Source organism: Malania oleifera, chromosome 8, assembly GCF_029873635.1.
Source record: "Malania oleifera isolate guangnan ecotype guangnan chromosome 8, ASM2987363v1, whole genome shotgun sequence".
Lineage (NCBI taxonomy): Eukaryota > Viridiplantae > Streptophyta > Magnoliopsida > Santalales > Ximeniaceae > Malania > Malania oleifera.
The window spans coordinates 33,492,895-33,637,073 of NC_080424.1; positions in this window are offsets into that span (position 1 = coordinate 33,492,895).

Genomic DNA, 144,179 nt, shown 5'->3' on the forward strand with positions numbered 1-144,179 from the left:
AAAAATTATTCCAATCCTGAACAAATTTCAAAAACCTCCCAGAATATTATTTTTGATACTAAAAAAAAAAACCTATAGATTTCAAAACCCCCGGGAGCGTATTTTGTATCCTATCTTCGATTTTCCATCCCGATGATTGCAAACAAGAACATTGACTCTTCGGAGTACTAAATTGCCCTGGTTATGAGGGAATACCTATATAGTATTTTCATTCTTTTGATTTTTGAAAGGAAGTAATCTTTAAAGACTTATTACATTTATTTCAGGATAATTCTTTATTAATCTGGTACCGTTCGTAAGAATGGGCGTGTAGGGGGTGCTAATACCTTCCCCTCACGTAACCATACTCCCGAGCTGGACTCTAATAACGCAGGCTGATTCTACCCCTAATGGGGTAACAATCAAGTGTTCTAACCGCACTTCCAAAGGTTAGTGGCGACTCCACCACACATCGTTTTTCACAAAAATCACATTTTTTTAAAATTACACATTTCCATCCATTCTTCCCAGTTCGCAAGCCGGACCCATTTTTAAAGTAGAGATTGGTTCTCTGGGCCGGGTCCGGGACGTCGCGACAGCTTGGCGGCTCCGCTGGGGAAGTTTAAGAGTTGAGCCAGTGATTAATTAAGAATTATCCCGATCTCAAATCTAAATAAGCCTTTTTGATTACTCCCTTTCATTTTTGTACAAATTTGGTTGCATATACATGAATAATTGTGAATTCCTTGCTTGCTTTGATTTGTGAATAAACATGTGTTTGGTTCTGTTTGTTTTTAATAAGCATGTGATTAGCAGTACCTTGGATAAGCATGGTGTTTTGTTTCCCTTGCTATTTTATTAAGCATGTGTTCTGCATAATGGATGGATGTGGGGTAGGGGTATAGGTTGAAATGGTTAAACTCACACACTCTCACAGCTCTACACTCGGGCTTTCCTAGCTAGGATTAGAAAGGAGTGTAATAGTGCCAGTTCCCATGTGGCATGGCCTATGGGGACCCGCGAACCACTTCGCTCAGTGCGAGCTTTTTCCGGACCTCTGTGAGGGAGGATGAAGTTTCAATCTGGGGACCTTTTTCAATAAGGGTTAGAGCTTAACCACACATGATTGTCCATAATCCCTTGCCTAGGGTAGAGCCTCGGAAGACCTTATGTACATAATTACCCCGGGGTTAGGACATAGGCTCCATCCTTCTCCTTGTGACCTTATATGATTATAACTTGAGATTTAAAACATGTTGCATCTTGCATTTCATACTAGGCATTCCCGTCTGCTTGGCCAAGGTTCTGTTTAAAATCTGACTCATGGAGAGCACAGTAGTCCATCATGAAACTGAACCAGTGGTGCAATTGTACTCCGAAAGTCAACAAAAGAAGAGGGGTGATAGCATAAGTAAGGAATCGGTGCTTGAGATACCTGACAGGGTTGACATCAACGCTTGATCCAATTCCTTAAAGGAGCTGAGAGACATTTGGAAGGGGTGGATGCCTCAAGGGCGATTGACTTTTTCTCAGACGTATGGGCACATCGGTTTTCCGTTGCATGTTTCCATAAACTTCCACATGATTGAAGCATTGGTGGAATTCTGGAATCAATCGTATTGCTGCTTTACTCTGGATGGGGTAGACCTTACTCCCACCATAAAGGAATACACTTCACTATTGCATCTGGCCAAACTACCGATGCCCTACAGAACGTACGCGCCCGCTCGAACCTCTGTTGTCAAGGATTTGTTCAGGGGCACCGAGGTTAAGGTCCAGAATCTGGGAGACTCGAAGGTCACTTGGGAACACCTGAAAGAGTTGTTGAAGAAGGAGGGAAAGGAAGAAGCCCAGCTGCATCTGCTGGCATTAGCCATCTACGGCCTACTTATCTTCCCGAAGGAATTGGGAATCATCGATCACGCCACCATTGCCTTCGTAGCACAAGTAAAGGAAGGGTTGAATCTAATCTACGGTATTCTAGCCGAAACGTTCTGATCTCTTAACAGATGCCGGATCAGGAGACATGCTCGTTTGACCTGCTGTGTGCCATTGCTTTATGTATGGATGATGAGCCATTTGCCATGCATCCAGGGATTCTTTCGCGCTTCTTTCTCAACAATCAAAATACCTTTAACAGAGTTCGAAGTAGCTCGTTGGGAGGAACACACCGCCAGGACCGAATGGAAAGATAGACTACAGAATTTAGTCAGAAAGGGGATTGTATGGTAGGCACCATGGATCGACTAGCCCAAAGTGATATACAGATGTGGAAACCTTCCTTGGGTCCCATTGCTAGGTCCCTGGGGTGGAATATCCTTCGCACCGCTTATGTTCCGAAGGCAAGTAGGCGCAATACAGTTCGTACCCATGACCCATGGACTGGCAAACGCTCGGTTCACATATGAGGATGATGATAGCCAAAGGAAGATTTAGGAATTTTTTGTATCATGGAGGCATGTGTACATAGTCGAAGCTACCGGTCAGAACTTGGGACTCCAGGAGAGTTATAAGCTATGGAAACGTGATAGGGTGAACCCTCGATTCCTATGCGAGGGAAAAACTCCGACAGACTAGAAATAGCCGAGAGAAACCATGTGTTCATCTGAAAGAATGACCTCCAGAGAACAGTTTCCAAAACGAGGTCCGGTAGATCCTCAACCCGAGCCAAGCAAGCGATCGAAGATTCAGAGCTCACCGTCAAAGAAAGCGTCGGTGGTTTTGAAAAAAGAGAAGCAGAGACTTCAAAAGGTGCTTGATCAAAAGGTTCAACAACTGAGAGAATCAAAAGCAGAATTTAAAGAAAAATCTCAATACATACAGGACCTAGAAATGTGGTATGACAAACAAAGATACCACTTCAGCAAAGTGCTTGAAAAACTGGAGTCTTGTGTAAATAAGGCCAATTGCTGGGAAGCCCATTACAAAGCACTGAAACAGAAGGTGGACAGTGCGGCGCTCACAAAGTCGAAACCCACCCCAGAAGATTCAAGCTGCCTTGTCAGGAGCAGACTAGAAATCAGAATTTGACAAACTAGTTGGAAATTTTCTATATTTCTCACTAAAAATTGTATGAAGTTGTAATGAAATGATGATGACTTTTTTCAAAACCTTGGTCGAAGCATATAGGCTGCATAATTGTGTTTACTCATTCATGTACTAAATACATATTTGCATAAACATTCATGACATATCATACATTTTAACTAAAAGATGTGGGTTTCATGTTCAGAGGGAAAAGAGGCGTGATTGAGAATTGGCAAGATTGAGGCACCTACACACCCTTACAACACTCGCCGAAAAGCAAAATCTATGGCAGAACAATTGGAAAGCCGCGTCTTGGGCATCGAGCAGGGACAGGAGGAACTAAGCAACCAAATGAAAAAAAATACTGGACTTGCTACTGAGCAAGGGAAAGACAGTTCAAGAGCAGGACCATGAAGTAGATACGGATCCTATCAACCCTCCAGGCTTCACACCAATCTATGGGCAGTCATCTGGACCGCCACCGGTTATTTTAGAGGGACCGCCTCCGAGTGCAGCCACCTTCGTCCCATCAACACCAATTCCGGAAAATGAGATCCCCCCGACAATGGCGGCAATTATAGGAACAAGCAAGACCACAATTGAATACCGTTGTGATAAGCTTGAAGAGTGATTGAGAGCCATCGAAGGGACCCGCACATCAAATTCTCTCAACCCTGCGGATCTATGCTTAGTGCCCAAGGTGGTTCTCCCACCAAAGTTTAAGGTGTCGGAATTCAAGAAGTTTGACGGAACTCAATGCCTTCATACTCCGATGACGAAAGTTGATGATACATTGTTTTCGGAGCAGTTTGATGGGGACAGCGGCCAGGTGGTATATCCACCAAGACAAAACATGCGTTCGAACGTGGGGAGACCTAGCTACCGCCTTTGTAGCTTAGTATCGACATGTGATGGAAATGGCCCCAGACTGGATGGCCCTGCTTAAAATGGAGAAGAAGCATACTGATACGTTCCGAGAATACGCCTACAGATGGCGAGACCTAGCAGTCCAAGTCGACCCCCAGGTGGGTGACCGAGAAGCAATTTCCCTTTTTGTCAACACTTTGAAGGAACCCTACTGAGGGCATTTGAGGGGGGCAACTCCCCACGACGTTATGGACATAGTAATCGTGGGGGGCAGGATCAGGCTGATGTTAAAGCAGGTCATGTTAAAGAAAGTAGCATTGAAAATGGCCCAAGTAAGAAGTGGGTCAAAGGTAAAAAGGAAGAAGATACCCAAATGATACAGGGGTCTATCAGGAGCCTAAGGCAGAGAAGCTGAAGTCAACAACCTAGGGGAAATTTCTACATGGAACCAGAAGTAAACCAAACACTACATATGGGCCCGAGGCCCCAGTTTGCAACCCCCCGGCTAAGACCAGCACCAACAAACAATCAAGTTCGAGAAAGGGATGCACCGAGGAATGCTAGAAGGATTGACCCAATCCCAATGCCCTATGCTGACTTGTTTCCTCAACTGTGTGAGAGAGGAATGGTGATGACCATACCAGCCATTCTCGTCACCGATCCCCCACCACGATGGTTTGATCCCAATGCCCACTGTGCATACCATGCAAACTCTCCGGGCCACTCCATTGACCAGTGCTAGGCTTTCAAATATAAAGTTCAGTCATTGAAGGATGCAGGGTGGCTGGCCTTTGATGACAAGCCGACGGGCATTCAGGGAAACCCTTTACCCAATCATGAGGGACATCAGATTGGTATGGTCGGGGTAGAACTCAGAAAGCCACAAGAAGCCAACCTACATCGTTTGGCTTGGGATGCTGAAATCCCCTCGAACACTTCTACAGAGTGGATCCGTCATCTCCAACCAAGAGTACAGCTTCAGAACTGGAGTTCTTTTGATTTACCAGATATCATCATGTAATGATCTTTTTTTTAGGATTTATTTAGTTCTATTTTTCTTTTGTATTCCCTCGACAACTGAAAAATCGGGGAAGCTCGTTAATGAAAATGAATCATGCATTCCTTGTCATTTATGTGCATTTTGGAAATCAACTATCAAAATTTGTTTGTTAATTTCATGCAGGAATAAAGAAAATAACAACACTAGAATCCCTCACCAAGTAATTGACATTAACTTTGAAAATCTAATCTATGAAATCGAAGTTGAAGATCAAGAACTAAACTTGTCCCCTGAAATGGAAAGAATGTTAAAATCCGATGAAAAACCAACCTTGACTAGTAGCGATCCCACCATTATGATTAAACTGGGAACTGAGGAAGAACCCAAGCAGATGAAAATCGGGGCACTGCTAAAGGAAGAGGAAAAAAACCAGTTAAACTTGATCAATGAGAAAAGGATGACTGCCATGGCCCATGGACAATTGTACCAAAAAAGGATGATAAGAGCGTTCAACAGAAGAGTGCGGCCCAGATAGTTTTAGGAGGGGGACCTAGTATTGAAAAAGATTTTACCGATTCATATGGACCCTCGTGGCAAGTTGACACCAAACTATGAAGGGCCTTACGTGGTAAAGAAGGCATTCTTAGGAGGCGCCCTGCTATTAGAAAATATGGACGGAACCGACCTATTGCACCCCGTTAACTCTGATGCTATAAAGAAATATTATGCCTGATGGTTGTATACATCTCCAAAAGAAATTAATGAAAGGATCACGGTGTTATTACATGTGTTCCCTCTTTGCTCATTGTTTCGATTAAATGACGGATGTCCATTTTTGGACCACCAGTTCCCTTAAAGAACCCAATGTTTTTAATCACTTGATGAACCTTTTTGAGCTTTAAAATCGAAACCATCTTCTTTGAAAAAGTCATTTCCCAAAATTTAAACTGGGTTGGGATTTTCAAAGGTCAGACAAATCATGCGAGGCAACAATGTAGTGCCAAAATGACGGCAAGCCATTTTTCTGCTACCCAAAAGTTAGAGAAAGAAATACCCCTTGATACCCCCTATTGTGCCTAAAAATGTTTAATCTTTCATTTAAAACCCGCCAAAGGATCACACCCCACACTGGGGCAGTTTTGGAAAGACCGATCTCGAACGAAGCCTAAATAAATAAATGAAAGCACGATTCCACATAAAAAAAAAAAAGAAGGGAAAATGATGCAAAAGAACAAGGGGAAAATCAAACCACAGGAAAGGCAGGAGATATGCGTCGTCTGTGATCTTTGGCCAATTCACCCTTTGGTAAAATTCATAAGTTCAAGCCTTATGCACCCTTTCTTCTTTAACCTATAGCCACAACCTACATTACAACCCAAATGAAAAGACCTGACTAGATTGGCATATGTTGTTGCCTCAAATGATTTGTCAGACTCAATATTGAGTCTGAACTACGTAATGACCTGATCCTGAAAAGGTACGTAGGCATCTTGTTCAAAAGGACGAGTTCGGTCAAACTCTTGCAAAAATGTCTCACCCCAAACTGGGGCAGGATTTGTTGCCATGGGATGGGTTTTTGAGCCTTGGTTTCCTTATTCTTCTGAAGACCTAAATCCTCAAGCCTACGTTTCATCCCGAGTCTTAAAATATCATCCAAAGATCGAAACGTGAAGCAAAACACCAAAATAAGCCTTGAGCAAACAATGGACCTAAAGGCACTATTCAACCTTATAGTACCAAAAGGGCCAGTCTCCTTCTAGTTGAAACTGGGGCAATTGTCGCAAGAACAAGAGGTTTTAGTTTTCACAAATTAATGCCGATACCTTTTAGAACAGGGGATGGTGTTGTAAAACTTATCTTTTTCCTGAATAAGTTTTGAATGTAACAGAACAACTATTTCGAACAGATTGACGTCTTGATTCAACACATTAATGACATAAATGCATGATTATTCTCATTATTAGGAATCCCCCATTTATTGAGGTAAAAAATCAGGAACCCAATACACTAGGAGGGTGTTCAGGCACCAATGGGGAGCCTGAAGCATGTCAAACATCGGTAATGAAGGAATGCTGGGTCGGATTCGGAGTACTCCTTCAAGTTTTGGGAATCACTAGAAGTGTTAGTAATCAACTACCGGGACAGATCTTGAACAATCCTTGAGCTTTGAAGATCATGGAAAGTACCGACAGTCAGACACCGGGGCAGAAATTGAGCATCTTTCGAATTTTGAAGAAAGTACTGACAGCCATACACTATAAGAAATGTTGAGTATCTTCTGGAAAGTACCGACAGTCAGACACTGGGGCAAATTTTGAGTGCCTGTAGAAATTTGAAAATGGTCAAAGTCGTGACAAAAAAAAGCACTGGAACAGATTTCGAGACCCTTTTGGAATCCGAAACGCAGTAAAGACTAATAGTCTATGAATGAAATTGAGGCAGTTGTTGAGTTCCATTAAGGCGAAGTCGGGTACCGTCGTGCTAAACTAGAACTTAAAAGTGTGGCCAAGATCCGGGATCAAGAAGAAAGGCCATGCATCCTCATACATTTCATGCATGCTCTTCATGTATCCTCATGCATTTAGTAAAAGGCATTCCCATTATAGGTAGCAGCATACAGACATATCATGTAACGGGCATCATGTATATATAACAACATGCCCCTGCATTCAAGCATCGCAATTTAGTAACACGCATACATATAGCAGTAGAGCACCATTCATTCGTACTTGCCTGGTTGAATAAATTTTTGATTAATCCTGTCGCATCCATAGCCAACCATTGTAGGGGTTTGGTCATTGTACCCCCATGGCCCAAATTTTTACATCCATAACAAGCCATTCAGAGGATATTATAACCCAGTTCAGTGTACCAGCAATACTATTATCCTCAGTATAAAAAAAAAAGGGAAAGAGAAAATACCCAAATTTTATTAATTGCCCTCACTTATGGCGGAGGAATACCGTGGTTACAGTCACAGTCCTGGGAGATTACAAACAAAACTCTCCCAAAAAAAAAAAGGAAAGAAAGAAAGAAAAGAAAAGAAAAAAAAAAGTTTGACCTTTTCCAGGTCACGTTCAGACGGATTTTCATTTCAGGCTGAAGAACGAGAAATCTGACCTTTTTCATGCGCCATGGTTTTGAGCCATTTTTGCTCTCTCTAGATGTCCTCCCGGCTTTTCTCTAACTCAGTTATCCTAGGCCTAAGGTCATCGGAGTAAACTGCTACCATTTTTCTCAAATCATCGATCTCCCGTTTTAACATAATATTTTCTTGCCTTAAGTTTCTCGATTTCCGCTGTTCCTCTTGGTATTTCGTCCGTAAGGCATAGGTTTCATTCCCAATGAGGGTCACGGTCTCGTTCTGTCTCTGTAAGCGACATACAAGGTGAGATGTTGAAGACATTGCCTGGGCACTGTGATAGAGTGCCTGATTAAGTATGCCTACATCGGACATCGTGGCCAGTACTGCCTCATTCCTCAGCATTTCTTTTTGGAATTGAGGAAAGAGTTGGAAGGTGCTGAGAATAGTAGAACAGGATGGCACCTCGGGTGCCACATTCAAATCAGGAACCTGCTTAGAAGATGAGGCCCCTGCCATGAGAAATAGTTCAGAGTTTTGAAAGATTGGAGATAGTCAAGGTGCGGTTTCTTGTAATAGAGGATGACCAAAGATAGGTTACAGTCATACTTGGAGTTTGCCTATGGTGTTTAAGTGTGAGAGGAAGTCTGCTTAAATAGAATAAAAAAGGATTGTCATGCTGAGTGTGTGTCTGACAGGAGGACGAGAGAGGCGACGTGCATCGAGAAGCCCCCAAGGATTGTGAGCAAAGTAAGCTGTGGGAGTTGTGAAGTCCCCTCAGTGGAGGATTACGTGCACAAGGCGGTTGAAAAAAATCCCGAGATAGATTTTGAGAGACGTGGAGCAGTCATAATATCTAAGCCTGAGGAAAAAGAAAAAGAAAAAGAAAAAAGGGGGGGCGCATTTATTCCTGGGGCTTGTTTTTAAAAGAAACTGAGGCCAATTTGTTTTGCACAAAGCCCAACTATTTAAATAATCCCGGACTTTATTTTTTTAAAGGGAAAGTGAGCCAGTCTATTTTAAAAAAATGACTTGGGCCTTGTTTCTTTCTGAATTGGGCTGGCTAGGTTTTAAAACTCAATCCAAGCCCAACCATTTAAATAGACACGGGCTTTATTTTTTAAAAAAAGGGAAAAGTGGGCCGGCCTGTTTTAAAAATGACTTGGGCCCTGTTTCTTTCTAAATTAGGCCGGCTCATTTTAAAATTCAATCAAAGCCCATTTTTTGAAAGCAAACTCAGGCCCAATTCACTCAAGCCCGTCCCAAAGACCACACGTGACCTAAACACGTGATGGAGCCCATGTGGCTCGCTCGTAATCCCTCGAATTCACTCAACTCACTCGAGCCGAAGATGAGTTGACTCACCCTTGACCTCACCACCCCAACTGAAACCCTAATGTTCGAAACCCTAATCCTAACTTCTAAACCAAAAACCTTAAATGCCTCAAGCCCTAAATTTCTATGCAAATAACAACCAGTAATCAAGCATACACAAAATTGAAGATATATACATATATATATATATATATATATATATATATATAAAGGGAAGAAAGAAAGAGCTTATCTCTTTTGGGAGTTCGAAAGAACTCCCCTTGCATCTGTGCGAATCTTCCCTACCGAGGCACTCCTAGTGATCATCATTTGTCTGGACTTCACCAGATCTCTCCATATTTGACCGCGAAGACACGATAAGAGGCCGATCGGAGCTAGATCACCTCTAAAGATGTTTAGAATCTTAATTTTTCCAAGATCTAAGGTCTCTGAAGAATGGTACAGAGAGAGAGAGTGTGGAGGTAGGCAAGAGTGGGAAATAAATTACAGAGGGGCTAGGGTTTCAGGTTTGCAGCAAATAAGAGCAGAGCACAGAGATTGAAAGAGAAGAACAGAGAGGGTGAAAGAAAAGAGAAGAGAGAAAGAGAGGGCATTGGAGAGAATGAAACGTAGGGAAATGACCATAACAAAAAAATTAGGTTTAAATATCTAAAGCCCCGGAGCCACAAAATTCAACCACGTGGCAATCCGCCGTCCTTTCGATCAAAGAGTCTGCGTGGTCACCCTGATCACCGCACGATCTGTGTTTTCCAAGGATGGTCAGGATTGTGCCATGCCTTGATTCAGGTCACATTTGACCAGCCACTCGGTCACCAACACGTGGCTCATTCTCCCTCACACAAAAAAAGTCTGTGTGACCACCCTGATCACCACATGATTTGTGTTTTCCAAGGACGGTTAGGATTGTGCCACTCTTTGATCCGGGTCACATTTGACCAGCCACTCAGTCACTCACATGTGGCACCTCTCCTCAACCACACGATCTGTGTTTTCCAAGGATGGTCAGGATTGTGCCATGCCTTGATCCGGGTCACATTTGTCCAGCCACTCGGTCACCAACATGTGGCTCATTCTCCCCTACACACAAAAAGTCTGCGTGGCCAGCCTGATCACCACACGATTTGTGTTTTCCAAGGACGGTTAGGATTGTGCCACTCCTTGATCCGGGTCACATTTGACCAGCCACTCAGTCACTCACATGTCGCACCTCTCCTCAACCACACGATCTGTGTTTTCCAAGGATGGTCAGGATTGTGCCATGCCTTGATCCGGGTCACATTTGTCCAGCCACTCGGTCACCAACATGTGGCTCATTCTCCCCTACACACAAAAAGTCTGCATGGCCACCCTGATCACCACACGATTTGTGTTTTCCAAGGACGGTTAGGATTGTGCCACTCCTTGATCTGGGTCACATTTGACCAGCCACTCAGTCACTCATATGTGGCACCTCTCCTCAACCACACGATCTGTGTTTTCCAAGGACGGTCAGGATTGTGCCATGCCTTTATCCGGGTCACATTTGTCCAGCCACTCGGTCACCAACACGTGGCTCATTCTTCCCCACACACAAAAAGTTTGCGTGGCCACCCTGATCACCACACGATTTGTGTTTTCCAAGGACGGTTAGGATTGTGCCACTCCTTAATTGAGGTCACATTTGACTAGCCACTCAGTCACTCACACGTGGTACCTCTCCTTAACCACACGATCTGTGTTTTCCAAGGATGGCTTGGATTAAGCCACATCATCGATCCACACCTGCATACACCAGCCACTCAGTCACTGACACGTGGCACCTATCCTCAACCGCACGATTTGTGTTTTCCAAGGATTGCTTGGATTGAGCCACGTCATTGATCCACATCCACATACACCAGCCACTCAGTCACTGACACGTGACACCCCTCCTCAACAGCACGATCTGTGTTTTCCAAGGACCGCTTGGATTGAGCCACGTCATCGATCCACATCCACATACACCAGCCACTCAGTCACTGACACGTGACACCCCTCCTCAACAGCACGATCTGTGTTTTCCAAGGACCGCTTGGATTGAGCCACGTCATCGATCCATACCCACATACACCAGCCACCCAATCACTGACACGTGGCACCTCTCCTTAACTGCACGATCTATGTTTTCCCTAGACGGACCAGATCATGCCACGTCTTCGATCCGGGTCACCCTCCATCTTCCCTTTTTTTGATCGGCACATAACCTTACTCAGAAGACGACACGTGATTAGTTGTATGGCTTGGCTAAAATAGGTGTCTTTTATCTTTATAGGCCTGTTGCTATAGATAACATAGGAGAGTTCCTACTATTACCCCAAAGCAACAAGACCTATAAAGAGGGGCAGCTGTAGACACCCCAATTTTAACCAGGCCTTTCCGAGGAGACCTCATGTCAAAACCTTCCCACACGGTTGTGGACCCCACACATCTTTGTAGGTCCCACACTGGTTGTGGACCCCACACATTCTTGTAGGTCCCATAGTGTTCGTGGACCCCGCACATCCTTGTAGGTCCCACACTGCTTGTGGACCTCGCACATCCTTGTAGGTCCCACACTGCTTGTGGACCCCCACACATCCTCGTAGGTCCCACACTGCTTGTAGACCCCACACATCTTTGTAGGTCCCACATTGCTTGTGGGCCCCACATATCTCCATTAGGCCCCACATCTCCTAGTACGCTAGCTCGGATTCCTACATCCGATGCACATCACCCCCTGGTACACTAGCTCGGATTCCTACATCCGATGCACGTTACCCCCTGGTACGCTAGCTCGGATTCCTACATCCGATGCATGTTACCCCATCTGATACGCTAGCTCGGATTCCTACATCCGATGCACGTTACTCCCTGGTACGCTAGCTTGAATTCCTACATCCGGTGCACGTTACCCCCCTTTGGTACGTTAGCTCGGGTTCCTACATCCGGTGCACGTTACCCGCTCTGGTACACTAGCTCGTATTCCTACGTCCGATACACGTTACCTCCTTTGGCATGCTTATGCCTGCTGGCTCGGGTTCCTTAACCTTTAAATGGCTCGTGGACCCCACATTGCTTGTGGGCCCTACATATCTCCATCGGGCCCCACACAGTTTATGGGCCTCACATCTCGTGGTACGCTAGCTCGGACTCCTACATTCGGTGCAAGTTACCCCCTCTGGTACGCTAGCTCAGATCCACATATCTGGTGCCTTGCTAGCTCGAGTTCCTGTAACCCTCAAACGGCTCGTGGACCCCACATGGCGCGTGGGCCCCACACATCTTCGATGGGCTCCGCACAGCTTCTAGAACCCTCATATTATTATTATTATTATTATTATTATTATTATTATTATTATTTATTATTTATTTTAATTTTTCAAATGCAAGCATACTTTGTTCCCCTATCATCACTCACCATGTCATGTTTCTTCCCTTTATCATTCTTCCCATGCTATATTCCCTTTATAATTCTTTATCCCATACTTTGTTCCTCCCATCATTACTCACCACATGTCATGTTTCCTCCCTTTATCATTCTTCCCATGCTATATTCCATTCATAATTCTTCATCTCATACTTTGTTCCCTCCATCATCACTTACCACATGTCATGTTTCCTCCCTTTATCAATCTTCCTATGCTATATTCCCTTCATCATTCTTCATCTCATACTTTGTTCCCTCCATCATCACTCACCACATGTCATGTTTCCTCCCTTTATCATTCTTCCTATGCTATATTCCCTTCATCATTCTTCTTCTCATACTTTGTTCCCCCCATCATCACTCACTACATGTCATGTTATCTCCTTTTATCATTCTTCCCATGCTAATTTCCCTTCATCATTCTTCCCTCCATACTTGGTTCCCCCCATCATGACTCCCCTGTGTCTTCTTTCCCATGCTTGCCCTACGTTAAGTCTATAGATAGCCCTCTCATTCCAAGCACAAGGGAGGGGAGTTCTTAGTGGTGGTAAGGAGAAGATTTCAAATATTGAAGTTTTCTATTATAAGTTTGTGAAGCTAGTTCTTTTTGAGTGAAGATCAAGAGGTCAACTAATCCCGTTTCCTACCAGTGTTGAGTCACCCCATTTGAAGAAGGCACCCCGTAGTGCCTCAAATCAGAGCTCAAGAACAACTCTCGGGAAGACGCTGTAGAGCAGCCCTAGTAAACTCACCAACAAGAAGAGAAGACCGGAGCAGAGGAAAACAAAAGAAGATCAAGCAGTCGACTGATCCCTTTCCTTACCGGTGCCGGGTTACCCCATTTGAAGAAGGTACTTCGTAATGCCTCAAGTCGGAGCTCAAGAACAACCCTCGAGAAGGCGTTGTAGACTAACCCCTACAGATTCACAGACAAGAGAGGAAGACCGAAGGAGAAAAAGACGATAGGTAAAACCAACGAACTTTCTCTTCCTATGTTACATCTCCGCCCCCTTTCCGAATCGGCCTCTACTGGTTTATTTGATTTTTTTTTATTTTCTATTTTTTAATTTTAAATAGCTTCTTTTTAACCCATAAAAAAAAAAAAAAAATCATAAAAGACACAAAAATTCAGAAAAATTTTGAAAGAAAATTCAAAAATTTATAAGGCTTTGGAACTTATTTACATTTGAAAATTTTTGAAGAAAAATCCAAGAAAGTTTCCAACATGTTTGGCAAAGGTAAGATCTTTTTCCTTACATTCAAAATTTTCAAAAATACATTCTAAAGTCATATCTTTAAAACTATGATTTTCATGATTGTTGTCTAAAATTATGTTGTATTCGGAAGAACATTGGAAAACCCCGAAAAAGTAATGGTCTCGACCAAGACCTTAAACTGGTTTTCCCCCAAACTAGTCAACGTTTGACCGGTTCACCCCGGTTTTCTCCATTTTAATTGTATACTATTATTATATCCAGAAAATTCCCAAAAATCGCAAAATTTTCTGAAATTCTAAAAATATTTTCACATTTTGATTTCTGATTTTATTTGTGTTATTTTGAAAGTTCAGGAAAAATTACAAAAATCACAAAAATCATTTTCACACTTAGGAAAAATCACAAAAATATATTTTTAGGCACAAAAAATTATTCCAATCCCGAACAAATTTCAAAAACCTCTCGGAATATTATTTTTGACACTAAAAAAAGAACCTATAGATTTCAAAACCCCCGGGAGTGTATTTTGTATCCTATCTTTGATTTTCCTTCTCGATGATTGCAAACAAGAACATTGACTCTTCGAAGTACTAGATTGCCCCGGTTATGAGGGAATACCTATATAGTATTTTCATTCTTTTGATTTTTGAAAGGGAGTAATATTTAAAGACTTATTACATTTATTTAGGGATAATTATTTATTAATCTGGTACCGTTTGTAAGAACGGGCGTGTAGGGGGTGCTAATACCTTCCCCTCGCGTAACCGTACTCCCGAGCTCGACTCTGGTAACGCAGGCTGATTCTACCTCTAATGGGGTAACAATCAAGTGTTCTAACCACACTTCCAAAGGTTAGTGGCGACTCCACCACACATCGTTTTCCACAAAAATCACATTTTTTTTAAAATCACACATTTCCATCCATTCTTCCCAGTTCGCAAGTCGGACCCATTTTTAAAGCAGAGATTCATTCTCTGGGCCGGGTCTGGGACGTCGCGACAATAACATTACAAATATGTAACAAATGAACTATTGGTTCAAATCATCAACTTGCACGACACGAAAAGCACGACCACAGGAGCCACTTGGGAGCATTAACATGTGGCATTTTTCGTTTGACATCATTGTCGAGTCCATACCACATGCCAGATGGCTGACAACAAACTTCCTACAAATAAACAAGCAAAAATAACATAAAAAATGTGTACCTATATGTACCAAACTGTTTGTTGTTTTCCAATAAAAAGAATAACAAATCTTAGAACAAACAAATTAGAAGAAATAATTGGAAATCGTAGTACGACTTTAAGTAGGGTTCAAAAAGAAAAAATGGCTAACAAGTATTTTATTAAGGAGCTGTGGAGAGATTGGGGGAATCACGTCGTCGTTAGAGCAAATGCGAAGTTGTTTGATGCACAAAGAAACATCATCGAGGGACAAAGATGTTGTGTTATGCTTCAAACAATTTCACCTTTGCTCTAATGACGACATGATTCCTCCATCCTCTCGATAGCTACTAAATAAAATATTGGTTAGCTTTTTTTAATTTTGAGTGCTACTTAAAGTTGTACTACGATTTCAAATTAATTCTTTTAATTTTTTTTTGTAATATGTGTTATTTATTTTTTTTTTGAAAACAACAAACAATTTCGTACATATGAATACACACTTCTTATGTTATTTTTATGCATTTATTATTAGGGAGATTGTTGTCATCCATCTGGTATATATGGTATGGACTTGACAATGATTTCAGACAGAAAATGCCATAACTTAATTCTCCCAAGTGGCTCCTATGGTCATGCTCTTTGTGTCGTGAAAGTTGTTGATTGGCAATGATAGTCCCTATGTTGCATATTTTTAATGTTATATCTGTTTGTTTATTTGACTACCAGATCTTTGACATGAGTGTTCAGTGAGAGCTTACAATTACATCAAAAGTGGGATATCTATTGGTAGTGTTTTTAATAATAAATTTTTTTACCTCATTTGCAGCATCATAGATTTAATATTTTTGTAAAAGATAACGTATGACTGTCAATAGTTTACAGCATTGCCTCTATATGTTTTAATGTATAAATTAAAACATACAATAGGTTTAAGTAAATTTAATTTAAATTGGGATTCAAAACATCAAAAGATTAGTTTTTATTTTCTGCTAGTTTAGCGAAGTTGTTGTTATGCATCTCAAGGTTGTGGGTCGGACTTAATAGATAGCTAATATAGCTAGAGTGAAGGTAATGCAAACTTTTATTACGACTGCGAAAGTTGTCAAGGAGCCTTTCTATTGAACTTAGACGATGCCCTTTTGAAATTTTCTATTATTATTGTTGAAAAGTATTATACCTTTTTGTTTATCTTTATTGTGGTTCTTTAGCCTTCAAACGTTAATTTGCTTGTCTCCCCTAATTTTGACAGTGGTGTCAATGAATAATATTTTTATATTATAGTAAAAAAAAATTAAAGAATATAAAATTGTAACCAATTAATTGTTAGTTTTTAAAATTTTTAAATTCAAAAAATTCAAGAAATTTTGGATTGGAAATTGAATATATATATATATATATATATATAAATTTTTAATGACATAATAACCATCATATATATAATGTAGAACGTGCAATAATGCACTATTTTATTCAATGCTAGATTACAATTTCAATAAATGTTGTTAAAATTATTACAAAAAGATATCTCACTTTGGTTTTGATTGTAAACTCTCACTAAATACTCATGTCAATGCTCCGGTAGTGAAATAAACAAACATATATAACATTACAAACATGTAACAAATGGACAATTGGTGCAAATCATCAACTTATACGACATGAAGAGCATGACCACAGGAGCCACTTGGGAGCATTAATATGTGGCATTTTTCGTCTGACATCATTGTCGAGTCCACAACACACACCAGATGGGCGACAACAGATTTCCTATAAATAAATGAGCAAAAATAACATAAAAAACGTATACCTATATGCACCAAACTGTTTTTTGTTTTGCAATAAAAAGAATAACAAATCTTAGAACAAACAAATTAAAAGAAATAATTGGAAATCGTAGTATGACTTTAAGAAGGGTTCAAAAAGAAAAATGGCGAACTAGTATTTTATTGAGGAGATGTGGAGAGATTGGCGGAATCAAATCATTGTTAGAGCAAATGCAAAGTTGTTTGATGCAAAAAGAAACATCAGCAAGCGACAAAGATGTTGCGTTATGCATAAAAGAATTTCGCGTTTGCTTTAAATGACGACGTGATTCCTCCATCTTGTCGATAGCTTCTAAATAAAATACTGGTTAGCCTTTTTTAAATTTGAACCCTACTTAAAGTCGTATGATGATTTAATATTAATTCTTTTAATTTTTTTGTTCTAAGAAGTGTTATTCATTTTTTTTTTGAAAATAACAAACAATTTCGTACATATGATACACACTTCTTATGTTATTTTTGTGAATTTATTTTTAGGAAGACTGTTGTCGTCAATCTGGTATGTATGGTATGGAATCGACAATGATTTCAGACAGAAAATGCCATAACTTAACGCTCCCAAGTGGCTCCTTTGGTCATGCTCTTCGTGTCGTGAAGGTTGATGATTGGCAACGATAGTCCTTATGTTGCATATTTTTAATGCTATATATGTTTGTTTATTTGACGACCGGATCTTTGACACGAGTGTTCAGTGAGAGCTTACAATTACATCAAAAGTGGGATATCTTTTTGTAGTGTTTTTAATAAAAAATCTATTTACCCCATTTGCAGCATTATAGATTTAATATTTTTTTAAAAGGTAACGTATGACTGTCCTTAGTTTACAGCATTTCCTCTATATGTTTTAATCTATAAATTATAACATACAATAGGTTTAAGTAAATTTAATTTAAATTGTGATTCAAAACATCAAAAAATTAGTTTTTTTTTTTCTGCTAGTTTAGCGATGTTGTTCTTATGCACCTCCAGGTTGTGCGTTGGACTCAATAGATAGCTACTATAGCTAGAGTGAAGGTAATGCGAACTTCTATTACGACTGCGAAAGTTGTCAAGCAGCCTTTCTATTGAACTTAGATGATGTACTTTTGAAGTTTTCTATTATTATTGTTGAAAAGTATTATACTTTTTTGTTTATCTTTATTGTGGTTGTTTAGCATTCAAACGTTAATTTGATTGTCTCCTCTAATACTGACAGTGGTGTCAATGAATAATATTTTTATATTATAGTTTTTTTTAAAAATAGAATTAAAAATTTTAAAATTGTAACCAATTAATTGTTAGTTTTTAAAATTTTAAATTTCAAAAAATTCTAAGAACTTTGGATTGGCATTTGGAAATATATATATATATATATATATATTAAAATTATTAATGACATAATAACCATCATATATATAATGTAGAATGTGCAACAATGCACTATTTTATCTAATGCCAGATTACAATTTCAATAAATGTTGTTAAAAATATTAAGAAAAGATATGTCACTTTGGATGTGATAGTAAGCTCTCGCTAAATACTCGTGTCAAAGATCTCGTAGTGAAATTAAAAAATTTATTTAACATTACAAATATGTAACAAATGAACTATATGGCCAACAACAAACTTCCTACAAATAAACAAGCAAAAATGACATAAAAATTGTGTACCTATATGTACCAAACTGTTTGTTGTTTTCCAATAAAAAGAATAATAAATCTTAGAACAAACAAATTAAAAGAAATAATTGGAAATCGTAATACGACTTTAAGTAGGGTTTAAAAAGAAAAAATGTCTATCCAGTATTTTATTGAGGAGCTGTGGAGAGATTGGGGGAATCACGTCATCGTTAGAGCAAATGCGAAGTTGTTTGATGCACAAAGAAACATCGCCGAGCGAAAAAGATGTTGCGTTATGCATCAAACAATTTTGCGTTTACTCTAATGACGACCTCATTCCTTCGTCCTCTCGATTGCTTTTAAATAAAATATTGGTTAGCCTTTTTTAATTTTGAGCCCTACTTAAAGTCATACGATGATTTCAAATTAATTCTTTTAATTTTTTTATTCTAAGATGTGTTATTCATTTTTTTAAAAAAAATAATGAACAATTTCGTACATATGGATACACACTTCTTATGTTATTTTTGTGCGTTTAATTTTAGGAAGACTGTTGTCGTCCATCTGGTATGTGTGGTACGGACTCGACAATGATTTCAGATAGAAAATGCCATAACTTAATGCTCCCAAGTGGCTCCGGTTGTCATGCTCTTCGTGTTGTGAAAGTTGATGATTGGCAATGATAGTCCCTATGTTGCATATTTTTAATGCTATATCTTTTTGTTTATTCGACTACCGGAGCTTTGATACGAGTGTTCAGTGAGAGCTTACAATTACATCAAAAGTTGGATTTCCTTTTGTAGTGTTTTTAATAATCAATTTATTTACCTCATTTTCAGCATTATAGATTTAATACTTTTTTAAAAGAAAATGTATGACTGTCAATGGTTTACAGCATTGCCTCAATATGTTATAAATTATAAATTATAACATACAATAGGTTTAAGTAAATTTAATTTAAATTGTGATTCAAAACATCAAAAAATTAGTTTTTATTTTCTTCTAGTTTAGTGAATTTGTTATGCACCTCTAGGTTGTGGGTCGGACTCAACAGATAGCTACTATAGCTAGAGTGAAGGTAATGCAAACTTTTGTTACGGCTGCGAAAGTTGTGAAGCAACCTTTCTATTGAACTTAGATGATGCACTTTTGAAATTTTCTATTATTAATTTTGAAAAGTATTATACTTTTTTGTTTATCTTTATTGTGTTTGTTTAGCCTTCAAACGTTAATTTGATTGTCTCCCCTAATATTGACAGTGGTGTCAATGAATAATATTTTTATATTATATTTTTTAAAAAAATAGAATTAAAAAATTTAAAATTGTAACCAATTAATTGTTAGTTTTTTAAATTTTATTATTCAAAAAATTCTAAGAACTTTGGATTGGCAATTGGAAATATATATATATATATATAAATTATTAATGACATAATAACCATCATATATATAATGCAGAACGTGGAATAATGCACTATTTTATTCAATGCTAGATTACAATTTCAATAAATGTTGTTAAAAATATTACGAAAAGATATCTCACTATTGATGTGATTGTAAGCTCTCGCTAAATACTTGTGTCAATGCTCCGGTAGTGAACAAAACAAACAGATATAAACATTACAAATATGTAACAAATGGACTATTGGTTCAAATCATCAACTTGCATGACATGAAGAGCACAACCACAGGAGCCTCTTGGGAGTGTTATTATGTGGCATTTTTTGTCTGACATCATTGTCAATTCCATACCACACACCAGATGGGCGACAACAGACTTCCTATAAAGAAAAGGGCAAATATACCATAAAAAATGTGTACCTATATGTATTAAATTATTTTTTGTTTTCAAATAAAAAAAATAAAAATCTTAGAACAAACAAATTAAAAGAAATAATTGGAAATCGTAGTGCAACTTTAAGTATGGTTCAAAAAGAAAAATGGCTAAACAGTATTTTATTGAGGAGTTATGGAGAGATTAGGGGAATCACGTCATCATTAGAGAAAATGCGAAGTTGTTTGATGCATAAAGAACATCACTGAGTGACAAAGATGTTGCATTATGCATAAAGGAATTTCAAGTTTGCTCTAATGACGACGTGATTCCACCATCCTCTCGATAGCTTCTAAATAAAATACTGGTTAGCCTTTTTTAATTTTGTGCCCTACTTAATGCCATACGATGATTTCAAATTAATTCTTTTAATTTTTTTGTTCTAAGATGTGTTATTCTTTTTTTTGAAAATAATAAACAATTTCGTACATATGAGTACACATTTCCTATGTTATTTTTGTGCATTAATTTTAAAACAACTGTTATTGGGCATCTGCTATGTATGGCATGGACTTGAGTCGAGCTCTTCGTGTTGTGGCTCCTTTGTCACTCCCAAGTGGCTCCTTTGGTCGAGCTCTTCGTGTTGTGAAAGTTGATGATTGGCAACGATAATTCCTAAGTTGCAAATTTTTAATGCTATATCTGTTTGTTTATTTGACTACCGGAGCTTTGACACAAGTGTTAAGTGAGAGCTTACAATTACATCAAAAGTGGGATATCTTTTTGGAGTGTTTTTAATAATAAATTTATTTACCCCATTTGCAACATCATAGATTTAATATTTTTTTTAAAAGGTGACGTACGATTGTTAATAGTTTACAAAATTGCCTCTATATGTTTTAATCTATAAATTATAACATACAATAGGTTTTAGTAAATTTAATTTAAATTTTGATTCAAAACATCAAAAAATTAGTTTTTATTTTCTGCTAGTTTAGCGAAGTTGTTGTTATGCATCTCCAGGTTGTCGGTCGAACTAAACAGATAGCTACTATAGCTAGAGTGAAGGTAATGCAAACTTTTGTTACGGCTAAGAAAGTTGTCAAGCAGCCTTTCTATTGAACTTAGATGATGCACTTTTGAAATTTTCTATTATTATTGTTGAAAAGTAAGATACTTTTTTGTTTATCTTTATTGTGGTTGTTTAGCCTTCATACGTTAATTTGATTGTCTCCCCTAATATTGACAGTCGTGTCAATGAATAATATTTTTGTATTATATTTTTGGTAAAAATAAAATTTAAGAATATAAAATGTAACTAATTAATTGTTAGTATTTTAAATTTTAAAATTCAAAAAATTATAATAACTTTGGATTGGCATTTGGAAATATATATATATATATATATTATTAATGACACAATAACCATAATATATATAATGTAGAACGTGCAATAATGCACTATTTTATTCAATGCCAGATTACAATTTCAATAAATGTTGTTAAAATTATTACAAAAAGATATCTCACTTTGGTTGTGATTGTAAGCTCTCGCTAAATACTCGTGTCAATGCTCCAGTAGTTAAACAAACAGATATAACATTACAAACATGTAACAAATGGACTATTGGTTCAAATCATCAACTTGTACGACACGAAGAGCACGACCACAGGAGCCACTTGGGAGCGTTAATATGTGGCATTTTTCGTCTGACATTATTGTCGAGTCCATACCACACACTAGATGGGCGACAACATATTTCCTATAAATAAACGAGCAAAAATAACATAAAAAATGTATACCTATATGTACCAAACTATTTGTTGTTTTGCAATAAAAAGAATAACAAATCTTCGAACAAACAAATTAAAAGAAATAATTGGAAATCGTAGTATGAGTTTAAGAAGGATTCAAAAAGAAAAATGGCTAACCAGTATTTTATTGAGGAGCTGTGGAGAGATTGGGGGAATCAAATTGTCGTTAGAGCAAATGCAAAGTTGTTTGATGCAAAAAGAAACATCACCGAGCGACAAAGATGTTGCGTTATGCATCAAATAATTTCGCGTGTGCTCTAATGGCGACGTGTTTCCTCCAACCCGTCGATAGCTTTTAAATATAATACTGGTTAGCCTTTTTTAAATTTGAGCCCTACTTAAAGTCGTATGATGAATCTAAGGACTTTGGATTTGTAATTGGAAACATATATATATATATATATATATATATATAAATTATTAATGACATAATAACCATCATATATATAATGTAGAACGTGCAACAATGCACTATTTTATTCAATGCCTGGTTACAATTTCAATAAATGTTGTTAAAAATATTAAGAAAAGATATCTCACTTTGGATGTGATAGTAAGCTCTCGCTAAATACTCGTGTCAAAGATCTCGTAGTGAAATAAAAAAACAGATATAACATTACAAATATGTAACAAATGAACTATTGGTTCAAATCATCAACTTGCACGACACAAAAAGCACAACCACAGGAGCCACTTGGGAGCATTAATATGTGGCATTTTTCGTTTGACATCATTGTCGAGTCCATACCACATGCCAGATGGGTGACAACAAACGTCCTACAAATAAACGAGCAAAAATAACCTAAAAAATGTGTAACTATATTACCAAACTTTTTGTTGTTTTCCAATAAAAAGAATAACAAATCTTAGAACAAACAAATTAAAAGAAATAATTGGAAATCGTTGTATGACTTTAAGTAGGGTTCAAAAAGAAAAAATGACAAACTAATATTTTATTGAGGAGCTGTGGAGAGATTGGGGGAATCACGTCGTCCTTAGAGCAAATGCGAAGTTGTTTGATGCCCAAAGAAACATCACCGAGCAACAAAGATGTTGTGTTATGCATCAAACAATTTCACGTTTTCTCTAATAACGACGTGATTCCTCCATCCTCTCGATAGCTTCTAAATAAAATACTGGTGAAATTTTTTTAATTTTGAGCCCTACTTAAAGTTGTACGACGATTTCAAATTAATTCTTTTAATTTTTTTGTTCTAAGATGTGTTATTTATTTTTTTTTTTTGAAAATAACAAGCAATTTTGTACATATGGATACACACTTCTTATGTTATTTTTGTGAATTTATTTTTAAGAAGACTGTTGTCGTCAATCTGGTATGTAATCGACAATGAGTTCAGACAAAAAATTCCATAACTTAACGCTCCCAAGTGGCTCCTTTGGTCATGCTCTTTGTGTCGTGAATGTTGATGATTTGCAACGATAGTCCCTATGTTGCATATTTTTAATGCTATATCTGTTTGTTTATTTGACTACCGAAGCTTTGACACGAGTGTTCAGTGAGAGCTTACAATTACATCAAAAGTGCGATATCTTTTTGTAGTGTTTTTAATAATAAACTTATTTACCCCATTTGTAGCATCAAAGATATAATATTCTTTTAAAAGTTAACGCATGACTGTCATTAGTTTACAGCATTGCCTCTATATGTTTCAATCTATAAATTTTAACATACAATAGGTTTAAGTAAATTTAATTTAAATTGTGATTCAAAACATCAAAAAAATTAGTTTTTTTTTTTTTGCTAGTTTAGCGAAGTTGTTGTTATGCACGTCCAGGTGATGGGTCGGACTCAACAGATAGCTACTATAGGTAGAGTGACGGTAATGCAAACTTCTGTTATGGCTGCGAAAGTTGTCAAGCAGCCTTTCTATTGAACTTTGATGATGCACTTTTGAAATTTTCTATTATTATTGTTGAAAAGTATTATACTTTTTTGTTTATCTTTATCATGGTTGTTTAGCCTTGAAACGTTAATTTGATTGTCTGCCCTAATATTGACAGTGGTGTCAATGACTAATATTTTTATATTATATTTAAAAAAAATAGAATTAAAAAATTTAAAATTGTATCCAATTAAATTTTAGTTTTTAAAATTTTAAAATTCAAAAAATTCTAAGAACTTTCGATTGGAATTTGGAAATATATATATATATATATATTATTAATGACATAATAACTATCATATATATAATGTAGAACGTGTAATAATGCACTATTTTATTCATTGACAGATTACAATTTCAATAAATGTTGTTAAAAATATTAAGAAAAGATATCTCACTTTGGATGTGATAGTAAGCTCTCACTAAATACTCGTGTCAAAGATCTCGTAGTGAAATAAAAAAATAGATATAACATTACAAATATGTAACAAATGAACTATTGGTTCAAATCATCAACTTGCACGACACGAAAAGCACGACCACAGGAGCAACTTGGGAGCGTTAATATGTGCCATTTTTTGTTTGGCATCATTGTCAAGTCCATACCACGCGCCAAATGGTTGATAACAAACTTCCTACAAATAAACGAGAAAAAATAACATAAAAAATGTGTACCTATATGTACCAAACTGTTTGTTGTTTTCCAATAAAAAGAATAACAAATCTTAAAACAAACAAATTAAAAGAAATAATTGGAAATCGTAGTATGACTTTAAGTAGGGTTCAAAAATAAGAAATGGCTAACCATTATTTTATTGAGGAGCTATGGAGAGATTGGGGGAATCACATCATCGTTAGAGCAAATGCGAAGTTGTTTGATGCGCAAAGAAACATCACCGAGCAACAATGATGTTGCGTTATGCATCAAACAATTTCACGTTTGCTCTAATGACGACGTGATTCCTCCATCCTCTCGATAGCTTCTAAATAAAATACTGGTTAGATTTTTTTAATTTTGAGCCCTCCTTAAAGTTGTACGATGATTTCAAATTAATTCTTGTAATTATTTTGTTCTAATATATTTTATTCATTTTTTTTTTGAAAATAACAAACAATTTCGTACATTTGGATACACGCTTCTTATGTTATTTTTGTGCGTTTAATATTAGGGAGGCTGTTGTCGTCCATCTGGTATGTATGGTATGGACTCAACAATGATTTTAGATAGAAAATGTCATAACTTAACGCTCCCAAGTGGCTCCTATGGTCATGCTCTTCGTGTCGTGAAAGTTCATGATTGGCAATGATAGTCCCTATGTTCCATATTTTTAATGTTATATCTGTTTGTTTATTTGACTACCGGATCTTTGACACGTGTGTTTAGTGAGAGCTTACAATTGCATCAAAAGTGGGATATCTTTTTGTAGTGTTTTTAATAATAAATTTATTTACTGCATTTGCAGCATGATAGATTTAATAGTTTTTTAAAAGATAACGTATGACTGTCAATAGTTTACAGCATTGCCTTTATATGTTTTAATGTATAAATTATAACATACAATAGGTTTAAGTAAATTTAATTTAAATTGGGATTCAAAACATCGAAAAATTAGTTTTTATTTTCTGCTAGTTTAGCGAAATTGTTGTTATGCACCTCAAGGTTGTGGGTCGGACTCAATAGATAGCTACTATAGCTAGAGTGAAGGTACTGCAAACTTCTATTATGGTTGCGAAAGTTGTCAAGCAGCCTTTCTATTGAACTTGGACGATGCACTTTTGAAATTTTCTATTATTATTGTTGAAAAGTATTATACTTTTTTGTTTATCTTTATTGTGGTTCTTTAGCCTTCAAATGTTAATTTGATTGTCTCCCCTAATATTGACAATGGTGTCAATGAATAATATTTTTATATTATACTAAAAAAATTAGAATTAAAGAATATAAAATTGTAAGCAATTAATTGTTAGTGTTATAAATTTTAAAATTCAAAAAATTTTAGAAATTTTGGTTTGGAAATTGAATATATATATATATATATGTATATAAATTATTAATGACATAATAACCATCATATATATAATGTAGAACGTGCAATAATGTACTATTTTATCCAATGCCAGATTACAATTTCAATAAATGTTATTAAAAATATTACCTACACGACACGAAGAGCACAACCACAGAGCCACTTGGGAGCATTATTTTGTGGTATTTTTCATTTGACGTGATTGTCAAGTCCATACCACACACCAGATGGGCGACAACAGACTTCTTATAAATAAACGAGCAAAAATAACATAAAAAATGTGTACCTATATGTTCCAAATTGTTTGGTGTTTTTCCAATAAAAAGAATAACAAATCTTAGAACAAACAAATTAAAAGAAATAATTGGAAATCGTAGTACGACTTTAAGTAAGGTTCAAAAAGAAAAATGGCTAACTAGTATTTTATTGGGGAGCTGTGGAGAGATTGGGGGAATCAAATCATCGTTAGAGCAAATGCAAAGTTGTTTGACACAAAAAGAAACATCACCAAGTGACAAAGATGTTGCGTTATGCATCAAACAATTTCGTGTTTGCTCTAATGACGACATGATTCCTCCATCCTGTTAATAGCTTCTAAATAAAATACTAGTTAGCCTTTTTTAAATTTGAACCCTACTTAAAGTCGTATGATGATTTAAAATTAATTCTTTTATTTTTTTTGTTCTAAGATGAGTTATTCATTTTTTTTTTTGAAAATAAAAAACAATTTCGTACATATGGATTCACACTTCTTATGTTATTTTTGTGAATTTATTTTTAGGAAGACTGTTGTCGTCAATCTGCTATGTATGGTATGGAATCAACAATGATTTCAGACAGAAAATGCCATAACTTAACCCTCCCAAGTGGCTCCTTTGGTCATGCTCCTTGTTTCGTGAAAGTTGATGATTGGCAACGATAGTCCCTATGTTGCATATTTTTAATGCTATATCTGTTTATTTACTTGACTACCGGAGCTTTAACATGAGTGTTCAGTGAGAGCTTACAATTACATAAAAAGTGGGATATCTTTTTGTAGTGTTTTTAACAGTAAATTTATTTACCTCATTTGCAGGATCATAGATTTAATATTTTTTTAAAAGATAACGTACGACTGTCAATAGTTTACAGCATTGCCTTTATATGTTTTAATGTATAAATTATAACATACAATAGGTTTAAGTAAATTTAATTTAAATTGTGATTCAAAACATCCAAAAATTAGTTTTTATTTTCTACTAGTTTAGCGAAGTTGTTGTTATGCACCTCCAGGTTGTGGGTCGGACTCAACAGATAGCTACTATAGCTAGAGTGAAGGTAATGCGAACTTCTGTTACGGCTGCAAAAGTCTTTCAACGGCCTTTCTATTGAACTTAGATGATGCACTTTTGAAATTTTCTATCATTATTGTTGAAAAGTAGTATAATTTTTTATTTATCTTTATAGTGGTTGTTTAGCCTTCAAACGTTAATTTGATTGCCTCCCCTAATATAGACAGTGGTCTCAATGAATAATATTTTTATATTATATTTTTTTAAAAGTTAGAATTAAAGAATATAAAATTGTAACCAATTAATTGTTAGTCTTTTAAATTTTTAAATTCAAAAAATTCTAAGAATTTTCGAATGGAATTTTGAAATATATATATATATATATATAAATATTAATGACATAATAACCATCATATATATAATGTAGAACGTGCAATAATGCACTATTTTATTCAATACCATATTACAATTTCAATAAATGTTGTCAAAAATATTAAGAAAAGATATCTCACATTGGATGTGATTGTGAGCTCTCGCTAAATACTCGTGTCAATGCTCCAGTAGTGAATTAAACAAACAGATAAAACATTACAAATATGTAACAAATGGTGTGATGACCCAAAAATATATATATGATTAAAGCACAATAATAATAAAATAATAAAAATGGTCATTAAGTTAATATCAATACAGAAGTATTTTTCTGTAGGATCCTTGATTTAATGTTTGATACCTAAGAAAGACCTTGTCTTAGCGAGTGCTCAGAGACCATTGCGGCTCAGTCGCTCCCTAGAGGTCGGCCTGGTCAAAATGGAATTTCATAAGATAAATAGGATAGACACTATTTGTACATGTAAATAAGTACATAAAATAATATTTTAACTGACATAATTTGTAGAAATATATGATAAAATAATAATAATATAGGTATCCTATGCGGGGCCCACAAGACTGTGTGGGGCCCACATGAGTCCCGAAGCCGTGTGGACGTTTACACAAGTCTCGAAGCTGTGTAGGCTCATTAAATTGTATAAGGATTATTGGAGTTACGTAGGATCCATTTGGGTCTCGAAGTTGTGTGGGGCCCATATGAGTTTTTAAAATTTAAATTTAATTTTTGTTCAAAAATAAATAATAAAATAAATAAATACTAAAAATAGTTTAAAAGTAATAACAATAATAATAATAATGATAATAATGATTAAAATAATAAAATAATTAATTAACTAATTGATTAATTAATTAGGTAAGCAGTTAATTAAAAATTTATTTAATGGGAATGGTGGCAAGCACTCCCACATGGCGTCCATTCCCATCCCATACTCAACCCATACCTTGCCCATCCCTTGCCCATTCTTTAATTTAAAAAAAAATTATAATTTCACCCATCTCCCCACACTTTTATAAATTCTATTTCTTTCCCAAAATTTTCCTATAAATAGGGAGCTCTCAACCTTCATTTTCCACAACAATTTCCTAAGGAAGAGAATGATTAGTGAGTGAAAGAAATTGTGGTGAAGAGAGAATTTTTGAGTAAGTTCTCAATCACCCACTCTTTCCGATCTCATTTCTTAGATATAGTTACAGTGTTCGTAAGGAAGAAGGTACGTAAATTTTGATTATATTAGTTTTTTTTTATTTAAAATTTATACCCAAGTTTATTTTATAAGTAAATTTCAATTATGTTAATTAGTTCTACAAAATTTCCATGAGTTTATTTTTACGCATATTTAATTATACCAGTTTTATCTTTAATATACTTGCATCTATTTTTGGGTTAAGAAATGTTCTAATCCTCTCGGGTAAATTTTCAGCATTTCTTTCTATTCAAAAATAAAATTATATATATTTTTAACACAAAAATTGTGTGGCATAAGTTTATTTCTACGTTGCATTTTTTTATGAAAATATGAGTAAAGATGAGATTTTCATGATATTATTTTAAATTGCATAAATTATAATAAGATGATTTTAAAACCCCTTATGGCAATGAAAGTTCAAAGATACAGATGCTCGGTACCGCAGCTTAAAGTTTATACGGATCAGAGTGCACCCACACTATTTACAGAGTGGTTATTTATGTTAGTAGATTTCTCCTGAGTGCACACCTAGTTCCGGACCAGGACTTAATAAGAAAAATCTCACTTAAAGTTTACGTACGTTGATTTAGTTTGGTTGGTCAGCCAGCTAAGTCCAGTCTTTGGACTGCACAACCCAGTCATGGGGGTAAACATGACTTACGGCAAACAGGCCTAAGGGTGGTTTTTACAATATATGTTTATACATAGTTAATTACGTGTACAAAGTTATTGATGATTTGAAGGAAAAATGTAAGTTTACATGAAAAGGATCATTCTAGTGCTTAAATGACGATCTAAAGAAAAAGTATAAGGAAAAGTATATGTATATTTATCATTAAATATTTGTACCGTTTTAAAGTTAAAAGTTTAATTTAATAGTTATAGCATATGATTATAAAATTTTACTGTTGTAGTTGATGGTAAAAGTTTTATGAAGAAATTTTTAAATTTTTATTTATTCTAGAGACAGTTTTGAAGTTATAATATTAAATATATTTATCATTTTGGCCACACACTAATAATAATCTTATTTACTTACTGAGCGTCGTCTCACTCCAATCATATTTTTATTTCAGATAACTCTGAAGAGCATGTTGGAAATCAGGCTTAGCAAGTATACAGGTGGGGATAGAAAAATAAAGATTGTTTAGAAATATTAGTATGATGCCAGATTTTTATGCTTATGTAATTTTTCTTCTTTTGAAATAGATGATTGTAATATGGATAATTAGTGCTCTGGTTTAATAATAATTGAGTTTATTTGCTTCCTCTATAAATCAATAGTAGAAAGTTAATATCCTAGACCCTTCAGGGTTGGGGTGTTACAAATGGACTATTGTTTCAAATCATCAACTTGCACGACACAAAGAGCACGACCACAGGAGCCACTTGAGAGTGTTAATATGTGGCATTTTTCGTCTCACATCATTGTCGTGTCCATACCACACACCAGATGGGCGACAACAGACTTCCTTTAAATAAATGAGCAAAAATAACATAAAAAAATGTGTACCTATATGTACCAAACGGTTTGTTGTTTTCAAATAAAAAGAAATACAAATCTTGGAACAAACAAATTAAAAGAAATAATTGGAAATCGTAGTATGGCTTTAAGTAGGGTTCAAAAAAAAAATGGCTAACAGTATTTTATTGAGGAGCTATGGAGAGATTGGGGGAATCATGTTGTCATTAGAGCAAATACGAAGTTGCTTGATGCACAAAGAAACACCACCGAGCAACAAAGATGTTGTGTTATGCATCAAACAATTTCGTGTTTGCTCTAATGACAACGTGATTCCTCCATCCTGTCGATAGTTTCTAAAATACTGGTTAGCCTTTTTTAATTTTTGGCCCTTTTTAAAGTTGTACAATGATTTCAAATTAATTCTTTTAATTTTTTTGTTCTAAGATGTGTTATTCATTTTTTTTTTTTGAAAATAACAAACAATTTCATACATATGGATACACACTTCTTATGTTATTTTTTTGAATTTATTTTTAGGAAGACTATTGTCGTCGATCTGGTATGTATGGTATGGAATCGACAATGATTTCAGACAAAATATGCCATAACTTAACGCTCCCAAGTGGCCCCTTTGGTCATACTCTTCGTGTCGAGAAAGTTGATGATTGACAACGATAGTCCCTATGTTGCATATTTTTAATGCTATATCTGTTTGTTTATTTGACTACCAGAGCTTTGACATGAGTGTTCAGTGAGAGCTTACAATTACATCAAAAGTGGGATATCTTTTTTGCAGTGTTTTTAATAATAAATTTATTTACCTCATTTGCAGCATGATAGATTTAATATTTTTTTAAAAGATAACGTATGACTGTCAATAGTTTACAACAATGCCTCTATTTGTTTTAATGTATAAATTATAACATACAATAGGTTTAAGTAAATTTAATTTAAATTTTGATTCCAAACATCAAAAAATTAGTTTTTTCTTTTTTTTGGTGCTAGTTTAGCGAAGTTGTTGTTATGCACGTCCATGTTGTGGGTTGGCCTCAGTAGACAGCTACTATAGCTTGAGTGAAGGTAATGCAAACTTCTATTACAACTGCGAAAGTTGTCAAGCAGCCTTTCAATCAAACTTAGATATTGCACTTTTGAAAATTTCTATTATTATTGTTGAAAAATATTGTACTTTTTTGTTTATCTTTATTGTGGTTGTTTTGACTTCAAACTTTAATTTGATTGTCCCCCCTAATATTGACAGTGGTCTCAATGAATAATATTTTTATACTATATTTTTTTAAAATAGAATTAAAGAATATAAAATTGTAGCCAATTAATTGTTAGTTTTTAAAATTTTTAAATTCAAAAAATTCTAAGAACTTTCGAATGGAATTTCAAAATATATATATATATAAATTATTAATGACCTAATAACCATCATATATATAATGAAGAACGTGCAATAACGCACTATTTTATTCAATACCAAATTACAATTTCAATAAATGTTGTCAAAAATATTACGAAAAGATATCTCACATTGGATGTGATTGTGAGCTCTTGCTAAATACTCGTGTTAGTGCTCCGGTAGTGAATTAAACAAACAGATAAAACATTACAAATATGTAACAAATGAACTATTGTTTCAAATCATCAACTTGCACAACACGAAGAGCACGACCACAGGAGCCACTTAAGAGTGTTAATATGTGGCATTTTTTGTCTGACAACATTGTCGAGTCCATACCACACACCAGATGGGCGACAACAGACTTCCCATAAATAAATGAGCAAAAATAACATAAAAAATGTGTACCTATATGTACCAAACTATTTGTTATTTTGCAATAAAAATAATAACAAATCTTATAACAAACAAATTAAAAGAAATAATTGGAAATCGTAGTATGACTTTAAGTAGGGTTCAAAAAGAAAAATGGCAAACCAGTAATTTATAGAGGAGCTGTGGAGAGATTGGGGGAATCACGTCGTCCTTAGAGCAAATGCGAAGTTGTTTGATGCCCAAGAAAACATCACCGAGCAACAAAGATGTTGCGTTATGCATCAAACAATTTCACGTTTTCTCTAATAACGACGTGATTCCTCCATCCTCTCGATAGCTTCTAAATAAAATACTGGTGAAATTTTTTTAATTTTGAGCCCTACTTAAAGTTGTACAACGATTTCAAATTAATTCTTTTAATTTTTTTTTCTAAGATGTGTTATTCATTTTTTTTTTTTGAAAATAACAAGCAATTTTGTACATATGGATACACACTTCTTATGTTATTTTTGTGAATTTATTTTTAAGAAGACTGTTGTCGTCAATCTGGTATGTATGGTATGGAATCGACAATGAGTTCAGACAAAAAATTCCATAACTTAACGCTCCCAAGTGGCTCCTTTGGTCATGCTCTTTGTGTCGTGAAAGTTGATGATTCGCAACGATAGTCCCTATGTTGCATATTTTTAATGCTATATCTGTTTGTTTATTTGACTACCGATGCTTTGACACGAGTGTTCAGTGAGAGCTTACAATTACATCAAAAGTGCGATATCTTTTTGTAGTGTTTTTAATAATAAACTTATTTACCCCATTTGCAGCATCATAGATTTAATATTTTTTTAAAAGGTGATGTATGATTGTCATTAGTTTACAGCATTGCCTCTATACATTTTAATCTATAAATTATAACATACAATAGGTTTAAGTAAATTTAATTTAAATTGTGATTCAAAACATCCAAAAATTAGTTTTTTTTTTTTCAGCTAGTTTAGCGAAGTTGTTGTTATGCACCTCCAGGTTGTGGGTCGGACTCAACAGATAGCTACTATAGCTAAAGTGAAGGTAATGCGAACTTCTGTTACGACTATGAAAGTTGTCAAGCAGCCTTTCTTTTGAACTTAGATGATGCACTTTTGAAATTTTCTATTATTATTGTTGAAAAGAATTATAATTTTTTGTTTATCTTTATAGTGATTGTTTAGTCTTCAAACGTTAATTTGATTGTCTCCCCTACTATTGAAAGTGGTCTCAATGAATAATATTTTTATATTATATTTTAAAAAATAGAATTAAAGAATATAAAATTGTAACCAATTAATTGTCAGTTTTTAAAATTTTAAAATTCAAAAATTTATAAGAACTTTGGATTGGAATTTGGAAATATATATATATATATATATATAGAAATTATTAATAACATAATAACCATCATATATATAATGTAGAACGTGCAATAATGCACTATTTATTCAATGCCAGATTACAATTTCAATAAATGTTGTTAAAAATATTACGGAAAGATATCTCACATTGGATATGATCGTAAGCTCTCACTAAATACTCGTGTCAATGCTCCGGTAGTGAAATAAAAAAACAGATAAAACATTACAAGTATGTAACAAATGGATTATTGGTTCAAATCATCAACTTGCAGGACACGAAGAGCACAACCATAGGAGCCACTTGGGAGCGTTAATATGTGGCATTTTCCATCTGACATCATTGTTGAGTCCATACCACACACTAGATGGGTGACAACAGACTTGCTATAAATTAACGAACAAAAATAATATAAAAAAATGTGTTCCTATATGTACCAAACTGTTTGTTGTTTTCCAATAAAAGGAGTAACAAATCTTAGAACAAACAAATTAAAAGAAATAGTTGGAAATCGTAGTACGAATTTAAGTAGGGTTGAAAAAAAAAATGGCTAACCAATATTTTATTGAGGAGCTGTGGAGAGATTGGGGGAATCACGTTGTCATTGGAGCAAATGCGAAGTTGTTTGATGCACAAAGAAACATCACTGAGCGACAAAGTTGTTGCGTTATACATCAATCAATTTCGCGTTTGCTCTAATGACGATGTGGTTCCTCCATCCTTTCGATAGATTCAAAATAAAATACTAGTTAGCATTTTTTAATTTTAAGCCCTACTTAAAGTCGTAGGACGATTTCAAATTAATTCTTTTAATTTTTTTTTAATATGTGTTATTCATTTTTTTTAAATAACAAACAATTTCATACATATGGATACACACTTCTTATGTTATTTTTGTGAATTTATTTTTAGGAACCTTGTTCTCGTCGATCTTGTATGTATGGTATGGAATCGACAATGATTTCAGACAGAAAATGCCATAACTTAATGCTCCCAAGTGGTTGCTTTGGTAATGCTCTTCGTGTCGTGAAAGTTGATGATTGGCAACGATAGTCCCTATTGTGCATATTTTTAATGCTATATTTGTTTGTTTATTTGACTACCGGAGCTTTGACACGAGTGTTCAGTGAGAGCTTACAATTACATCAGAAGTGGGATATCTTTTTGCCGTGTTTTTAATAATAAATTTGTTTACCTCATTTGCAGCATGATAGATTTAATATTTTTTTAAAAGATAACGTATGATTGTCAATAGTTTACAGCATTGCCTCTATTTGTTTTAATGTATAAATTATAACATACAATAGGTTTAAGTAAATTTAATTTAAATTGTGATTCAAAACATCAAAAAATTAGTTTTTTTTTTTTCTGGTAGTTTAGCGAAGTTGTTGTTATGCACCTCCATGTTGTGGGTCGGACTCAACAGATAGCTACAATAGCTAAAGTGAAGGTAATGCGAACTTCTGGTACGACTGCGAAAGTTGTCAAGCAGCCTTTCTATTGAACTTAGATGATGCACTTTTGAAATTTTCTATTATTATTGTTGAAAAGTATTATACTTTTTTGTTTATCTTTATTCTGGTTGTTATATATATGATATTATTAATGACATAATAACCATCATATATATAATGTAGAACGTGCAATAATGTACTATTTTATTTAATGCCAGATTACAATTTCAATAAATGTTGTTAAAAATATTACAAAAATATATCTCACTTTGGATGTGATTGTAAGCTCTTGCTAAATACTCATGTCAATGCTCCAGTAGTGAATTAAACAAACAGATAAAACATTACAAATATGTAACAAATGGACTATTCGTTCAAATCATCAACTTGCACGACACGAAGGGCACGACCAGAGGAGCAACTTGGGAGCGTTAATATGTGGCATTTTTCGTCTAACATCATTGTCGAGTCTGTAGACACCCTATTTTTGCCCTAGCCAAATAGAACAAGGGGTCCTTTCTCATTGTATTATTATTACCTTATTTTTATTATTATTATTTTATTATCACTATTATTTCATTATTATTATTACTATGATTTTTATTGTTGTTATTTATATTATTATTACTATTATTTTATTATTATTATTATTTATTTTCCTATATTGTTATAAGTAATTTATTCTTATCACTATTATTTATTTATTATTATTATTATTATTATTATTATTATTTTATCATTATTACTTTTACCACAATTATTATTATTATTATTATTTATTATTTTTATTATCATCATCATTATTATTATTATTATTATTATTATTATTATTTATTATTATTATTAGTATTTTTATCTTTATTATTATTATTATTATTATTATTATTATTTTGCTATTATTACTATTATTGTTATTACCATTATTATTATTATTATTATTATTATTATTATTATTATTATTTTCATTAATATTTATTTTTGTTATTAGTATTATTATTATTTTATTATCATTATTATTATTATTATTATTATTATTATTATTATTATTATTATTATTTTTGTCATTAATATTTATTTTTGTTATTAGAATTATTATTATTTTGTTATCATTATTATTTTTATTATTATTATTATTATTATTATTATTATTATTATTATTATTATTATTATTATTATTATTATTTTCATTGGGGTTTTGGGGGATGGAAGCCTATTTATACGCTGCATTCTCAACAGCCAAAAAGGAAAAAAAAAAAAAAAAAAAACCCCACCTTGGTTCTCTTCTCTCCCGCAGACTCTCCATGTCAGATCCCTCCAGGCTCCCAAACTCTCTCTCTCGTGCTGCCATCCCTCCCAACTCCCACGAACTACCTCACACAAGCAACCTCCATCTTTCTTTCAGATTCCGATGGTGCCCCACGGCCATCTCTTCTTTCTTCTTCTTCTTCTTCTTCTTCTTCTTCTTCTTCCTTTTGTTCTCTCTATCAGCCACCACGCGCAGCACAGCCCAGTTGCTCGGCCACCAGCAGCACTCCCTCACGGCCACTCAGACAGCAATGGCGACACCAATCTCCTGAAATATCATCGCCGAGCACGACCCCTCTGCAACCGTCGGAGATCCTTCAGCCCCGACCTCTCCTATGTCCTCCTCTCTCCAGGCCACGAGCAACCCACTTCTGCAACACCAGGCCAAACTGCTGCCCACGTCGTGCACCCCCACAGCAGCTTCAAAAGCCGCCCTCGGCCTGCCTCTGCCACACAGCATCAACGGCCATCCCCGAGTATTCTTGCTTCCCGCCGTCCTCCATCGCTGCCAACAGCACCAACAACCCCCTATGAGTCTCCCTGCTCTCTGCACACACTCACACCCACAGCAAGCCGCACAAACACACACACTCCCACACACAGCAAGCACACACTTGCACATATTCTGGTATTTTTTTTCTTGTATATACTTACTGTGTTGTACTAAATTATTATGGTAAGTTTTGTTTGTTTTGTTTTAGTATTTAAGGTTTAAATTTGTTTTATATTTGTGTATGAATTAAACGAATAATACTCGTAAGATTTTTAGTGGCTATGTATATTAAATAATTAATAATGTTCTTGTAGGATTTTGAATGTCAGGATATTTGTTTTTATAGTTAATATTCATATTTATATTTTTGTTATATTATTATTGTAAAGTTTTTATTACAGAAATTTGTTTAAAGTTTAGATTTTTACTACATATATAATATTGTTGTAAGATTTCTAATGTTTATTTAATTGATATTCATGCTTGTGTTTTGAATGCACATGTTAATTAATGGTGATTGTTATTATCGTAAAATTGTTATGGTTAAAACTTATTATTTAATATTCAATTTTAAATTTTTGTTGTATCTATTGTAAATATTAAATGATGTATTATCAAGGTAGGGTTTTTGCATATTTAGTAGTAAGGTAATATTACATATTTAGTAAATTAGGATCTTAAGCTTGGTGTTTTATTGATATTATATGTAAATTAATAATTTTAGTTATATGTATATCACATATTAGCATATTGGTAAATATTACAAATTTAGCATTTTTGTATTTTTTTTTTTAATATTACATATTTAGTGATTTATGGTTTAATGGATATTATATATTTAGTAAATTAGTATTTTAATCACATGTTTAGCATCAATTATTTTTTTAGTATATTAATATAGTTAGTATTAATTATTAGTATCTTAGTATTTTTAGTATTAACTATTTTTAGTATATTAATATGTTTAGTATTAATCATTATTAGAATCTTACTATATTTAGTATTAACTATTTTTAGTATATTAATATATTTAGTATCTTAATATATTGAGTAGTAATTATTCTTAGTATATTAATATATCTAGTGCTACCTATTTCTAGTGTTTGAATATATTTAACATTAACTATCTTTAATATATTAATAAACTTAGTATCTTAACATATGTAGTATCAACTATTTTTAGTATATTAATATATCTAGTATTATTATTCATTTTTAAATGTTTAGTATTACGTATATTTAGTATATTAATATTTCATTACTACTATAGTGTTTTTCAGTATATATATAGAGTCATGTATTCTATTATTAATTTTTTTTTTTTTAGTATTTTAGCATTACTTATTAGAGTATTAATATTTATCATTATTTTTATCATGATTATTATTTTTGTTTATATCACATATTATGTTATTTTTACTATTATATATTTGTATTAATTTAATATTTTTTATTTTAATTATTTATTTTCTTAACTTTATGATTTTTTATCCCTATGATTTTAATGCTAGGGTATGAGCCTTCGGGTTTTTACGTACCTTTTAGTTCTGAGGGAATATGTAAATATTTAGATTTTACATATATTTTTGTATTATTTATTTACTTATTTATTTATTTATTCACTTTGCACGTGTATTAATAAATTTACTAGAGGAGTAATTTTAAAGACTTTTTAGATTAACTTAGGGATAATTCTAAATTAATTAGGTACCGTTCGTAAGAACGGGCACGTAGGGGGTGCTCGTACCTTCCCTTCGCGTAACCGAACTCCTGACCCCAGCTCTGGTAACGTAGACCCATTCTACCCCTAACGGGGCAGTAATCATGTGTTCTAACCACACTAAAAGGTTAGTGGCGACTCCGATATTCCTATTTTTCCTTGAAAATTAAACCATTGATTTTTATTTCATCGCACGGGGCACACGCACTCCCAGGACATCGCGACAAAGTTCATACCACACACCATATGGGCAACAACAGACTTCCTATAAATAAACGAGCAAAAATAACATAAAAAGTGTGTACCTATATGTACCAAACTGTTTGTTCTTTTCTAATAAAAAGAATAACAAATGTTAGAACAAATAAATTAAAAGAAATAATTGGAAATCGTAGTATGACTTTAAGTAGGGGTTAAAAAGTAAAATGGCTAACCAGTATTTTATTGAAGAGCTGTGGAGAGATTGGGGGAATCATTTCAACATTTAAGCAAATGCGAAGTTGTTTAATGCACAAAGAAACATTACCGAGCGACAAAGATGTTGCGTTACGCATCAATCAATTTCGCGTGTGCTCAAATGATGACGTGATTCCTCCATCCTCTCAATAGCTTCTAAATTAAATACTGGTTAGCCTTTTTTAATTTTGAGCCCTACTTGAAGTCGTATGATGATTTCAAATTAATTCTTTTAATTTTTTTGTTGTAAGATGTGTTCTTCATTTTTTTTTAAATAACAGACAATTACTTACATATGGACACACACTTCTTAAGTTATTTTTGTGAATTTATTTTAAGAAAGACTGTTGTTGTCGATCTGGTATGTATGGTTTGGAATCGAAAATGATTTCAAACAGAAAATTCCATAACTAAACCTCCCAAGTGGCTCCTTTGGTCATGCTCTTTGTGTCATGAAAGTTGATGATTGGCAACGATAGTCCCTATGTTGCATATTTTTAATGCTATATCTATTTGTTTATTTGACTACCGGAGCTTTGACACGAGTGTTCAGTTTGAGCTTACAATTACATCAAAAGTGGGATATCTTTTTGCAGTGTTTTTAATAATAAATTTATTTACCTTATTTGCAGCATGATAGATTTAATATTTTTTTAAAAGATAACGTATGACTGTCAATAGTTTACAACATTGCCTCTATTTGTTTTAATGTATAAATCATAACATACAATAGGTTTAAGTAAATTTAAATCAAATTTTGATTCAAAACATCAAAAAATTAGTTTTTTTTTTTTTGCCAGTTTAGCGAAGTTGTTGTTATGCACCTCCAGGTTGTGGGTCGGACTCAATAGATAGCTATTATAGCTAGAGTGAAGGTAATGCGAACTTCTGTTACAACTGCGAAAGTTGTCAAGCAGCCTTTCTATTGAACTTAGATGATGCACTTTTGAAAATTTCTATTATTATTGTTGAAAAATACTATACTTTTTTGTTTATCTTTATTGTGGTTGTTTAGCCTTCAAACGTTAATTTGATTGTCTCCCCTAATATTGACAGTGGTGTCAATGAATAATATTTTTATATTATATTTTTTAAAAAAATAGAAATAAAGAATATAAAATTTTAACCAATTAATTGTTAGTTTTTGAAATTTTAAAATTTAAAAAATTGGAAAAACTATTTATTGGAATTTGGAAATATATATATATATATATAAAATTATTAATGACATAATAACCATCATATATATAATGTAGAACGTGCAATAATGCACTATTTTATTCAATGCCAGATTACAATTTCAATAAATGTTGTTAAAAATAATACGAAAAGATATCTCACTTTGGATGTGATTGTAAGCTCTCGCTAAATCCTCGTGTCAATGCTCCAGTAGTGAAATAAACAAATAGATAAAACATTAAAAATATGTAATAAATGGACTATTGGTTCAAATCATCAACTTGCACGACACAAAGAGCACAACGACATGAGCCACTTGGGAGCGTTAATATGTGGCATTTTTCATCTGACATCATTGTCGAGTGCATACCACACACCAGATGGGCGACAACAGACTTCCTATAAATAAACGAGCAAAAATAACATAAAAAATGTGTACCTATTTGTTCAAAAGTGTTTGTTGTTTTGCAATAAAAAGAATAACAAATTTTAGAACAAACAGATTAAAATAAATAATTGGAAATCGTAGTAGGACTTTAAGTAGGGTTCAAAAAGAAACATGGCTAACCAGTATTTTATTGAGGAGCTGTGGAGAGATTGGGGCAATCATGTCGTCGTTAGAGCAAATGCAAAGTTGTTTGATGCACAAAAAAACATCACATAGCGACAAAGATGTTGCATTATGCATCAAAAAATTTCGCATTTGCTCTAATGACAACGTGATTCCTCCATCCTCTTGATAGCTTCTAAATAAAATACGGGTTAGAATTTTTTAATTTTGAGCCCTAGTTAAAGTCATACGATGATTTCAAATTAATTCTTTTAATTTTTTTTGTTCTAAGATGTGTTATTCAATTTTTTTTTTTTAAATAACATACAATTTCGTACATATGGATACACACTTCTTATGTTATTTTTGTGAATTTATTTTTAGGAAGACTGTTGTCGTCGATCTCATTTGTATGGTGTAGATACCCCATTTTTACCTGGGCACAATATAACAAAAGCATTAATATTGTTATTACATTATTATTTTTATTAATACTATTATTATTATTATTATTATTATTATTATTATTATTATTATTATTATTACTTTTAGATATTATTTTATTATCATTATTTTACTGTTTCTATTATTTTATTATTATTTTTATTATTATTATTATTATCTATATTTTTATTTTTATTTTTATTATGATCATTATCATTATTTTAAATATTTTTATTATTATTATGGTATTATTTTTATTATTATTATTTTACTATTATTTTTCTTATTCTTATTTTTATTTATTTATTTATTTATTTATTTATTTATTTTTTATTATTATTATTATTATTATTATTATTATTATTTATCTATTATTCTAATTATTAGGAGGAGGGGGTATAAGGATTAGGTTTTAGAAAAGCCTTTAAAAAGGCATGCTCGCAGGCAAACAGAGGGGGGCGGGGAGCCAAACGAAACAAAGAAAAAAAAAGCCTAATCTTGGCCCCTCTTGCTGCACAGCCTTCCCTCTATTCCCTACCAGCCCGAGTCCTCCGCCCAACTCCTTCTCTTCCTTCATCCCTCATTCCCCTCTATTCCTACACAACCTTCCCCTGCTCCCTCTACAGCTCAAATCAGACACCAGCAGTCGGGACTTCCCTCCTCGTTGTTGCTCTAAGGCTCCTGGTACACACTTGAGTAGCCATCCTTCGGCGACCACAGCTTCTCCTCCAGCCACCGCGCGCACCAGCAGTAGCCACCAGATCTCCGTAGCAGCTCCCAGCACCGTTAGTCCCTGCACAGACTTTAGAAGCCACACCTCCGGCCAGCATTCAGCCCCCCACTACTGCACCTGTCGTTGCTCATGGCCACGACCCCATCACCGGCCATCGTCCCACCCGTGAGCCATCTCCAAGCAATATCTCAGCCCTCCTCTACCCTTGTCGTCGCCAGACAAGCCTGCGGCCACAGCCTCCTACACACAAGTAAGCCCCTGGTAAGCACACACATATGCACGACCTAATCTTTTGTGTTTTTCTTTTCTCTTTATTTTATTTTATTTTGTTTGAAAAATTTGTAAATGGGAATATACATTTATGTTAGATAGGCCATGAGAGATGCAAGTTTCATATTTTGTTTTTTTTTTTAATAATAATAATAATGTTGGCAGTGAAGAAATAGGTTGTAAGTGTTAACTATAAATATTGATTGATTCATCATCACATATTTGGGTTTTGATTGTTATTAGTAGTTTTTTTTTTAATATTTAAAGTGCTATTGTCTTTATTGTGTATATTACTTAATATTATTGTCTTAGGATTTGGAATATGATAATATTAGCTTTAGTGTTTAATATCCATGTTTAAATTTTTATAATGGTGAATATTAATTGATTTGTTATTCTTATTGCAGGGCTTTTCTTCTTTTTTATGCTAATAAAATTTGGGTATATCTGACATCAATTTGTTTTTTTTGCAGGATTTTCTTCTCTTTTGTAATAATTTTTATTCAGGATTTTCTTCCCTTGTGTAATAATTTTTATTCAGGTTTTATATATACACATCTAATGTCATTTTTTTTTTTTATTCTTTCTGTGATAATGTTTATTCAGTTTTTTTATTTTTCTTATTTTTAGGGTATTCACTATGCATGTTAAATGATGTTAGGATACAATATTTTAGGGTACTTATTTAGGCTGTTTGTTATTATGACATATGTTTAATGTTGAATATTTATATGTTTAGGGGTGTATATTAATTTTGGTGACCATACTGAATTGGTATATATTATTTTTTTAGCAATAACTTGTTTCCATAATTTTATAATTTCCTTACCCTTGCATTGGTTTCCATGTTTTAATTCTAAATTTGGTTTATTTCCTTTATTAATTATTTCTATATGGGTGTGATGATATTTATAGGATATTAGGGGTGTGTATCATTAGGACGATTATTATTATTACCTTTTATTACTATTATAGTGTATGTTAGGTATTATTATTATTATCATGTGTGAAATTATTACGTTACCATTATGATATTCAGAATATGTAATTATTGTTAATGGGTGCATATTGTAACTATTAATATTATTTATTATTATCATTATGGCATTACTACTATTAATATTAATATTATTATTATTATTTTATTATCATTATTTACTATTATTATTATTTTATTTTTATTATATTTTTTTTATTAAATATTTTTTATTTTTATCCCTATGATTTTAATGTGAAGGTATGAACTTTCAGGGCTTTACGTACCTTTAGTTCTGAGGAAATATGTATATAATATATATAGTACATATATTTTTGTATTATTTATTTATTTATTTATTTATAGTACATGTATATTTGTAAATCCACTAATAGAGGGGTAATTTGAAAGACTTATTAGATTAACTTAGGGATAATTCTGAATTAATTAGGTATCGTTCATAAGAACGGGCATGTAGGGGGTGCTCGTACCTTCCCCTCACGTAACCGAACTCCCGACCCCAGCTCTGGTAGCGTAGACCCATTCTACCCCTAACGGGGTAGTAATCATATGTTCTAACCACACTAAAAGGTTAGTGGCGACTCCAACATTCCCTGTTTTCCTTGAAAATACTAAACATTATTTTTAATTTCGCCACCCAGGGCACACGCGCTCCAGGGACGTCACGACAGCTTGGCGACTCCACTAGGGACATTTGAGAGTCGAGCCAATAATTAATTAGGAATTATCCCAATTTAAATTTTTTAAGTCTTTAATTACTCCACTTTATTTTGAAAATAAAATACCCTTACATTTAAATAAAGTAATTTGTTAAAATTATAATATGTTTGACTTAGTAAATATATATATGTTTTCGTAGTTGTAGATAGCTTGGAGTCAATAATCATAGATACCTTAATTAATGTTCCCATATATAGAGATACCCTCATTAATGTGAATATTACTTCCCATATAGGTAAATACCCTTTATTAATGACAATATTACTTTTCATATATGTAGATACCCTCATTAATGTGAATATTACTTCCCATATAGATAGATACCCCTCATTAATGTGAATAGTACTTCCCATATAGGTAAATACCCTTTATTAATGTGAATATTACTTCCCATATAGGTAGATACTCTCATTAGTGTGAATATTACTTCCCATATAGATAGATACCCTTTATTAATGTAAATATTACTTCTCATATAAATAGATACCCATCATTAATGTGAATATTACTTCCCATATAGGTAAATACCCTTTATTAATGTGAATATTACTTTCCATATAGGTAAGTACCTTTAACTAATGTGAATATTCAGTTTCTATAGAGGTAGATGTCATTGGTTATTGTGAATATTTAGTTAACATGTATGTAAATATCTTTAATTAATGTATTTAGTCCCCATACATGTGAATATACTTGACTTAATGTGAGAGTTTGTTACTATATTTGTAAATAGTCTAGATTTAATGTAAACATTTAGTTTCCATGTTTGGAAATATCATTGCTTTTTATGAAAAAATTTGTTTCCATGGGTGCTTGTATAAGCATGTGACATGCATGAGGGGTAGCGGGATTAGGTTCAAATTTGAATTCACACACTTTCACGTTCTATACTCAAACTTTACCTTTTAGGGTTAGATAGGAGTGTAATAGCGTCAGTCCCTTCATGGCAAAGCTTGATGGGACCCACGAACCACTCCGCTCAGTGCGGGTTTTATCCGAACCCCTATGGGGGAGGATGTAATTCCAAACTAGGGACCTTTTGTCAATAAGGAATAGAGCCTACCCCCCCCCCCACATACTTGTATATAGCTCTCCTTAACTAGGATAGAGCCATGAAGAACCCTGTATATACGTACCTACCCTGGGTCGGGACAGGAGCCACATCCTTCTCCACATATAATATGTTGTATATATGTTGTGAGATACTTTGTATTATATCATGCATTTGGCATCCATTTTAGACATACATACTACTTAGCCATTATTCAGAAAAAGCCCAATAATGAGACCATCACCCATCCTTTCAAAAAATAAAGCACTTGACCCCGAGGGTGTGGTTCAGGTGGTAGTGTAGGCTACGGGAGTGCCTCTCACGAGTTCAGGTGTTCAAACCCTCTCAGGTTCATTTCCACCCGTGGATTCCTAAAATTTACCTCCCTTTGGAGTTGTGGGGTTGGCTTCAAGGGGCGCAAGATTAGTCACGTGGACCGTAAAATGGACACGTGGATATCTGGTGTGTAATCCAAAAAAAAATAAAAATAAAGCACTTGGCCCAAGCATTTTAAAATATGGGTCAGCCCAACCCTTTTCAAATGACTTGGGCCCAATTCTTTAAAAACAAACTTATGCCCGACCTTTTTCTAAGAAAAAACTTGGCCCATACCTGATTTTCAAAAAGGGTCAAACCCAGATTTTAAAAGTGGGCCTCGACCCTATTACCTAAAAATTTGGGCAAACATTTTTCAAGTAATCCAAACCCAATTCCTTTTCAACTAGGGCCTGATCCCATCATAAAATAGTTTGAAGCCCATATTTTAAAATACTCGAGGTCCAAGTGCACATTAAAGTCCACAAGCCCGCATTGAACAAATCCAAAGGGTTGACTAGCCTGGGTCAACCCCAACCTCAGATCATAATCTGACCCTTCGTAGAATCTAAGGTACATGGACCGTCAACAAGGAAATGAATGGTTGAGGGAAGATTTAAACTAAAATTTTGGCCCATCAATGGCCGTGTTAATCTTAAAATCTTTCATTACTGAAATTTTTCCAGAATTTTGGCAAAGTAGTCATTTAGGTTACATCGCATTCATGCACTTCATTTCATGCATAGCCATGCACGATAGGCTACATGCATGTTCATATCTTCTTCTTTTTTGTATGTGTAAGTGCACTAGTTGTATCCATGTATAAACACCTATTGCATCTCCTGATCCTACATCAAAAATACATTCACTCATGCAGTACAAGATTGTGCATTCATGGTTCTAAAAAAGAAAATTTTGGTTTTCAGCTCCTAACTAAAGAAGTCGTTTGAGTAACATAAAGTAATAATTGAGACCACTACGCATCAGTACAATACCTGGAGAAAGGCAAGAGAAATGAGCGAGCAACTAGAAAACAGGGTCCTGGGCATAAAACAAGGACAGGAAGAATTGAGTGAGAAAATGAGCAAAATTCTATAATTGTTGATGAACAAAGGAAAAGTGGTACAAAATGATCTTGAGATAGATATGGACCCTACTCATCCTCCAGGGTTCACCCCAAATCATGGACAAACATCAACTCCACCACCTGGCATCATGGGAGGTCCAATGCCAAATATACCTCCATTCATCCCTACTGTACCAGAACAGGGGTTTCTAGGGGCAGGAACTTCTCCGTTAGTAGCTTCTAATTTAGGGATAAACAGAACCGAGTCAGAGCGTTGTTGTGACGTATTGGAGGAGCGCTTGAAAGCAATTGAAGGGTATAACACATTTGACTTTGTTGATCCTAATGACCTTTGCCTGGTGCCAAAGGTCACTCTGCCGCCAAAATTCAAGATGCCAGATTTCAAAAAATTCAATGGAACCCACTGTCCTCGGGCCCATTTGCACCTTTATTGCCAGAAAATGGTTGCACACTCCGATGATGAGAGGTTGATGATGCATTTCTTTCAAGATAGCTTGACTGGAGCGGCAATCATATGGTACATTCAGTAGGATCGAGCTCGAATTTGTACTTGGAAAGATATGGCAAATTCCTTCATAGCTTAATACCGCCATGTGATAGAAATGGCACCTGATCGCATGACCTTGCAGAGTATGTAAAAGAAACCCACTGAAACGTTCAGAGAATATGGATATAGATGGAGGGACGTGTCCATTCAAGTAAGCCCTCCAGTGGAAGATAGGGAGGCTATTTCCCTATTCGTGAATACATTGAAAGATCCTTACTTTGGACATCTCCTAGGGGCAACCCCTCATGACTTTATGGATATTGTTTCTACTAGAGAGAGAATTGAAACGGCCATCAAAGTCGGAAGAACCAAAAGTGGTGACACAGAAACTGATCTGAGTAAGGGGAAGAAAGACAAGGAAGCACAGATGATTCATGGGCATCCTTACCAAGAGGGTAAGACCCGGGGGACGAATAAGAACTTTTCTTATAAGCCCACAGTCCATCAAATAGTGCATTCAGGTGCGCAACCCCAAGCAGTTTCCTTCGGGCCTAAGCCTGTTACAAGGCAGTTGAATGTCCAGGACACGGGAGGGGGCCCCCTGATGGAAAGAAAGGGAAAAGAAGTTCAACCTATTCCGATGACTTATGTAGAATTGTTCCCGCAATTGGTGATGTCACGACGTCTCGGAGTGCGTGTGCCCCGGGCGACGAAATAAAAATAATGATTATAATTTTCAGGGAAAACAAGGAATGTCAGAGTTCCCACTAACCTTTTAGTGTGGTTAGAACACATGATTATTACCCTGTTAAGGGTAGAATGGGTCTATGTTACCAGAGTTAGGCTTGGGAGTTTGGTTACGCGAGGGGAAGGTACGAGCACCCCCTACGCGCCCGTTCTTACGAACGGTACCTAATTAATTCGGAATTATCCCTAAGTTAGTCTAATAAGTCTTTCGAATTACCCTTCTATTAGTAGATTTACAAATATACACACAGTAATATAAATAAATAAATAAATGGATAAATAAATAATACAAAAATATATGTACTATATATATTCCCTCAGAATTAAGGGTACGTAAAGCCCGGAAGCTCATACCCTAGCATTAAAATCATAGGGATAAACATACACAAAAATAAATAATACTATAAAATAATAAAAATAAATATCATAATACATGATACGAAATATAAATATACCCAAGGAACAAAAATACTAAAAATATTTAACATTAATAATAATTAAAAGTGATGACAATATTGACAATAATATTACTATAATAATAGTCATATACTAATAATATCATATTAATATTGCAACGCTACACTATAATAGTAGTATATAATATCATAATAATACCATACTAATATACGTAGTAAACATAATAGTAATAACAACGAATAAATAATAATAGTAAATAATAAATATGATAATAATAGTAAGTAATGAATGATAAGGATAATAATAAATAATGATAGGAATAATAACATTATTTATGGTAATAATAATATACATATTTTATTTACCTTAATATTGACACCCAGTTAAAGTTTCAATACACACGTATATCAGCAATTAATTAATGAAACAAATCAAATTAAAGACAAACAAATAATGAACTTATGGAAACCTATTCAAGTTATTACCAATATGTAAACAATGAGTATGGTAACTTCTAGACTTATAGTAATAAATCAAATCGAATTTGATATACAATCCTAAATAGTTAACATGATAATAATACAATATTATATGGTCAACCATTACATTACGTACAGTACAAAATAATGAATTATATCATATACATGATAATAGAAACAATATAATAAAACTTAATACACCTAAATTATATATGCATAACAACCTTATAACCTAATAAACCATAATAATAAAAATAATATGAAATAATATATTACCATATTACCTAAATATATACATGACAAAAATACCAATACACAACAATATTACAACATACCCTAAAGAGCGATGACTTAAATAACACAAATTCAATAATAATATTTAAACATCAAGCAAACATCCAATATGAACAAAAATCCTACACCCAAGAAAAATAAACCAATTAGTATTGAATATGCATAAACAAAAACAATAAAAATTTAAATATGAACAAAAATCCTGCACCCAAGAAAAATAAACCAATTAGTATTTAATATGCATAAACAAAAACAATAAAAATTTAAATATGAACAAAAATCCTGCACCCAAAAAGAATAAAGCAATTAATATTTAATATGCATAAAAAAACAATAAAAATTTAAATATGAACAAAAATCCTGCCCCCAAGAAGAATAAATGAATTAGTATTTACCATTTAAAAAAGGATATTAAAGATAATATTAATATATTGATTATCTAACAAGTATAACAAGTAAAATAAAAAGAATAAATAATAACAATAAAAACTTAACTAAATAATAATAAATAAAGGTTAGTGTGTGCATATACATCATGCATAAAAAATAAAAATAAATAAAAATCAAACTTTCAACTTTATAAAATAAACTGAACCTATATATATATTCATATGTGTGTGTGTATGCAGATACAACAGGGGCTTACCCCCGGAGGTAATGGGAGTGTTCGCAGGAGGGGAGCAATGCCTCGGCTGGCTGCTGCTGTTGGACGAGCTATGGTTGTCGCCGAAGATACTGGAGGCTAGCCGGAGGTCTTGGGCTGTCTAGTGTGTGGTCGGAGAGAGGAGTTACGGCAGAGCCCGCTGGGATGCCTGGAGTTGCTGCAGACGTGGAGACTCTCGGGTGTTCTAGAGTAGGAAATAGGTGGTTGGGTTTGGTTGTGGTTGCAGGGACGCAGGGGACTGCCGAACTGAATCTGGGAATGGTGCGATGGCTGGAGGCATTGCAGGTGGCAGTGAAGATGGCTAGGTTGTTGTCGAGTGAATGGTCTGGAACGGGTGTGAGGTTGGGAACGAGGGTCCTCTCTGGGTGTATGGCTGGAACTGGAAGGCTTGCGGGGAGGCGGCTGCTAAGTGAGGTTGGCCGTGGGGCACAACCGAAATCAGAGAAATAGATCAGCTAAGGTTTTTTTTTTTTGTTGTCCGCCCATTTTTTTTGCTGTGCGCTGTGGTCCTTATATAAAAATTCCAACCCTAAAAATCCTTCTTTTCTTTTCCTTTTTCTTTTTTGTTCTTTTTATACTTCTATGGTAATAATAGATAGAGTAATAATGATAATAATAATAATAATAATAATAATAATAATAATAATAATAATAATAATAATAATAATAATAATTAGTCAATAAATTAACAATACAAATATTAAAAGCAATAATTAATAATAATAATAATAATAATAATAGCAAAATAATAGGAATAATAATAAAGTAATAATAATAATATATGAAAATGATAATAATAATAATAATAATAAAATAAGGTAATGATAATAATAATAATGAAAATAAGAATAGACCCTTGTTCTATCTAGCTAGGGCAAAAATAGGGTGTCTACAGGTGGCAATTCAAATGGTTGCACCAGTACCAGGATTGTTGCTGCAATCCCCTTTCCCAAGGTGGTACGACCCAAATGCTCGATGCGAGTATCATTCTGGGGCAATAGGTCATTTAATTGAGAAATGTTGGCATTTTAAGCATAAAGTACAAACCTTAAAAGATTTGGGTTTGTTGGCGATTGACGTGGAGGAGCCTGCTGTGCAATGTTAAAAGAATATCTTGAAGTTCAGATCAGTCAGAGAAGTATAACAAGTTTTGAACCAGAGATATTCCGCATATAGTCTGAATAAATGGGTTTACTCTTTGACCATGGAAACACAGAAATACAAGTGGCAAGCTTTTGATCGTTCGTCCCCTTTAGGGATGCTTTTGTTTTCTTTTGTTTTCTTCTTTCTTTTGTTGCAATTTATTAACGCTTTTGTCTCAAAAATTTCCTTTTCTATCAATGAAATGAAATTATGCATTTTCGTATATCACTGGCATCGAGAGTTCAATGTCCAAAATTCTATTTACTTGTGTTTCATGCTAAGATAAGGAAAATAAAAATACCAGTATTCATGAACCAATTGCAGATGTTAGTTATGAAAAATTCAAGCCAAGGGATGGAAGTAAAGAAACATGAAACAATGTTCGTCACTCCATGAGTTCAAATGCTGCGAAGAAGTTCTGAAAGCCTCAGCAAAATATATGTTGGTTCCATGAATCTTATGTCAGTTCGCTAATCATGTTTCGATTGAATGATAGATGGCCATCTTTGGCCAACCAGTTATCCCTAAAAAGAACCCAATATTGATTTACCTTTTGTTAACCCATTTGAGCTTGATTGTTAAACCATTTTTTCTTAAAAGTCAGTTCACCAGAAATTTAACTCAGGTTTGGGTGCCTTAGCGTTTGATGAGTCATTTGAGACACTAATCATTACCAAAAGGATGGCAGGCCATTTTTTCTGCTACCCAAAAGAAATGCAAAGAAGAAACCCCTTGCAAAGCCCTTTTTGAGCCTAAAAAATTTAATTCTTAACCCGTCAAATGATCAAACCCCACACTAGGGCAGTTTTAAGAAAAGGATCAGTCCCAAATGGAATTCAAATGAAAATAAAGTTAAGATTCCTTCATAAAAGGAAAAGAAAAAGTTGCAGTAAAAGAGAAAGAAGAAGAAAAGGAAGAAGAAAGGAAAATAAGGGACATGCTACATATGTGATCTTTGACCAAATTACCCTTAATGAAAACAATGATTTTGAGTCTTATTTAACTCTTTTCTTCTTTAACCCATACCCCTAGCCTACATTACGGTCCAAATGAAAGTCCTGACCAGATTGGTATACATTGTTGCATCAAATGATTTGTCAGACGCAATATTGTGTCTGAACTATGTAATGACCTAATCTTGAAAAGGTATGTAGGCAATTTGTTCACACGACAAGTTCGGTCAATACCTTATAGAAACCCCAAACTGGGGTTAACATTATCAGGGGATGGGATTTTTGAGCCTTGGTTTCCCCTTTCTTTTGAAAACTCATATCTCTAAGCCTACGTTTCATCCCGAGTCGTAAAGACCATCTTGAGATCAAAACATGGGTCAGACTTGGCCAAATTAAGGATAACTATTAAGCAAGAGGATCCCAGTGGCTTCATGGCAGAACAAGGTAGAAGAATGGTCCCCCGATAAAACTGGGGCAGTCAGTGAAAGAATAAAGTCAGCTATTCAGTTTGAAAAGTTAGCACCATCATCATAGGGCTCTCGAATACTGGTATGAAGTTTTTCCATTAAAATAATAGGTGAACACACTAAAACATCTATTTTGTGCATATGGCCTTTGATTTAGCAAATTGATGTCTTAAATGCATAATCATTCATCATTCATTCATTTAAAACAAAAAAAAAAACAAAAAAAAAAAGAGAAAAAGGAAAATTCCATTCTTCAAAAGCTCCCAAAGGAGAACGAATGGTTAAAAAGGGCTTAATCACCGACACATTTGCCAAAAGAGGATCTTTGTCAAAGGCAAGTAAAATGGTCAGGAATAGTTATAGGTGCACCTAAGTGAGGCAAACTCTATGTTGAGTTCCAGTGACGCCGATTTGGGCGCCTTCATGCCAAAGCAAAATTTGAAGCCAAGATTAGTAACAAATGATGGTAACTGGGGCAGATTTTGGGTTAAGTTTTGTCTGGACTAATTTTGATGCATTCACATTAGAGTGCATGATGAAAACATAGTCAAGATCAGTGGAAGAAGATCAAAACTGGGGCAGTTGTTGTGTTCCATTGGAGCAAATTCAGGAGCTTTCAAGAAAGAATAAAAGTTGAAAATAGGGCCCTGACCAGTGGCATGTAAACACTGGGGCAGATTTTGAGCACCTTTTGGAATTTGAAGCATGGCCAGAATTAGTGGCAACTGGGAATTTGAAAGCACACCCAAGATAAGAGATTGGGTTGTCAATTACAAGCATGTTATAAGGAGAAAAGATTCATACATTACCATGCATTTTATGCATTCCATGCATTGCATGAGAAAGAAAATACAAAGGGCATCTAATGCAACATGTATATATCTTTGCATTCATGTATCATTAGGCACACAGCATTATATCACTGCATTCTAGCATCTTAGGTAGCAACATGCATGCATACAGCAATCGACCCATCGCAGTCCCATCTTATTGACCCATCGCGGTCCCACCTTATTGACCCATTGCGATCCCATCTTATTGACCCATCACGGTCCCACCTTGTTAACCCATCGTGGTCCCACTCTTATTGACCATCGTGGTCCCACCTAATTGACCCTTCGCGGTCCCACTTTTATTGACCCTTCGCGGTCCCACCTTGTTGACCCTTCGCGGTCCCACCCTATTGACCCTTCATGGTCCTACTCTTATTGACCCTTTGCGGTCCCACCTTATTGACCCTTTGCGGTCCCACCTTATTGACCCTTCGCAGTCTCACTCTTATTGACCCTTCACAGTCCCATCTTATTGACCCATCATGGTCCCACCTTAGTGACCCATCGCGGTCCCACCTTATTGACCCATCATGGTCCCACTCTTATTGACCTATCGCAATCCCACTCTTACTAAACCTTTGCAGTCTGCTCTTATTAGCCCCTTGCGGTCCCGCTCTTATTAGCCCTTTGCGGTCCTACTCATGTTGATCCTTCGTTGGTCATTTTTGTCACACTTTGGTTTCTTTTGCTACATTTAGCCCGGTCCAAAATTGGCATCTTTTATTTTTGCAGATTTGTTGCTACCGATAACGTAGGAGAGCTCCTACTTTTACTTTGAAGCAACGAAACCTACAAAGAGAGGCAGTTGTAGATACCCCATTTTTACCCGGGCCCAATATAACAAAAGCATTAATATTGTTATTACATTATTATTATTACTATTATTATTATTATTATTATTATTATTATTATTATTAATTTTAGATATTATTTTATTATCATTATTTTAGTGTTTCTATTATTATTATTATTATTATTATTATTATTATTATTAATGTTTTTATTTTTATTATGATCATTATCATTATTTTAAATATTTTTTATTATTATGGTATTATTTTTATTATTATTACTTTACTATTATTTTTCTTATTCTTATTTTTATTTATTATTATTATTATTATTTATTTATCTATTATTCTAATTACTAGGAGGAGGGGGTATTAGGATTTGGGTTTTAGAAAAGCCTTTAAAAAGGCATGCTCGCAAGCAAACAGAGGGGGGCGGGGAGCCAAAAGAAACAAATAAAAAAAAAGCCTAATCTTGGCCCCTCTTGCTGTGCAGCCTTCCCTCTGTTCCCTGCCAGCCCAAGTCCTCCGCCCAACTCCTTCTCTTCCTTCATCCCTCGTTCCCCTCTATTCCTACACAACCTTCCCCTGCTCCCTCTATAGCTCAGATCAGACACCAGCAGCCGGGACTTCCCTCCTCGTTGTTGCTCCAGAGCTTCTGCTACACACCTGAGCAGCAATCCTCCGGTGACCACAGCAGCGGCAACCAGATCTCCGTAGCAGCTCCCAGCACCGTTAGCCCCTGTACAGACTTCAGAAGCCACGCCTCCGGCCAGCATTCAGCCCCCCACGACCGCACCCGTCGCTGCTCACGGGCATGACCCCATCACCGACCATTGTCCCACCCGTGAGCCATCTCCAAGCAACATCTCAGCCCTCCTCTGCCCTTGTCGTCGCCAGACAGCCACAGCCTCATACACATAGGTAAGCCCCTGGTAAACACACACATATGCACGGCCTGATCTTTTGTGTTTTTCTTTTCTCTTTATTTTATTTTATTTTGTTTGAAAAATTTGAAATGGGAATATACATTTATGTTAGATAGGTCATGAGAGATGCAAGTTTCATATATATATATATATTTTTAATAATAATAATAATGTTGGCAGTGAAGAAATAGGTAGTAAGTGTTAACTGTAAAAATTGATTGATTCATCATCACATATTTGGGTTTTGATTGTTATTAGTAGTTTTTTTTTAATATTTAAAATTTAGGTTTAAAGTGCTATTGTCTTTATTGTGTATATTACTTAATATTATTGTCTTAGGATTTGGAATATGATAATATTAGCTTTAGTGTTTAATATCCATGTTTAAATTTTTATAATGGTGAATATTAATTGATTTGTTATTCTTATTGCAGGGCTTTTCTTCTTTTTTATGATAATATTTATTTGGGTATATCTGACATCAATTTTTTTTTTTTTTTTTGCAGGATTTTCTTCTCTTTTGTAATAATTTTTATTCAGGATTTTCTTCCCTTGTGTAATAATTTTTATTCAGGTTTTATATATACATATCAAATGTCATTTTTTTTTTATTCTTTCTGTGATAATGTTTATTCAGTTTTTTTATTTTTTTTTTATTTTTAGGGTATTCACTATGCATGTTAAATGATGTTAGGATACAATATTTTAGGGTACTTATTTAGGTTGTTTGTTATTATGACATATGTTTAATGTTGAATATTTATATGTTTAGGGGTGTATATTAATTTTGGTGACCATACTGAATCGGTATATATTATTTTTTTAGCAATAACTTGTTTCCATAATTTTATAATTTCCTTACCCTTGCATTGGTTTCCATGTTTTAATTCTAAATTTGGTTTATTTCCTTTAATAATTATTTCTATGTGGGTGTGATGATATTTATAGGATATTAGGGGTGTGTATCATTAGGAAGATTATTATTATTACCTTTTATTACTATTATAGTGTATGTTAGGTATTATTATTATTATTATCATGTGTGAAATTATTACGTTACCATTATGATATTCAGAATATGTAATTATTGTTAATGTGTGCATATTGTAACTATTAATATTATTTATTATTATCATTATGGAATTACTACTATTAATATTAATATTAATATTATTATTATTATTATTGTTATTATTATTATTATTATTATTATTTGTATTATTATTATTATTATTTTTACTATTGTTATTTATTATTATTATTATTATTATTATTATTATGTTTATTATCATTATCATTATTATTATTATTACTATTATTATTATTATTATTATTATTATTTACTATTATTTTTATTTTTATTTTTATTATATTTTTGTTATTAAATATTTTTTATTTTTATCCCTATGATTTTAATGCGAAGGTATGAGCTTTTGGGCTTTACGTACCTTTAGTTCCGAGAGAATATATATATAATATATATAGTACATATATTTTTTGTATTATTTATTTATTTATTTATTTATTTATACTACATGTATATTTGTAAATCCACTAATAGAGGGGTAATTTGAAAGACTCATTAGATTAACTTAGGGATAATTCTGAATTAATTAGGTACCGTTCATAAGAACGGGCGCGTAGGGGGTGCTCGTACGTTCCCCACGCATAACTGAACTCCCGACCACAGCTCTGGTGGCGTAAACCCATTCTACCCCTAACGGGGTAGTAATAATGTGTTCTAACCATTCTAAAAGGTTAGTGGCGACTCCGACATTCCCTATTTTCCTTGAAAATACTAAACATTATTTTTAATTTCGCCACCGGGGCCACACGCGCTCCCGAGACGTCGCGACATATGGTATGGAATCGACAATGATTTCAGAAAGAAAATGCCATAACTTAACACTCCCAAGTGGCTCCTTTCGTCATGCTCTTCGTGTCGTGAAAGTTTATGATTGGCAACGATAGTCCCTATGTTGCATATTTTTAATGCTATATCTGTTTGTTTATTTGACTACCGGAGCATTAACACGAAGGTTCAGTAAGAGCTTACAATTGCATCAAAAGTGGGATATCTTTTTGTAGTGTTTTTAATAATAAATTTATTTACCTCATTTGCAGCATGATAGATTTAATATTTTTTTTAAATATAACGTATGACTGTCAATAGTTTACAGCATTGCCTCTATATGTTTTAATGTATAAATTATAACATACAATAGGTTTAAGTAAATTTAATTTAAATTTTGATTCAAACATCAAAAAATTAGTTTTTTTTTTCTGCTAGTTTAGCGAAGTTGTTGTTATGCACCTCCAGGTTGTGGGTTGGACTCAAAAGATAGCTACTATAGGTAGAGTGAAGGTAATGCGAACTTCTGTTACAACTGCGAAAGTTGTCAAGCAGCCTTTCTATTGAACTTAGATGATGTACTTTTGAAATTTTGTATTATTATTGTTGAAAAGTATTATACTTTTTTATTTATCTTTATTGTGGTTGTTTAGCCTTCAAACGTTAATTTGATCGTCTCCCCTAATATTGACGGTGGTCTCATTGAATAATATTTTTATATTATATATTTTTTAAAAATAGAATTAAAGAATATAAAATTGTAACCAATTAATTGTTAGTTTTTTAAATTTTAAAATTTAAAAAATTGGAAAAACTATTTATTGGAATTTGGAAATATATATATATATATATATATAAAATTATTAATGACATAATAACCATCATATATATAATGTAGAACGTGCAATAATGCACTATTTTATTCAATGAGAGATTACAATTTCAATACATGTTGTTAAAAATATTACGAAAAGATATCTCACTTTGGATGTGATTGTAAGCTCTCACTAAATACTCGTGTCAATGCTCCGACAGTGAAATAAACAAACGGATATAACATTACAATTATGTAACAAATGGACTATTGGTTCAAATCATCAACTTGCACGATACGAAGAGCATGACCACAGGAGCCACTTGGGAGTGTTAACATGTGGCATTTTTCATCTGACATCATTGTCGATTCCTTACCACACACCAGATGGGCAACAACAGACTTCCTATAAATAAATGAGCAAAAATAACATAAGAAATGTGTACCTATATGTACCAAACTGTTTGTTGTTTTGCAATAAAAAGAATAACAAATCTTAGAACAAACAAATTAAAAGAAATAATTGGAAATCGTAGTATGACTTTAAGTAGGGTTCAAAAAGAAAAATGGCTAACTAGTATTTTATTGAGGAGCTGTGGAGAGATTGGGGGAATCACGTTGTCGTTAAAGCAAATGCAAAGTTGTTTGTTGCACAAAGAAACATCCCCAAGCGACAAAGATGTTCCGTTATGCATCAAACAATTTTGTGTTTGCTCTAATGACGACGTGATTCCTCCATCCTCTCGATAGCTTCTAAATAAAATACTGGTTAGCCTTATTAAATTTTGTGCCCGACTTAAAGTCGTAGGATGATTTCACATTAATTCTGTTAATTTTTTTGTTCTAAGATGTGTTAATCATTTTTTTTCTAAATAACAAACAATTTCATACATATGGATACACACTTCTTATGTTATTTTTTTGAATTTATTTTTAGGAAGAATGTTGTCGTCGATCTGGTATGTATGGTATGAAATCAACAATGATTTCAGACAGAAAATGCCATAGTTTAACGCTCCCAAGTGGCTCCTTTGGTCATGCTCTTCGTGTCGTGAAAGTTGATGATTGGCAATGAAAGTCCTTATGTTGCATATTTTTAATGCTATATATGTTTGTTTATTTGACTATTGGAGCTTTGACACGAGTATTCAGTGAGAGCTCCGACAGCGAAATAAACAAACGGATATAACATTACAATTATGTAACAAATGGACTATTGGTTCAAATCATCAACTTGCACGACACGAAGAGCATGACCACAGGAGCCACTTGGGAGTGTTAACATGTGGCATTTTTCATCTGACATCATTGTCGATTCCTTACCACACACCAGATGGGCAACAACAGACTTCCTATAAATAAATGAGCAAAAATAACATAAGAAATGTGTACCTATATGTACCAAACTGTTTTTTGTTTTGCAATAAAAAGAATAACAAATCTTAGAACAAACAAATTAAAAGAAATAATCGGAAATCGTAGTACAACTTTAAGTAGGGTTCAAAAAGAAAAATGGCTAACCAGTATTTTATTGAGGAGATGTGGAGAGAATGGGGGAATCACGTCGTCGTTAGAGCAAATGCAAAGTTGTTTGTTGCACAAAGAAACATCCCCGAGCGACAAAGATGTTCCGTTATGCATCAAACAATTTCGCGTTTGCTCTAATGACGACGTGATTCCTCCATCCTCTCGATAGCTTCTAAATAAAATACTGGTTAGCCTTATTAAATTTTGTGCCCGACTTAAAGTCGTAGGATGATTTCAAATTAATTCTGTTAATTTTTTTGTTCTAAGATGTGTTAATCATTTTTTTTCTAAATAACAAACAATTTCATACATATGGATACACACTTCTTATGTTATTTTTGTGAATTTATTTTTAGGAAGAATGTTGTCGTCGATCTGGTATGTATGGTATGAAATCGACAATGATTTCAGACAGAAAATGCCATAGTTTAACGCTCCCAAGTGGCTCCTTTGGTCATGCTCTTCGTGTCGTGAAAGTTGATGATTGGCAATGAAAGTCCCTATGTTGCATATTTTTAATGCTATATCTGTTTGTTTATTTGACTATCGGAGCTTTGACACGAGTATTCAGTGAGAGCTTACAATTGCATCAAAAGTGGGATATCTTTTTGTAGTGTTTTTAATAATAAATTTATTTACCTCATTTGCAGCATGACAGATATAATATTTTTTTTAAAGATAATGTATGATTGTCAATAGTTTACATCATTGCCTCTATATGTTTTAATGTATAAATTATAACATACAATAGGTTTAAGTAAATTTAATTTAAATTGTGATTCAAAACATCAAAAAAATTAGTTTATATTTTCTGCTAGTTTAGCCAAGTTGTTGTTATGCACCTCCAGTTTGTGGGTCGGACTCAACAGATAGCTACTATAGCTAGAGTGAAGGTAATGCGAACTTCTGTTACATCTGCGAAAGTTGTCAAGCAGCCTTTCTATTGGACTTTGACGATGCACTTTTGAAATTTTCTATTATTATTGTTGAAAAGTATTATACTTCTTTGTTTATCTTTATCGTGGTTGTTTAGCCTTCAAACATTAATTTGATTGTCTCCCTAATATTGACAGTGGTGTCAATGAATAATATTTTTATATTATATATTTTTTAACAATAGAATTAAAGAATATAAAATTGTAACCAATTAATTGTTAGTTTTTTAAATTTTAAAATTTAAAAAATTTGAAAAACTATTGATTGGAATTTGGAAATATATATATATATATATAAAATTATTAATGACATAATAACCATCATATATATAAAGTAGAACATGCAATGATGCACTATTTTATTCAATGCCAGATTACAATTTCAATACATGTTGTTAAAAATATTATGAAAAGATATCTCACTTTGGATGTGATTGCAAGCTCTCACTAAATACTCGTGTCAATGCTCCGACAGTGAAATAAACAAACGGATATAACATTACAATTATGTAACAAATGGACTATTGGTTCAAATCATCAACTTGCATGACACGAAGAGCATGACCACAAGAGCCACTTGGGAGTGTTAACATGTGGCATTTTTCATCTGACATCATTGTCGATTCCTTACCACACACCAGATGGGCAACAACAGACTTCCTATAAATAACGAGCAAAAATAACATAAGAAATGTGTACCTACATGTACCAAACTGTTTGTTGTTTTGCAATAAAAAGAATAACAAATCTTAGAACAAACAAATTAAAAGAAATAATCAGAAATCGTAGTACGACTTTAAGTAGGGTTCAAAAAGAAAAATGGCTAACCAGTATTTTATTGAGGAGCTGTGGAGAGAATGGGGGAATCACGTCATCGTTAGAGCAAATGCAAAGTTGTTTGTTGCACAAAGAAACATCCCCAAGCGACAAAGATGTTCCGTTATGCATCAAACAATTTCGCGTTTGCTCTAATGACGACGTGATTCCTCCATCCTCTCGATAGCTTCTAAATAAAATACTGGTTAGCCTTATTAAATTTTGTGCCCGACTTAAAGTCGTAGGATGATTTCAAATTAATTCTGTTAATTTTTTTGTTCTAAGATGTGTTAATCATTTTTTTTCTAAATAACAAACAATTTCATACATATGGATACACACTTCTTATGTTATTTTTGTGAATTTATTTTTAGGAAGAATGTTGTCGTCGATCTGGTATGTATGGTATGAAATCGACAATGATTTCAGACAGAAAATGCCATAGTTTAACGCTCCCAAGTGGCTCCTTTGGTCATGCTCTTCGTGTCGTGAAAGTTGATGATTGGCAATGAAAGTCCCTATGTTGCATATTTTTAATGCTATATCTGTTTGTTTATTTGACTATCGGAGCTTTGACACGAGTATTCAGTGAGAGCTTACAATTGCATCAAAAGTGGGATATCTTTTTGTAGTGTTTTTAATAATAAATTTATTTACCTCATTTGCAGCATGACAGATATAATATTTTTTTTAAAGATAATGTATGATTGTCAATAGTTTACATCATTGCCTCTATATGTTTTAATGTATAAATTATAACATACAATAGGTTTAAGTAAATTTAATTTAAATTGTGATTCAAAACATCAAAAAAATTAGTTTATATTTTCTGCTAGTTTAGCCAAGTTGTTGTTATGCACCTCCAGTTTGTGGGTCGGACTCAACAGATAGCTACTATAGCTAAAGTGAAGGTAATGCGAACTTCTGTTACATCTGCGAAAGTTGTCAAGCAGCCTTTCTATTGGACTTTGACGATGCACTTTTGAAATTTTCTATTATTATTGTTGAAAAGTATTATACTTCTTTGTTTATCTTTATCGTGGTTGTTTAGCCTTCAAACATTAATTTGATTGTCTCCCTAATATTGACAGTGGTGTCAATGAATAATATTTTTATATTATATATTTTTTAACAATAGAATTAAAGAATATAAAATTGTAACCAATTAATTGTTAGTTTTTTAAATTTTAAAATTTAAAAAATTTGAAAAACTATTGATTGGAATTTGGAAATATATATATATATATATAAAATTATTAATGACATAATAACCATCATATATATAAAGTAGAACATGCAATGATGCACTATTTTATTCAATGCCAGATTACAATTTCAATACATGTTGTTAAAAATATTATGAAAAGATATCTCACTTTGGATGTGATTGCAAGCTCTCACTAAATACTCGTGTCAATGCTCCGACAGTGAAATAAACAAACGGATATAACATTACAATTATGTAACAAATGGACTATTGGTTCAAATCATCAACTTGCATGACACGAAGAGCATGACCACAAGAGCCACTTGGGAGTGTTAACATGTGGCATTTTTCATCTGACATCATTGTCGATTCCTTACCACACACCAGATGGGCAACAACAGACTTCCTATAAATAAACGAGCAAAAATAACATAAGAAATGTGTACCTACATGTACCAAACTGTTTGTTGTTTTGCAATAAAAAGAATAACAAATCTTAGAACAAACAAATTAAAAGAAATAATCAGAAATCGTAGTACGACTTTAAGTAGGGTTCAAAAAGAAAAATGGCTAACCAGTATTTTATTGAGGAGCTGTGGAGAGAATGGGGGAATCACGTCATCGTTAGAGCAAATGCAAAGTTGTTTGTTGCACAAAGAAACATCCCCAAGCGACAAAGATGTTCCGTTATGCATCAAACAATTTCGCGTTTCCTCTAATGACGACGTGATTCCTCCATCCTCTCGATAGCTTCTAAATAAAATACTGGTTAGCCTTATTAAATTTTGTGCCCGACTTAAAGTCGTAGGATGATTTCAAATTAATTCTGTTAATTTTTTTGTTCTAAGATGTGTTAATCATTTTTTTTCTAAATAACAAACAATTTCATACATATGGATACACACTTCTTATGTTATTTTTGTGAATTTATTTTTAGGAAGAATGTTGTCGTCGATCTGGTATGTATGGTATGAAATCGACAATGATTTCAGACAGAAAATGCCATAGTTTAACGCTCCCAAGTGGCTCCTTTGGTCATGCTCTTCGTGTCGTGAAAGTTGATGATTGGCAATGAAAGTCCCTATGTTGCATATTTTTAATGCTATATCTGTTTGTTTATTTGACTATCGGAGCTTTGACACGAGTATTCAGTGAGAGCTTACAATTGCATCAAAAGTGGGATATCTTTTTGTAGTGTTTTCAATAATAAATTTATTTACCTCATTTGCAGCATGACAGATATAATATTTTTTTTAAAGATATTGTATGACTGTCAATAGTTTACATCATTGCCTCTATATGTTTTAATGTATAAATTATAACATACAATAGGTTTAAGTAAATTTAATTTAAATTGTGATTCAAAACATCAAAAAAATTAGTTTATATTTTCTGCTAGTTTAGCCAAGTTGTTGTTATGCACCTCCAGTTTGTGGGTCGGACTCAACAGATAGCTACTATAGCTAGAGTGAAGGTAATGCAAACTTCTGTTACATCTGCGAAAGTTGTCAAGCAGCCTTTCTATTAGACTTTGATGATGCACTTTTGAAATTTTCTATTATTATTGTTGAAAAGTATTATACTTCTTTATTTATCTTTATCGTGGTTGTTTAGCCTTCAAACGTTAATTTGATTGTCTCCCTAATATTGACAGTGGTGTCAATGAATAATATTTTTATATTATATATTTTTTAACAATAGAATTAAAGAATATAAAATTGTAACCAATTAATTGTTAGTTTTTTAAATTTTAAAATTTAAAAAATTTGAAAAACTATTGATTGGAATTTGGAAATATATATATATATATAAAATTATTAATGACATAATAACCATCATATATATAAAGTAGAACATGCAATGATGCACTATTTTATTCAACGCCAGATTACAATTTCAATACATGTTGTTAAAAATATTACGAAAAGATATCTCACTTTGGATGTGATTGTAAGCTCTCACTAAATACTCGTGTCAATGCTCCGACAGTGAAATAAACAAACGGATATAACATTACAATTATGTAACAAATGGACTATTGGTTCAAATCATCAACTTGCACGACACGAAGAGCATGACCACAGGAGCCACTTGGGAGTGTTAACATGTGGCATTTTTCATCTGACATCATTGTCGATTCCTTACCACACACCAGATGGGCAACAACAGACTTCCTATAAGTAAATGAGCAAAAATAACATAAGAAATGTGTACCTATATGTACCAAACTGTTTGTTGTTTTGCAATAAAAAGAATAACAAATCTTAGAACAAACAAATTAAAAGAAATAATCGGAAATCGTAGTACAACTTTAAGTAGGGTTCAAAAAGAAAAATGGCTAACCAGTATTTTATTGAGGAGATGTGGAGAGAATGGGGGAATCACGTCGTCGTTAGAGCAAATGCAAAGTTGTTTGTTGCACAAAGAAACATCCCCGAGCGACAAAGATGTTCCGTTATGCATCAAACAATTTCGCGTTTGCTCTAATGACGACGTGATTCCTCCATCCTCTCGATAGCTTCTAAATAAAATACTGGTTAGCCTTATTAAATTTTGTGCCCGACTTAAAGTCGTAGGATGATTTCAAATTAATTCTGTTAATTTTTTTGTTCTAAGATGTGTTAATCATTTTTTTTCTAAATAACAAACAATTTCATACATATGGATACACACTTCTTATGTTATTTTTTTGAATTTATTTTTAGGAAGAATGTTGTCGTCGATCTGGTATGTATGGTATGAAATCAACAATGATTTCAGACAGAAAATGCCATAGTTTAACGCTCCCAAGTGGCTCCTTTGGTCATGCTCTTCGTGTCGTGAAAGTTGATGATTGGCAATGAAAGTCCTTATGTTGCATATTTTTAATGCTATATATGTTTGTTTATTTGACTATCGGAGCTTTGACACGAGTATTCAGTGAGAGCTCCGACAGCGAAATAAACAAACGGATATAACATTACAATTATGTAACAAATGGACTATTGGTTCAAATCATCAACTTGCACGACACGAAGAGCATGACCACAGGAGCCACTTAGGAGTGTTAACATGTGGCATTTTTCATCTGACATCATTGTCGATTCCTTACCACACACCAGATGGGCAACAACAGACTTCCTATAAATAAATGAGCAAAAATAACATAAGAAATGTGTACCTATATGTACCAAACTGTTTGTTGTTTTGCAATAAAAAGAATAACAAATCTTAGAACAAACAAATTAAAAGAAATAATCGGAAATCGTAGTACAACTTTAAGTAGGGTTCAAAAAGAAAAATGGCTAACCAGTATTTTATTGAGGAGATGTGGAGAGAATGGGGGAATCACGTCGTCGTTAGAGCAAATGCAAAGTTGTTTGTTGCACAAAGAAACATCCCCGAGCGACAAAGATGTTCCGTTATGCATCAAACAATTTCGCGTTTGCTCTAATGACGACGTGATTCCTCCATCCTCTCGATAGCTTCTAAATAAAATACTGGTTAGCCTTATTAAATTTTGTGCCCGACTTAAAGTCGTAGGATGATTTCAAATTAATTCTATTAATTTTTTTGTTCTAAGATGTGTTAATCATTTTTTTTCTAAATAACAAACAATTTCATACATATGGATACACACATCTATGTTATTTTTTTGAATTTATTTTTAGGAAGAATGTTATCGTCGATCTGGTATGTATGGTATGAAATCAACAATGATTTCAGACAGAAAATGCCATAGTTTAACGCTCCCAAGTGGCTCCTTTGGTCATGCTCTTCGTGTCGTGAAAGTTGATGATTGGCAATGAAAGTCCTTATGTTGCATATTTTTAATGCTATATATGTTTGTTTATTTGACTATCGGAGCTTTGGCACGAGTATTCAGTGAGAGCTCCGACAGCGAAATAAACAAACGGATATAACATTACAATTGTGTAACAAATGGACTATTGGTTCAAATCATCAACTTGCACGACACGAAGAGCATGACCACAAGAGCCACTTAGGAGTGTTAACATGTGGCATTTTTCATCTGACATCATTGTCGATTCCTTACCACACACCAGATGGGCAACAACAGACTTCCTATAAATAAATGAGCAAAAATAACATAAGAAATGTGTACCTATATGTACCAAACTGTTTGTTGTTTTGCAATAAAAAGAATAACAAATCTTAGAACAAACAAATTAAAAGAAATAATCAGAAATCGTAGTACAACTTTAAGTAGGGTTCAAAAAGAAAAATGGCTAACCAGTATTTTATTGAGGAGATGTGGAGAGAATGGGGGAATCACGTCGTCGTTAGAGCAAATGCAAAGTTGTTTGTTGTACAAAGAAACATCCCCGAGCGACAAAGATGTTTCGTTATGCATCAAACAATTTCGCGTTTGCTCTAATGACGACGTGATTCCTCCATCCTCTCGATAGCTTCTAAATAAAATACTGGTTAGCCTTATTAAATTTTGTGCCCGACTTAAAGTCGTAGGATGATTTCAAATTAATTCTGTTAATTTTTTTGTTCTAAGATGTGTTAATCATTTTTTTTCTAAATAACAAACAATTTCATACATATGGATACACACTTCTTATGTTATTTTTTTGAATTTATTTTTAGGAAGAATGTTGTCGTCGATCTGGTATGTATGGTATGAAATCAACAATGATTTCAGACAGAAAATGCCATAGTTTAACGCTCCCAAGTGGCTCCTTTGGTCATGCTCTTTGTGTCGTGAAAGTTGATGATTGGCAATGAAAGTCCTTATGTTGCATATTTTTAATGCTATATATGTTTGTTTATTTGACTATCGGAGCTTTGACACGAGTATTCAGTGAGAGCTCCGACAGCGAAATAAACAAATGGATATAACATTACAATTATGTAACAAATGGACTATTGGTTCAAATCATCAACTTGCACGACACGAAGAACACGACCACAGGAGCCACTTGGGAGGGTTAATATGTGGCATTTTTTGTCTGACATCATTGTCAAGTCCATACCACACACCAGATGGGCAACAACAGACTTCCTATAAATAAACGTGCAAAAATAACATAAAAAATGTGTACCTATATGTACCAAACTATTTTTTGTTTTCTAATAAAAAGAATAACAAATCTTAGAACAAATAAATTAAAAGAAATAATTGGAATTCGTAGTACGACTTTAAGTAGGGTTCAAAAGAAAAATGGCCAATCAATATTTTGTTGAGGAGCTGTGGAGGGATTGGAGGAATCACGTCATCATTTGAGCAAATGCGAAGTTGTTTGATGGTCAAAGAAACATCACAGAGCGACAAAGATGTTGCATTATGCATCAAACAATTTCGCGTTTGCTCTAATGACGACGTGATTCCTCTATCCTCTCGATAGCTTCTAAATAAAATACTGGTTAGAATTTTTAAATTTTGAGTCCTACTTAAAGTTGTACAATGATTTGAAATTAATTCTTTTAATTTTTTTGTTCTAAGATGTGTTATTCATTTTTTTTTTTTTTGAAAATAACAAACAATTTTGCACATATGGATACACACTTCTTATGTTATTTTTGTGAATTTATTTTTAGGAAGACTGTTGTCATCCATTTGCTATGTATGGTATGGACTCGACAATGATTTCAGACAGAAAATGTCATAACTTAACGCTCCCAAGTGGCTCCTGCGGTCATGCTCTTCGTGTCGTGAAAGTTAATGATTGGCAATGATAGTCCCTATGTTGCATATTTTTAATGCTATATCTGTTTTTTTATTTGACTACCGGAGCTTTGACATGAGTGTTCAGTGAGAGCTTACAAATTGCATCAAAAGTGGGATATCTTTTTATAGTGTTTTTAATAATAAATTTATTTACCTCATTTGTAGCATGATAGATTTAATATTTTTTTAAAAGATAACGTATGACTGTTAATAGTTTACAGCATTGCCTCTTGTTGTTTTAATGTATAAATTATAACATACAATAGCTTTAAGTAAATTTAATTTAAATTTTGATTCAAAATTATCAAAAAATTAGTTTTTATTTTCTACTAATTTAGCAAAGTTGTTGTTATGCACCGCCAGATTGTGGGTCGGACTCAATAGATAGCTACTATACCTAGAGTGACGGTAATGCGAACTTCTATTACGAATGCGAAAGTTGTCAAGTAGCCTTTCTATTGAACTTAGATGATGCACTTTTAAAATTTTCCATTATTATTGTTGAAAAGCATTATACTTTTTTGCTTATCTTTATTGTGGTTGTTTAGCCTTCATACGTTAATTTGATTGTCTCCCCTAATATTGATAGTGGTGTCAATGTATAATATTTTTATATTATATTTAAAAAAAAATAGAATTAAAGAATATAAAATTGTAACCAATTAATTGTTAGTTTTTTAATTTTTAAAATTCAAAGAATTCTAATAACTTTGGATTGGCATTTGGAAATATATATATATATATATATATATAAATTATTAATGACATAATAACCATCATATATATAATGTAGAACGTGCAATAATGCACTATTTTATTCAATGCCAGATTACAATTTCAATACATGTTAAAAATATTACGAAAAGATATCTCACTTTGGATGTGATTGTAAGCTCTCGCTAAATACTCGTGTCAATGCTCTGGTAGTGAAATAAAAAAATAGATATAACATCACAAATATGTAACAAATGGGCTATCGGTTCAAATCATCAACTTGCGTGACAAGAAGAGCACGACCATAGGAGCCACTTGGGAGCGTTAATATGTGGCATTTTTAGTCTTACATCATTGTCGAGTCCATACCACACACTAGATGGGCGATAATAGACTTCCTATAAATAAACGAGCAAAAATAACATAAAAAATGTGTACCTATATGTACCAATCTGTTTGTCATTTTCGAATAAAAAGATAACAAATCTTAGAACAAACAAATTAAAAGAAATAATTTGAAATCGTTGTGCGACATTAAGTAAGGTTCAAAAAGAAAAATGGCTAACCAGTATTTTACTGAGGAGCTGTGGAGAGATTAGGGGAATCACGTCGTCATTAGGGCAAATGCAAAGTTGTTTGATGCACAAAGAAACATCACTGAGTGACAAAGATGTTGTCTTATGCATCAAACAATTTCACATTTGCTCTAATGACGACATTATTCCTCCATCCTCTCGACAGCTTCTAAATAAAATACTGGTTAGCCTTTTTTAATTTTGAGCCCTACTTAAAGTCCTACGATGATTTCATATTAATTCTTTTAATTTTTTTGTTCTAAGATGTGTTATTCATTTTTTTTTTTAAATAACAAACAATTTCGTGCATATTAAATACACATTTCTTATGTTATTTTTGTGCGTTTATTTTTAGGAAGACTGTTGTCGCCCATCTGCTATGTATGGTATGGACTCGACAATGATGTCGGACAGAAAATGCCATATCCTAGCGCTCCCAAGTGGCTCCTGTGGTCGAGCTCTTCCTATTTTGAAAGTTGATGATTGACAACTATAGTCCCTATGTTGCATATTTTTAATGCTATATATGTTTGTTTATTTGACTATCGGAGCTTTGACACGAGTGCTCAGTGAGAGCTTACAATTACATCAAAAGTGGGATATCTTTTTATAGTGTTTTTAATAATAAATTTATTTACCTCATTTGAAGCATCATAGATTTAATTTTTTTTTTTTTTTTAAATAATGTATGATTGTCAATAGTTTCTAGCATTGCCTCTATATGTTTTAATGTATAAATTATAACATACAATAGGTTTAAGTAAATTTAATTTAAATTATGATTCAAAACAACAAAAAATTAGTTTTTATTTTCTGCTAGTTTAGCGAAGTTGTTGTTTTGCACCTCCAGTTTGTGGGTCGGACTCAACACATAGCTACTATAGCTAGAGTGAAGGTAATGCGAACTTCTGTTACAGCTGTGAAAGTTGTCAAGCAGCCTTTCTGTTGAACTTAGATGATGCACTTTTGAAATTTTCTATTATTATTGTTGAAAAGTATTATACTTTTTTGTTTATTCATTATTATGGTTGTTTAGCCTTCAAACGTTAATTTGATTGTCTCCCCTAATATTGATAGTGGTATCAATGAATAATATTTTATATTATATATTTTTTTAAAAATATAATTAAAGAATATAAAATTGTAACCAATTAATTGTTAGTTTTTTAAATTTTAAAATTCAAAAAATTCTAAGAACTTTAGATTGGCATTTGGAAATATGTATATATATAGTAATGACATAATAACCATCACATATATAATGTAGAACGTGCGATAACGCACTATTTCATTCAATGCCAGATTACAATTTCAATACATGTTTGTTAAAAATATTACGAAAAGATATCTCACTTTGGATGTGATTGTAAGCTCTTGCTAAATACTCATGTCAATGCTCCGGTAGTGAAATAAACAAACAGATATAACATTACAAATATGTAACAAATGGACTATTGGGTCAAATCATCAACTTGCACGACACGAAGAGCACGACCACAGGTGCTACTTGGGAGTGTTAACATGTGGCATTTTTCGTCTGACATCATTGTCGATTCCTTACCATACACCAGATCGGTGACAACAGACTTACTATAAATAAATGAGCAAAAATAACATAAAAAAATGTGTACCTATATGTACCAAACTGTTTGTTGTTTTCCAACAAAAAGAATAACAAATCTTAGAACAAACAAATTAAAAGAAATAATTAGAAATCGTAGTACGACTTTAGGTAGGGTTCAAAAAGAAAAATGGCTAACTAGTATTTTATTGAGTTGTGGAGAGATTAGGGGAATCATGTCGTCGTTAAAGCAAATGTGAAGTTATTTGATGCATAAAGAAACATCACCGAGCGACAAAGATGTTGCGTTATGCATCAAACAATTTCGTGTTTGTTCTAATGATGACGTGATTCTTGCGTCCTCTTGATAGCTTCTAAATAAAATACTGGTTAGCCTTTTTTAATTTTGAGCCCTACTTAAAGTTGTACGATGATTTCAAATTAAATCTTTTAATTTTTTTGTTCTAAGATGTGTTATTTATTTTTCTTTGAAAATAAAAAACAATTTTGTACATATGGATGCACATTTCTTATGTTATTTTTGTGCGTTTATTTTTAGGAAGACTGTTGTCACCCATCTGGTATGTTGGTATGGACTCGACAATGATATCATCCAGAAAATGCCATAACTTAACGCTCCCAAGTGGCTCTTGTGGTCATGCTCTTCGTGTCGTTAAAGTTGATGATTGGCAACAATAGTCCCTATGTTGCATATTTTTAATGCTATATATGTTTGTTTATTTGACCACCGGAACTTTGACGTGAGTGTTCAGTGAGATCTTACAATTGCATCAAAAGTGGGATATCTTTTTGTGGTGTTTTTAATAATAAATTTATTTAGCTCATTTGCAGCATCATAGATTTAATATTTTTTTAAAAGATAACCTATAACTGTCAATAGTTTCCAGCATTGCCTCTATTTGTTTTAATGTATAAATTATAACATACAATAGGTTTAAGTAAATTTAATTTAAATTGTGATTCAAAACATCAAAAAATTAGTTTTTATTTTCTGCTAATTTAGTGAAGTTGTTGTTATGCACCTCCAGGTTGTGGGTCGGACTTAACAGATAGCTACTATAGCTAGAGTGAAGGTGATGCGAACTTCTATTATGGCTACGAAAGTTGTCAAGCAGCCTTTCTGTTGAACTTAGATGATGCACTTTTGAAAATTTCTATTATTATTGTTGAAAAGTATTATACTTTTTTGTTTATCTTTATTGTGGTTGTTTAGCCTTCAAACGTTAATTTGATTGTCTCCCCTAATATTGACAGTGGTGTCAATGAATAATTTTTTTTATATTATATTTTTGAAAAAAAAATAAAATAAAAGAATATAAAATTGTAACCAATTAATTGTTAGTTTTTTAAATTTTAAAATTCAAAAAATTCTAAGAACTTTGGATTGGCATTTGGAAATATACATATAAAAAAAATTTATTAATGACATAATAACCATCATATATATAATGTAAAACGTGCAATAATGCACTATTTTATTCAATGCCAAATTACAATTTCAATACATGTTGTTAAAAATATTATGAAAAGATATCTCACTTTGGATGTGATTGTAAGCTCTCGCTAAATACTCGTGTCAATGCTCCGGTAGTGAAATAAACAAATGGATATAACATTACAATTATATAACAAATGGACTATTGGTTCAAATCATCAACTTGCACGACACGAAGAGCATGACCACAGGAGCCACTTGGGAGTGTTAACATGTGGCATTTTTCATCTGACATCATTGTCGAATCCTTACCACACACGAGATGGGCGACAACAGACTTCCTATAAATAAATGAGCAAAAATAACATAAGAAATGTGAACCTATTGTACCAAACTGTTTGTTGTTTTGCAATAAAAAGAATAACAAATCTTAGAACAAACAAATTAAAAGAAATAATTGGAAATCATAGTACGACTTTAAGTAGGGTTCAAAAAGAAAAATGGCTAACCAGTATTTTATTGAGGAGCTGTGGAGAGACTGGAGGAATCATGTCGTCCTTCGAGCAAATGCGAAGTTGTTCGATGCATAAAGAAACATCACCGAGCGACAAAGATGTTGTGTTATGCATCAAACAATTTCGCGTTTACTCTAATGACGACATGATTCCTCCATCCTCTTGATAGCTTCTAAATAAAATACTAGTTAGACTTTTTTAATTTTGATCCCTACTTAAAGTCGTATGATGATTTCAAATTAATTCTTTCAAATGGATGTTAAAAGCGCGTTTCTAAATGGTTTCATTAATGAAGAGGTGTATGTAGAACAACCACCCAGTTTTGAAAATCATAAATATCCTAATCATGTGTACCGGTTGTCTAAAGCCTTGTATGGATTGAAGCAAGCTCCTAGAGCTTGGTATCAGAGGCTTAGTGGTTTTCTACTGGAAAATGGGTTTACCCATGGCAAAATTGACACTACACTTTTCATCAAATCCAAAAATGATGATATGCTCCTTATTCAAATTTATGTGGACGATATCATTTTTGGGGCAACTAATGATTAGTTGTGTAATGAGTTTGCCAAATGCATGCAAAGTGAATTTGAAATGAGCGTGATGGGTGAACTTAGTTTCTTCTTAGGGCTACAAATTAAGCAAGCTAATCATGGAACTTTCATATGCCAATCTAAATATATCAGGAACTTGCTAAAGAAATTTAATATGGAAGATTGCAAAATTCTTGGTACACCTATGAACTCTTCCATTAAGCTTGATAAAGATGAGCAAGGAATCCCTGTTGACGTAAAATTGTATCGTGGCATGATTGGGAGTCTCCTATATCTCACTGCTAGTAGGCCTAATATTATGTTTAGTGTATGTATGTGTGCTAGGTTTCAGGCTGCCCCTAAGGAATCTCACTTAAAAGCTGTCAAACGAATTCTTAGGTATCTAGTTGGGACTATAGAATTACGCTTGTGGTACCTTAAGCATACTACCTTTGAGATTGTTAGTTACACTGACGCTGACTTTGCCGGTAGTAAGGTTGATAGAAAAAGCACTAGCGACACTTGTCATTACTTAGGACAATCTCTTGTTTCCTGGTTCTCCAAGAAACAAAACTCAGTTGCCTTATCCACAGCGGAAGCAGAATATATTGCGACTGGAAGTTGTTGTGCCCAAACTCTCTATGTGAAACAACAACTTATGGATTATGGATTGCACTATTATACGATATCGAATAAATGTGACCATACTAGTGCAATCAACATCTCTAAAAATCCTATCTCATATTCACGAACTAAACACATTAAGATTAGACATCATTTTCTTCGTGATCATGTACAAAAAGGAGATGTTGCACTTGAGTTTGTATGCACCAATGAACAATGGGCCGACATATTCACTAAACCACTAGCCGAGGATAGGTTTATACAAATTAGACGTGAGTTAGGCTTATTGCATAGTAAAGAAGCTTCCTAAAATTAAATGTTCTATAACTTGTATAAATTTAGGAGGAGCACTCAAATGAGAACTTTCTAAGTCTTAGAAACTAATATTATTGTTGACTTGCCTTCTTGCTTTAGACTTTGTGAAAGCTGATTATTGATAGTGTACACATGCATTGTATTTATTTCATGATCATATTGAAACTTTATTCACTGGTTGGACCATACTGAACTGTTTGAGTAGTTGTGGATAAACTGTTAGGGAATATAAACTCAAATAGGTTACATCTTATACAAGATTTATTTTGAAAAGTCCAATTTACAAACAGCACTCTGCCAAAATTTTTCTAAATCTTTCCAAAATTTCTCATGTATAAATGTAACATTTACCCATTGCCTAGAATTTTCACTCTTATAGCCCTCTTTTTTGTTGCCAAAAGGGGGAGATGGAGAGGCAAAAATAATTGGGTAAGGTTGTAACACATGATGCATACTGTTAAGGGGAGCTTATTTAAGCTATACCCAATTTTTACAAAATGTTTTTTTCATCATCAAAAAGGGGGAAAATGTTGACCTTATAGGTTTTGCCCGATTTTGATAATGACAAATACTAATATTTGATGTTTGACAAGTGCTTGTGCAGGCTCAAATTAATATCCCAAGGAAGGACACTTGTGGAAACAAGAAGACCGCGAAGATTTGTAACTTGTAATTGTAATTGTAATTCATATCGGTCTGTAATAATTCAGATGGATCTGTAATAGTAACTTAGGCTGTAGATGTATACTCATCACCTGCACATCATGCATACAAAATATAGTGTAAGCTCAACTAGACCATTGTAAGACCCTAGGCTCCAACACTCACACACACATAGCATAAAACATATGAGTGTGAAATAATTGCGCTGAAAACTAAACATATCTAAGCAAGCTAAGAGGGGTCGGGCGACCGAACCTTTGGAGTACAAAACTCCTCAGGCGCCCGAACATAGAAAAAGTCAAAAAGTTGACCATCCCTCAAGCGACTGAACCATAAATGCATGTATCTTCTTCGGGCACCCGAACCCTTTGAAAGGGACTAGTCACCAACTCGGGCAACCAAATATTTCAGTTCAAATTAGCCCGGGGGGGACTGAACACAAGAGCTCAGGGACCTGAACCCAGGATCAGGCACCCGAACCTACGAAGAAATCTTTCTAACTTTCGTTTGGGCCGCTGAACCAAGACACGGGCGACCGAATTAGCTTAGAACACTTTTATTGTTGTGTCTGTTCAGGCGACCAAACCTCAGTTCAACCACCCGAACTTTAGCTGGTTAAAATAAATTAACCGCATAAAACAGGGTTATTTCAAGCTAATTGAATTTTAATCCTTGAGACTTTTTTTATAATGCCCATTATATCCCGAACAGTAATAATTTTTTACCTGGCCATAAATATGAGTCCATTTGCTCAATTAAAAGAATTTTTTGAAGAAAAGTGATTAGCAAAAATTCTCTCTCTTGAAAATCCATTTTGTGTCCTAACACTTTCAAACTTGCATCCTCTTGATAAAATCCGAAGATTGTGAGAGTTTCATTCATTTTTTGTTTGATTGTTGCTCAGAGCTAATCCTCCTTTTGTTGTGAATACTTGATATTTAATTTTTGGGAGCATAGCTTTGGTTTGTCCCACAGATTTGCTTATTATAAATCTTGTGTGGGATTAAACCAAGAAAGCTTAGGATATTTGCATTTCATTGCAAGTGTCCAAGAGCTTCGTTTTTTGGTGTGCAAAAAATTTTTCAAACAAGCAAACAATCCTTTCAAACTAGCTCTGTTCTTATTTCATTGAAGAAAATCATCTTGAAACTAGTTTGATTATCTATCTTGTATACTTGGAATATTTATGTATTGATTGAAATATACTGTTTATATTCCAAGCCATTGCTCGTGTTGATTATTCTTGGGCATTATACTGATTGTATTGCATCAAACACTCTTGAGCTTCATATTGACTATATTGTGTTGAGTGTTGGTAGAGCACATCTTGCATCACTGAGCTTACAATATATCCATGCTATTGATGCTTATTTGATTGAGCTTATTATTTGGGTACAAATATGCTTTGCGTGAAAGCACTATTTCATTGTACCATTTGATTGTAAAATCTGAGTGTTTCCAAGCGTGGCCTGAGGGGGCGATAATCCAGACTGGTAAGGATTGTTGTAAAGGTTGAGGTCAGTCCTGTGCTAATTGACTTGGTTTGTATAGGTGCCGCTCCACCCGTTTAAGTGAGCATTATAGTAATCCTTGTGCTTGTTAGCCAAGGCGGGGACATAGGCAATTAGCTAAACCTCGATAACATTTTTGCATGTCACCCTTTTTTTATTGCTTTCTAGTGCTTGTGTGATTGATTAAATTGCTTTATTTACTTTCTGGTACACATTTACTTTACTTGCACTAGATTGATCATAGGGTTGTGAATATACTCGTGTTAAAAGATTGACCTAGGGATTAAATTTTAAAAATACCAATTCACCCCCCCTCTTGGGATCACGGTAAAGCTAACACTTTTTGTAGTGTTTTTAATAATAAATTTATTTACCTCATTTGCAACATCATAGATTTAATATTTTTTTTAAAAATAACGTATGCCAGTCAATAGTTTCCAGCATTGCCTCTATATGTTTCGATGTATAAATTATAACATACAATAGGTTTAAGTAAATTTAATTTAAATTGTGATTCAAAACATAAAAAAATTAGTTTTAGTTTCTAGCTAGTTTAGCAAAGTTGTTGTTATGCACCTTCAGGTTGTGGGTCGGACTCAACAGATAGCTACTATAGCTAGAGTGAAGGTCATGCAAACTTATGTTATGGCTACGAAAGTTGTCAAGTAGCCTTTCTGTTGAACTTGGCTGATGCACTTTCGAAATTTTCTATTATTATTGTTGAAAAGTATTATACTTTTTTGTTTATCTTTATTGTGGTTGTTTAGCCTTCAAACGTTAATTTGATTGTCTCCCCTAATATTGAAAGTGGTGTCAATGAATAATATTTTTATATTATATTTAAAAAAAAAATAGAATTAAAGAATATAAAATTGTAACAAATTAATTGTTAATTTTTTAAACTTTCAAATTCAAAAAATTCGAAGAACTTCGGATTGGCTTTTGGAAATATTATATGTATATATATATATATATATATATATATATAAATTATTAATGACATAATAACCATCATATATATAATGTAGAACGTGCAATAATGCACTATTTTATTCAATGCCAGATTACAATTTCAATACATGTTGTTAAAAATATTACGAAAAGATATCTCACTTTGGATGTGATTGAAAGCACTCGCTAAATACTCGTGTCAATGCTCCGATAGTGAAATAAACAAATAGATATTTTTTTTTTTAAAGAAGGGCGGTACCTCCATTTATTTATTGATAACCCCTCACTTTTGGCGGAGGAATACCGTGGTTACAAGACAATCAATGAGAGATAACAAAAGACAAATGTTAAAAATCTCCCAAAGAACAACACCAACATCCAGCCAAAACCGGGTTACAAGTCCAAACAAAATAAAACAAATTAGGACCTACAAAACAAAATTCACACAACATAACAAACAAAAGAAAAATAGCAAAAAGCATGAGCAAAAACCAAAAGAATATCAGCTAAACATACCTCATATAAGCCATACCCAAATAAACAAATAGATATAACATTACAAATATGTAACAAATGAACAATTGGTTCAAATCATCAATTTGCACGACACGAAGAGCACGACCACAAGAGCCACTTTGGAGTGTTAATATGTGGCATTTTTCATCTGACATCGTTGTCGAGTCCATACCACACACCAGATGGGCGACAACAGACTTCCTATAAATAAACGAGCAAAAATAACATAAGAAATGTGTACCTATATGTACCAAATTGTTTTTGTTTTCCAATAAAAAGAATAAAAAATCTTAGAACAAACAAATTAAAAGAAATAATTGGAAATCGCAGTACGACTTTAAGTAGGGTTCAAAAAGAAAAATGGCTAACTAGTATTTTATCGAGGAGCTGTGGAGAGATTGGGGGAATCACGTCGTCATTAGAGCAAATGCGAAGTTGTTTGATGCATAAAGAAACATTACCGAGTGACAAAGATGTTGTGTTATGCATCAAACAATTTTGCGTTTGCTCTAATAATGATGTGATTCCTCCATCCTCTCGATAGCTTCAAAATAAAATACTAGTTAGCCTTTTTTAATTTTGAGAGATAACGTACGACTGTCAATAGTTTCCAGCATTGCCTCTATATGTTTTAATGTATAAATTATAACATACAATAGGTTTAAGTAAATTTAATTTAAATTGTGATTCAAGACATCAAAAAATTAGTTTCTATTTTCCGCTAGTCGAGTGAAGTTATTGTTATGCACCTACAAGTTGTGGGTCGGACTCAATAGATAACTACTATAGATAGAGTGAAGGTAATGCAAACTTCTGTTACAACTGCAAAAGTTGTCAAGTAACCTTTTTGTTGAACTTGGCTTATGCACTTTTGAAATTTTCTATTATTATTGTTGAAAAGTATTATACTTTTTGTTTATCTTTATTGTGGTTGCTTAGCCTTGAAACGTTAATTTGATTGTCTCCCCTAATATTGACAGTGGTGTCAATGAGTAATTTTTTTATATTATATTTTAAAATAAATAAAATTGAAGGAGAAAAAATTTTAACCAATTAATTGTTAGTTTTCTAAATTTTAAAATTCTAAAAATTCTAAGAACTTTGGATTGGCTTTTGGAAATACATATATATATATATATATATATACAAATTTATTAATGAAATAATAACCATCATATATATAATGTAGAATGTGCTACAATGCACTATTTTATTCAATGCCAGATTACAAATTCAATATATATTGTTAAAAATATTACGAAAAGATATCTCACTTTGGATGTGATTGTAAGCACTCGCTAAATACTCGTGTCAATGCTCCGGTAGTAAAATAAACAAACAGATACAACATTACAAATATGTAACAAATGGACTATTGGTTCAAATCATCAACTTGCACGACATGAAGAGCACGACCACAGGAGCACCTTGTGAGCGTTAATATGTGGCATTTTTCGTCTTACATCATTGTCGAGTCAATACCACACACCGAATGGGCGACAACAGACTTCCTATAAATAAACGAGCAAAAATAACATAAGAAATGTGTACCTATATGTACCAAACTATTTGTTGTTTTCCAATAAAAAGAATAACAAATCTTAGAACGAACAAATTAAAAGAAATAATTGGAAATTGTAGTATGACTTTAAGTAGGGTTTAAAAAGAAAAATGGCTAACCTGTATTTTATTGAGGAGCTGTTAAGATGTTGGGGGATTCACATCATCGTTAGAGCAAATGCGAAGTTGTTTGATGCATAAAGAAACATCACCAAGCAATAGAGATGTTGCGTTATGCAACAAACAACGTCGTGTTAGTTCTAATGATGATGTGATTCCTCCATCCACTCGATAGGTTCTAAATAAAATAATAGTTATCCTTTTTTTTTTAGCCCAACTTAAAGTCGTACTATGATTTCAAATTAATTCTTTTAATTTTTTTTCTAAGATGTGTTATTCATTTTATTTGAAAATAAAAAACAGTTATGTACATATGGGTACACATTTCTTATGTTATTTTTGTGCATTTAATTTTAGGAAAACTGTTGTCGCCCATCTAGTATGTATGGTATGGACTCGACAATGATGTTAGACAGAAAATGCCATAACTTAACACTCCCAAGTGGCTCCTGTGGTCATGCTTTTCATGTCGTGAAAGTTGATGATTGGCAACGATAGTCCCTATGTTGCATATTTTTAATGCTATATCTATTTGTTTATTTGACTGCAGAAGCTTTGACATGAGTATTCATTGAGAGCTTACAATTACATCAAAAGTTAGATATTTTTTGTAGTGTTTTTAATAATAAATTTATTTGCCTCATTTCTAGCATCATATATTTAATATTTTTTTAAAAGATAACATATAACTGCCAATAGTTTCTAGCATTGCCTCTATACGTTTTAATGTATAAATTATAACATATAATAGGTTTATGTAAATTTAATTTAAATTGTGATTCAAAACATCAAAAAATTAATTTTTATTTTTTGCTAGTTCAGCGAAGGTGTTGTTATGCACCTCTAGGTTGTAGGTCGGACTCAACAGATAGCTATTATAGCTAGAGTGAAGGTAATGCAAACTTCTGTTATGGCTGCGAAAGTTGTCAAGCAGCCTTTCCGTTCGTCATTAGTTCATCTCTAGAGTTTCGTTTGGTGTATTTCGTTTTGTTTTTGGTTATTTTTATGCTTTTATCTCCTTTGTTAGTTATGTTTAATTTTGTTTTTCCTAGTTTGGTTGGTTGGTTTTGACTTGTAACCATGGTATTCCTCCGCCAAAAGTGACGGTTTATTAATAAATAAATGGAGGTGTTGCCCACTTTTAGCAAAAAAAAAAAAGCGGCCTTTCTATTGAACTTGGCTGATGCACTTTTGAAATTTTCTATTATTATTGTTGAAAAGTATTATACTTTTTTGTTTATCTTCATTGTGGTTGCTTAGCCTTGAAACGTTAATTTGATTGTCTCCCCTAATATTGACAGTGGTGTCAATGAATAATATTTTCATATTATAATTTTTAAATTAAAAAAATTAGAATTAAAGAAGATAAAATTGTAACCAATTAGTTTTTAGTTTTTAAAATTTTTTAATTCTAAAAATTCTAAGAACTTTGGATTGGCATTTGGAAATATACATAAAAAAATAATAATTAATCAAATAATAACCATCATATATATAATGTGGAACGTGCAACAATGCACTATTTTATTCAATGCCAGATTACAAATTCAATACATGTTGTTAAAAATATTACGAAAAAATATCTCAATTTCGATGTGATTGTAAGCTCTCGCTAAATACTCGTGTCAATTCTCCGGTAGTGAAATGAAAAAATAGGTATAACATTACAAATGTAACAAATGGACTATTGGTTCAAATCATCAACTTGCACGACACAAAGAGCATGACCATAGGAGCCACGTGGGATTGTTAATATGTGGCATTTTTCGTCTGACATCATTGTCGAGTCCATACCACACACCAGATAGGCGACAACAGTCTTCCTATAAATAAACGAGCCAAAATAACATAAGAAATGTGTGCCTATATGTACCAAACTTTATGTTGTATTCAAATAAAAAGAATAAAAAATCTTAGAACAAATAGATTAAAAGAAATAATTGGAAATCGTAGTATGACTTTAAGTGGGGTTCAAAAAGAAAAGTGGCTAACTAGTATTTTATTGAGGAGCTGTGGAGAGATTGGGAGGATCACGTCGTCGTTAGAACAAATGCAAAGTTGTTTGATGCATAAAGAAACTTCACCTAGCGACAGAGATGTTGCATTATGCATCAAACAATTTCGTGTTTGGTCTAATGGCGACGTGATTCCTCCATCCTATCGACAGCTTCTAAATAAAATACTGGTTAGCCTTTTTTTATTTTTGAGCCCTACTTAAACTCGTTCTATGATTTCAAAATAATTCTTTTAATTTTTTTGTTCTAAGATGTGTTATTCATTTTATTTGAAAATTTTTAAGATTAATGCAAAATTTATTAATCTTTTGTTTGTACATATTCAACTGTACAAGGCCATCCTTTTATAGGAGAAGGAGGCATACTAGGGTACAAGGGTAAGGGAGATATACTAACATAGGTACAAGGGTATTTTAGGGAGATATATTAACATCCCCCCTCAAACTCAAGGTGGTATTGAAGATGACATTTGGATTTTGCAGACTAAAGCACGACGATGACTAGGTGGATGAGATTTCGTGAAGATATCAACCAAATGATCGGCCGAAGGAACGGACAAGAGGCGAAGTGTCCCGTCCTGAAGATGATGATGCACAAAATGACAGTCGATCTCGATATGTTTGGTGCGTTCATGAAAGACATCGTTGTGAGTGATCTGGACAACACTATGATTGTCACAATAAAGTGGAGTGCTCGAGGTCTGAGGAACTCCTATATCTTGGAGAAGCCAACAAAGCCAAAGAAGCTTAGAAGTAGTATAAGCGAGAACCCGATACTCAGCCTCAGTGCTAGAGCGAGTAACAATAGTTTGCTTTTTGCTTCGCTAAGAGATAAGAGAGTCACCAGGTAAAAAAAGAAAACCAGTGGTAGATCGATGATCAGTAGGGTCCCCTGCCCAATCAGCATCTGAATAAACTTGTAAAATCAAGGATGAGTGAGAGGGGAAAAAAGGCCATGAAATAAGGTGCCCTTCACATATCGTAAGATGTGAAGAACAGCTGCATAGTGAATAGACTAAGATCTTTCTAAACTAACTAACAAGGTGCACGCTAGGCAATGTCCAGTCTAGTCTAGTGACAGCGAGGTAAATCGCTCCCACAAGCTATTGGTAACAAGTGGCGATCAGGAAGGAGCCTCCCCATCATTATGACGGAGTTTGCTGTGGGGGCTCCTATGGCTAATTAGTTATCTTACAATCTGTTCTCAGGTCCCGGGAGCGCATGTGCGCCGGGCGGCGAAATCAAAATCAATTAATATTTTCATGGCAAAACAAGGATATCGAGTAGCACTAACCTGTAGTGTGGTTAGAACACTATTACTTACTACCCTGTTAGGGGTAGAATCGGTCTACTTACCAGAGTTGGTCCGGGGGTTCGTTACCTAGGGGATTTCGAGCACCCCCTACGGCAGCCGTTCTACGACGGTACTAAACTTAATTTGAAATTATCCCTAAGTTAATCTAATATTCTTTAAATTAACTCCTTTTTAAATCGAATTGATAATACATGTAAAAAAATAATAAATAACTAAATATATACATATATATATATTTCCCTGCAGAGTCTTAGGGTACGTGATGCCCGAAAAAAAGGGCCCCCCCCCCCCCCCCCCATACCTCCGCAATATAATCATAGGGATTATAAAAATCAAAATATATAATAAAATAAATTAATCATATCATTATAAATAATGACTAATAATAACATAATAATAATAATAATAAATAACATAGTAAAAATAATCATATGTACTAATGATAATAATAATATAATAATATTACTATTATGTAGTAGTAATCCCATAAATGACATAATAAATAATATTAATACGCACTATTAAACAATAAATACATATGTCTAAACATCATGAATGGTAACATAATAATTTCACACATGATAATAAATAACAATACCTATAAATAAAAGTAATATAATATATTCCTATAGTACACCCCTAATACCCTATAATACTCTTTACACCCATATGGAAATAATTGATAAAAGACGATATACAAATTTCAAATTAAACAAGGAAACCTATGCACAGTAAAGAATAACGAAATTATGGAACAAGTATTGTTGAAAATAATAAATACAGATTGTTGCCAAAATTAATACACAACCCTAACTAACAAATATTAATCAAAGTTATACATATGACCAACAACCCTAAGTACATAAGTTTATATGAAGCATTTCAACCCTAAAAGTAACACTCAAGATCAATAATCAAATATAGAAACAATAATCAAACATGATATACAATGTTAAGAATATCTAGTATAAGGCGCAATTTTAAAGATACGCCTATATACAATTAATAACATAAACCTCAAATACTAAGGTTGCCAAGATAAATATATTGTGTACATTTAAATGTTCAAATATGATAGTACTAAATATATAATATGTAAATAGCCTTTAATATTGAACATACCTTAAACTAAGATGCTAAATACACTAAAATACTAAACAACACAATATTACTAGATATCAACATGCCAACCGTAACCAACCTATAAAATATGCAAATCAACTATATACACCTAAACATAATAATGGAAACACCTACATAATAACCCAATAATAGCATATAACAATAATAAAACAATCTACATATAATAATACCACCATATGCAACAATAGAAATTACTACTAATAAAATCAATATGATAATTATATAATAATGACATCCCACCATACGTAATTTTTACTAATAGTAATATACAAACAAGTACCTCAAATAACGCATCATGGTAATTAATAATAATATACAAACTACGTAATCACTAATACAATATAATTAATATCTGACAATGCCTATATTAAATAAACCAACTATATAAATAATATACTAATAATGATATATAAATCATACAATAGCTCATAATAACATACCCTTGTTGTGATGACATATTAGAAATATTATACAAATCATATAAGAATATATTAATGTAATTACGAACAATTTTACCCACAGTATTAATAATGGATTACTAAACAACATAATAATATGATATATAAATAATCATAATATTACTATCATAGATCCGAATAATAATACTATATGGTTAATATTGTTGTTACATAAATATAACACCTCAAGCAGACTAAATTAATAATAATAAAGCATGATAATTGGTGTGTGCATGTGGTGTGTGGCTTGCCTGAAGAAGCTTCCCGCCAGGGGGGGGTGGGTGCTCGGGTCTATAGTCGGAGGTTTGGGTTCCGCTTGGTGTTGATGGAGACGGAGGTCCTGGTGCATGCCGATGATGGGGCTGTGGTCGCCGGAGTTGAGCTATGCCTGGTGTGGCTTGCTGGCTGCTGCTGCAGAGGAGTATTGCGAGTTTGGGGAGTTTCATACGCCGGGGTTTCTCGGTGGCCGGCTGGTTTCTGTGGACTATCGGCATGACGGATGGTTGGGCTTGCAGGGCTTCTGCCTGGTTGTGGAAGCCTGGCTTGCTGGAGCTCGTTGCGGTGGTTTGCTGTGTGTTGGCTTGACAGAGGAGGAGATGGCCTGTATGGCTGGAGCCTGCTCTGTTACCCTCCTGCTGACGAGTCTGTGGGGGAACGGGTGGTGAGAATCAAGGAGGAAATGAGGATGTGAGGAGATTGGAGTGAGGGCGAATACGGTGGAGAAATATGAGCGTGAGGATGGATGGCGAGAGAAGAAGAGGAAGCAGAAGAGATAAACAGCAATAACCGCTTTTTTTCACTGGCTGCTGGCCTGTTTTTAGAGGAGAAAAAAAAGGCCTTTTTATAAAAAAATTTCGAAACCCTACATCTCTTCTCCATTCCTTTTGGGTTTATGGTATTTTCCTTTGAAATAATATCTACTACTATTTGGTAATAAGGAAATAATAATAATAATAATAATAATACCTATAATAATCAAGTGAGATATGGAATAATGTTAATAATAAAAAATTATTTAAAAAACAAAATAATAATATAAAAATCATAGTGATAATAAGCCCTTATATACTATAGGAAAATAACAATAATAAATATAGTAATAAATCATAATTACTTCTATCCTATGGAAATAAATAATCATAACATCATCATATAATTAATAAATTACTTATATCAATATGGAGAAATGATTAATATATCATAAAGTGAACAATAAAATAAATAAAAATAAAATAATAATAGTGTAATACAACCATAGAAATCATAACACTAATATAATAATAATAATAATAACATATAATACTAATATAATAATAATATAATAACTTACTATATCAATATAGGAAAATGATTAATAATGATTTTAATAGTGAAAATAAAAATAATAAAAATATTGGGCCTGGGTAAAAATGGGGTGTCTACACAATCGATGAGGCCAGCATATGTGAGAAGATCAGAGACATATTTGTCTTGGGTCAAGGAGTACCAATTTAGAGGGGAGACACTTCTATGCCCCAGGACGTAGCGAGAGAAACCGAGGTCTTTCATCTCAAACTGCCAACACAGACAATTTGCTTAAGCTCATGAATACCAAATTAATCATCACCAGTAATGATCACATTGTTAACATAATGGTCGGAGAAGAGTGATGCCAGTATCAATGTGACGGTAAAAAGAGGTTGATCATAAGGAGCAGAGGCCAACCCAAGCTGGGCATCGTGGAGTTGAACTTGGGCAAACCAAGCACGAGGAGCTTGCTTAAGCCCCATAATAAAGCACAGCGAGCCGACAAAACCTCAATAGAAGGAGGATACCAGGAGGGGGCTTCATAATACCTCCTCAGCCAAATCACCATGTAAGAAGGCAGTCTGACATCCATCTGAAAAAAGGCCACACCGCCAATAGAGGCAACAACCAAAGGAGCGAAACGAGGTAATACTAGCATAGGGCCATTTCTCTCAAAATCACGACATATTCCTTGTAAGCCCTTTGACACTAATGTCTTTTATGTCGTACTTCAAAATTGTTAGAATTTGTTTTTCATTTATACACCCATTTGTTCCCAACTATAGTCTTACTAGGAGGCAGGTCAACCAGGTCCCAAATATGAGTTTTGTGAAAGGCGTCAAGTTCTTCAGTCATAGCTTGTTGCCAAAAAGGAACAGAACAAGCTTCGCGATAACTTCGTGGCTTGTGAAGGGAGTCAAGAGTAGAAAAATAATGAAAGACGCTAAGATAGGTAAGAGGAGCCCTTACCCGACTAGAACGACGTACATCCAAATCAGTGGACTCAGGGGGTGTGGAAGTGATGGTAGGATCATCATACGGTCCAGGGTTGGGAGTGGCAGACGCAGAGGGATCACCTGATGAACTGGGAGGATCTGCATTAGAAAAGAAAGCAGGAGAGGGATCGAGGGCAGGATCAGTGAAAATGGGGGAGTATGAGAGACAATCAGAAGAAAATGGAGAGTAGTGAATATTTTATGTTCCCAAAACTGAACATGCCGAGAGACACAAAGACGCTTGGCTATGGGGTCATAGCATAGAATAACCTTGTTTCATCCATACCAAGAAAAACAATAGCGACAGAGCAAGGTCAAGTTTTGTATTTTCATGAGTTTGGAAGCAAAACAAGCAAGCACAACCAAAGACTTTGAGAAGAGATAATTTGGTACCAGGCGTCCATATAGAGCCCTCATATGGAGATTTTTGGAACGAGTTCGGGGTTGGAACCCAATTAATAGTGTAAACAACGGTAAAGCAGCTTCACCCCAAAAGGTCTGGGAGGGATGCAGATCAGATCTGAGAAAGCAAACAGTGTCAATAATCTGATGCCTGCTTACGTTCGGCACGACCATTTTTGTTTGGGATTGTTGATGGACAAGATTGAATGGGGTAAGGTCTACTGGCCTCTCAAAGTTCTTCAAATGAAAGGGGTAGAAGTATATTCCAAGGGCATTATCGGACCGAAAACTTAATGGTGCGAGCAAACTGAGTTGCTATCATCTACTTTAAAGTCACAAAACTTAAGTAAACACCGTGTATCATGCAAAAGATAAATCCATGTATACCGAGAGTAATCACCGATAAAAATAACAAAGTAACGAGACCCGCCCTTAGTAAGGACAGGAGCAGGTCCCCAAATATCATAATGAACCAAATCAAAAGTTGTAGAAGACAAACAATTACTTTCATTAGAAGGTAAAGCTTTCTGTTTCCCAAGTTGACAAGGCATACAATCAAAATGGTCAAATTTAACATGTCCTAAGCAACCACTATAAGCTAAATACTGAACACGAGACAACGAAGCATAACCAAGATGAGAATGCCAAACACTGGAAGACAATGCACCAAAAAGAGACAGAGGAGACCACGAACGAGGCAAATGGAGAGATGTGAGCTCGAAAAGGCGACCAACTTTATGCTTGGTCCCAATAAGCTGGCCCATCTTCGGATCCTACACATCACAATCTTTGTGAGAAAATGTTAAGATCAAACCATATTCAACAAGTTAACCAATAGAAAGGAGATTAAGATACAAGTTAGGCACAACATATGTGTTAGGCATGAAAAAAGTAGGAGTAGAAATATGACCAAGATGACTAATAGACATATGTGAACCATTAGCAGTATAAATTAAGGGAACAGGATTTAAAGACTGCTTATGTGCCACTAAAGAGGAATCAGAGTTCATATGATTGCAACATGCAGAATCAATAAACCAAGGTGTCAGGGTACCTGTGGAGACTAATAAGGTGGTAGAAGTGTGAGATAGAACCTGGATGATAATTGCCTCAAGGTCAGTTGCAAAAAGAGACGACAAAGGAGCTGCAGAAGATGGAGCATAAATTGAGCTGGTGGAGACAGTAACAACGGGCTTGGAAGAGTAAGATGCCTTAGTCTTGAGAGCATCCCTAGCATCCTTGGCCTTCTTCTTAGATAATCGAAAATACGATGACCATCTTCCTTACAATAGTGACACTGGCCATGGAAATGGCATAGTATAGAAGATGCAACAACTGCAGTAGGAGTAGCCATAGTAGACGAACTAGACGGAGCAGTAAGTAAAACCATATCTGTAGAATGAGCCCGACGAGTTTGTTGGTGTGTCTCCTCAGAAATGAGTTTCGCAAGAGCAACCTCAATTGTAGGAAGAGGAGAGCGACGTAACAAGGAAGCTCGAGTATTCTCAAATTCATCTCGGATATGCATCATAAAGTATATAAACTGACGACGATCCCGATATGTAGTGTAGACACCCCATTTTTACCCAGGCCCAATATATTTATTATCATTATTAGTATTTTTAATATTATTAGTATTTTTATTATTTTATTTATTTCTGTTATTATTATTATTATTATTTTGTTGTCATTTTTAGTATTTTTATTATTATTATTATTTTTTTATTATTCTACTATTATTATTTTTATTATTATTATTTATTTATTTATTTTTGTTATTACTATTATTATCATTTTTCTATTATTATTATTATTATTTTTTTACCTTATTATTATTATTATTAAGCTAGGGTTTAGGGAGTTTTTGTTATAAAAGGCCAAGGGGGGGGGGGCAGAGGAGCAGAAGACGGAGCCGGTACTACACACACTCCGGGAGGGAGACACACAGCCTGGTTCCCTCAACTCTCTCCATCTCCTTCACGCACAAGTAGCAGGGAACCCACACGGCCAGAACCCCACCAGCACAGCAGTCCCCAGCAAGCCTCTCGGCCACTCTCTGCAACACTCCACTGCCGTGAGCAACCACCACACCAACCGACCTCAGCCACGCTCCGGTAGAGCCTCACGATCTCTCCCCAGCAGAACACTCACCTAACCTCCCTCATCCCTCTCCATTGGCCGCAGCCCACATCCACCGCTGCCTGAACATCAACCCACGGCAGCGTCTCCACCAGCTCGATCTCCGGCAGCACCTTAGCTCCCCTCCTGCAGTCACAAAACCCTCTGCTACACAGCAACCCGAACCACCCAGTCCTCTCTGCTCCAGATTTCCGGCCATCACCATCTCAAGTCCCGGCTGTACCCCCCTCCTCTGTAAGTACCCGCTGCCATCTCCTGTACACACACACGCACAGAACACACACACCAGAACATGCACTCACAGCCACACACATGCCCGTGTATATATCCTTTTTGGAGTTGTTTGGGGTTTTGTCATATAAAGATTAATTTTTTTTTACATTTAATTGGTATTTAATATATGTGTATATCTAAGATTAATTGACTTTTTGCAGGATTTTTCTAACTGTGGCAGAAATTTTAATTCAGGTTTCATATATATAGTTGACGTTGATTTATTTATTTATTTATTTTGTTTTGCAGGGTTCGTTTTCATCATAGTATTCATTTAGGTTCGAATTTTTATTGTTTATATTAATGCATGTTAAGTAATGAATATTGTTGTCTTTTAATGTGATAATATGATATTTGTGTCTTTTTTTTTTTGCAGGATTTAAGTTCATTCTTCTTAGGATCGTATGCTAATTTTTGTGATTATGCACATTTTAGAATGTAATATATTCATTATTTCTTAACCTTTCATTAATTCCCATGTTTTAATTCTAAACTTGGTTTATTTCCTTTATTAGTTATTTCCTTATTTGTGTAGTGGTGTTTATAGGATATTGGTGTACCGCTTGGAGAGTTATTATCATTACTTTTTACTTATGGTGGAATTTTCATTATTGTGTGATGTTTTGGATATTTTGTTCGTTGTCATGTTCATATCATTCCTATGTTCATCTTATATATATTGTGGTATTTATAGGTATTACTATGTTCATATATTATTATTTTTATATTTAGGCATAGTTTATTAGGTTTATCTTTATCATTATGTTTACATTACTCTTATGGTGGTATTTATATTTTAGTCTATAAGTATTAGTTTATTATTATGGCATTGTAGTATTATTATTAGTTCATATGGTATTTCAGTATTTAAGTTCATATTATATGTTTATTGTTATTATTATGAATTATATGGTATTATTATTATATTTAGTATCATGTATTAGGGGTTTTTTTTTTTAAGTATTTTAACATATAGAATATAACTCAATATAATATCTGTAGGATGTTTAGCATTACCTATTAAGATAGTTTTAGTATTCTCAATATATAAGGTATTACTTTTTGGATAGACTCTTTAGTATTGTAATATATATGATATTTTATTACATATTTTGACATTTGTAATATTTTAAGTAGTTGCTGATTATCCTATTATCATATATCAAACCTCCCAACCAGTATTTTAATACTTAGAAAAAAAACCCTAGAAAATCTTCAAAATTTGGGAGTGCATTTTGTAAATTATTTTCGATTTTATCCCTATGATTTTATTGCGGGGGTATGAGCCTTCGGGCATCACGTACCCTAAGCTCTGAGGGAATATATATATATATATGTATATATTTATTTATTTATTTATTTTTTTTATATGTATTTATAAATTCATAAAAAGGAGTAATTTAAATAATTATTAGATTAACTTAGGGATAATTTCAAATTAATTAGGTACCGTTCATAAGAACGGGCGCGTAGGGGGTGCTCATACCTTCCCCTCGCGTAACCGAACTCCCGGCCCCAAATCTGGTAATGTAGACTGATTCTACCCCTAATGGGGTAGTAATCATGTGTTCTAACCGCACTAAAGGTTAGTGGCGACTCCGATATTCCATGTTTTTCCTTAAAAATTAAAATGATTTTTTTATTTCGCCGTCCGGGGCACACGCGCTCCCCGGACGTCGCGACATGTAGCAAAAAGTTTGATCGACTGATCATAAAAAAAAATAGGGTCAGTTTGAAAAAGCTGATCCCAAAGGCCACTAACCTGAGCATGAAACTCAGCAATAGATTGTCCAGGTTCATGACGCATCTGGGAAAGCCTAGTTTCCAACTGAAACTCGAGAGCAACATCACTGCCACAATTGTATCGTTTGGCAAAAAAATCCCAAGTAAGTTTGGCATTATGAAATTTTGGAAGTAGACTCTGAATAGTAGGAACAGATGTATTAATAAACTAGGAAAGGATCTTACAGTGTGTACTTTCCCATTCTTCAAGGGCCTCATCAAACTCTTCCATTGATTGCGTGGCAGTTTTCATGGGTTTTTGTTTTGTTCCAGTAACAAAACGCCATAGTCTCCGACCAATAAAAAAAACTAACATTTTTTGGGCCCAAGCATTGTAGTTGGAGCCATTCAAAACAATCTCTATAGGGTGAGCAACATCAGTGAAAGATGCCATAAAGAAAATAGCAATTTAACAGAATCTCAGAGATGAAAACTAATGTTTCGTCAGAGAAGGTTATCCATATCCTACATGTGGTGGCCAAAGATGCATGGACAAGAGACAAAAAATGAAGCACAGTAAAAATAAAATAAAATAAAATAAAAATAATAATAATAATCAAGTCTCAAGGAGCCACTTTCAAAACCTAGCCACGTCACAGAACCGGCCAAAACCGTGGGTGGCTGGAGTATCACAGTGAGCCACTTTCAAAATCTAGAAGATGTGGCAGAGAAGGAACCCAAACACCGCCTATCTCAAGGTGTTCTATCGGACCACTGCGTGATGCCCTTCAGTGACATGCTGCGCTGGGAAGAGTTCTCGGTCGGGGTGGAGATCTCAAGAGCAGGCCCGTGTAGGGAGCAACGACAGCAACTATAGAAATGGGGGGTGGGATGAGAGGGAACGAATACCAATGATTGATGATTGAGTGATGATGGAGAGGGAACGACTACTAACGATGACAACGATGGCGTCCGGAACGGCAACAAGCAGGGGGTTTAAGAAAAAAGGAAATTAGGGTTAACTTGGCTCTGATACCTTGTTAAGATTAATGCAAAACTTATTAATCTTTTGTTTGTACACATTCAACTGTACAAGGCTATCATTTTATAGGAAAAGGAGGCATACTAGGGTACAGTGGTAAGGGAGATATACTAACATAGGTACAAGGGCATTTTAGGGAGATATATTAACAAAAATAACAAACAATTTCATACATATGGGTACACATTTCTTATGTTATTTTTGTGCGGTTATTTTAGAAAGACTATTGTCGCCCATTTGGTATGTATGGTATGGACTCGACAATGATGTCAGACAGAAAATGGCATAACTTAACGCTCCCAAGTGGCTTTTGTGGTCATGCTCTTCGTGTCATGAAAGTTGATGATTGGCAACGATAGTCCCTATGTTGCATATTTTTAATTCTATATCTATTTTTTTATTTGACTACCGGAGCTTTGACACAAGTGTTCAGTAAGAGCTTACAATTACATCAAAAATGGGATATCTTCTTGTAGTTTTTTTAATATTCAATTTATTTACCTCATTTGCAGCATCATAGATTTAATATTTTTTTAAAAAGATAACGTATGACTTTTAATAGTTTCAAGCATTGCCTTTATATGTTTTAATGTATAAATTATAACATACAATAGGTTTAAGTAAATTTAATTTCAATTGTGATTCAAAACATCAAAAAATTAGTTTTTATTTTCTACTAGTTTAGCGAAGTTGTTGTTATGCACCTCCAGGTTAAGGGTCAGACTCAACAGATAGCCACTATAGCTAGAGTGAAGGTAATGCAAACTTCTGTTACAGTTGCGAAAGTTGTCAGGAAGCCTTTCTGTTGAACTTGTCTCATGCACTTTTCAAAGTTTCTATTGTTATTGTTGAAAAATATTATACTTTTTGGTTTATCTTTATTGTGGTTGCTTAGCCTTCAAACGTTAATTTGATTGTCTCCCCTAATATTGAGAGTGGTGTCAATGAATAAAATTTTTATATTATATATTCTTTTTAAAAAAATTATAATTAAAGAAGATAAAATTGTGACCAATTAATTGTTAGTTTTAAAAATTTTAAAATTCTAAAAATTCTAAGAACTTTGGATTGTCATTTGGAAATATACATAAAAAAATAGATTAATCAAATAATAACCATCATATATATAATGTAGAACGTGCAACAATGAACTATGTTATTCAATGGCAGATTACAAATTCAATACATATTGTTAAAAAAATTTCGAAAAGATATCTCACTTTGGATGTGATTGTAAGCTCTCGCTAAATACTTGAATTCTTCCTAAAGGAGTTTCATAGTCTTAAAGTGAAATAAAGCAAAAATTTCTAGAAAGGAATCGAGGAAGGAATTAGGGAAGCGAAGATGCACGATAGTAAAACAAACAACGGGGATGAGAAGAATGCAACTTCTGATTTTGCCGGAGCATTTTACATAAGATATTTGTTGGACAACACATCCATGTGGTGGCATATGTGCGTTGAAGACGTTTCTTTTCTCATGTCACTAAATTTATTCGAATGTGACATGAACATTTTGTTATAATTTTTATTAAAACAACACCATGTTAACTAAACACTTTTTGTTTTTTTTTTTTTTTTTTTTTGTGCTAAAAGAGGGCGGCACCTCCATTTATTTATTAATAAACTCTCACTTTTTGCGGAGGAATACCGTGGTTACAAGTTAAAACCAACCAACCAAACTAAGACAAACAAAATTAAACATAACTAACAAAGGAGATAAAAAACATAAAAACAACCAAAAACAAAACGAAATACACCAAATGAAACTCTAAAGATGAACTAACGACGAACGGAAACAAGACCCCACCTATCCATCCGTAGGATACCTTTCAGATAACGTGGTAGAAGGTGTTGTTCTTTGTAGATTACATTGTTTCCCATTTCTCCTTCTTTAGCAAGAAAATCAGCCGCACTATTTCCTTCCCTATATTGATGCATCACCATGACATTCACTCCTTCTAACTCTGCCATGAGCTTCTCCCAAAATTCCCAAAGATACCACAAAGTACATCTACCTTTACAAAGCCAATCAACTACAATTCGCGAGTCACTTTCAATAATCACATTAACATAATGCAAACATTTACACAAACAAATTTCTTCCCTGATTGCTTTTAATTCCGCATTATTATTCGTACCATTGCCAAAATAACTTGAAAAAGCCGCTTTTACCATGCCATAGCAATCTCGAATAATTCCTCCACCTCCTGAAGTACCCGGATTGCCCCTACAACTCCCATCACAATTAAGTTTTATCCATCCTACTGGAGGTTTAACCCATGAAATAATTTTTCCAAGCCTATTACAAACTCCCTGATGCTTAATTTGAAACTCATTCAAAATCTTAATGTCTGACTTGTTCAGTTTTTGAAAAGAAATGGTGCTCTCAACAATAAAACTAACCCAGAATCGAACACTTCTCCACATCTGATCTGCACTTTGATAAACTCCTTCCATTCTCACTTTACATCTTCGATTCCAAAGGCACCACGTAATCAAACATGGAATCAGCCCGATTAAAATACCTTTTGTCGCGACGTCCCGGGAGCGCATGTGCCCCGGGCGGCGAAATTAAAATCAATTTTAATATTTTCATGGAAGAACATGGATATCGGAGTCGCCACTAACCTTTAGTGTGGTTAGAACACATGATTACTACCCCGTTAGGGGTAGAATCGGTCTCATTACCAGAGTTGGGGCCGGGAGTTCGGTTACGCGAGGGGAAGGTACGAGCACCCCCTACGCGCCCATTCTTACGAACGGTACCTAATTAATTTGAAATTATCCCTAAGTTAATCTAATAATTCTTTAAATTATTCCTTTTTATGAATTTATAAATACATGTAATAAATAAATAAATATATACATATATATATATATTCCCTCAGAGCTTAGGGTACGTGAAGCCCAAAGGCTAATGCCCCCCGCAATTAAATCATAGGGATATAAATACGAAAATACTTAATACAATAATACAAAAATACTAGAAATAGTAAATATTGTAATACAATAGAAACATAGAAAATAGTAAAAAATAAAAAAAATATATATATGATAATAATAAGGCTAATACATCATAATGATAATACACTACATGTAATAACTATTCTACTATGATAGTGATACATATATATATATCTCATAATATTAATAACATATAAATGTTAAAACAATATTTTAATATTATATATCGTAACACGTAAGTACTAACATTGTACAATAATAATATTATTAGAATGATAATATACCTATATCACACTATTAGCAATAGTAATACACATATATTATAACAATACTACTAGAATACTAATACACATATACCACAATAATATACATATCTTAATACGTAAATATTAATATTATACCATAATAATACTACTATACTAATAATACATATATATCATAATTTTAATAACTATACAATATGATAATAATACATTTTAACAAATACATGCAAAAACCCTAATTATAAATAATCAAAACTTTAACATAGCACTAACAAAACCCTAATATTAAGAATCAAGGAAACATTTAAGAACTCGCCAATAAATCAAACCCTAAAAGTTAAAAACAAACATGGAAACAAATAAGATGAAATTATGGAATTAGCCAATCCCTAAAATAAATATACAATATATGCAATAATATGAAGATAATGAGAGTTTGAATAATACAACTGCAAATCTAGAACTTTGAATAATATAACAAGAAGTGAAAATATGAACATGTATACTAGTCATTAAAACATATAAAAAGTTTACACATGATGTCAATACTAAAGTTAATTTATAACAATAAATCATAAATACCCAAAAATAAATAAATAAATAAATAAATAAAATAAGACCATAATAATAATACACATATAATGTGAAAAACACCTTAATAAATACTTTACAACATGACAGTAATTATTTTATATAAACAATGATACACCAGAGAAAAAAATAAAAATAAAAATTAATATGGATATTAACATTAAAACCTTTAAACTCATATGATAACAATATAAACCTCAAGATTGCAATAAATATCACAAAATATGAACATGGACATTAAATTCTGAGACACATGTTGCAGGAAAAGTAAAAAAATAAAAAAATAAAACCTACAATAAAATAAAATGAAAACTGATCATGGATTATCACAAGGGGTATACAAACATTTAATAAAATAAAATATATAAAAAAAAAGGTATGAGTGTTGCGTGTGTGTCTGAAGGCAGGAAACTCACTGTGAGTTTCAGCGTGTGTGTGTGTGCATCGTGTTTGTATGCGTGTGTATTCACGTGTTTGCATGCGGAAGGGCAGGAGACTCACCGTGGGCTGACGGCACGGGGAAGGATGCCGGAGACGGCGATGGTTGCTGGAGGCTCGTGGGGAAGCGGTGGCGACTATAAGTGGTCGGAGAGGTGGCGGTTCATGCGGCAGCAGCAGGACCTGTGCGCAGAGAAGAAGCAGCAGGCTTCGGTGGCTGGGAGGATTGCTAGAGCTGCGTGGCCGTGGAATCTGCTAGATGTTGGTGGAGTGTGAGGATGAAGGAGGTAGCAATGGTGTTGCCGGAGCTGTGCAGAGGGGCTGCAAAGCTGAGTGGCTCTCGGCTGTGGTGGCAGGGGCGACGGTGGTTGTTGCTGCTGCGTGTGTTAAATGCTGTGTGCGAACCTCCAATGGCTACTGGAGTTGTCGGAGTTGATGGGAGTGGCCAGAGATCAAGGGGAAGAGGGAAGAAGATGACGGGTGTTCTGGAAGAAGAAGAAGAAGAAGCAGACTCTTTTTTTTTCTTTGGTTTCCTGTGCGCCTCGGCTGTGCGCTGCCTCCCCTCTGTTCACCCCGTGAACATGCCTTTAAATAGGCATCTCCCCGAAAAACCCTAATGAACTTTCCTTTTTCTGATTTTCTTTTTATTATTATTATTATTTTTTTTTACTTTTATTCTTATGGTAATAATGAAAATAGAAATAATAATAATAATAATAATAATAATTATAGTAATAACATCAATAAGGTAATAATAGTAATAAATAATAATAATAAATAATAATAATAATACTACTAATAGTAAATAATAATAAATAATTATAGTAAAAATAAAAATAAAGATACTATCGATAGAATAATAATAATTATATTAATAAAAATAAAGTAATAATATTAATATTAACAGTAATAAATAATAATAATAATAATGATAACATTACCAAAACTAAAAAATAATAATGGCCAAAATAAGATACTAATGCTAATAATAAAAATAATAATAATAATAATAATAATAATAATAATAATGATATATCAAAAACAACAAAATAAATGAAAAATAAAAATAAGTATAGTAAAGTAAAAATAAAATAAAGATAATAAAAGTACTAGTAATAAAAAATGAAAAATAATAATAATAATGATAATAAAAATACTAACAAAATAATAGTAAAGTACTAATAATATAGGAAAATAATAATAATAATAATAATAATAATAATAATAATAATAATAATAAGAAAATAAGAGGGGACCCCTTGTTTTATTTGGCTAGGGCAAAAATAGGGTGTCTACACCTTTAATAGATGATTTTTTAGCATTGTGGAACCAATTTACCATTTTATTTTTCCAGTGAAGAGATCGTTGGAAAGGAATCCCTAATGCCACACTAACCCGATGCCAAACCTCTGAAGCCACCTCTCCTAAAGAAAGAATATGATCAATGTTTTCCTGGCTTCTCTGAAACAACAATCACAAACCAAAGCCATCGATATTCCTTTGGTCTGAATACTATCATCTATGGCCAAGCATCTAAATCAAGCTCTCCATAAACACATTGAGATTCTTCTGGGCAATAAAGAATGCCAAGACTAGTCATTCCACAAAAAAATTATCACTTCTGCTCCTTACTGCCTCCCAAGCCGTTTTTGTAGAAAAATTACCATCCGGGGCATGCTTCTAGACAAAAATATCCTGCCCACTTTTACCCATCGGCACCTAATGCAAAATTTCCCTTGTTTTATCAGCACCAACCAATTCCTGTACTAAATCAGAGTTCCACTTACTATTCAGCCAGCAATCCTTAATACACAGTTTCTTGTTCAAAATATCCTCAGTGCTTACAGATAACGGGCTTGATGACATCCACCTGTCAAACCAAAAAGATGGGTTTCCACCTTTCACCAAAATTTTAACATTATCCATAACTTCTGGAATGGTGATCATAATTGATTTCTAAATTCGAGAGTCATTTGGTCTCCCCTTCCTTATTAATAAATGATCATTTTTGTAATATTTAGCTCTGAAAAACCCTGCCCACAGATTGTTAGAAATGAGCAATTTGAAGGCAAATTTCATGAGAAAAGTTTTCTGAACTTCCTTAAGATCTCTCAGGCCCAGACCCCCCTTCCGAGGTAGGTTTACAAATTTTTCCCCAAGAATGCCAATGAATCTTCCTTTTATCTTTCACCTCTCCCTATAAAAAATTAGAAAGAAGAGAGTTAATGCGAGAATATGTGACCTGCGAAACCTTAATAAGAGACATCAAATGAATAGGCATGCTAGACAACACACGTCTTAAAAATCAATCTTCCACCTTGCGAGAGCAACTTAGATTTTCACCCTGCAGTTTTCTTTCTAATTTTCTCCACAAGAGCTCCAATGTCCTAGAAGACAATTTTCCAGACACCAAAGGCGCACCCAGATATGAAACAGGGAATTTACCTTCCATAAAACCCGTGATTCTCAATAAACTACGCTTCCTAGCGGGAGTGATGTATTTTGAGAGGAATAACACTGACTTAATCTTACGGATTTTTTGACCCAATCACTTCTCATTTTTTAATTCAAGACTTGTTTGCGTTATTTGTTCCATTCTTTTTTTTTTAATTTCTATTTCATCATTATGAAAAAATATATTTTAAAAATGCAACTATTTTCTGCTAGTTTTTTTTTTTTTGTTTTTCATTTTCAATAATTTGTTAAAAAAATTAAATGTAAGATTTTGTGGTACTCGGTTGGTTTGGCTATCCAGGTAACATAAATTTAACATTTAGAATTAGATTTTTGTATTTTTTTGTATTACCCTTACACACTTTTTGAATACTTTAGTAATATTTTAATAATATATTTATCTAAATATGAAAAAAATCATTTTTTATTATGTTTTTAATTTGTAATATTCTATAAATGTTTCAAAATAGGTTGCTCGTTTCTATTTTTTTTTTGTTTCTATTTATGTTTCTTATTTTTTATTTTTTATTTTGTAATTTTTCATAATAATTAAACCATGCACTTATGCCCTAAATGACTAATATCTCACCTAGTAGAACTTAAGGCTTGGTTTTGTTGTTGTTGTTGTTGTGCCATAAATTTTAACATTTAGAATTATATTTATGTATTTTTTTATTTCTTTTACATATTTTTACATTAAAATCAAAGTTAAATGATCAAATTAATTTTTATGTAAACAAAAGAAAAACATACATAAATTTCATGAAATAATAATAAAGTCAATTGCAAAATTCTTTTATTATTTTTCAATTGTCATGTCCACTAAAATTTTTTCTGTATAAAGTAAATCTTGATTAGGACAATTAAGTACAAAAATTATTGTAAATTTTATTTTTATTATAGTAATTTTTTTTACTTATTATTTAAAATGTTGTTATTTTAATAACATTTTCATAATACTTTTATTTAAATATTAAAAATATAAATTTTTACTTATGTTTTTAATTTTTATTATTTTATAAATGTTTTGAAATAAGTTGCTCGTTTTGAGTTTTTTGTTTTTGTTTATATTTAGGTTTTTTGATTTTAGTTTTCCTAATTTTTGACAATAATTAAAACATGCACTTATGCCCTAAATGACTAGTCTCTCACCTAGTGGGGACTTAAGTTTTTGTTTTGTTGTTGTTGTTGGATAAAAGATATCATATGTTCTCTAACAGTTCCAGCATTGCCTCTAAATGTTTTAATGTTTAAATTTCAAATGCTTAGTTTATATGATGTGGGGGTCGGGATAGGCATATAGTAAGAGAGGGTCTATTCTCTCGAGATTACCCTCCCAGTCATGATGTTCATGTCTGTCATCTTGACGCAACTATCGATACGGAGATTCTAGTAGCTACGACAAATAACTTTAGTTCAGATAATATTGTGTGAAAGGAAGGATTCGAGGTGGTTTGTATGGCGAAACTTGCAAATGAAATTCGTGGAGCGTTTAAAAAATTATTATTTAATAGTCTTGTTGAGGAAGAACGCAGTAGGATATTAAAAGAATTTCAAATGGAGATTAGTTTTTTAGCAAAGGCTAGGCATTGAAATGTCGTGAGTTATTTTGATATGCCATTGGTGGAAATGATAGATGTCAAATTTTTGAGTACATGAGCTTTGCAACTCTAGATGATAGCCTTTTTTATTATATCAAGGGGGAGCTTCTTGTCTTGTCCTAAAAGCAAAGAGTTCATATTGCATTGAATTTTGCAAGAGGAGTTGAATATTTGCACAGTTTGTTGCAAGAGAGCTTCATTCACCTGGACTTGAAGACTTCCAACATCCTTCTCGAACAGGACATGATAGCAAAATTGTCGGATTCTTCCTAAAGTGAAATAAAGCAAAATTTTCGAGAAAGAAGTCAAGGAAAGAATTAGGGAAGCAAAGATGCAAGATAGTAAAACAAGCAACAGTGATGAGAAGCACGCAACTTCTGATTTTGTCGGAGTATTTTACATAAGATATTTGTTGGACAACCCATCTATGTGGTGGCATATGTGCGTTGAAGACGTTTCTTTTCTCATGTCCCCAAATTTATTCAAATGTGATATGAACATTTTATTATACTTTTTATTAAAACAACACCATGTTAACTCAAGACTAGTTTGCGTTATTTGTTCCAATTTTTTTTATTTCTATTTCATCATTGTGAAAAAATATATTTTAAAAATGAAACTATTTGTATTGTCATTTTTTTGTTTTGTGTTTTACAATTTCAATAGTCTGTTAAAAAAATTATATGCAAGATTTTGTGGTAGTCAGTTGGTTTGGCTATTCGAGTAACATAAATTTTAAAAATTAGACTTAGATTTTTGTATTTTTTACTACCCTTACACATTTTATCGATTATTTTAGTAAAATTTTAATAAAATATTTATCTAAATATGAAAAACATCATTTTTAATTATGTCTTTAATTTGTAATATTCGAAAAATGTTTCAAAATAGGTTGCTCATTTCTAATTTTTTGTTTCTATTTATGTTTCTTACTTTTTATTTTTGTTCTTGAAATTTTTCACAATAATTAAAACATGCACTTATGCCCTAAATGACTAATATCTCACCAAGTAGGACTTAAGACTTGGTTTTTTTGTTGTTGTTGTGCCATAAATTTTAACATTTAGAAATATATTTTTGTATTTTTTTATTACTTTTACATATTTTTATATTAAAATCAAAGTTAAATGATCATATTAATTTTTACATAAACAAAATAAAAACATACGTAAATTTCAAGAAATAATAATAATGTCAATTGCAAAATTCCTTTATTATTTTTCAATTGTCATGTCCAATAAATATTTTTTTTGTATAAAGTAAATCTTGAATTAGGACTAAGTACAAAAATTATAGTAAATTTTATTTTTATTATAGTAGTTTTTTATACTTATTATTTAAAATATTATTTTTTAATAATATTTTCATAATAATTTTTTTAAATATTAAAAATATAATTTTTTTAATTATGTTTTTAATTTTTATTATTTTTATCAATGTTTCCAAATAGGTTGCTCGTTTTGAGTTTTTTGTTTTTGTTTATGCTTATGTTTTTTGATTTTAGTTTTCCTAATTTTTTACAATAATTAAAACATGCACTTAGCCCTAAATGACTAATCTCTCACCTAGTGGGACTTAAGCTTTTGTTTGGTTGTTGTTGTTGTATAAAAGTTAACAAATGTCCTTTAACAATTCCAACATTGCCTCTAAATGTTTTAATGTTTAAATTTTAAATTGTTAGTCTACATGATGTGGGGGTCGGGATCGGCATGTAGTCCAGGAGTGTCTACTCCCTCAGGATTATCCTCTTAGTCATGATGTTCATGCCTGTCATCTTGACGCAACTATCCGTATTGAGATTCTAGCAGCTACGACAAATAACTTTAGTTCAAATAATATTGTGTGAAAGGACGGATTCGGGGTGGTTTATATGGCGGAACTTAAAAAATGAAATTCACGGTTACAAAATTATTATTCAATGGTCTTTGGTGAGGAAGAATGCAGTAGGATATTGAAAGAATTTCAAATAGAGATTAATTTTTTAGCAAAGGCTAGGCATTGAAATGTCGTGAGCTATTTTGATATGCCATTGATGGAAATGACAGATGTCAAATTTTTGTGTACATGAGGTTTGCAACTCTAGATGATAGCCTTTTTTATCATAACAAGAAGGAGCTTCTTGTCCTCTCCTGGAAGCAAAGAGTTCGTATTGCATTGGATATTGCGAGAGGAGTCAAATACTTACACAGTTTGTTGTGGGAGAGCTTCATTTCCCTGGACTTGAAGACGACCAACATCCTTCTCGAACAAGTCGTGACAGCAAAATTGTCGAATTCTTCCTAAAGGAGTTTCATAGTTTAAAAGTGAAATAAAGCAAAAATTTTTAGAAAGGAATCAAGGAAGGAATTAGGGAAGCGAAGATGCAAGATAGTAAAACAAACAATAGGGATGAGAAGCATGCAGCTTCTAATTTTGCTGGCGTATTTTACATAAGATATTTGTTGGACAACCCATCTATGTGGTGGCATATGTGCGCTGAAGACGTTTCTTTTCTCATGTCGCTAAAATTATTCAAATGTGATATGAACATTTAATTATGCTTTTTTATTAAAACAACACCATGTTAACTCAAGACTTTTTTGCGTTATTTGTTCCATTTTTTTTTATTTCTATTTCATCATTATGAAAAAATATATTTTAAAAATGCAACTATTTGTGTTGTCATTTTTTTTATTTTTTGTTTTACATTTTCAATAGTTTGTTAAAAAAAATTAAATGCAAGATTTTGTGGTACTCAGTTGGTTTGGCTATCCGGGTAACATAAAAATTAACATTTAGAATTAGATTTTTGTGTTTTTTTTTATTACCCTTACACACTTTTTAGATTATTTTACTAATATTTTAATAATATATTTATCTAAATATGAAAAATATCATTTTTAATTATTTTTTTAATTTGTAATATTATATAAATGTTTCAAAATAGGTTGCTCATTTATATTTTTTTGTTTCTATTTATGTTTCTTATTTTTCATTTTTGTTTTCCTAATTTTTGACAATAATTAAAACATGCACTTATGCCCTAAATGACTAATATCTCACCTAGCAGGACTCAAGGCTTGGTTTTGTTGTTGTTGTTGTGCCATAAATTTTAACATTTAGAATTATATTTTTTTATTCTTTTATTACTTTTACATATTTTATATTAAAATCAAAGTTAAATGATCATATTAATTTTTATGTAAACAAAAGAAAAACATACGTAAATTTCAAGAAATAATAATAAAGTCAGTTATAAAATACCTTTATTATTTTTCAATTGTCTTGTCCAATAAATATTTTTTTGTAGAAAGTAAATCTTGTATTAGGACAATTAAGTACAAAAATTATAGTAATTTTATTTTTATTATAGTAATTTTTTTACTTATTTTTTAAAATGATATTATTTTAATAAGATTTTCATAATACTTTTATTTAAATATTAAAAATATTATTTTTTAAATAAGTATTTAATTTTTATTATTTTAATAAATGTTTCGAAATAGGTTGCTTGTTATGAGTTTTTTGTTTTTGTTTATGTTTATGTTTTTTTATTTTAATTTTCCAAATTTTTTACAATAATTAAAACATGCACTTATGCCCTAAATGACTAATCTCTCACCTAGTGAAACTTAAGGTTTTGTTGGGTTATTGTTGTTGTATAAAAGTCAACAAAGGTCCTTCCACAGTTCCAACATTGCCTCTAAATGTTTTAATGTTTAAATTTTAAAATGTTAGTTTATATGATGTGGGGGTAGGGATAGGCATGTAGTCTAGGAGTGTCTACTCCCTCGAGATTAGACTCCTAGTCATGATGTTGTGCCTGTCATCTTGATGCAACTATATGTATGAAGATTCTAGCAACTACGACAAATAACTTTAGTTCAGATAATATTGTGTGAAAGGAAGGATTCGGGGTGGCTTATATAGCAGAACTTGTAAATGAAATTCATGTAGGGGTTAAAAAATTATTATTTAATGGTCTTGCTGAGGAGGAACGCAGTAGGATATTGAAAGAATTGTAAAGGAAGATTAATTTTTTAGAAAAAGCTAGGCATTGAAATGTCATTGGTGGAAATAATAGATGTCAAATTTTTGACTACATGAGCTTTGCAACTCTAGATGATAGCCTTTTTATTATATCAAGAAGGTGCTTCTAGTCTTGTCCTCGAAGCAAATAGTTCGTACTGTGTCAGATTTTGCTAGAGGAGTTGAATACTTATACAGTTTGTTGCGGGAGAGCTTCATTCACTTGGACTTGAAGACTTTCAACATCCTTCTCGAATAAGAAATGACAGCAAAATTGTCAGATTCTTCCTAAAGTGAAATAAAGCAAAAATTTCTAGAAAATAGTCAAGGAAAGAATTAGGGAAACGAAGATGCAAGATAGTAAAACAAACAATGGGGATGAGAAGCATGCAACTTCTGATTTTTCTGGAGTATTTTATATAAGATATTTGTTGGACAACCCATCTATGTGGTGGCATATGTGCGTCGAAAATGTTTCTTTTCTCATGTCACTAAATTTATTCAAATGTGATATGAACATTTTATTATACTTTTTATTAAAACAACACCACGTTCACTCAAGACTTGTTTGCGTTATTTGTTCCATTCTTTTTGTTTATTTCTATTTCTTCATAATGAGAAAATATATTTTAAAATTGCGACTATTTGTGTTGTCATTTTTTTGTTTTCTATTTTACATTTTCAATAGTTTTTTAAACACATTAAATGCAAGATTTTGTGGTACTCAGTTGGGTTGTCTATCCGGTTAGCATAAATTTTAACATTTAGAATTAGATTTTTGTATTTTTTTTATTACCCTTAAACACTTTTTGGATTATTTTAGTAATATTTTTATAATATATTTTTCTAAATATGAAAAATATCATTTTTAATTATGTTTTTAATTTGTAATATTTTATAAATGTTTCAAAATAGGTTGCTCATTTCTATTTTTTTTGTTTTTTTTTTTATGTTTCTTATTTTTTATTTTTGTTTTTGTAATTTTTCACAATAATTAAAACAAGCACTTATGCCCTAAATGACTAATATCTCACCTAGTAAAACTTAAGGCTTGGTTTTGTTGTTGTTGTTGTGCCATAAATTTTACCATTTAAAATTATATTTTTGTATTTTTTGTATTATTTTTACATATTTTTAAAATAAAATCAAAGTTAAATGATCATATTCATTTTTATGTAAACAAAAGAAAAACATACATAAATTTCAAGAAATAATAATAAAGTCAGTTACAAAATACCTTTTTTATTTTTCAATTGTCATGTCCAATAAATATTTTTTTTAGAAAGTAAATCTTGTAGTAGAACAATTAAGTACAAAAATTATAGTAAATTTTATTTTTATTATAGTAATTTTTTTATACTTATTATTTAAAATGTTATTATTTTAAAAAGATTTTCATAATACTTTTAATTAAATATTAAAAATATTATTTTTTAACTATGTTTTTAATTTTTATTATTTTTATAAATGTTTAGAAATAGGTTGCTCATTATTAGTTTTTTGTTTTTGTTTATGTTTATGTTTATGTTTTTTCATTTTAGTTTTTCAAATTTTTGACAATAATTCAAACATGAACTTATGCCCTAAATGACTAGGAGCTGAAACGGTGATTGGTCACTGCTCCAATTTTAACTCTTCCATCCAGTGATGGTGGATTTGTCATTTATAGTGATGCTTCGAAAAAATGCCTTGGTTGTGTTCTAATGCGCAAGGTAGTCACTTATGCTTCTTGTCAACTCAAAGAATACGAGAAGAACTACCCAACGCATGATATGGAGTTAGCAATGGTAGTGTTTGCACTGAAAATCCAGGGGCTACTTGTATGGTGAAAGGTGTAAGATTTTTACCGACCATAAAAGTATTAAATACTTTTTAACCTAGAAGGAGCTCAACATGAGACAGCGTAGATGGCTTGAGTTGATTAAAGACTACGACTGTGTTATTAGCTATCACCTAGGAAAGGCTAATGTGGCAGTCGATGCTCTAAGCCAGAAGTTTGTGGATGCATTTGCTTCGGCAGTGGAGGTTCAGCATCAGATCTATATGGACCTTGAAAGGTTAAGTTTAAAGGTGGTAGAAGGAAACCATCAAACTGTTCTTGCTAGCTTGGTGGTACAACCGACTTTATAGGAGAGGATCCGTGTGGCGCAGATGGAGGATCCTAAGTTGGTTGAGATCATGGAAGGAGTACAGAAGGGGTTAAAGCCGAATTTCAGTATCTCTGGTGATGGGATATTGAGATTTCGCGGTAGGTTTTGTGTACCGAATGATGTCGTGATTAAACGGGTCATTCTGGAGGAGGCACGTCATTCACTCTACACTATACATCTTGGTAGTATGAAAATGTACCCGAATTTGAGGGAATCTTTCTGGTGGTCCAACATGAAAAGAGAGATCGCCTAATTTGTAGAGCAGTGCCTAACATGCCAGCGGATCAAAGCAGAACATTAGAGGCCGGCAGGACCACTTCAGCCACTTGACGTCCCTGAGTGGAAATGGGAATATGTCTTGATGGATTTTATGACAGGTTTACTTGCGGCAGTGCATGAGCAGAATGCCATATGGGTTATAGTGGATCGGTTGATGAAAACTGAACATTTCATTCCAATTAGAGTTAGCTACTCTCTGAATAGGCTGGCAGAACTTTATGTGCAGAAGGTGGTACAACTCCATGGTGTCCTTATTTCTATTGTTTCAGATCGGGATCCGCATTTTACATCTCATTTCTGAAAGAGTTTACAGGATGCCCTGGATCACGACTAATGTTTAGTACGTCTTCTAACCCACTGACGGATGGATAGTCGGAGAGGACTATTCAGACGTTAGAAGATATGTTGCGGGCTTGTGTACTAGATTTCGGTGATAGATGGATATGATATCTACCACTTGTTGAATTTGCATATAACATCAGTTACCAGGCGAGCATAGAGATGGCACCTTATGAGGCTTTATATGGTCTTCGGCGTCGATCTCCGTTGTATTGGGATCAGGTTGGTGAGTGGCAGATACTAGGTCCAGAATAATTCAGCAGACCTCTGCAAAGGTCTAATTAATCAGGGAAAGAATCAAAGCAGCTCAAAGTCGACAAAAGATTTATGCTGATACTCATCGATGAGAGTTGGAATTTAGGATAGGAGATATGGTATTCCTGAGGATCGCTCCGATAAAAGGAGTGATGAGGTTTGGGAAGCAAGGGAAGCTAAGTCCTTAGTATATCGGGCCTTTTGAGATCCTTGAAAGGATAGGTACGGTTGCTTATCAATTGGCTTTACCTCCAGCGTTATCCAAAGTCCATGATATATTTCACTTGTCTGTACTAAGGAAGTACGTACCAAATCCATCACACGTACTGAGTTATGAACCTCTAGAGATCAGCGATGCCTTATCGTATGAGGAAGTACCAATACAGATATTGGATCGAAAGGTGCAGCAGTTACGAACTAAGGAAATATCTTTCGTAAAGGTATTATGGCATAACCATGCAGCAGAAGAAACTTCATGGGTATTAGAATCTGAAATACACTAGAAGTACCCACAGTTATTTGATGGTATATAAGTATGTATAGTAGTAAAGATGGTATAGATTAAATGGTATGATCTTTGGGAGAGTTTTGTTTATGTATATAATCTTTTGAAGTATCTTTTTTGTAACCACGGTACTCCTCCGCCATATGTGAGGGTATGTAATGAAATTGGCCCAAAGTCACTTTGTAGGTGACGGTTGACTCTTTGTCAAGAAGAATAATAAGAAAAGTTTATGTTGAGCAATGGTTAATAAATTTTGAGGACGAAATTCTTATAAGGAGGGGAGTTTGTAGAGACCCAAACCGAAATAAGCTGGGTTCATCGATGAAGGAGTCACGTTCGTCGATGAAGTCCTTCAGAGCCTCGTCGATGAGCAAATACCAAGCGGGTCAGAGAAATATCTGGAACTTGGGCTCGACGACGAAGGGTTGGCTTCATCAACGAGTTGTGTGGCAGATTCATCGACGAAGACGCCTCCTTGTCGATGAGTTGGACTTGGTCAAAGGCTCTATAAATATCCATTTTTAGTTGCTTAGAAGCTAAGTTTCTCTCCAAACTCTCTCCCTCTCTCTTACCAACGAAATTTCTCTCTCTCTCTCTCTCTCTCTCTCTAAGATTCTTCGCCGTTCGACACCCATGTCTAAAAACGAAAGTTCCTGTGGGGATTAAAGGAGGAAGTTCCACAATTTTAGCAGATCAGATCATTATTTTGGGGATTTTTGGGTTTTCCCAAAAATCGGGGTAAGGATCTTATTTCAATTTCGATTGAATATTGGGATAGTAGTCGAAATTATAGTAAGATTATATTCTGTGGTTTTTAGGTTTTGAGGGTCCCGGGTTGTTGGTTTGGACCGTGTTCGTAGGAAATTTTGTTTCGAGTATAAGGTAAGGGGAAATTGATTACAACAGCATTGTTGGAAAACTAAACCGCTAAAAAGCTAGTTTATATTTATATGTATAATTTAACTGCTTATTTGCTAAATTCTACCAAGTAAAAGTGTTGGTTTTACGATTTTACGGTTTTTGGTTAAAACGAGGATTTTGGCATATGATCTCCAAACCTTACGAAAATCACTTATTTGCATTTATATTATAATAGGAGATGCTTGAATCCTTTACTTTTCCTTTTAAATGATGTTTACTAGATTTATATCATTTAGCTGATTTTTGGACTAAACTCGAGTGATATATGTTAAAATGAAAATGTATGAATTTTCTATACTATTGATATAGATTATGGGAACAAAGTTCCAATTTGTTATACTGAGTATGTGAAAAATAGAGGCTGGTGATACACCGAGCTGTATCAGTAAACAAAAAGGGGTAAACTAAGTGGATAGGCACCGATTTGAACCCGATGTGATTATCTAAATTTGTGAAAATACTAGAATTGCACAGGTTACTATATTTTGCTTTAAGTGTATATATGATACTGGAACCACAGCTTCTGACCAAAAGAAGTTGAAAGAAACTTCAGTAAAAGGGGTTAAAAAGTACCTCAGTTCGGGGGTTGAAATAAACTCTTAGGGCTAGGTACCGATGCTGGCAGTATAGTGCAACCATACATGAGAAATTAGTATGGGTACGTTAGATGGTTGACCTGCGATGAGTTAGTAAGCTACTGATAAAAATAAACTAGGAGGCGGTCGGACTATAAAAGATGCTCGGCTTTGTCTGCACGAACAGGACATTGTCAAAGGCAATCAGTGCACAACCCGTGCCACGGGGTAAACAAGTAAATTTTCATATCAAGCTGGAGGTGTTCTAATAATCATACGCATGATTTAAATACTTGATGTGTAGATAAATGTTATATGATACAATATTATAAACAAATGTTTCAAATGTAGGAGTTCGTATAAAAATGTGCATATATGCAGTCACACACTATTGTAATACTTTCTTCCTTATTGAGAGGTGTCTCACCCTATTATACAACCTTTGTTTTCAAGTCCATCAATATGTCAGTCCTAGTAGCTAAAGGGACTGGGGAGATTGCATTTTGGTTTAGATTACGTAACCATTCGAATCATGTATTAAACTTAGATGAAGGCCCTTTCTAGAGGATTGTTATAATAGGATTTATTCTATGTCGGGATAATGTACTTATGGATGTATTAGTAAGCTCTGGTATAAGTCTAGTAGAAACTCCAATGAATGTTTATGTTTTTTTACAACATTTACATTATAATTATGTATGATTTACACCCATAGGTCCTTGTTTAGGGCGGGTTATCTATGTATCTTGAACAGGTACGGGTATTTTTTATTTGGGTTAACAGTGCTGGTTAGTATGAAGGGTCGGGTCGTTACACTTGACCCGGATGATACCCATGTCTGATAAGTTCTATTGCAATCATGCCAGTTGTTGAGGAAACTTGCAATTGTGGGACTAGAAACCCTTCGACCACAGTTGCTACATTGATTATTTCAAAGGCTCGAAATGGATCCTCTAGGGCTTCTTCAGCTGCTTCCACATAAGGCGTGGGGGTAGGTTTGGTTACCATTAATTCCATTTCTCCGTATACGCAAACCAATTTCCCGTCCACTACAAATTTGACTCGTTGATGCAAAGAGGATGGAATTGGCCCAGTGTTATGTATCCATGGCCTCCCCAATAAGCAGCTATAAGATAGGGTTATGGTCATGACTTGGAATGTAATTTTGAAGGTGACTAGTCTAATTTGCATGATAATTTCAATAGATCCCACTGATTCCCTGCGGGTGCCATCAAAATCCCGCACAGTCAGATTGTTTTTCCTTATGTAGGACAGGTCAACAGGCAGCTTCTGTAGGGTTGTCTTGGGTATGACATTCAAGGATGATCCATTATCAATCAACACTCGTGCAATCATGTGATCTCAGCATTTAGTGGAAATGTGCAACGCTTGATTATGCCCCTGTCCTTCCACGAGGATCTCCTCATCAGCAAACGTAATGTAGTTGGTAGTCATAAGACCACCAATCACATGGTTAAAATTATCGATGCTAATGTCTTGGGGAATATAGGCCTGATTAAGAGCCTTTAATAGAGCTTCCCGGTAGGCTTCCGAGCTCAACAACAGTGACAAGATAGAGATATGTGCATCTTCTTCAGCTGGTCAATGATGCTGCATTCACTGTGTTTAATTATTTTCAAGAATTCCTTGGCTTCTTAAGGCTGAACCGACTTCTTCAGGTTCCTGTTTTGTTCTTGGCCAGACTGCACTTTCTCCAAGACCTCCGGCGTATAAACCCCACTTATGGTTATCCCTCTTGCTTCAGTAGCACTGCTAGTTTCTCCTTCAGTGCGTACTTCACAATTATACCTCCACAGTACTGCCCTGTCACTACGGTATGCAAAAAGGCGAGGGGCCGAGATCACTACCCAGACCGGGGCTTCTGGAACTTGTGGGTTTTTCCCATGATGGGGATAAATGGTCTATTGGTGAATTGGGGATGGTCGAATTCTCCTATAACTGAAATTTCATTCGTTTTATGAATGCGGCTGACTTCCATTTGTTTGTTGTCAATCAAACTACTCAGAAAAACCCTAAAAGTCTCACATTGTTGTACTGATTTGTTCACAATATTTTGGCATGCGCATAGGGTGCCTTCAGGGCAAACAACCTTTAGTCCTACTAGGCATGCCGTTGTCAATTCACCATACACCCAATCTAGCATCATCTGTTCCCATTTTCTTTCAGATTTTTCCCTGGCTTCTTCTTCGATCGTCCCAACATTGTCCCTTTCGTGATCAGGCAAAGGAATTTCTTGAATACCAAGTGGCTTCCCGTTGAATGACAACCAACCAATGTCCCTCAGATCTTGCACCTTGTGTTTGAAGGCCCAACACTGGTCAATAGCGTGCCCTGGAGAATTGGCATGGTACGTGCATCGGACCTCGGGATTATACAGTGCGGGGGAGGATTGGTGAGAGGAATCTCGGGTGTAGACACACTATTTTTGCCGTAATCAAATAGAACACGGGGTCCCCTTTTATTATTTTCATTATTATTATTATTACCTTATTTTTATTATTATTATTATTATTATTATTATTATTATTAGTATTTTTATTATTGCTTTCTTATAATCATTTGTATTTATTATTACCAGTAGCATTATTAGTATTACCTTTAATATTTTGGATATATTTATTATTATTATTATTATTATTATTTTATTATTGTCATTTAGTATTTTTTACTATTACTATTAGTATTATTATTATTATTAGTCTTATTATTATTATTTTATTGATAGTATCTTTATTATTTTTACTTTTACTACAATTATTTATTTATTATTATTATTATTAGTATTACCTTATTGATTTTATAATTATTATTATTATTATTATTATTATTATTATTATTATTATTATTATTACTATTACTATTACTATTTTCATTATTACCATAATAGTAAAAGCAAAAAAAGAAAAGAAAAAGAAAAATAAAATCAAAAAGGAAGTTTTTTCTTTAGGGTTTTTCCGAATTTTTTTTATATAATGGGGGCACAGCCAAAGCAAACCGGGGGGGGGGGGGTGGTGGGGTGGCGCGCACACGCAGCACGGGCAGAGGCCAACAAAGAAAAATAAAAATACCTAGCTGCCCCCAGACGGTTCTCCCTTCCCCTGCTCTCACCCTCTCCTTCACTCTTTTCTCCATTCTCGTTCCATCCTTCCAACTCCGGCCACAGCACCACAGACCACCATCTGTCAACTCCAGCACAGAAGCAGCCGAAGACTCCCTCTGTCACAGCTCTCCAGCCTCCAACACTATCCTCTCAGAAGCCATCGTGAGCACTGCTGCACGCAGAAGACTCAGCAGCGGCTGTAGGAGTGACAACCCAGCAGCTTCGTCATCATCCACGTCGCCACCGTCGCCCCTCATCCTAGTCTTCGCCGTTGCCTGCACTGCTCATCTCCATCGCCATACCCAGATTCATTCATCAACCCTGAAGGCCCACTCCGGCACCTAGCCAGCCACCCTGTCTCAATTCCCGCCAGCTCCAACACCACAGCAGCACTACATCTGCAGCACCATAGTAGCCCAGCACTCTGGTGACCTCCTCTTCCAGCTCCGGCGATCCACCTCCAGCGGTAAGGTCCTTTCATGCAAGCCACACACACGCGCCCATATATATGTAAAGTTTAATTTCTTTTTTTTTATTTTTTTTTTATCATACATTTAATTGATGTTATATATATATATATATACTAACTTTATTTTATTTTTGGCAGGATTTTTTGTTTTTCATCTTTTGTAATAATATTTCTTCAGGTTTTATATAATGTTCATTTGTTTATTTATTAATTAATGAATTTATTTATTTATTTTTCTGTTTCTTTTCTTATTTTGACTTGTTTTAATATTTAAAGCTTAAGACTTCATTGTATAGGTGTTTGTATTAATATGTTATTTGTCGTAGTATGTAGTTAATATTTGCATTTAGGCTTTTTATTATTTATCTGTTAAATTTTTAAATATTATGTTCACGATCTCATTTAATCGCGGTGATGTTTGTTTAAATTTTTTGTGATAATTACTGTAAATACTAATTGGTTTTCTCTTTTGTAGGTTTCCTTTTTATTTGTGGGGGCTGGTTTCAATTTTTAAATTTTGAATTGTACATATGTTAAATAGGTAATATTATGGTTGATTAAATATTATTGTTAAAGTTTTAATTTTCTTATTGTCATATATTTATTTAATAAATAGTATATTACTATTTAGGATTGTAATTATGTTATGTTATTATTTAAGCATGTTTTAAGATTTTTATTACTTTCCATGTTTAGGGCTCAATTGTTTCCATATGGTTTGTGTACTAATTTTAGAATTGATTTGTTTCCATATTGTATAGTTTATGAAATGAAGAATAGCTTCCCAAGAGGAGGGGGGGTGAATTGGAAATCTTTTAATTTTATTTGATTTTTAAGTTTTCTAATTTTAATAACCCAGCAAAATACAATATATAACAACACTTAACAAAACTGGAATTTAAAATAATAATTCAATCAATGTAATCAATCAATCAATAACATTTAGGCTTCCGTTGCTTTCCCTGTAACCTTTTATTATTCACTTTACTTGATTAAGATTTCCACAAATTAATCAATGTACTCCCCTTTTGGGTTTCCGCAAAAGATTAATCAAAATGTACTTTCTATTGATCAAGAACTTAATTTAAATCCTGCAACCTGCACTTATAAATTTTATAACAAAAGCGAATAAAGTATGTAAATTAAAGTAGAGAGAAGGAGACAAGAGTTTTTACGAGGTTCGGCTTCAACACAACCTACGTCCTCGCCTTTGGCAGAAACACGAAAGGATTTCACTATCTCAGTTCCTTTACCTGGTGGAACAATACCAACTTACAATGCACTCCTTCAATTAGGCTAGAGCCCGCCTCTCCAAATAACAAGCCCTTATTTGGTTTAACGATTCAACAACTCAGAATCGTTAAGAAAGATAACGAAGGAATATGTGTACAAAAGAGAACTCTCACAGTAGAGTGAATTAATACACCAATCAGCTCACTTTATACCTTAAAGTAATTTAAATATAAGAAATTTCAAGCTCAATTACTTGGTATGGATTATCAAATAATTTTCCAAAGAAGATAAAAATTTTGATCGTTGGAAAACTTAATTTCAGAATGTAAATCGATTTCAAATCAGAGAGTTTATCTTGAAAGAATTTCATATCCTTTGAAAACAAAATTTTGAATACTTGAAGATTAGTTGATCTAAAACCTTTAAAAAAAAAACTTACTTTGATCTAAAAGCCTTTGAATATCTCTAGATAAGAAAAGTTGTTGAAAAGCACTTGATCTGGAAACTTTACAGGATTTCTCAATTTCAAAATTCTTTTGAATATTTCATCAAAGCTCTTTCTCTCTTTCTTTGTACTTTCTTTTCTCTAATTTAAAATGTTTGAGATTAGAACTATTTATAGAGTTTTTTTAAATCATCCATTACTCCCAAAGATTCCTAAAATTCATTTCCAAATATTTTGAAATAAATATGTTTAAAAATATGGTTTTAAAAATCTTCTCTTTTTAAGCCCTTTTTATTTATTAAAAAATACTTTTTAGAGTATATATGTTTAAAAAAATATTTTTGATTTTCCAAATATTTTGAAATAAATATGTTTAAAAACTTCATTATTTCAAAAAATTTTCTTTTCTTAAACCCTTTCTTTTTATGGATTTAAGAAATATTCTTTTGAGTATATATATAAAAACATATTTTTTAATTTTTATGAGCTTCAAATTTCTTTATACTTAATATTTACTTTGAAGTACTTACATTTGAGAATATCCTTAAAAGTATAATCTAGTCTTCAAAACTTGTTCTTCCACCATCTTTGTAGTTGCATTCTTTCCTTTTGAGCTTTTCACAATATGACTTCATTTTTCATGCTCTTTGTAATCTATGAACTTTCTTATACACTTGAGCTCTATTATTTTCCTGAACACTTTTACTTGAAACATATTAAATATATCATTTGATTTGTTATCATCAAAATAAGAATTGTAAGCCTTATTAGGCCAACATTCTCCCCCTTTTTGATGATGACAAATTGAGAGCAAAAATAATAAGCTTTTAAAATTCATGGCTCCCTTTATCAATAAGTATGGTATATTTTCATGACTCCCCCTATCAAAAAGCATGGTATACTTTATAAAAAAAAACTTCATTAAAAGTCACAAACATACTTCAACATACAAACATACTGCATATTTTTGCACTAACCCTTTCTCTTCCCCTTTGGACATCTATCAAAAAGGAGGGAAGGAGATAAATAGAGATAATACTTCAAGTCAAAGTGCTAGTTCTAGAACACCAAAAGTTGCATAGCCGATAAAAACTTGAATACATAGAAACACAAGAAAAATCAGTCATAACTAGTGGCAAAAATTCTTGTGGTGTAAAACCTTGAGCCATAATTCATTGCTTCTCAATGATATGAATCTTGAAATCCCCTGGCTTAATTCGAAGGATCTTTCCCAAAGATATGGAATTTAGTTGAATCTCTTTCCTAAGCATATTTGTTTTGATTCCATTTTCACATCGCTCCATATTTGCATAGAAAATACGTACAACATTAAGATAATACCCTTTAGCTGGTGCTGAAGCAATTTGATTTCGGTAGAGGTGCTTGGCGTGTGGAGTGACCAACCATTTCTCCACTTCATCGTTATTGATTCTTGTGGAAGAGGAAGATCTTTTTACACCAATGGATTTTGTTCTAGGCATGGTTAGATGAAGAAGAAAATCAAGGAAACTCAAAGCTAATGCTCAGTTTTTGTGTGTAAGAAGGATTTGATGCTAGATTTCTAGATGTTTTTTAGTAAGATTTTTTTATAAAAAGTGATGGAGATGAAGGGTTTCTGAAGGAAAATGAATGGTCAGGCGCCTGAAGGGTTTTGAAATAACTTAGACTAGGGTTTTAGAACCCAACCCACCGCGAGGCAGTCACCTGCTTCGATGTGGCAGGCGCCTGTCTTTGTGGAATTTTAAAAGACAGTGGCCAAGCAGTCGCCTGGTACCCTGGTGGCAGTCGCCTGCCAACCAGAACAACTCCTAAATAACTTCCCGATTATGAAGCATGCCCAATTCTCTTCTTATAAATATAAATCTTTCTTCTGACAAAGGTTTTGTGAAAATATCTACTAATTGATCATGTGTATTCACAAACTCCAGTACTATATCTTCATTTTGTACATGATCTCTCAAAAAATGATGTCTTATATCAATATGTTTTGTTCTTGAGTGAGATACTGGATTTTTTGAGATATTAATAGAACTTGTGTTATCACATTTGATAGGGATAGTTTGATATTGTATTTGAAAATCTTTTAACTGTTGTTTCATATATAATGTCTGAGCACAACAGCTTCCTGCAGCAATGTATTCTGCTTCTGCTGTGGATAATGCTACAGAATTTTGTTTCTTTGAAGACCATGAAACTAGAGAATGTCCTAGAAAATGACATGTTCCACTTGTGCTTTTTCTATCTATTTTACATCCAGCAAACTCTACATCTAAATAACTAATCATTTCAAATCCAGATTCCTTTGGATACCATAAACCTAGTTCAAGTGTACCTAGGAGATACCTAAGAATTCTTTTTACTGCTGTTTGATGTGGTTCTTTTGGGGCTGACTGAAATCTTGCACACATACATACGCTGAACATAATATCTGGTCTACTTGCTGTTAAATAGAGTAGGCTTCCTATCATTCCTCGATAATGCTTTGTATCAACTTGTTTCCCTTTTTCATCTCCTTCAAGACTAGTTGAAGTACTCATAGGAGTTCTTATGGGTTTACTTTCTTCCATATTAAACTTTTTTAACATGTCTTTAATGTATTTAGTTTGATTTATAAAGATTCTATTTCTTGCTTGTTTGATTTGTAATCCAAGAAAGTAATTTAATTCTCCCATCATACTCATCTCAAACTCTTTTTGCATACATGTGGCAAATTCTTTACATAGATCTTTATTTGTTGCTCCAAATATAATATCATCCACATATATTTGAACTAGTAACAAATCTTTGTTTTTAGTTTTAATGAATAAGGTACTATCAACTTTTCCTCTTGTAAATTCATTTTTGAGTAAGAACTTACTTAATCTCTCATACCAAGCTCTTGGAGCTTGTTTCAAACCATAAAGAGCTTTTGTCAATTTGATTACATGGTTTGGATGTTTAGAATTTTCAAACCCTGGGGTTGTTTGACATATCCTTCTTCGTTTATATATCCATTAAGAAATGCACTCTTCACATCCATTTGATATAACTTAAAGTCCTTACGGGCAGCATAGGCTAAGAGCATCCTAATAGCTTCCATTCTTGCTACAAGGGCAAAAGTTTCATCATAATCTATTCCCTCTTCTTGATTATATCCTTGTGCCACTAACCTGGCTTTATTTCTTACAACAATTCCGTTTTTATCTTTCTTATTTCTAAAGACCCATTAGTTCCCATACTTGACTTCTTTCGAATTGATTTAATTCCTCTTACATAGCAATAATCCAAGAGTCATCATTTAAAGCATCTTCAATATTTTTTGGTTCATATTGGGATAAGAAGGCACAATGATTGCAAATATTTTTTAGTGAGGCTCTAGTAGTTATTCCTTTTGATGTTTCACCTAAAATTTGTTCTTTTGGGTGATTTTTGTCATATTTCCACTCTTTAGGAAGTTTAAGTTTTTCTGAAAGGTTTTCATTTAATGTATCATTATCCTTTTCTTCCTTTATGTCAAGAACTTCTTCTTTTTGTGAAGTAACTTCTTTTTCATCATTCATATTTTTTATATTATAACAATTTGATTCATCAAAGGTTATATGAATTTATTCCATAATTGTAGAAGTTCTTTTATTTTAAATCTTATAGGCTTTACTATTTGTAGAATAGCCTAAGACAATACCTTCATCTGACTTTGCATCAAATTTTCCTAGGTCATCTTTAGTATTTAAAATAAAACATTTGCAACCTAATACATGAAAGTAGGATATATTTGGTTTTCTATCTTTCCAAATTTCATATGGTGTTTTATCTATTTTTGATCTTATATATACCCTATTTACAATATAACATGCTGTATTTACAGCTTCTACCCAAAAATATTTAGGTAAACTATTTTCATTGAGCATTGTTGTTGCCATTTCTTGCAGAGTTTTATTTTTCCTTTCAACAACTCTATTTTGCTGTGGAGTTCTAGATGCTGAAAAATTGTGAGTTATTCCATGTTCATTATAAAAATTTTCTATTTCTTTATTTTTAAACTCTCTTCCTTGGTCACTTCTAAAGCTTGTTACATTATAACCTTTCTCATTTTGTAGTTTCTTGCATAAGGTTATTAGTTTATTGCTAGCGTCATCTTTGTTTACTAAGAATATTACCCAAGTAAATCTTGAAAAATCATCTACTATTACAAAAGCATATTGTTTTTCACCTAACTTTAAGGTTCTAGTTGGACCAAATAAGTCTAAGTGTAGGAGTTCTAAGGGTCTTTTGGTGGATATTAATTTTTTATTTTTAAAACTTGTTTTTACTTGTTTTCCCTTTTGACAAGCATCACATATCTTGTCTTTTACATACTTAATATTTGGTAATCCTTTTACAAGGTTTTTCTTAGTTAATTTAGATAGTAGGTCCATGCTAGCATGTCCTAGTTTCCCATGCCATAACCAACTTACTTCATTCATAGCTGCTAAACAAGTTATGTTTTGATTTGTTATTTTCTCAAGATTTATACAATAAACATTATTTATTCTATGAGCCATAAACATGGTTTCTTTATTTTTTGGATTCTTGATGTCACATTTTTCTTTCATGAACTTTACTTCGAACCCTTTATCACTTAATTGACTAATACTTAAAAGATTATGTTTTAGTCCTACTAATAACACATTATCTATAGTAAGTGAAGGTTCCTTACCAATTTTACCTATACCAACAATTTTACCTTTGGCATTGTCACCGAAGGTGATGTATCCCCCATCTTTTTGTGTTAAGGTTGTAAACTTGGTCTTGTCACCAGTCATATGCCTTGAGCATCTACTATCCAAGTACCATTTGTCTGTTGTCGTTGTTGTCCTAAGGCAAACCTATAATAAGGGACACTAAGTGTTAGTTTTTGGAACCCAAATTCTTTTGACTTTTATTATTTTACTATTAGTTCCACTATTTGTCTTTCATTCTCCTTGGACTTTAACATATTTTCTCTTTAATGGACAATTAAACATTATATGACCGTTAGTCTTACACATATAGCAAGTGGTGTGTTCATGTTTGTTATTTGATGAAGTGCTAGCATAGAACATAGCTTCCTTGTTAAAGTATCCCATGTATAGCTTTTTATTTGTTTTACCATTGTAGTCTATTCTTTCTTTGTTTCCATGAAGCCTTTGTTGTCCAATCATTTTTTCAAAGTTGTCTTTACCTCTAGTAAAGTTATAGATAATCTTTTCTTTGTCCTCAACTATCTTTTTGAGTTGATTTATTTCTAAATCTTTCTTATTCAACCCATCTGTATGAGTTTTATCTAATTCTTGTTTTATTTCGTCTTCCAGCTTCTTAATATAAATATTTCTTTCTTCTTCAATAACTTTGAATGATTCTAGTTGCTTTACCAGTTCTTGATTCTGATTCTTCAAAGTTATATTTCTTTTAGATACTTTTATAAACCTTTTATGTAATAAAAATAATTTAGTTTGTAATTCCTTATAAGGAGGCAAACTGTCACATGATTCATCACAAGACACATTTTGAGATTCTGTTGAAGAGTAATAAGAATTTACCTCTTCATCGTTTGCCATGAAGCATATATTTGACATCTCTTGCTCACTTGATTTAGTTTCAGTTTTGCTAGAACTTGAATCATCCCAAGTAGCTTTCATTGCTTCCTTCTTTTTCTTCTTGTCTTTCTTGAGTAGTGGACACTCTGGTTTAATATGCCTTGGCTTTTTGAAATGATAACAAATTGGTTCATTCTTACCTTTATTTTCTTTCCTACTTGTATCTCCTTTTTCAGTTTTCTTTTTATAAAATTTTCTAGGATACCTTTTATTTCTTCTATAGAATTTTCCTAATCTTTTAGTAATGAATGCCAATTCATCTTGATCAAGGTCACTTGTTTCACTTTCTTCTTCACTGGAACTATGGTTAGATGCTTTTAGAGCTATGGATTTTTTATTTTTAGGTTCAAGATTCCTTTCTTTCAGTGTCATTTCATACATAAGAAGTGAGCCTATAAGTTCATCCAAAGAAGTAGTTTTAAGATTTCTACCTTCCGTGATTGCTGTGGCCTTTGGTTCCCAAATAGGAAGTAGACCTCTTAGAATTTTCCTGATCATTTCATATGTAGTATAGGTTTTTCCTAAGGCACTTAAAGAGTTCATTATGTGAGTAAATCTGGCATACATGCTTGATATTGTTTCTTCAAAATTCATTTTAAAAGCTTCGTATTCACTTGTCAGCATGTCTATCATATTGTCTCTAACATCAACCGTTCCTTCATAAGTTACCTCTAGTTTATCCCAAATTTCCTTAGCAGTTTTGCAGGCCATGACTCGATTAAACTCATTTGCATCAAGTGCACAATATAATGCGTTTATAGCACTTGCATTAATTTGAAGCATTTTATAATCTGAGTCGGTCATGTCTTTCTTTTCTTTTGGAATATGTTTTCCATCAACTAACTTAGAAGGTATAAGATTTCCATCCATGACAACTTCCCAAGCTTTCCAATCGATGTGTTGGAGATATATTTCCCTCCTCTTTTTCCAAAAAGTATAATTGTGTCCACAAAAGATTGGTGGACGAGTTGAGGATTGTCCTTCACCAAAGGGTGCTACTCCGATATATGCCATTTGATCTTTTTATAGTTTCTTGTTAGGAATTTCTATAACTAGGCTCTGATACCAAATGAAATGCAGAATAGCTTCCCAAGAGGAGGGGGGTGAATTGGAAATCTTTTAATTTTATTTGATTTTTAAGTTTTCTAATTTTAATAACCCAGAAAAATACAACATATAACAACACTTAAGAAAACTGGAATTTAAAATAATAATTCAATCAATGTAATCAATCAATCAATAACATTTAGGCTTCCGTTGCTTTCCCTGTAACCTTTTATTATTCACTTTACTTGATTAAGATTTTCGCAAATTAATCAACGTACTCCCCTTTTGGGTTTCCGCAAAAGATTAATCAAAATGTACTATTGATCACAAACTTAATTTAAATCTTGCAACTTGCACTCATAAATTTTATAACAAAAGCAAATAAAGTATGTAAATTAAAGTAGAGAGAAGGAGACAAGAGTTTTTACGAGGTTCGGCTTCAACATAGCCTACGTCCTCGCCTTTGGCAGAAACACCAAAGGATTTCACTATCTCAGTTCCTTTACCTGGTGGAACAATACCAACTTACAATGCACTCCTTCAATTAGGTTAGAGCCCGCCTCTCCAAATAACAATCCCTTATTTGGTTCAACGATTCAACAACTCAGAATCGTTTAAGAAAGATAACGAAGGAATATGTGTACAAAAGAGAACTCTCACAGTAGAGTGAATTAATACACCAATCAGCTCACTTTATACCTCAAAGTAATTTAAATATAAGAAATTTCAAGTTCAATTACTTGGTATGGATTATCAAATAATTTTCCAAAGAAGATAAAAATTTTGATCGTTGGAAAACTTAATTTCAGAATGTAAATCGATTTCAAATCAGAGAGTTTATCTTAAAAGAATTTCAGATCCTTTGAAAACAAAATTTTGAATACTTGAAGATTAGTTGATCTACAACCTTTAAAAAAAAAACTTGCTTTGATCTAAAAGCCTTTGAATATCTCTGGATCAGAAAAGTTGTTGAAAAGCACATGATATGGAAACTTTACAGGATTACTCAATTTCAAAATTCTTTTGAATATTTCATCAAAGTTCTTTCTCTCTTTCTCTGTACTTTCTTTTCTCTAATTTAAAATGTTTGAGATTAGAACTATTTATAGAGTTTTTTTAAATCATCCATTACTCCCAAAGATTCCTAAAATTCATTTCCAAATATTTTGAAATAAATATGTTTAAAAATATGGTTTTAAATATCTTCTCTTTTTAAGCCCTTTTTATTTATTAAAAAATACTTTTTAGAGTATATATGTTTAAAAAAAATATTTTTGATTTTCCAAATATTTTGAAATAAATATGTTTAAAAACTTCATTATTTCAAAAAATTTTCTTGTCTTAAACCCTTTCTTTTTATGGATTTAAGAAATATTCTTTAGAGTATATATATATAAAAACATATTTTTTAATTTTTATGAGCTTCAAATTTCTTTATACTTAAGATTTACTTTGAAGTACTTACATTTGAGAATATCCTTAAAAGTATAATCTAGTCTTCAAAACTTGTTCTTCCACCATCTTTGTAGTTGCATTCTTTCCTTTGAACTTTTCACAATATGACTTCATTCTTTATGCTCTTTGTAATCCATGAACTTTCTTATACACTTGAGCTCTATTATTTTCCTGAACACTTTTACTTGAAACATTAAATATATCATTTGATTTGTTATCATCAAAATAAGAATTGTAAGTCTTATTAGGCCAATAGTTTACATGTTAATTGTGGGATTGATTTGTTTCTTTGCTTTCCTTAATTATTTCCATATTGTATATATCATCATTAATCGCATGTTAATATTAAGGCAGATATTGTATTATTTAGGTATGCCTATTATTATGAATATTATTATTGCTATAATTATTATATACATATAGATATGTATATTTTTAAATGTGTGTTAATATTGTATATCCTAGTACGCGGTATTATTAGTGTTATCATTTTTGTGCAACTATATATATAGGTTAAAGTAGATAGTATTATTACTATTAGTGTATGTATATATATTTGAATTACGTGTTATTATTACTATATATTAGAGTACATGTTATTTATTATTGTCATACATATATATATACATATGCTGAGGTAGCGTTATTATGACCATGTGATATTATTATTAGTGTGTAATTATTATACTTTAATTATTTATGTAGTGTCATTGTGGTATCATTGTATGTTATTATTACAGTATAACTTGCAATATTAATATGATATTATTAGTATATGAATATTATTATAGTATTATGTTTTCATTATTGTTACTATTGTTATTACTTTTTCTTATTATTAATATCAAATATTCTTAGTATTTTTGTTTCTCAGGTATATTTAAATTTTGTATTATGTATTATGATATTTACTCTTATTATTTTATTTTACTATTTATTTTTGTGTACGTAAATCCCTATGATTTTAATGCTGGGTTATGAGCTTTCGGGCTTCACGCACCTTTAGTTATGAGGGAATATGTAAATATTTAGATTTTACATATATTTTTATATTATTTATTTACTTATTTATTTATTCACTTTACACGTGTATTAATAAATTTACTAGAGGAGTAATTTTAAAGACTTTTTAGATTAACTTAGGGATAATTCTAAATTAATTAGGTACCGTTCGTAAGAACGGGCGCGTAGGGGGTGCTCGTACCTTCCCCTCACGTAATCGAACTTTTGACCCCAGCTCTGGTAACGTAAACCCATTCTACCCCTAACGGGGTAGTAATCATGTGTTCTAACCACACTAAAAGGTTAGTGGCGACTCCGACATTCCCTATTTTTCCTTGAAAATTAAAATTGATTTTTTATTTTCGCCACCTCGGGGCATATGCGCGCTGGGACGTTGCGATATCGGGAATGGTAGATATCATCCTTTATGTTAGGATTAAGCGCTACCGGTTCTTCTAAAACCAATTGGTGGTAGAAGGGGCGCAACCTTTTCCTTTAAACGGCAGCGCAGAACCCTGCACTAAGCGTCGAGTGGACATGAGGTGCTACACCAATTCTAAGTAGGGGTGCCGACGGGCTGGCATGCCAAGCACTATCGAGCTGGGGCCCACTGCTACGATCCCTCACAACAGGGTTGACCGCTGACTTCCCATAAAGCCAACAATCACCCCCCCAGTAGCTACCCTGGGAGCGCTCGAACCCGTGACCTCGCTCTGATACCACTTGCTAGGATCAAGCGCTACTAGTTCTTCTAAAACCAATTGGTGGTAGAAGGGGAGCAACATTTTCCTTTAAACGGCAGCGCAGAACCTCGCACTAAGCGTCGGGTGGACATAAGGGGCTGCACCAATTCTAAGTAGGGGTGCCGACTGGCTAGCACGCCAAATACTGTCGAGCTGGGGCCCACTGCTACGATCCCTCGCAACAGGGTTGACTGCTAACTTCCCCAACACTTTATTCTAGCAATTGAGGGAATAAATCTACGTACAACATAGGGATCGGGTCAACTCTTCGAAAATTCTTGGGTGTATTTCTCGTGTGTGTCTATTGGCTCGAGCAGGCTGGTATGTTCGGCTGGGCTGGCACAAGCGTAGGGGCCACAAATTAGGGCCTGGTGCCTACATATGCTGCTTGATTCACTGCAAGTTCGACTGCAAAGTTTTGGTTGGACCATGGACTATAACGCTTTGTATTTTTTCTATTAGATGGTCCCTGAACCATCTGAGTCTCTTCATCCTTCTTCTTGTTGATCCACTTCCTACTTAGACCACTTTCCATGCTACTTTCTTTGACACGACCTACTTTAATGTTGGCCTTGATCCTCCCCCCTGCTATCACTATGTCCATAAAGTCGTGGGGAGTTACCCCCCTCAAATGTCCTCGGTAGGGTTCCTTCAAGGTGTTAACGAAAAGGGAAATTGCTTCTCGATCACCCACTAGGGGGTCGCCTTGGACTGCTAGGTCTTGCCATTTATAGGTGTATTCTCTGAACATATCGGCATGCATCTTCTCCATTTCAAGCAGGGCCATCTAGTCTGAGGCCATTTCCATCACATGTTGATACCGAGCTACAAAGGCAGTAGCTAGCTCTCCCCACGTTCGGACCCATGTTTTATCTTGGTGGATATACCACCTGGCCGCTGTCCCCGTCAAACTACTCCAAAAATAGTGTATCATCAACTTTTCATCATCAAAGTATGTGGCCATAAACTTTGGTGGGAGCACCACCTTGGGCACCAAGCATAAATTCGCAGGATTGATAGAATTTGACGCGTGGGTCCCTTCAATGGCTTTTAATCGCTCTTCAAGCTCGTCATAGAGGTATTCAGTTGTGGTCTTGCATGTTCCTATGATTTCCATCATTGTTGGGGGCATCCCACTTCCCGAAATTGGTGCTACCGGGACAAAGGTGGCTATACTCGGAGGCGGTCCCTCTAAGATAACTAGTGGCGGTCCAAATAACTGCCCATGGATTGGTGTGAAGCCTGGAGGGTTGATAGGATCTGTGTCTTCTTCATGGTCCTGCTCTTGAATCATTTTTCCCTTGCTCAATTGCAAGTCTAGTATTCTTTTCATCTGGTTGCTCAGTTCCTCCTGTCCCTGCTCGATGCCCACAACGCGACTTTCCAACTGTTTTGCCATAGCTTTTGCTTTTCTACGAGTGTTGTAAGGGTGTGTAGGTGCCTCAATTTTTCCAATTCTCAATCACGCCACTTTTCCCCCTGAACATGAAACCCACGTCTTTCAGGACAAATGTATAATATGCCGTGAATCCTTATGCAAATATATATTTAGTGCATGAATGAGCAAATATAATTATGTAGCCTATGTGCTTCGACAAAGGTTCTGAAAAAAATCATCATCATTTCTTTACAACTTTTCATGAAATATATGGATCTTTCAAATGTACTACACAAACGGAGGATTCTGATTGTCCTATTTGCTCTTGTTGACGTAGTGCGATCCTTCTTGGGCTGGCTCTAACCCTCTGGGTGCTGATCTATCCACTCTCCGCTTTAGCGCTTGGTATTTGTCCTCCCAGTACTTGGGCTGTTCTATGAATGGTTTGGCCTTATCCAATGCCTAGCTAAAGGTTCTCCTCTGCTTATCCCATTGGTCGTCTAATTCTTGAATGCGGAGGGTTCTTTCTTCAACTTCAACCTTTGCACCTTTCAATGTCTTGGAATTTTGATCGAGCACAGCTCGAAGCACTCGTCTCTCCTTTCTCAAGGCCACTACTTCTTTTTTCGACAGCACAAGTTGAGTTTTCTGCCGTTTGACTTTCTTACGATAAAAGGCCACTAGCTCTTCCTTCCCTTGCTCCACCTTGGGCACCAAGCATAAATTCGCAGGATTGATAGAATTTGACGCGTGGGTCCATTCAATGGCTTTTAATTGCTCTTCAAGCTCATCACAGAGGTATTCAGTTGTGGTCTTGCATGTTCCTATGATTGCTATCATTGTCGGGGGCATCCCACTTCCCGAAATTGGTGCTATCGGGACGAAGGTGGCTATACTCGGAGGCAGTCGTTCTAAGATAACTGGTGGTGGTCCAAATGACTGCCAATGGATTGGTGTGAAGCCTAGAGGGTTGATAAGATCCGTGTCTTCTTCATGGTCCTGCTCTTGAATCGTTTTTTCCCTTGCTCAGTTGCAAGTCCAGTATTCTTTTCATCTGGCTACTCAGTTCCTCCTGTCCCTGCTCGATGCCCATGACGTGACTTTCCAACTGTTCTGCCATAGCTTTTGCTTTTCTATGAGTCTTGTAAGGGTGTGTATGTGCCTCAATTTTTCCAATTCTCAATCACACCACTTTTCCCCCTAAACATGAAACCCACGTCTTTCAGGACAAATGTATAATATGTCGTGAATGCTTATGCAAATATATATTTTGTGCATGAATGAGAAAATATAATTATGTAGCCTATGTGCTTCGAAGAAGGTTCTGAAAAAAAATCATCATCATTTCTTTACAACTTTTCATGAAATATATGGATCTTTCAAATGTACTACATAGACGGAGGATTCTGATTGTCCCATTTGCTCTTGTTGACGTAGTGTGATCCTTCTTGGGCTGGCTCTAACCTTCTTGGTGTTGATCTATCCACTCTCCGCTTTAGCCCTTGGTTTTTGTCCTCCCAGTACCTGGTGTGTTCTATGAATGGTTCGGCCTTATCCAGTGCCAAGCTAAAGGTTCTCCTCTGCTTATCCCATTGGTCGTCTAATTCTTGAATGTGGAGGGTTCTCTCTTCAATTTCAACCTTTGCGCCTTTCAATGTCTTGGAATTTTGATCGAGCACAGCTCGAAGCACTCTTCTCTCCTTTCTCAAGGCCACTACTTTTTTCGACAGCACAAGTTGAGTTTTCTGCCATTTGACTTTCTTACGGTAAAAGGCCACTAGCTCTTCCTTCCCTTGCTCCATCCGTTGACTTTCTGATACCGTTTTGTTCTTTTAGTGTGGCTCCATCTATAATTGTGGATCCTTTGATGACTGGCCATGAGTAACAAAGGCTTCAAAAGTTCCTTCGAATTGGCGGTTCACTCGATTGACCCACCATATCTTGTGGCTCTCCTGAATTGCAATTGCTTCCTTACCTGAGTCTACCAAGTGCACGTGTTTCCAGGCCATTGTGAACTTCCTGATCTGGATTTGGGCATCCGTTGTTGTATAAGAGAAGTCTGATTTTTCCAACCCATGGGTTGCTCGCACAAATTGAGATGCCCCCATTTGTCTCCTGGCCATCAGGGGAGCATAAGCCACTCCTCCTCATGGACCTAGTAACGGGACCCATGGGAGGTTTCCATACTGGTATATCATGTTGGAATGGTTCATCCAGGGTGCTCACTAGACTAATCCCAACTCACCTAATTTGTGCAATTTTTCATTCCAGTTGGCCTTGCTCCATTGAACACTTTGCTGAGCCTCTTCAAACTCTGCTAAGGGGATTCAGAGAGCTGAAAAGGTGTTATGATACCCTCCTTGGATACTTGGTAGGTAACTGGCAAACCAAACATAATGTAATGGTACACAACGCTTCAATCGTTCTTGGCTTTAACTTATGCATTTGTTGAGGGATCAAAAAGTTTCTGCCAAAATGCCTGAGATCGGATTAACTCCATTCTTCACTTATGCCACAAAAGAAATGGTGGTTCGGTCGATGGTCCCTAATTCTTTGGGGAATATAACCAAACCATATATGGTTCGGGCTAGCAGATGCATTTAAGTCTCCTTACCTTCTTCTTCTTCCAACAATGCCTTCGGGCACTTCCAAGTGATTTTCTCGTCTTTCCCTGTGGCTTGCTGAATCTTGATTCCAGCAACATTATGCAATTCTCTTGTGAGGGAAGCTCAAGAATCGGGTGTATAAATCTGATAAGGTGACCTTTGTTTCATCAAATGTAGGAATGACGTGTACTCTTCAATTGTAGGAACCATGTCTATCTCATTGACTGTGAAGCGTGTGTACGAGGGATTCCATAAATTGACTAATGCCTTCACCATCTGAAGGTTCATCGATATGTGCAACAAAAAATCGATGTGGCCGTATAATTATGAGAACTCCAAATGGCGCTGCGGTGTCCACCCTTTCCAAATGGTCCTTAGTTCATCCAGTGGGTTTGACCGGGTATATATGTAGACTTTGGATGGTAGCTTCACCACTGATTCTTTGTTCAGGCTATCTCCCCACTGTATTTGTTAATCTTCAAAATATAATCGTACCATTGACTCGGTTTCTTGGTAAATTATTGCACCCTCCATGAATTGCCCTGATTTTTCTCAGAATCTTGGTAAAGCGGGTGGGATGCCTATATGTACGCAATATGTTAGTAATACTACCATGCAATATGTATAGCCATAAGATCTCTTGGAGAATGATAGGGTTCCTATCCCAAACTCGAGGTGGATATATACAAGGCTCTTCGAGACTTTGTCCTAGGTAGGGGATTTTGGATAAGCATGTGTAGTTAAGCTCTATCCCTATAGACAAAAAGGTTCCCAGATTGAAACTTCATCCTCCTTTACAGAGGTCCGGACAAAGCTTGCACTGAGCGAAGTGGTTCGTGGGTCCCATCAAGCTTAAGCTATGAAGGGACAAACACTATTACGCCCCTATCTAATCCTAAAAGAGAAAGCCCGGGTACAGAGCTGTGAAGGTGTGTGAGTTCGTCCATTTTATCCTACACCCTCTACCCCACATTCATCCATTCGTTATTCTCAATCGAATACATGCAAAAATCACATATTAGAAATCTGTACAACTTGTAGACACCCTATTTTTACCCAAGACCCAATACATTATTATTATTATTATTATTGTTATTATTTTCTTGTTATTAATATTATTACTTATATATTATTGTTACCTTATTATTATTACTATTATTTTTAATATTATTATTATTATTACAATATTGTTATTCTTAGTAGTATTATTTATTATTACTTGTCTATAATTATTATTATTATTATTATTATTATTATTATTATTATTATTATCATCATCATAGTATTTTATTATTATTACCATTACCATTCTCATTACTATTATTAATATATTATTATTATTTCTCTTATTATCATTATCATTATTTTAAATATTATTTTATTATAAGGGTATTATAATTATTATTATTACTTTACTATTATTTTTCTTATTATTATTATTATTATTATTATTATTATTATTATTATTATTATCGTACTATTATTATATTATTATTATTTTCAAATATTGTCATTATTACATTACTATTATTATTATTATTATTATTATTATTATTATTATTAGTTACCATATTCATTATCACTATAAAAGTATAAAATAAAAAAATAAAAAAGAAGAAGAAGTAATTTTAGGGTTTAGTTTGTTTTAAATAGGAAGGTGAACAAGAGCACACGCCCCCGGGGGGGGCTACACACAGTAAAGGGGCGCTACGCGCAGCCGAGCACAAGGAAAATCTAAAAAAAACCCTCTGTTGAGCTTCTTCCTTTTCTCTTTCTTCTTCTTCTTCTTCTTCACGATCTTCTCCTTTCTCCCATCACCACCCTCCTGCTCAGGCACACCCAGCCGCAGCCACACCGCTCCATCACTCCAAAACCACACCCAACAGCCACCTTGCTTCCAGAAGTCCACTAACCCCTCCGCCTCACGCCATGCCATTCAAGCCACAGCACCATCTTCTCTGGCCACCGCTGCAACTCCGGCGACCACGAATGGCCCCTCCAGCCCATGCCGTGAATATCCACAGCCACCGGTGGCCTCCTCTTGCCGTCTCTTCCTGCCACCGCTCCCTCCTCACAGCCTCCACCCGAGCACTCCCACACCCTGCAGCAGAGCACCCTCTCCGGCCACTCCAGCAGCAGTCCTCTTGGGCTAGCCGGCCACACAGTCCAACCGAGGAGACCTCTGCCAACAACCTCCTCAATCCAGAGCTTCTCCACATCACCCATAGCTAGCACTTCTCCAGCCTCGCAGCACTCCAGTAGAACAGAGCAGCAAACCCTACTACTGCTGAAACCTCCTCCGGTCACCCTGTTCCCTGCACAACACAACTCACTGTCCACAACATCCCTGCTAGATGAAAGAGAATTTCTTGTCAACATTTTGGATGAATACATGTACTCTTGAAATTTGTGTGTTTTCATGATGATTTGCTTATATGAAGTTAGTTATACCCCTTTTTTTAATATGCTTCAAACACACTGTCATTGTTTGTGGTTTGATGAGGACATTGTTTTGATGCCGAGTTTTCGTGATTGATCTTTATTTTTGAGATCCGGAGGTACCCCCTCTGTAAGCTCTGCTGTACACACATGCACATAGCACCCTGGGAGTTTCCTGCACCAACACACACACACACGCACGCACACACAACACACGTGGTCTTTTGTCTTATATATGTTTCAGGATTTTTCTTTTATTATTTTATTCATGGTATGTTAACTTTGTATCATATTATTAGTATTTTAGGATGTTGATAATGTTATATAGCATGTTAGTGTTTTAGTATATTAATATTTTAGTATTTTATAATTTTAGATATATTAGGTATTTAGCAAATTAGTATTTGAAGTAGTATCATATATCTAATTTAGTATTTTAGGTAACCATGTATGTTTAGGAATATAGCATGTTAAGTAATTTTATACATTTATTATTGTTATGAGACTTTTAAGTTTGTTGATATGCGAAGTATTATTTATTATGGTAAGTTTAATGTTTTAGGTAACATAATATATTTGGTGTTTTGGTATCATACTATTATATTATATATTTAGTATATATAGTATTAGGGTAATTTGTTACATATTATAGTATTTGTGAATATTTATTATTATTATTATTATGATTGTATGTATTACGGTATGTTCGGGCATTTTAGTTTATAACGTACGTGTAGTATTTTAATATTGTGGTAGGTTCATTATTTTAGTCTATATTATATATTTTATATTCTAGTATTATTGGTCTATTTTGATATTTTAGCTCCTATTATATATTTAGTTTTATGGTATGGTGTTATATGTAGAATCTTAGCAAATATCATATATTTATATCTAGTATTTTGTATTGTGCTATTTTAGTATTTTAGCTTGTATTATATATATGGATTAGTATGTATTGTGGTATTTTAATTTTCTAGTTTATTAGTATTTTTTTTATTTATCTTTATTATAATGTTTAAATTACTAAATTTGTTATCCAAAAACTCCCAAGCTAGTATTTTCACACATAGAAAAACCCTATAAGATTTCAAAATTTGGGAGAGTATTTTCTTAAATATTTCCTTGGTTTTTTTTATCCCTATGATTTTAATGTAAGGGTATAAACTTTTGGGCTTCACGTACCCTTAGTTCTGAGGGAATATGTATATATTTATATATTACGTATATTCTTGTATTATTTATTTATTTATATTGCATGTATATTTGTAAATCCACTAATAGAGGAGTAATTTGAAAGACTTATTAAATTAACTTAGGGATAATTCCAAATTAATTAGGAACCGTTCGTAAGAACGGGCGCGTAGGGGGTGCTCGTACTTTCCCCTCGCGTACCAAACTCCCAACCCCAACTCTGGTAACATAGACCCATTCTACCATTAACGGGGTAGTAATCATGTGACACTAAAAGGTTAGTGGTGACTCCGATATTGTTATTTTTTCGTGAATATTAAAATTGATTTTTATTTCGCCACCCTGGGGCACATGCGCTTCGGGATGTTGTGACACAACTAATCACGTGCTTACCAACCAATCATATGCTCAACAGGGCATATATTCACAAGTATTAATTACCTCTTATTCGAACATAAAAGGTAGGTCAAAAACTTGTGGTTTTTAATATGCACAATTACTCACCTATGCACCATCAGTTTTACCAATTTGCACAAAAATAAAAGGGGGGTATTCAAAAGGTTCATTATATTTGAAATTGGGATAATCGACGATTAATCACTAGCTTGATTTTCAATGGTCCCTAACAGAGTAGCCAAACTGTCGCGACGTTCCTAGGAAGAATGAAGCGAATGAAAAGTGAATCTAAATTTTCATGGAAAATGGTGTAATGGAGTCGCCCTAACATTTTAGTGTGGTTAGAACACTTGATTACTACCCAATTAAGGGTAGAACGATCTGCGTTACCAGAGACGGGCTCGAGAGTACGGTTACGCAAGGGGAAGGTATTCGCACCCCCTACGCACCCATTCTTATGAACGGTACTAGATTAGTCAAAAATTATCCCAAGATTAATTTAATAAGCCTTTAAAAATACTTCCTTTTCAAAATTGTAAAAACAAATACCCAAAAAAAAAAAATAACATATAGGTATTCCCTCATAATCGGGGCATATCATGCTTCGAAAAGCTCAACACCCTTCTTTGCAATCATTGGGATTGGAAAATAGAGAAAATAGTTTTTTACAAAAAATAACTCCCATGTATTTTAAAATTTATATGATTTTTTTTTAAGGAAAATTGACATTTTGAAACCTTGGGAGGTTTTGGGCTCATTCGGGGTAAAAATGATTTCTTGGACCTTGAAGAAAATGTTTTTGTGATTTTTTTTTCTAAGTGTGAAAACATTTTTTTGACTTTTATGATTTTTCAATATTTTTCATGAACTTCAAAATAGCACAAATATAATTAAGACAAAACTCATAGAAGTCAAAGTATGAAAATATTTTTGGAATTTTTCCTAGAAAACTTTTGTGATTTTTTTTGGCATTTTATGATTTTTTTATGGGTTTTTTAAATTATTAGACATTTAAAGGAAAAAAACATACTAAATAAAACAATAAACCGGTTCCATACCGACTCAAGGGTTCAAACAATTTGCAGAGAGATAAATGGGGTTTAGGTTCAAGATTGAACCTAACTTTGGGTTTGAGTCCCCGATTCATAACTTCATACCCCGTTTATTACATTTCAGAATGTAACCCAGGAAGGAAAAATCCATTAGTTTTACCTCTCGTCATCCTCTCCTCCGATCTTCTTTTCCTGTTGATGGATCTACGGGGGTTAGTCTACAGCGTCTTCCTGAGGGTGGTTCTTGAGCTCTAACTCGAGGCACTATGAAGTGCCTTCTTCAGATGGGGTGACCTCAGCACCGGTAGGAAATGGGATCGATCGACTGCTTGATCTTCTAGAGAATGAAATTTAACCTCATTCAATAGAAGACTTCAATATTCAAAATCTTCTCCTTACCACTTGTAGACACTCTATTTTTACCCTAACCAGATAGAACAAGGGATCCCTTATTATTATTATTATTATTATTATTATTATTATTATTATTATTACCTTATTTTTATTATTATTATTATTTTATTATCACTATTATTTTTAGTATTTTTATTATCATTATTATTATTATTATTATTTTTTCATTTTTATTATCCTTATTTTATTACTACTTTACTATAATTATTTTTATTATTCATTTATTTTATTGTTATTATTTTATATATTATTATTATTATTATTATTATTATTATTATTATTGTTATCATTATTTTTTATCATCATCATCATCATCATCATCATTATTATTATTATTATAATTATTATTATTATTATTATTATTATTATTATTATTATTATTAGGATTTGTTATTATTATTATTATTATTATTATTATTATTCTTATTATATTATTATTATTATTATTATTATCATCATCATCATCTTAGTATTGTTATTATTGTCTCATTTTTATATTATTATTATTATTATTATTATTATTATTTAGTATTGGCAATTAGGGTTTGGGGACCAAAAGCCTTTAAAAAGGCACGTTCGCAGAACCAAAAGGGGGCGCACAGAAGACCAAAATAGAGAAAGGAGCATTCTTTTTCTTCTTCTTCTTCTTCTTCTTGCCAGGCAACTGAAGCCGGGAACAGCAACCATTAACTGCTCTGCCCCCCTGTTCCATCGCTCACCATCACCACCACCACATCCTCCCATCTCCCTCATCCCTTGGTTCCCCGCCTCCATCTTCCTCGGCCTCCATCTTCAACCCAGCTTCGCTCAACCTTCTCTCGTTCTCATCTCTCATCTCCGGCAACTAGTTGTGCAGCAGCCCCCATCTTCCTATTCTTCCTCTTCTTCCATCTCCCTCATTCTCTCCATCCCACTCGCCCAGCTTTCATCCTCACAGAGCCCCAAACAGCAGTCACGAGCTCTTGTAGCAACCTTCCACCAAGACCATCAACACTAGACCACCGTCACCTTCCAACAACTACAGCCATCGCCCATGACCCCGTTCTCCAACATCACCTCCAGCTCTGGTGTCACTCTGCCGCTGACCTGAGGCAGGCCACAGCCATCGCAATCCTACTCCATCGTCATACCAGCCCAGCAACCAACCCCATCGCCATCTCCGGCCATCCTCCTCCATTCCATCACAATAGTCTACTGCTGCAGGAGAGAGCCGTTGGAACCTTCACCGCCGTTGTCGTCTCTGGCTGTCCTTACTGTCCTCCACCACCGTTGTCGTCTTCGGTAGCCCTTGCTGTCGTCGCTACTTCCAGCCCCAGTTCTCCGGCGGTACCCCCCTCTGTAAGTACCCACTGCAAGCCCTAGTGTGCACACACACACACACATGCACATGTGATGTTTTTGTAATTTATTTATTTATTTATTATTTATTATTTTATACATATATTGTATTATTATTGTTTTATTTGTCCTAATATCTAATGTTTGGGGTTTGTTTTTGTTTTTTTGTTTTTGTATATGCAGGTATGTAGGTTCTTTGGTTTTTGTTGGTTATTTTATTGTTTAGTATTCATGGTAGGTTTTGGTTGTATCGTTTATATACATTAAATTTCTTTATTGTGGAATCTTTATGGAATTTATTTGGATAATTAAATTTTAATTTTGTTTTATTAGTTGAATTGTTAATATCATTATTGCATGTTTTATACAGAGTTAGAATAGTTGTTATAATTATTTACTTAAGGGCGTCTTTGTTTGGCATCCATATTATTTCCATATTGGTATTTTATAGTTTTTGCCATAACTGATGTTCCTATGTAGTGTTATTATTGTTCATATTTAGTGTTTACTGCATATCTAGCATATTAATTTTTAGGGTTGTACATCAATTTTTTTATTTGATTTATTTCCATAATTTCCCATTTAGTGTTCACATTGGATATTTACATATCAGTATTAGCTTTAAATTGTTTCCACAATTTCATTGCTTGCTTACCCTTGTATAATTATCTGCTAATCTTAGGACTACTTTGTTTCCATAATTTGATGAGTAGATTGTTTTCTTAGTTTTGGTAATTTTGTTTCTATATGTATTCATTGTGTGTTCATATTAAGGTAAGCGTCCTATTATTAAAATATGCTTATTATCTTCATTACTATTATAAATATTATTATTATTATTATTATTATTATTTATTAATATTGTTATCATTATCCCTATTATTATTATTATTATTATTATTATTATTATTATAGGCATTGTGATAGTTTAATATCTTAACTTATTATCCCATTAATATATATTAAAACCTCTCATACTAGTATTTTCCTATAAATATTTTCTATACAATTTCAAAATTTGGTAGCGTATTTTCTTAAATATTTTTTAATTTTTTGTCCCTATGATTTTAATGCTAGAGTATGAGCTTTCGGGCTTCATGTACCCTTAGTTCTGAGGGAATATGTATATATTTATATATTACATATATTCTTGTATTATTTATTTATTTATTTATTTATATTGCATGTATATTTGTAAATCCACTAATAGAGGAGTAATTTGAAAGACTTATTAGATTAACTTAGGGATAATTCCAAATTAATTAGGTACCGTTTGTAAGAACGGGCACGTAGGAGGTGCTCGTACCTTCCCCTCGCGTAACCGAATTCCCGACCCCAACTCTGGTAACATAGACCCATTCTACCCCTAACCGGGTAGTAATCATGTGTTCTAACCACACTAAAAGGTTAGTGGTGACTCCGACAATTCCTTGTTTTTCCTGAAAAATTTAAAATACATTTTTTATTTCGCTGACCCCAGGCCACATGCGCTCCAGGACATCACGACACCACTTAGAAAAACTAGCTTCACAAACTTACACTAGAAGACTTCAATATTTGAAGTCGTCTCCTTACCACTAACAAAAACTCCTTCCTTTGTGCTTAGAATGAGAAGGCTATTTATAGACTTAGCTTGGGGAAAGCATGGGAAAGAAGATATAGGGGAGTAATTATGGGGGGAACAAAGCATGGGGTGAAAAATGATGGAGGGAATATAGCATGAGATGAATGATAAAGAGGGGAACAAAGCATATGATGAGTGATGATGAGGGAACAAACCATGGGGTGAAGAATGATGAAGGGAATATAGCATGGGACGAGTGATAAAGAGGGGAACAAAGCATATGGTGAGTGGTGATGGGGGGAACAAAGCATGGGGTGAAGAATGATGAAGGGAATATAGCATGGGATGAGTGATAAAGAGGGGAACAAAACATGTGATGAGTGATGATGGGGGCTACAAAGTATGGGGTGAAGAATGATGAAGGGAATACAGCATGGGATGAATGATAAAGAGGGGAACAAAGCATGTGGTGAGTGATGATGGGGGAACGAAACATGGGATGAAGAATGATGAAGGGAATATAGCATGGGATGAATGATAAAGAGGGGAACAAAGCATATCGTGAGTGATGATGGGGGGAACAAAACATGCTTGCATTTGACAAATTAGATAAAGAATAATAATAATAATAATAATAATAATAATAATAATAATAATAATAATAATAATAATAAAATAATGATACGGGGATCCTAGAAGCCATGTGGAGCCCAATGGAGATGTATGGGGCTCATGCGCCATGTGGGGCCAAATGGAGATGTATGGGGCTCATGCGCCATGTGGGGCCAAATGAAGATGTATGGGGCCCACAAGCCGTGTGAGGGTTATAAGAACCTGAGCTAGCATGGACCAAATATAGAGATCTGAGGTAGCATACTAAAGGAGGTAACGTGTATCGGATATAAGAATCCGAGCTAGCGTACCAAAGGGGGTAACGTGTAACGGATGTAGGAATCCAAGCTAGCATACCAAAGAGGGTAACGTGCAACGGATGTAGGAATTCGAACTAGCGTACCAAAGGAGGTAACGTGCAACGGATGTAGAAATCCAAGCTAGCGTACCAAAGATGTGGGGCCCACAAGTCATGTGGGGTCTACAGGCCGTGTGAGGGTTATAAGAACTCGAGCTAGCATGCAGCGGAAATAAGGATCCAAGTTAGCATACCAAAGGGGGTAACATGCAACGGATGTAAGAATCTAAACTAGCGTACCAAAGATGTGGGGCCCACAAACCATGTGGGGTCAACGAGCTATGTGAGGGTTGCAGACACCCTATTTTTGCCCGAGCCAAATACAACAAAGGTATTATTATTATTATTATTATTATCATCATCATCTTCATCATTATTTTAAATATTATTTTATTCTTAGGGTATTATTATTATTATTACTTTACTATTATTATTCTTATTCTTATTTTTATTTATTATTACTTTCATTATTATTATTATTATTATTATTATTATTATTATTATTATTATTTAGCATTATAAAAAAGATAAAAACAAGAACAGGGCTCTTCAGGGTTTTGGGAAATTTTTCTATATAAGGCCTTATTCACCTAGAGGAAAAGGGGGGCGCACACGCAGCAGGCCAAGAAAGAAAAAAAAAAAAAAAACTGTTTTGTTTTGCTCCTTCTTCTTCTTCTTCTTCTTCTTCTTCTTCTTCAAACCCTTTCTTTCTCCGCACAGCTCTGATGTCACCACCATCTCCGGCCATCTTCATCCTCTCCCAGCAATGTCTGAAACCACCACTTCCTCATTCACCCTCTACTCCATCTGTTGCAACCAATCCAAGCACCTCAGTCCGGCCGCTGTTCCATCACACCAGAACAACCATCATTCTCGTTGTAGACACCCTATTTTTGCCCTAGCCAAATAGAACAAGGGGTTCCCTTTTATTATTTTATTATTATTATTAGTATTTTTATTATCATTATTAACATTATTTTTTATTCTTATTATTATTATTATTAGTATTTTTATTATCATTATTTTATTATTGCTTTCTTATAATTATTTTTATTATTTTATTATTATTATTATTATTATTATTATTATTAATTTACTATAATTATTTTGGATTATTACTATTATTATTGTTATTACCACTATTATTTTTATTATTACCTTATTATTATTATTATTATTATTATTATTATATCACTATTATTTTTAGTATTTATTATTTTTATTATTTTACATTCTTATTATTATTAGTATTTTTATTATTTTTATTTTATTATTGCTTTCTTATAATTATTTATTATTTATTACTAGTACTATTATTAGTATTATTATTATTATTGTTATTATTTTGGATATATTTTATTATTATTATTATTATTATTATTATTATTATTTTCATAAATTATTATTATTACTTTATTACTTCTATTATTTTGCTTATTATTATTAATTATTGTATTATTACTTTATTTACTAATTATTATTATTATTATTATTATTATTATTATTATTATTATTATTATTATTATTATTATTATTATCATTATTACTATATCTATTATTACCATAAAAGTAAAAAAAGAATAAAAAGAAAAAGGAAAAGAAAAGAAGGAACAAGGGTCTAGGGTTTCTAAATTTTCTACAAAGGGGGGCAGTGCAGGAGCCAAAGCTGAAAATAGAAAAAAATAGAAAAAAAAAAAAGCTTCTTCTTCTTCCCTACGTCTCCGACCTCCTTCATCCTCTCCATCCCCATGCTTCACCATTTTCTTCCCTCTCCCATTGCAACTCATAGCCATAGCAGCCCGAAGACTTCCACTGCAACTCTCAGCCACATCTCCTGATGCACAGCTACTCGTATTCAGCCACGAACCAGCCCGAGCTCCATTCCATCCTCAATTCAAAGTCCCCAACATTTACTGAATCCCCCTGTTCCAGCAGCTCTTGCTGAAGCTGCCGACTGACACCGCCCAAAGCATCCACCTTTCCTTCGAAGGCCACCGTCCTCTTCGCAGCTCCGACGACCGCAGCAGCGGTAGCCTCCAGCCATCAACTCCGGCGATTCACCACTTCTTGGCCATCTTTCTCCAGACCCATCACTCAGCACAAGCCACAGACCACTCTGCACGTCCGGCCACAAGACCATCCACGCCCAGCCAGCCGCCTTCTTCTTCACCAGTACCTGTCGTGAGTCTCCGTGCACAGAACACACACACACAGGCATGCAATTTCATTTTATTTTTGTTATTTTGTTTTATTCTATTTTTATTTATTTCTCTTCTGATTTTGGTCATTACTAATATCTAATATTCGGGTTTTTATTTTTTTTTGTTTTTTGTTTTTATTTATGCAGGTATGTGTAATATTTAGTGTCTTTTTTTTGTAATATATAGTTTTCATGTTTAGACTCTTATTATATGTATTAGTATTATTTTTGGATTTTTTTTTAATACCTTATTACATGTCCATATTTATTGTTTGAATATTGGTGTAAAGTGTTTATATTATCATTGTATTTTCAATCATTGTGATATACTTATTTATTATTTAGGGTATCTATGTTATTGTTGTATATTATCTTGTGGTATGTTATTTATTTTAGTATATATTGTGTATTTAGGGTTTAAATTATTATGTGTTGTATTTAGGGTTTTAATGGTATATTTAGGGTTTTGTTCATCATATGCTTTATTTAGGGTTCGATTGGTCTCTCATATTGTCATGATATATTAATGGTAAGGTTTTAAAATTATTTCCATAATTATTGTCGCGCATTTTATTTGTTAACTCTAGGGTTTAAATTGCTTCCCATAATATTACTTGTGTAATAGTTTCCATTATTGTATATATTGCATGTGTATTATAGGGTTTAATTTGTTTCCACATTGTTATTGCACATTAATTGTAAAGTTCTAATTATTTCCAAGCTATTATTATTATTATACATATTGCCTATTATATTTAGGATTTTGATTGGTTTCCATGTTATTAATATTTTTAGGGTTTAATTGCCTATGTATAGATTGTTTATTAATTTTAGGGTTATGAGTGTTTCCATATTGTTATCACATTTCAACTTTAGGGTTTCATATGTTTCCAAATTATCTGTACATATTTTTTAGGATTTTTGATTTATTTTCATATTATTGTATATTATTGCGGGTTGATTGACATTGTATATTTATTTTAGGGTTTGTCTAATTCCATAATTTTGTCTTATTTGTTTCCATGTTTGTTTATATTACCTTTAACTTTTAGGGTTTGATTTGGTGTCATGTTCTTAAAATGTTTCCTTTATTGTTAACATTAGGGTTTTATTAGTGTTATGTTAAAATTTTGATTATTTATAGTTAGGGTTTTTGCATGTATTTGTTAAGATATATTATTATCATATTGTATAGTTAGTAAAATTATGATATATATGTATTATTAGTCTAGTAGTATTATTATGATATAGTATTAATATTTACGTGTTATGATATATATATTAAAGTGGTATTATAATATCGTATTGATATTTATGTGTTATTAATATTATGAGATATTTATGTGTTATTGTTATAGTAGTATTATTATTACAGGCAATGTATTATCATTATAATATATTAGGGCTATTATTTTCACATATTTATGGAATTTTCAACTATATCCTATGCTTATATTTTGTATTGAGATATCCATTATTTATAATATTTTGGTATTATTTTAGTAAGTATTTTTGTGTGGGTATATCCCTATGATTTTAATGCTAGGGTATTAGCCTTCGGGCTTCACGTACCCTTAGTTCTGAGAGAATATGTAAATATTTATATTTTACATATATTTTTGTATTATTTATTCACTTATTTATTTATCTATTTATTCACTTTATACGTGTATTAATAAATTTACTAGAGGAGTAATTTTAAAGACTTACTAGATTAACTTAGGGATAATTCCAATTTAGTTAGGTACCGTTCGTAAGAACGGGCGTGTAGGGGGTGCTCATACATTCCCCTCGCGTAACCGAACTCCCGACCCCAACTCTAGTAACGTAGACTGATTCTACCCCTAACGGGGTAGTAATCATGTATTCTAACCACACTAAAAGGTTAGTGGCAACTCCGACATTCCCTATTTTTCCTTGAAAATTAAAATTGATTTTTATTTCGCCGCCTGGGGCACACGCGCTCCCGGGACGTCGCAACACTCGTCACCCCCACGTCCACTCCATCATTCCAGCAACCCTCTGCCTCCGGCCACCGTCAACACCACCTAAAACTTAGAGCAACACACTTAACGGGCAGCAACCTAGCCAGCCAGCCACCACCGTCGTCATCCCCCAGGGTCGTCGCTCCTCAGACTCCATTGTCTTCACCTCTCATCATTCGCCGTTGCTATCGTTTCTCCATTCATCACCAATCTTGCAGTAGCACTCTAGTAGGGCAGCATTCTAGCCACCATCCTCACAGAACCAGTCCCGGCCACCACAGACTCCTGCAACCCCGATGACCTCGTCCTCAGTCCTTGTCTATGTAAATCAGTACAAAAGGTGGTATCTTTAGGTATTATATATATATATATATATATAGTGTTCTTTTTGTTATGTAAGTATTAAGTTTATATTTTTATTATTACCTTCACTTTTATTATTTATTATGTTTAGTACGTTTGGTATATTAGTTAATTTACTAGTTATATTTATGTCCATTATTATTTATGTTTAGCATTTAGATTATTTCATGATTAACATTGCTTGGGTATTTTTAGTTTAGATTATTTTTCTCATTAATATTGTTTAAGTTTTGTTTAAGGTCTAGATTGTTTCACGATTGTTTATATAGTTTTATTTAGGGTTTTGATTATCCCATATTTATACTTATTAGGGCTTCAATTACTTCATATTAATATTGTATATTTTGGATTATTATTATGATTTTGTTAATATGGTATATTTTGGATTATTAGTATTGTTGCATTAATACTGTATACCTTGGGTTTTTCCCTATTGCTATGTTAATTACATATATATCTTAGGGTTTTGATTAATTCATATCGTTTATGGTATTTTTAGAATTTTTATGATCTTAGCATATATGGTGTTTTTAGTATTTTAATGTATATAGTGATAGTATTATAGTATTTCTATTATGTTTACATGTGGTGAGATTTATTATAGTATCTTTAGTATCGTAATATATATAGTATTGTGGTACTTTATTACTTGTTTTGGCATTCGTAATATTCTCACTATTATTATGTGTATTGTGGTAGTGTAGTATTTTTGTTCACACCATATATTTATATTTAGTATTTTTGTTTATTATCCTATTATCACACATCAAAATCTCCCAGAAATTTTGGAAATATCATAAAGTATTTATAAAATCCTATAAAATTTTGAAATAAATCTGAGAGTTTTTTTCATTAAATATTTTCTTGATTTTTAATCCCTATGATTGCAATAAAAAGGGTATGAGCTCTTGAGCTTCATGTACCTTTGTTTTGAGGGAATATGTATATATATGTATATATTATGTATATTTTTTTATTATTTATTTATTTATGTATTTATTTATTCATTTTGCATGTGTATTGGTAAATTCAGTAGAAGAGTAATTTGAAAGACGTATTAGATTAACTTAAGGATAATTCCAAATTAACTAGGTATCATTTGTAAGAACGGGCGCGTAGGGGGTGCTCATACCTTCCCCTCGCATAACCAAACTCCCGACCCCAGTTCTGGTAATATAGACCCATTCTACCCTTAATGGGGTAGTAATCATGTGTTCTAACCTCACTAAAAGGTTAGTGGCAGCTCCGATATTCCCTGTTTTCCCTGAAAATATTAAACATTATTTTTAATTTCGCCACCCAGGGGCACACGCGCTCCGGGACGTCACGACAGCTTGGCGACTCCGCTGGGGACTTTTGAGAGTCGAGCCAATAATTAATTAGGAATTATCCCAATTTAAATTTATTAAGTATTTTAATTACTTCACTTTATTTTTGTAAATAAAATACTCCTATATTTGAATAAAGTAATTTGTTAAAATTATAACCTGTTTGACTTAGTAAATATATATGTTTCCATAGTTGTAGATATCTTGGAGTTAATAGTCGTAAATATCCTTGAGTAATATTCCCATATATGTAGATATCACGGATTAATGAGAGTAGTTGATTTCCATATAGGTAGACACCCTTAGTTAATGTGAATTGATGTTCTCATAGATGTAGATACCCTTAATTAATGTAAATATTTGGCTTCCATATAGGTAGATACCCTTTATTAATGTGAATATTTAGTTTCCATACAGGTAGATACCCTTAATTAATGTAAATATTTAGTTTCCATACAGGTAGATACCCTTAATTAATGTAAATATTTGGCTTCCATATAGGTAGATACCCTTAATTAATGTGAATATTTGGTTTCCATATAGGTAGATACCCTTAGTTAATGTGAATTGATGTTCTCATAGATGTAGATACCCTTTATTAATATGAATATTTAGTTTCCATACAGGTAGATACCCTTAATTAATGTAAATATTTGGCTTCCATATAGGTAGATACCCTTAATTAATGTGAATATTTGGTTTCCATATAGATAAATACCCTTAATTAATGTGAATATTCAGTTTCTATATAGGCAGATGTCCTTGATTATT